At 35.3% G+C, this 144,179-nt stretch overlaps 12 protein-coding genes across 19 annotated transcripts; 6 read left to right on the top strand and 6 right to left on the bottom strand.

Annotated features, from left to right (window-relative positions):
• Nucleotides 1-36,513: 36,513 nt before the first annotated feature.
• Nucleotides 36,514-46,502, bottom strand: LOC116135399 (golgin candidate 1-like). Its single transcript, XM_031421101.1, has 20 exons — nucleotides 46,232-46,502; nucleotides 45,716-45,796; nucleotides 45,006-45,040; nucleotides 44,228-44,911; nucleotides 43,216-43,293; nucleotides 42,889-43,092; nucleotides 42,496-42,552; nucleotides 42,304-42,378; nucleotides 42,152-42,223; nucleotides 41,185-41,247; nucleotides 40,979-41,077; nucleotides 40,421-40,498; nucleotides 40,153-40,221; nucleotides 38,842-38,889; nucleotides 38,661-38,756; nucleotides 38,429-38,505; nucleotides 37,737-37,782; nucleotides 37,562-37,660; nucleotides 37,414-37,458; nucleotides 36,514-36,999 (listed from the first exon to the last, which is right to left on the bottom strand). Exons 1-20 carry the CDS (start codon nucleotides 46,257-46,259, stop codon nucleotides 36,928-36,930), a joined length of 2,106 nt encoding a protein of 701 aa, XP_031276961.1. The 5' UTR covers nucleotides 46,260-46,502; the 3' UTR covers nucleotides 36,514-36,927.
• A 1,114-nt stretch (nucleotides 46,503-47,616) lies between these two features.
• LOC116135424 lies at nucleotides 47,617-48,336 on the top strand. Its single transcript, XM_031421127.1, has one exon. It carries the CDS (start codon nucleotides 47,617-47,619, stop codon nucleotides 48,334-48,336), a length of 720 nt encoding a protein of 239 aa, XP_031276987.1.
• Nucleotides 48,337-73,924: 25,588 nt separating this feature from the next.
• On the top strand, nucleotides 73,925-78,763 carry LOC116135375. 3 transcript variants are annotated; one of them, XM_031421070.1, is made up of 5 exons: nucleotides 73,926-74,052; nucleotides 74,146-74,280; nucleotides 74,540-74,602; nucleotides 74,944-76,324; nucleotides 78,424-78,763. In XM_031421070.1, the coding sequence occupies exons 1-5, from the start codon at nucleotides 74,008-74,010 to the stop codon at nucleotides 78,432-78,434; spliced, it is 1,635 nt and encodes a 544-aa protein (XP_031276930.1). In that variant the 5' UTR covers nucleotides 73,926-74,007; the 3' UTR covers nucleotides 78,435-78,763. The 3 variants fall into 3 exon arrangements, with proteins under 3 accessions (XP_031276929.1, XP_031276930.1, XP_031276931.1); XM_031421071.1 differs by lacking the exon at nucleotides 78,424-78,763 and adding an exon at nucleotides 77,864-77,883; XM_031421069.1 differs by lacking the exon at nucleotides 78,424-78,763 and having other exon boundaries at nucleotides 73,925-74,052; nucleotides 74,944-76,501.
• LOC116135374 (electron transfer flavoprotein-ubiquinone oxidoreductase, mitochondrial) lies at nucleotides 77,380-88,091 on the bottom strand. 2 transcript variants are annotated; one of them, XM_031421068.1, is made up of 18 exons: nucleotides 87,396-88,091; nucleotides 85,906-85,982; nucleotides 85,297-85,403; nucleotides 84,535-84,616; nucleotides 84,349-84,457; nucleotides 83,563-83,609; nucleotides 83,373-83,447; nucleotides 82,710-82,826; nucleotides 82,236-82,304; nucleotides 81,359-81,451; nucleotides 80,935-81,037; nucleotides 79,711-79,835; nucleotides 79,205-79,254; nucleotides 78,999-79,065; nucleotides 78,494-78,573; nucleotides 77,944-78,072; nucleotides 77,786-77,852; nucleotides 77,380-77,643 (listed from the first exon to the last, which is right to left on the bottom strand). In XM_031421068.1, exons 1-18 carry the CDS (start codon nucleotides 87,850-87,852, stop codon nucleotides 77,635-77,637), a joined length of 1,863 nt encoding a protein of 620 aa, XP_031276928.1. In that variant the 5' UTR covers nucleotides 87,853-88,091; the 3' UTR covers nucleotides 77,380-77,634. The 2 variants fall into 2 exon arrangements, with proteins under 2 accessions (XP_031276928.1, XP_031276927.1); XM_031421067.1 differs by having other exon boundaries at nucleotides 77,380-77,627.
• Nucleotides 88,092-89,024: 933 nt separating this feature from the next.
• Nucleotides 89,025-92,511, bottom strand: LOC116135404 (protein STRICTOSIDINE SYNTHASE-LIKE 13). Of its 3 annotated transcripts, none has more exons than XM_031421108.1 (5): nucleotides 92,377-92,511; nucleotides 90,935-91,171; nucleotides 90,473-90,757; nucleotides 90,115-90,282; nucleotides 89,025-89,626 (listed from the first exon to the last, which is right to left on the bottom strand). In XM_031421108.1, the coding sequence occupies exons 1-5, from the start codon at nucleotides 92,445-92,447 to the stop codon at nucleotides 89,227-89,229; spliced, it is 1,161 nt and encodes a 386-aa protein (XP_031276968.1). In that variant the 5' UTR covers nucleotides 92,448-92,511; the 3' UTR covers nucleotides 89,025-89,226. The 3 variants fall into 3 exon arrangements, with proteins under 3 accessions (XP_031276968.1, XP_031276969.1, XP_031276967.1); XM_031421109.1 differs by having other exon boundaries at nucleotides 90,935-91,187; nucleotides 92,377-92,439; XM_031421107.1 differs by lacking the exon at nucleotides 92,377-92,511 and having other exon boundaries at nucleotides 90,935-91,326.
• An 875-nt stretch (nucleotides 92,512-93,386) lies between these two features.
• On the top strand, nucleotides 93,387-97,102 carry LOC116135406 (protein ENHANCED DISEASE RESISTANCE 2-like). The gene is made up of 3 exons (XM_031421113.1): nucleotides 93,387-93,542; nucleotides 94,828-95,773; nucleotides 96,698-97,102. Coding segments are annotated over exons 2-3 (939 nt in total). The 5' UTR covers nucleotides 93,387-93,542; nucleotides 94,828-94,835; the 3' UTR covers nucleotides 96,699-97,102.
• A 1,867-nt stretch (nucleotides 97,103-98,969) lies between these two features.
• On the bottom strand, nucleotides 98,970-100,916 carry LOC116135389 (RHOMBOID-like protein 13). 2 transcript variants are annotated; one of them, XM_031421089.1, is made up of 2 exons: nucleotides 99,639-100,916; nucleotides 98,970-99,476 (listed from the first exon to the last, which is right to left on the bottom strand). In XM_031421089.1, exons 1-2 carry the CDS (start codon nucleotides 100,429-100,431, stop codon nucleotides 99,337-99,339), a joined length of 933 nt encoding a protein of 310 aa, XP_031276949.1. In that variant the 5' UTR covers nucleotides 100,432-100,916; the 3' UTR covers nucleotides 98,970-99,336. The 2 variants fall into 2 exon arrangements, with proteins under 2 accessions (XP_031276949.1, XP_031276950.1); XM_031421090.1 differs by having other exon boundaries at nucleotides 98,974-100,916.
• A 16,882-nt stretch (nucleotides 100,917-117,798) lies between these two features.
• On the top strand, nucleotides 117,799-120,157 carry LOC116135400 (B-box zinc finger protein 24). Its single transcript, XM_031421102.1, has 3 exons — nucleotides 117,799-118,377; nucleotides 118,889-119,188; nucleotides 119,628-120,157. The coding sequence occupies exons 1-3, from the start codon at nucleotides 118,195-118,197 to the stop codon at nucleotides 119,856-119,858; spliced, it is 714 nt and encodes a 237-aa protein (XP_031276962.1). The 5' UTR covers nucleotides 117,799-118,194; the 3' UTR covers nucleotides 119,859-120,157.
• Nucleotides 120,158-121,390: 1,233 nt separating this feature from the next.
• Nucleotides 121,391-122,635, top strand: LOC116135423 (LRR receptor-like serine/threonine-protein kinase RCH1). Its single transcript, XM_031421126.1, has one exon. The coding sequence runs from the start codon at nucleotides 121,391-121,393 to the stop codon at nucleotides 122,633-122,635; it is 1,245 nt and encodes a 414-aa protein (XP_031276986.1).
• A 280-nt stretch (nucleotides 122,636-122,915) lies between these two features.
• On the bottom strand, nucleotides 122,916-126,689 carry LOC116135408 (protein YIF1B-A). The gene is made up of 5 exons (XM_031421115.1): nucleotides 126,532-126,689; nucleotides 124,827-124,999; nucleotides 124,160-124,258; nucleotides 123,916-124,067; nucleotides 122,916-123,429 (listed from the first exon to the last, which is right to left on the bottom strand). The coding sequence occupies exons 2-5, from the start codon at nucleotides 124,995-124,997 to the stop codon at nucleotides 123,042-123,044; spliced, it is 810 nt and encodes a 269-aa protein (XP_031276975.1). The 5' UTR covers nucleotides 124,998-124,999; nucleotides 126,532-126,689; the 3' UTR covers nucleotides 122,916-123,041.
• A 2,774-nt stretch (nucleotides 126,690-129,463) lies between these two features.
• Nucleotides 129,464-134,353, top strand: LOC116135380. Of its 2 annotated transcripts, none has more exons than XM_031421075.1 (8): nucleotides 129,464-129,650; nucleotides 130,701-130,810; nucleotides 131,567-131,716; nucleotides 131,818-132,053; nucleotides 132,549-132,659; nucleotides 133,215-133,259; nucleotides 133,657-133,816; nucleotides 134,118-134,353. In XM_031421075.1, the coding sequence occupies exons 1-7, from the start codon at nucleotides 129,557-129,559 to the stop codon at nucleotides 133,814-133,816; spliced, it is 906 nt and encodes a 301-aa protein (XP_031276935.1). In that variant the 5' UTR covers nucleotides 129,464-129,556; the 3' UTR covers nucleotides 134,118-134,353. The 2 variants fall into 2 exon arrangements, with proteins under 2 accessions (XP_031276935.1, XP_031276936.1); XM_031421076.1 differs by having other exon boundaries at nucleotides 134,192-134,352.
• A 60-nt stretch (nucleotides 134,354-134,413) lies between these two features.
• On the bottom strand, nucleotides 134,414-138,018 carry LOC116135378 (probable fructokinase-4). Its single transcript, XM_031421074.1, has 4 exons — nucleotides 137,541-138,018; nucleotides 136,026-136,358; nucleotides 134,856-134,972; nucleotides 134,414-134,749 (listed from the first exon to the last, which is right to left on the bottom strand). The coding sequence occupies exons 1-4, from the start codon at nucleotides 137,946-137,948 to the stop codon at nucleotides 134,621-134,623; spliced, it is 987 nt and encodes a 328-aa protein (XP_031276934.1). The 5' UTR covers nucleotides 137,949-138,018; the 3' UTR covers nucleotides 134,414-134,620.
• Nucleotides 138,019-144,179: the final 6,161 nt, after the last annotated feature.

Below are 144,179 nucleotides of genomic sequence, written 5' to 3'. Positions count from 1 at the left end.
GAGTAAGGAAAGAATGAAAGAGTGATGCACGGGGATAGCGGTGTAGAGGATTTACTTACTAAGCATTTTTGTGCTCACCCCATTGTTTTCTATGTTTTTGTAAGAAATAGGTGAGGATGCGGTCGGATGGACGTTGGCAAGCGGAGAGAAATGGCTACACTATCCACCATTTTGATAGTTTTTGTACATGTTATTTTGTACTATGTAAAGAATATATATATTAAATAAAGAAAAATTTGGGCCCAACTACTTTCTATTAATTATACATGTATTTTTATTAAGTATATTTTATGAGCATATTAGTACAAAGAAGTCATTACACAATCCTATTCTCATCATAGACTTATGCAATTCATCATTGGCACAACAATACAAAAACATAAAAACAACTGAACACAAATCAAAATTTCAAATTTTGCTACCCCCAAACTAAAGATGACATTGTCCTCAATGTCACAACATGCACATTTCAGGAATAGAAAAACAAAATGTAAAAGGGTACAAGATAGTTCCCTGATTATTCCGTGAAGTCTGAGTTTCGTTCAACAACATGCACACCCATTCCTTGGCTTTCTCATCATCTGTAAAACAAATGAAATTTTGTGGTGTCCACTGTGTTAGAAAATTTCACTAAATAATATGGAAATATTACAACCTAATCTCGCCCTTACAACTACTAGGAAATTCAAACAACAATTAAAAATCTACAAAGAAAAGAAACTTAGTTCCAATGTACGAAACAAAAACAAAAACAAATGAAAACATAAAATATAAAACAAATGCTTCAAGTTTCATTCTTCGTCTTCCTCCTCGCCTTTGGTGTCATCATCTTCTTCCTCGGAACCATCTTCTTCCTCTTCTTGCCAGTCTTCCTATTGGAAGTTCAAAACATCAACGCCCAGATTGGTGCAGCAGCTGTGTTGCATATTGTACAGCATTCGTGTCTGCTCTGTCATCCAATCTTGATATTGTTCCATCCAGTTCACTTTGTCCAAAATTTGTTGCAGTAGCTCCTTTGTCGTGGATGTTGCAACAACTTCTATGGTTCTTTGTCTTTTCGTTCCAAAGTTGGGTCCTTCTCTGGGAGGACGCTCAAGTAGCTTGTGATAGTAGTTGGTGTCGAAGACTGGGGCAGGATGGATAAGTGGTTCATCATCAACCTTCTTGACTCCCACTTGAGTGCACAGCTCAGTGATGAGGTGTGGGAAGGCAAAGCTCTCTCGCCCTGGTTTGGCTGCATGCTGTATACTCGCCATGATAATATTCCCCACATCCATTTTCTTTTTAGTGGCAATGAAATAAAGCAACATTGCCCGCTCAAAAGCCACTGTACTATAATGCGTCTCCGAAACCATCATCGCACACACAAAATACTTCCACAATCTAGCCATAGGAATCAAATTCGTTCCCTTAATGCTCTTTCTCCCCTTCTTTGAAATCTCCCAAGAGGTACCCGGCTTTGCTACGACCTTAAGAATCTCCTCCTTCTTAAACTGCCTCTTTCTAAATTCCTAGTACTCATCATGGTCAATTGGATATTGGCCAAAGATGCTTGGGGATGTGCAAACCATAGTGCCTAGATGTGGAGTTTGTCATAGAGCCAAGAGTCAATTCAAACCAGGGTACTCCATTGCCGATTCCTAATCAACCTTGGGAAGACCTTAGCATGGATTTCATTGTAGCCTTGCCAAGAACTCAAAGAGGTAAGGATTTCATAATGGTTGTTATTGATAGATTCTCTAAAATGGCACATTTTATTGCATGTTACAAGACCAGTGATGCATCACATGTGGCTGAGTTGTTTTTCAAAGAGATTGTGAGGTTGTATGGTGTACAAAGAAGCATTATGTCAGATAGGGATACCAAATTCCTTAGTCATTTTTGGAGATCTTGATGGAGTAGATTGGCTACCAAACTTTTTTTTTTAACCTCTACTATTTTGGTAACCCCAAAGTGACCCTCAAGCCCTCCTCTATGTACCTCTCTCACAAGCAACTCTCTAAAACTCCCATGAGGCACACATAGCTTATTGCCCTTGAACAAAAATTCATCTTGGACTACATAATCTTCAAAATTGCTCTTAGTGCACTTAGCTATGATTGCAGCCATTTCTTCATCTTGCTTGTGGTGCCCTCTCATCATGCTAAACCCAAGTACTCTTCATCCAAAATGGAAAGGATGGAGCACCTTCTTGAAAAAGCACCAGCCACCACATTAATACCCCTTTGCTTGTACCTAGAAACAAATGAAAAGGATTGAAGAAACGCAACCCATTCAGCATGCTTGGAGTTCAACTTATGCTACCCATTGATGAACTTGAGAGCTTGGTGATCCAAATGATGCAAAAATTGTTTAGGCCTTAAGTAGTGACTCCAATGATCTAATGCCCTAATAATGGCATAGAACTCCTTATCATAAATGCTATATTTCCTCCTAGAATCATTGAGCTTCTCACTAAAGTATGCTAACGGCCTCTTATCTTGAGTAAAGACTGCCCCTATTCCAACTTTTTTTGCATGACACTCAACCTCAAATACTTTGTTGAAATCAGGTAGAGCTAGGATAGGTGCTTCACAAAGCTTCTTCTTGATCACTTTAAATGCCTCGCTTGCCTCTTTTGTCCACTCAAAATTTTCCTTCTTTAAACACTTGGTAATGGGTGACATGAGAGTGCTAAAATTGGGCACAAATCTCGTATAAAAAGAAGTTAAACCATGAAAACTCCTTACTTTACTAATGGTTTTATGTTCAAGCTAGCTCCTAATTGTATCCACCTTTGACTGATCAACCATTATACCATCTTCCGAAACTACATAGCCTAGAAACACAATGCTCCTCATAGAGAACTCACATTTCTCCATCTTAGCAAACAACCTTTGCTTCCTTAAGACATCAAACACTTACCTAAAATGGCTAACATGCTCACTCTCACATTTGCTATACATTATTAGGGGTGAGCACAGGTAGTGGGTAGAACCGGAACCTACCCGGAACCAGTACTGTGCGAGTAGGTTCCGGTTCCAATTTTTTGGAACCGATACTGTGCGGTTCCAGTTCTGGTTCTTATGTGTGGAGGAACCGGAACCTGTAAAAAGGGTACCCTGTTTGGAACCTTTTTGAAACCTATTTTGGAACCTGTTTTTGAACCTATACTACAATGAAATATTTGTGAAATGTGAATAATTGAGCGTTTCTATTGTTTTATAAAAAAAATTTAAATAGAAAAAGTTAAATTTTTAGAATAACTTAATTAAATAAATATACAAATACAATTATACTTATTACATATAAATTACACCATATTGAAAGCTTTAATATATTATAATACATTAATATTAAAGTTTTGATTAATTAAGTGAATAATTAGAATTATGATCCAATTAAAAGTGTTTTACATTTTTAATGTTATTAAAAGAATCATTTTTGAATAAAATAGTATATTTGATTGAGTAATAATATATTTAGTTATTTACTTCAATTATCAAGTTCTAAGTATATCTATAATAAATTAGTAATTAATTAATTATATATGATAAATTGATAAACATTAATAAATTTAATTACTAGTTAAATATCATACTTAATCAATTATAACATTACATTATAGTTAAATGATTACTTAATTAATTATAATTTTATAACATTACTTAATTGATTTATAGTATAATTAATTATAGCATTACATTAATTGATTACTACTTAATTAATTGACTTATAAGTTATAACATAATTAAATAGTTAATTAATTGACTTATAATTAGAAATTTAATTAATTATAGCATTACGTTATAGATTTATAGTATAATTACTTAATCAATTATAACATTTTATTATAAACATTAGTACAAACTTAATTAAATGATTAAAAATTTAAATAATTATAATATTACATTAAAAATTTATAGTATGATTACTTAATAGTTAATTCACTATAACATTACATTATAGTATGATTATATAATTAATTATAACATTACATAATTAAATAATTACTTAATTGATTATGTCATTATATTATAAATATTAGTAATTACTAATTTACTACATAAACATTAGCATAATACTTAATTAAATGATAAGAAATTTAATTAATTATAACATTACCTTATAAACATTAATTAAGCATTACATTATAGTTAAATAATTACTCAATTAAATTATAATATTATTATATTACATTATATATTATGATCACTTACTTAATTATAGCATTACATAGTTAAATGATTACATAATTACATAATTAGTTATGAATTTATAACATTACATTATAAACATTAGTAATTTACTAATTTACTATATTATTACATTACTTAATTAAACGATTAAAAATTTAATTAATTATAACATTACCTTATATATTTATAATATGATTACTTAATCAATTATAACATTCCATTATAAACATTAGTATATTAATTAAATGATTTGAAATTTAATTAATTATAATATTAAATTATAGATTTATAGTATGATTACTTAATTCATTATAACATTACATTATACTATTATAGTATGATCATATAATTAATATAACATTACATAATTAAATGATTACTTAATTGATTATGACATTATATTATAAACATTAGTAATTAATTTACTAATTTACACAATACTTAATTAAATGATTAGAATTTTATTAATTATAACATTACATTATAAATTTATGTTATGATTACTTAATTAATTATAACATTATATTATAAAAAATATTACAATACTTAATTAAATGATTAATAATTTAATTAATTATAATATTACATTATAATAAAATCCTAAACCCAAATAGTATATCTGTTAGGGGTGTATTTGTAAACTTTTAAGGTATTTTTGTCATTTTTTAAACTAATAGGGGGTAATTGATTTTTTATAGGGTACCCCTGAAAGGAACCGGAACCTGCATTTTAGGTTCCAGTTCCTTGAATTGAAGAACCTGCATTGTGCGGTTCTGATTCTGGTTCCCCCAGAAAATGAAGGGTACTCAGAACCGCTCACCCCTATATACTATTATATCGTCAAAATAAACAGTTAGAGTAGGTGCCCTAGAGCCAATTAATTATTGTAAAATTGACTCTATAATAAATGTTTATTTATCAATAAATTGCATATTCTTCTATATCGTGTATGTAATGATATATGTCCTTAGGATGTTAGAATCGTGACGAGGGTATCAAGTGTTTCAAATCTTGATAGTGAGAACCCTATGATCACATAAGGTGGCCATTCTAGAACTGTCCGTAGCCTCAGTATTATTCTGACCAAGGACATAGATAATACGATAAGGCTATCATAGTGTTGAATGGCCTTGTCGAAAGGCAGTGACTAATCTCACTTGTCAAGGTTGTTTGCCGACAACTTGGTGCAATGCATGGGTGCTTACTAGAGGCAAGTTCACTGGATAGACCCAGCAGAGGATTTCATATGGATGGTAACCCCAGTGTCTATGGAATAAATCCTCTAACGGATGGTGGCGCATGTGATCCTTTGACTTGAGATCACCAGAGCGCCTTGTGCAACAATTGGTGTAGTTTGACACTAGCCCAACGTAGTTCTATTTAGAGCTATCAATACGGTAGTGCTTGGCTACATTGAGAAGTGTATCGAGACTATAGTGGATCGACAAATGATTCATCACTCCTAGGTGCGGGAGAAGTTATCTCACTGGGTAATTCAGTAAATGGCAATGACACTAAATCTGTGGCCATAGTGGGATTGAGTTGATGCTTAATCCAATTTAATATTCCTGTCATTGGTCTAGTAACTGAATACAAACATGTCGAGGATATCTAAGGTTGACACTATTTATGTACCTCAGTCTCGATGAGATAATAATTGATGAAAGGATTTGATTGCACGGTAACCATACCGTTGACAAGCTGCTATTTTGCTAAATGCGAATCTATCGGGTGGCAATGATGCCTTGCTGGGGGCCAATCTTGGTCTGTGTGTAGTGAGACAATTAATTGGTGTTAATCGCAATACTATATACTGTCGATATGACGAGGAGCCTATGGGTCACACACTTAGAAGATAATTTAAAAATCAATTTGTGAGAAGGGTATTTTCGTCTTTTAGGATGAAAGGGTATTTTGGTAATCTCACAGTGCAATTAAATTTGCTGAGGTTGTTGCCTGTATTTAATTTTAATATTAAAATTAAATTAGTGAGATTATATTTAAATATATCTATGTATATATATTTAAATGAATTATTATTATTAATTAAATGTTAATATATTATTATATATATTAATTGATTTTTAATTATAATAATAATTAATTAATTAAAATACCATAAAGGGTGTGTTTAGTTACAAGGGTGAACTAGGGTTAGAGCCCATGGCTATTCCTAAGTGGAATAGGGTTTTGATTGTTGCACTATATAAGTGCAACTTAAAATTAAAACAAATAGAATTATTCATTCAATTAAAACCCTAGCCACCTAAGAGGTTCTCTCTCCCTCATGTTTTCTTCTTCAAGTGAAGAAGAAAATTTTTCAATTTTGATTGTTCTTCATTCTTGATGCCGGCAATTGTTCTAGGAAAACAATTGTTAGTTCTTCGGATTATCTTCATGTGGACTTCCGTGAGTGCGATCCTACATTGGATCGATTAGCGAAGAATCACGTAAACAATAGACGATGAACAGTTGGTGGTGAACAGTAACCAGTTAACAGTAACCTGTTAACAGTAACCTGTGAACAGTGTTCGTATCCGAAATCAGAGATATTCGGAGGAGCCTCCAAACGTCAGTATGAACTAAATCCTTGTATGGATTTGTTTTAATACAGTTTTATTTTATGTTTCAGTTTATGCATGAAAACGTTATAATCTGTACTCGGATCTTGGTTTGTGTAATTAATCAATTCGTTTTAAATATTATGTTTTTTCGCTGCACGAATCCGATCAATTATTACCAATGGTATCAAAGCCTCGGGTACTAGATTATAATGTTTGATCCTTGATTGATAACATGTATATTTGATTGAAAATATGTTGATGCATAAATTGATTGTTTTTAAATCTGTAAAATTTTGTTTAATTGATCAATTTACTAATGATGTGTTGATGAGTTATTTTTGGTTGATTGATGTCCTGGTCAAATGCTTATGCATTCGATTCGATTTGGATCCATATCATTATGTGAAAAACTGCAAAAACGGTTACTGTGCGATTCACTGTTTTGCGGCGTTAGCCGGGCAAAATAACACTTCGCCACGGCATGATGCAAAAAGTGAATCTGGCCACGGTGAAATAAAACTTTGCTACAACATAAAAGTCTCTAGAACATTTTTTGTTTTCTGGAAGTTTATGGTGTTTGCCACGACGAAATAAAACTTTGCCGCAGCATAAAAGTCTCTGGAACATTTTGTGTTTTCTGGAAGTTTATGGTGTTTGTCGCGATGAAATAAAACTTCGTCGTAGCAACCATGTGTGTATGAACTTTGCAGTGGTGACTAAAGTTCTTCACGGTGGCAAGAAAGCTACTGTTCCGTTTTGTTTTTCTGTTTTTCGCATAGGGGCCAAATTACAGTTTTTGAACCTATAAAGCCAATAATGATTCTGCACATATAAAAAAGGGTAATTTAATAATTCCACCCACCCAAATTCAAAATGTTAATTTTGGATGTATGCAATGTTCTTGTTTGAAATTGCATGGTGGTCGGTACATGAGCCTTAGACTTTTGGTATGTTTTTGTAATTTTGGGTTTACTTGTAATTTTATAAAGAAATAGGACCTGCGTGGTGTGCCTCTCTCTCTTATATCTCCATTTATTTCTTCTTCTCATCTCACTTCTCTCATATGTAACACAAGGTTTCTATTTTATCGATGTAAAGTAGAATAGGATTTTTATTATAAAATACCTTGTAATGATCGTGAAGAAGAAACGAAAGAGCTATGAAGAGGAATAACTTGAAGACCCAAGATTTACTTTTAAACCCCTAGGTTGACCCATCGATTCCTTTAGGCTCGAGGAAATCAGTTTTAGTGGGTCATGTACTGACACGTTTTATTTTGTTTAGAATGCATGCTAAGGTTGAATGTTAAGTAACATGTTAAACAATGACATTCTAACAAAGATAATAATATGGTGAGACATTTAATAAAAACCCTCAACTTAAGTATATTAAGTCAAGTATGTCTTCCATCACCATGGTTTTAATCAAACCACTATTCGTCGAAACCTTGTTCGCCAAAGCGAAGGGTACACTTCTACCAGTGGGAGGTTAAAATTCATTGGAGTTTTCCTTAATGGTGATGGGTCGACTTAAAATGATAGTTTTGCTTGCTCGCCAAAGCGAAGGTTGATAAACACATCATAGGCATAGTAGAGAAGTACACTCGTTATGTTTACGTGGCGACATGTAGTGTCCACTCTACTAATATTGGGAATCACACTTGAGGACGACGGCTAGGCCATTGGATTGTGTGATTGGCTTGTTGGCTTGCTTCACATTTGAGGTTGGTAGTGGGAGCTATCAACTGGTGTGGATTAAGTTTGTTGGCCTACCTAATTGACCCATTTTGGCTTGTTCATCAAAGCAAAGGTTTGAGATGGGCCAGATGGGATCACAATCCACTAGGAAAGCCAACGAGCTTTCCCGAGTTAATAGTGAGGGCTATTGGCTTGAGGAAAATAGTGGGAGCATTTATTTAATAAAAGGCCTTATTAAATAATAAAAATAAACATGATAATAATTTTGCTTTATTCGGCACTTGTAGTTTCACTTAATTGAGCAAAATGATCCCAACATCACTATGACAAATCATCGAACTGGAAGAGAAATTGAATGGTGAGAATTTCGTTGGCTGGTATAGAAGTATAAATAGTATACTTCAGTCAAGCGATAGATTATATACCATTGAGCAAGATTTGTCACCAGAGCCTCCTGATAGTTCTATCCATGAGACTGGGTATGTATATGTGAAGCATACACATGATGCGAAAGCATAAATGACTAGATACATCGTGCTTGCATCAATGACACCATTACTGTGATAGTAGTGCCAGAGAATAGACTTGGCTTCTAATTCTTCATTTTCTTCAAAGAAATGAGAAGCATATGGTGTCTCAGTCATTATTTAGATGTAGGATGGAAGAGGGTACCAAAATTGATGATCATATACTCAAGTTGACCGAGTATATAAACAGGCTTGAGATTTTGGGATGCAGACTTAATGAATGTTTAACAATAGACCTAATATTACAATCTTTCCTAGATTCTCACTCTCAATTTGTCTATGACTTCATTGAGGATGATAAGAAGAATACCCTTTCCAAGCTTCTGGATATGTTGAATGTTACTGAGTCAGGCATGAGAACGTCAGAAACATTGATGTTGGTTGAAGCTAACTCAAGTAAGAAGGTAAGGGGTCAGAAGTCATTGGAAGGAACTACTATAGATAGAAAGGGTGTTTGTCCTCCCTATAGGAATCCCAGCCACTGGAGGAAACATTGCAAGGCTTTTCTAGCAAAAAGGAAGAAGAATGTTACTTCTTCGTCAGGTATGTTCTTGATTGAGATTAACTTCTCCCGTCAACATCTTGGGTCATTGACACAGGATGTGGTACTAACATTTGTTCTAATGTGCAGGGACTACAACAAAGTAGATTGCTCGTCGAGGGAGAGGTAGACCTACTAGTTGGAGATGGAGCACATGATGCTGCATTAGCTATAGGATCCTATTGTCTGATTTTGCCTACGAGCTTGTTACTTGGAACTTGTGGATTGTCATGATATTCATTCAGTTTCTAGAAATAATTTTTCTGTGTCTACTTTGGACAAGTAAGAATATTGCTTTACTAATGGATTGTTGTCTTTTAGTATAAATAGTATTCTATGGAACTTTTTCATAATAATATGTTTTCAAAATAGACAATAATAATATTCTCAAAGTCACAACTATGCCGAATGTGGCAAGTTAAGTTAAACATACATAAAGGGATGTGGGAGTTAGGTCTATGATAACGTTTTTGTGATCTACCCATATAATTCTGGGGTTATGCCCTAAAGACTGCGACTCACGCACTAAATCGTGTGCCGTCAAAGTCTATAGATAAAACTCCATATGAACTATGGAGTGGGCGAAAGTCCAACTCGTCTTATCTAAGGATTTGGGGTTGTGAAGCTTATGTCAAGAAATTGACTTCGAACAAGCTGGGCCTAAAATTTGAGAAATGCATTTTTTGTGGGGTATCCTAGGGAAACCAAAGGGTACTATTTCTACCATCTAGAACACAAAACCTTTTATTGCTCATACTGGTAACTTCCCATAAATTTTTTTTTCTAAGAAGTACTAGTGGGAGAAAAGTAGAACTCGATGAAGTTCTAGTACCACAAGATACATTAGATGAAGGATGGAATGATGTGCCACAGGAAGTGGTTGAACATCAGGAGGAGGTTACTCCACAACTTATAGATCAAAGTGAACCACCTCAAGTAGCACAAGAGCTATGTAGGTTTGGGAGAGTACGTCATAAGCCTAAGAGATATGGTTATCTCATGATTCAGCATGGGGATGTATTGGTCTACCAAGACAATAAACCCAGAACCTACGAAGACATTATATCGGATCTAGAATCCATTAAATGGCTTGAAGCCATAAAATCTAAGATGAGGTCCATGTACCAAAACCAGTCATGGTTTCTAGTGAATTCACCTGAAGGGATAAAACCCAAAAGGTGTAAATGAGTCTTCAAGAAGAAGACTGACATGGATGGTAAGGTGCATACCTATAAGCCACAACTAGTTGCCAAAGGTTTCATACAAATTCATGGTATTGACTATGAAGAAACCTTTTGCCAGTTACCATAATTTAATCCATCTCGATTATGCTTGTGATTGCTGCATATCATGACTATGAGATTTGGCAAATGAATGTGTAAACAACTTTCCTAAATGAAAACCTTGAAGAGGATGTGTATATGGCACATCCCGATGGCTTCATTCTTGATGGACAAGCTAAAAGGATATGCAAGGTATAGAGGTCCATTTATGGACTCAAGCAAGCTTCAAGGAGTTGGAACATTCGTTTCGATGAAGCCATAATTTAGTTTTATCAAGAACGAAGGTGAAGCCTATGTTTACAAAAGAGTGAATGGGAGCGCAGTTGCATTCCTAGTGTTGTATGTCGATGACATATTTTTGATCAAGAATGTTATACTAAGCTTACAGTCGGTAAACGCTTGGTTATCCAAGTGATTCTCCATAAAGGACTTAGGAGAAGTAGCTTACACTCTCAGAATGAATATCTATCGTAATAGATCAAGAAGTTTGCTTAGCCCAAGTCAGAGTACGTAGACAAGGTACTGAAGAGATTCAATGTGGAAGAATCCAAGAAGGGATCTCTTCCAGTGGCACATAGTGTCTATCTCTCTAAGGATATGTGTCCTAAAGCACACCTTAAGATAGAATGAAGAGGATCCCACATGCTTCAGCAAGTGGATCCATCTTGTATGCTCAGATTAATGTCTCATGTGTATCAAGCACTTATAGGAGATATCAATCAGATCCAAGAGAGCGATGCTGTGATTGCATGCTCGGACTGATATCTTCTACGATATCTTATGTGCATTAAGCACTTATAGAAGATATCAATAGGATTTTAGTGAGCAAGGTGTTATGTACTCAGATTGATGTCTTATGTGCAATCAGCACTTGTAGAAGATATTAATCAAATTCAAGTGAGTGACACTAGATAAGTGTCAATAGACATCCTTAAATAACTAAAAAGGGGCTAAGGATGTGATCTTGGATTATGGAGGGAAGATGAGCTCACTGTAAGAAGATACAGTGATGCTAATCTCCAAACAGATAAAGATGATTTTCACTTACAATCCGGATTTATATTTTGTCTCAATACAGTTGTAGTGAGCTATAAAAGCTCAAAGTTAAGTATTGTAGCAGATTCTATGATTGATGCTAAGTATAACGCGTTGTTTAATGCAGCCGTATAGGCAGTTTGTGTCAAGAAGTTCATTATTGAACTTGATGTGGTTCCAAGCATTGTTGATCCAGTAAAAGTTCTACTGCGATAACAATGGAGCCATTGTTGTGGCTGAGGAATCACGGTCTCACCAGTAATCCAAAAACTAACTTAGTCGATTCAATCTTATCTGAGAAGTCAATCAGAAAGAGAATGTACAAATTTTTAGAAAACCTACTAACCCACGGTTGAAGTTTCTGTTGGAGCATAAGCATGATGAGCACTTGGGTCATTTGATGTTAAATACATGAATGATTGGCTATAGTGCGAGTGGGAGATTGTTAGAGTAGGTTCCCTAGAGCCAATCAATTATTATAAAATTGAGTCTGTAATAAATGTTTATTTATCAATAAAATGCATATTCTTCTGTATTGTGTATGTAATGATATTTGTCCTTAGGATTGTAGAACTGTGACGAGGGTATCAAGTGTTTCAAATCTTGATAATGAGAACCCTATGATCACATATGATGGCCATTCCAGAAACGTCTATAGCCCTAGTGTTATTCTAACCAAGGACACAAATAATACGGTAAGGCTATCATAGTGTTGAACGACCCTATTGAAAGGCAGTGACTGATATCACTTGTCAAGGTTGTTTGTCGACAATTGCAACGCATGGGTGCTTGCTAGAGGCAAGTTCATTGGACATACCCACCAAAGGATTCCATATGGATAGTAACCCCAGTGTCTATGGAATAAATCCTCTAACGAATGGTGGTGCATGTGATCTTTATGATGCGTTGTAACTACAACATGCATAAATAGCAAGTGCACTAGTCGCACAAAGTAATAAAGTGATGAGTGAGTATCGTTTCCACGAGGATAGTGTTACTAAGTACCGATTTCTCTAGTTTAAGTCCTAATTGAAGAAACAATAAATTGGATTGATGGAAAATTAACAAACTAAATACAAATTAACAAAATATAAATGAATGATAATGAAATTAAAGCAAACCCAACAACTTAACTAATTAAACAATGCTAAAAAATTGCTAGGGTGTTGATTTCACCTAGATACGCTAACCCAAATCATAGAATCTATTACCCAAGTTCTAATTCCTTGATTGAAAATCGAATTCCCTAAGTTATAAAACATACCTTCTCAGGCTACATTTCCCTACATATCCCTATCAAGCTTCCGCACCCAACAAAATGAAGATTAATAGTTTAAAGTCTTTTAGGCTTTATGGAATTCTATCTGGATTTCATAGATCGCTAAACCTATCTCTAGCGTTTGCTTAATCTATGGTATTTATCCTAAAAGACACAATCACAAATCACTTCTCAGTCTCATTGTGAACAACACACATTTGAATGGTGATCAAGCATCCAAAAGTCACTAAGCAAAGAGATAAACACTCAATCATGAAATTAAAACTCAAAGTAAATCAATTCATATAAATTTGAATCATTGTATCAAGGTTACATCAACCCCTAGCTAAACAGCTCAGTTCATACTCAAAAACAAAATAAAATAACAAAACAAACTGAATCAAGATTCATCATTGAAAAACAAGCAAAAGATGGAGAAATCTTCTCTAATTTGAAGCCTAAATCTTCAATAATCTTCTCGTTCCATGAGCTGCCTCCCAAATGACGAACCAAGCTCCTTTTCTCTTCCTTTTTGCTCTAATTTATACCCCTCTCACTTAAGTATGAAGCCCTAGCAAGCCAAAACGCATCGTTTTATTTTTACATCTGATGCAGGTTTCACCGCGGCGAAGATTTTTCCTTGCCGCGGTGAGGACTTTTGGGCCAAATTTTAGCATGATACAGTTTGAATCTGGAAAAGCGTTAAACATATGAATTGTAGCCCTTTCCATTACATTTCTTTTTGTTTAGGAATCAGCCAATCCGATGTCTACAGCTCAAGTTATGGTAGAAATACTTAAGCACGTCCAAAGATGTTTTTCTTCAGTTCCCAACATACTTTTCACGAATTCAAGCCAAGTTTTCACCCTTGTCCAGTCAGAATTAGGAAAAACCCAAAACATGAAAGTTGTAGATCTTCTTCTTAGCTTTCCAAATATTCTAAATTCAGGTCATTCAGAGTTTCCAAGCTCAAGTTACACAATTTACGCTCAAAACTTTCATTTATGCTCAAAATCATCATTTAGGCCTGCAAAGACAAATTAATAGAATTAGGTAGCAATTATGGCCCAAATTGTATGAAAAGTATCCTAAATCCTATCAAAATTCAATGCAAAATCATAGTGTAAAATATGATTATCACTTTAAACTTGAGATCATCGGAACGCCTTGTGTACCAATTGGTGTAGTTTGATACTAGCCCAACGTAGTTCTATTCAGAGCTACCAATACGGTAGTGATTGGCTACATTGAGAAGTGTATCGAGACTATGGTGGATCGACAAAGGATTCATCACTCCTAGGTACGGGAGAAGTTATCTCACTGGGTAATTCAGGAAATGGCAATGACACTAAAACTGTGGCCAAAGTGGGATTGAGTTGTTGCTCAATCCAATTTAATATTCCTATCATTGGTCCAGTAACTAAATACAAACATGTCGAGGATATCTGAGGTTGACACTATTTCTGTATCTTAGTCTCGATGAGATAATAGTTGATGAAAGGATTTGATTGCACAGTAACCATACCGTTGACAAGCTACGATTTCACTGAATCTGAATCTATCAGGTGGCCATGATGCCTTGTTAGGGGTCAATCTTGGTCTACGTGTAGTGAGATGATTAATTGGTGTTAATCGCAATACTACACACTACCGATATAATGAGGAGCCTACAGGTCACACACTTAGAAGATAATTTAAGAATCAATTTGTGAGAAGTGTATTTTCGTCTTTCAAGACAAAAGGGTATTTGGTAATCTCACAGTGCAATTAAATTTGCTGGGGTTGTTGCATGTATTCAATTTTAATATTAAAATTAAATTAGTGAGATTATATTTAAATATATCTATGTATATATTTAAATGAATTATTATTATTAATTAAATGTTAATATATTATTATATTATTATATATATTAATTGATTTTTAATTATAATAATAATTAATTAATTAAAATACCATAAAGGGTGTGTTTGGTTGCAAGGGTGAACTAGGGTTGGAGCCCATGGCTATTCCTAAGTGGAATAGGGTTTTAATTGTTGCACTATATAAGTGCAACTTAAAATTAAAACAAATAGAATTATTCATTCAATTAAAACCTTGGCCACCCAAGAGGTTCTCTCTCCCTCACGTTTTCTTCTTCAAGTGAAGAAGAAAATTTTTCAATTGTGATTGTTCTTGATTCTTGATGCCGGCAATTGTTCTAGCAAAACAATTGTTGGTTCTTCGGATTATCTTCGTGTGGACTTCCATAAGTGTGATCCTACATTGGATCGATTAGCGAAGAATCACATGAACAGTAGACTATGAATAGTAGGCGGTGAACAATAACTGGTTAACAATAACCAGTGAATAGTGTTCATGTCCGAAATCATATATATTCAGAAGAGCCTCCAAACGTCGGTATGAACTAAATCCTTGTATGGATTTGTTTTTAATACAGTTTTATTTTATGTTTCAATTTATGCATGAAAACGTTATAATCTGCACTCAGATCTTGGTTCGTGTAACTGATCGATTCGTTTTAAATATTACGTTTTTCCGCTGCGTGAATCCGATCAATTACTAACATAAACAACTACAAATCTGCCCCAGAAAGGTTTTGGTACCTCATTCATCAGTCGCATAAAGGTACTTGGTACATTGGAGAGGCTGAAAGGCATGACCATCCACTCATAAAGCCCTCCCTTTGTCTTGAAGGTTGTCTTCCATTCATCCCCTTTTCTCATTCTTATTTGGTGATATCCACTCCAAAGATCAATCTTGGAGAAGATGTTGGAATCATGTAACTCATCAAACATGCCATCAAGCCTAGGTATGGGATACCTATACTTGATTGTGATGTTGTTTATAGCCAAGCTATCCACACACATTCTATAACTCCCATCTTTCTTTGGCATTAATAATGCAGGAACCGAACAAGGGCTCATGCTTTCTCTCACATACCCATGGCTAACCAGGTCATCAACTTGCCTTTGCAACTCTTTTGTCTCTTTTGGATTGCATCTATAGGCTGGTTTGTTTGGTAAGGGTGCCCCGAGTAACAAATCAATGTGGTACTCAATCCCTCTCAATGGTGGTAACCCCGATGGTAGCTCTTTGGGAAAGACATCTTGGAATTCAAGGAGTAAGGGTTGGACTAAAAGATGGATCTTTCTCTCTTGGGTTTCTTTTCTCTCAGCTTGAGTGGTGCTAGGACAGGTTTTTGGTTATTAAGGGCCTTTTCTACTTGGTTGGCATTTAGGAATAGGCTCTTTTGTGGGTTATTGGATTTGGGTGGTGTAGGCGTGGGAAGTCTTTGTTGGGATGGTAAAAGGGATAAGGTGATGGTTTTCTTGTTGAACCTAAAGGTGTAGGTATTTCTTCTCCCATCATGAACAACCTCCCTATCATGTTGTCAAGTTCTCTCTAACAATAAGTTGCAACCAACCATGGGTATCACATCACATACTACCTCATCAACATATCTTTTACCTAAGGAAAATGGAACTACAACCTGTTTTGGGACATTTATGGTGCTCTCATTACTCAACATTACAATTTATAAGGATGGCTACAGTTTTGAGTAGGAAGATTCAGTTTTTCAACAAGGGTGGTAGAGGCTACATTAGTACAACTCCCACTTCAACTATAACCGAACATACCTTCCCTTTAATGGTGCAACAAGTTTGAAACAATTTGCCCCTTTGTTCTTCGGTGGAATCAACTTGTGCATGCAAAACTCTCTTCAAAATCAAGGCATCTCCCATATCAGCTTCGTCAACAATCTCTTCACCATTTTTGGACTCCTCCTTTTCACTCTCTTCCTCTTGGACAACCTCTTCAATCTCTTGTATCTCCTTGATTGACATTACCCTCTTGTTAGGACAACATGACATTTGAAACACTTCTTGTCCTTTAAATCTCCCCGGGTACCTCTTTAAGTCATAAACCATGGCTTCTCCTTGGTAGCTTCATTTATCTTTTCCTTACCCTTGCCTTTTGTAGTGTTGACATAGGATTTGGAATATGATGGATATCCTTTATAATTGGTGATGCCCTTAAAGTATGGCTTTGGGGCCGAGAGCATCAAGCTTTGTAGTTGCTTCTCCACCTTCTTACCTAACTTGCATACATCCCCAAATATATGTCCTTAGAGTGGTGGAACCATGACAAGGGAATCAAGTAATGATAAGCCTTGATTGTTAGATCCCTATGAGCACATTTGGTGGTCATTCTAGAAATGTCCATAGCCTTAGTACTATTCTGACTTAGGCATAGATAATACAGTAAGGCTATTATAGTGTTGAATGACCCTGTCGAAAGGTAGCGACAGATCTCGCATGTTAAAGTTGTTTGGTGACAATTTGATGCGACACATGGATGCTTGTTATTCATAAGTTCACTATAGTAGCACATATAGAGGATTCCATATAGATGGTAACACCAATGTGTAATACCCAAGATGTCAAAGGTATGTTCCTAACTCAAAATAGTCCTTTAAATGTTTATTTTATGTTAAAAAGCATAAAATCTAACTAAGGGCAAAATAGTCAATTCATTTGGAATGGTATGAATCAATTATCCATAAAGAGGCATAGGGGCAAAATGGTTATTTTGCCTATGGATAAGCATTGAAAAAGTCAAGGATGAGTAGGCTTCATTGCATTTAATGGCATTAATTAAGTAATAATTATGTCTAGTGTGAAATGACCAAAATGCCCTTATATGAAGAATTAAGGACTTATGAGTTATACAATTAAAATAATTGGGCCAATTGCATAATTTTGGAAAATAAATGAAATATTTTCCTATAAATGAGATGAAATTCGTTCAAGCCAAAGGAGAGAGCCTTTCTTCAACATTTCTTCCATTTTCTCTCAAATCTTCCATGAAACAAGCTTTCTTTCTCTAGGTTTTCAAGGAGTTTTGCATAATTTTTCAAGGAGAACAAGATAGGAGCCTTGGATCTTCAATTTGAAGGGTTTAAGGTAAGGATTAAAAACTTTAGTTTTGATGTGATTTGAAGATTTGAGGTAGATGTTGAGGTATAATGTTATATATGTAGGATTAAGGTGTAAAAGAAGTCAAAGGCAAAGGATTTGTTGGAGGAAGTCTTTAAAAAGGTAAGGAAGAACCTCCCATGACTTTAGGGTTTATGCTAGGGTTTGTAGATTTTTATGAAACCTTAAATTAAGGCTTTAAGGCATAGAATTAGTTGATGGCAAGTGTAGTTGAACTCATTTATTCTACTTATTGCCTTGAATTCATTATACATGAAGTTATTGCTCTTTATGTTTTATGAGTTGTTATGTTTGATTGAAGAAAATGAAGTGTGGATACTGATTGTGGCAAAAATTGTAGTATTGGAGGCCACATGGTGTTGAATGGTTGCTATTAGAAGTGTTGATGTGTTGTTTGCATTAGCTTACAATGTTATAGCAATAATGGATGATTATGGGAATGAGATTTTACACTTCCTTTAAGATGTTAAAGACTATTAAGGGGAGGTTTATTTGATCCATAAGTTAACCTATTGGTTAATGTCAATAGGAATTGATGTGGCATAGTTAATATGAAAATTCGGATTTAATGGGCTTAGGGGTTTTGTTAACCCTGCTTCTGTATTTCGACCATAACTTGAGTTATAAAAATCGAAATGAGATGATTCTTGAAGCATTAGAAAGCTAAGACACAGACCTATAACTTTTATGTTTATGCCAAGAGCCAATTCGTTTGAGAAAAGGATGGAAAATGGCCTGAAGCATAAACTGGTTATTAAAGTTTAAGATTTAACATAATCAATTCTTATGATTATGAATTGATTATTAATGTATTATTGTAAGTATGCCATGTACTAATGTTTACCCATTAGTTAGATGATATTTGAAAGATATACATGGTCATGATGTTAATACATGATTAATGTTATGAAATGGCATGAAGATGCAATATAATACATGTTTTAAGATGATGTATGTGAGCAAGAGGTAATGTAAGTGGATTGATAATCCATAGATGAATTAAAAGTATTAAGCTCACCAAAATATGTATTTACATGCCATAAGATGTTAGAGATGCAAATAAACATGATAGAGATGCATATAGACACGATGGAAAACGCGTAAGCATATCCTCGTATACCGGTTGAGGAAAGATGAATATATGCTTTAGATGCTAAATAACGCGTAAGCACGCCTCCCGATGATATGAGCTCTAGATGAAATTTGAGGCTAGATGATATGAAGTGCTTAAGATGCTAAGAAAGGTCCGATCGGCTAGACGTTAAATGTTTCATATGCATTTAGTTGCATTACATGAGTTATGATGTTATTTACATCATGAGATGATTTATACTCATGTTAGATGATTTTAGATGTTATGTCATGATATGTGATGTGTGTGTACTATGTTTACATACTTATTTGTATGTGTACACATTGATGTTTATATAGCCATGGGATAAAATGATGAAAAGCATATGAATTAGTAATAAAAAAGGAAGTAACCCTAGATGTAAAAGATAAGTGATGTGTTAACAGATATGTTTAAATAAAGATCAAATAGTACATTTAGAATGAACCGGATCATTCCTTACTTATCGCTCAGTAAGGAATGATCCGGTTCATTCTAAATGTACTTTTTGATATTTATTTAAACATATGCGCTCACCCTTTCATTGTTGATTGCTTTGCAGGTAGACTAGAAGTGAGGGATGCTAGAGACAGCGGGACTACACGTGAAGGGAGATGATTTATTATCATCTCGATGTTTTTTATCTTGATGTAAATATGTAAATGATAAATATTTGTGAAATACATTTGAAAGCTTCCACCCTATAAATATGTTTTGATTGTGTAATTTCTTAAAGTTTGTAAATTATAAGTTTAGATCCTGCGTGATATTTTATATGCATGTTTTGGATATTATTATTATTATTATCCTTATACAGATTTTTTCTAAATACAACTCGTTCTCTAGACATGTATCCTCGGGATTCTCATTCAGGGATATTCAGAGGATACCTGACTGGAGGGGGGTTTTACACAATGGCTATGGAATACATCCTCTAACAGATGGTGGTGTATGTGATCCTTAGACCAGAGATCACTAGAGAGTCGTGTGTAAACATTGGTATAGTTTGACATTATCCAAACGTAATCATGTCCAAGGTTATTGGTATGCTAGTGATTGGCAACATTGAGAAGTACACTATGGCTATGCTGGATTGACAGAGCATTCATCACTCTTGGGTATAGGAGAAATTATCTCTGTGAGATATTCAGTAAGAGGCAACGACCTTAAATCTGTGGCCATAGTGGAATTGAGTTGTTGCTCGTTTGGTATTGGTCAGATAACCGAATCTGAATATGTCAAGGTGGTTCATACTTGAAGCTGACATTATTTCTATGCTTCAAAACTTCATGAGATAATAGATGATCAAAGGATTGGATTGCACGGTAACAATACTATTGACATGTAGCGAATTCACTGAATCTGAATCTATCGAATGGCCATGATGTCCTGCTAGAGGCCAATCTTGGTTTGTGTGTAATGAGACAATTAATAGGGTGTTGATCGTGTTAGAGTAGATGCCCTAGAGCCAATCAATTATTGTAGAATTGACTCTTTGTAATAATGTTCATTGATCAATAAAAGGCGTTTTATACTATATCGCGTAAATCATCATTATATGTATTGATATATGTCTTTAGAATGGTAGAACCATGACGAGGGTATCAAGTGTTTCAAATCTTGATAGTGAGAACCCTATGAGCACATATGGTGGCCATTCTAGAAACGTCCGTAGCCCTAGTATTATTCTGAAGTAAGGGCACATATAATACGGTGAGGCTATCATAGTGTTGAACGACCCTGTCAAAAGGCAGTGACTGATCTCACTTGTCAAGGTTGTTTAGTGACAAACTAGTGCAAACATGGGTGCTTGCTGTAGGCAAGTTCACTGGACTGACCCACCAGAGGATTCCATATGGATGGTAACCCCAGTGTCTATGGAACAAATCCTCTAACGAATGGTGGTGCATGTGATCCTTAGACTTGAGATCACNAAAAAAAAAAGAATATTCTAAAGAATATTCTTTTTGGTGCAATATTTGGTGTTGTGGGTTGGAGATGGAATAGTGTTTTGCACCAAATTTTGCACCAAATTGGTGCAATGGGTTGGAGATGGTCTGAGTGATGACGGAAGCTCAAGAGGGAGACTCCGTTGGCACACTCTAATTTGACACGTGTAATTGTTTTAAAAATGGTATTTAAAAGCCGAATCCGTATGGTTAATTATAAAACTGGGTCTCATAAAATGCATCCTATAGAGTAAAGGATTTTGCTTGGTTGAGAAAGACAAGAATATACATATGCTTGTCTTTCTCAACCAAACAAACTTTCCCAAAGAAAAGAGTAAAGTCGATTAAAAGCTTCTTTCTCATCTCTTATATATATATTGTAATTTAGTGGTGATATTAAGTAATAATACAAGAAAGATAAAATAAACAAAATAGATAAGAAAGACTAAAGTGAGAAAATTGAGAGATGCGAGTAATATAATCTTCTTTCTCAAAACTTGGATTGCTTTGAAATGAAAATTGATTAATTAAATAAAAGGGATGAGGGATTATTTATAGTAAATAGACCCCTCCCACTTTTCACCGTCTCAAGTAAAGGCTAGGGGTGGGATAAAAAATCCGAAAACCGAACCGAACCGAAAATTAGGTTTTTTTACAAACCGGTTCGGTTTTCGGTTAGTAAAATTCAAAAAACCGAAAAACCGATTCGGTTTGAAAAAATTGCAAACCGGTTTTACCCTACATATAAAAGCAAAATTTTTTTTTTTCACTCACGCAGTCACGCTACAAGCCTACAACAGCACCATCCACATTCGTCTTTCACTCTCTCAGCCTCCAGTCACCAAATCTGAAAATTTCAAGATTCAAATCTCTGCACTTCGTCTGCGTCGATCGTCGTTCGCCATCACCCATCCACACTGTGAGCTATTTCGTCATTCGCCAGCACCCAGCACTCCAACAGAGTCACGCCATTGTCCCACCGTGAACAGAGTCTTCTCTCCAAGCTTCGATCTGTCGAGCTTCAGTCAAGTCAAGCCTCAAGCCACCGTGAACAGATCACTCTCCAGTCAAGCCACCGTGAGGCGTGAGCAGACTCCACCGTGAGGCTTGAGCAGACCCACCCTAAAGAGACGCCACCGTGAGCATTGAGCCACTGAGCAGACCCACTGTGAGCATACTCTTGAATCTTGATTTGAACAAGTTATTAGTTATATGCCATGCTATGATGCTATTTGAACTGTGGATACTCTTGAATCTTGATTTGAACTGTGTCAAGCGATGGTCCACCCTGAAGTTTTTGTTTGTTGAACATAGACATAAAATAAGCATTTACATTGCATGTTGGCTGAAGTAACAACTTCTGCAAACTAGTGCAAGCAGAAAGTTGCACAATATGATTTTAGACTTTCGGTGGAAGGATTTTGGATGGTTAAATGTTCATATGTTTTATTATTTTCATTTATAGCTGTTAATTGCAGATGATGATCTTCTTCGTGTGCCATTAACAAATCCGGAGAGTGCGGAATCAAGAAACTTCATTAACACCAACATTGTGGGATGCAAATGATTTATGTTATATTAAGTTTTTTTACTTTGTAATTTTATGTTATGTATTTGAGTTTATTAATGAATATTGACTATTCAATGATGTGTAATTGAATTCTTTATGTTTTTATTTCATATTCTGGATTCAGTATCTGCAAATAAGTAATTTAATATGTTAATGTATTTTTCATACAAAGAATACAAATATAATACAAAATAAAAGAGAAACATAATATGAAATTATATATAAAATAATAAATATTTAAATTTAGGGGCTTGAATAAAACATTGAAGAATTTTATGGATTAAAAGGTAATTTGAAAACCGGTTAACCGGAAACCGAACCGAAAATTCGGTTCGGTTTATATTCGGTTTTTAACCGAAACCGGTCCGGTTTTCGGTTTGGATAAACCGGTTCGGTTAACCGGTTTATCCCACCCCTAGTAAAGGCGGTGGATGTCCACCAAATTTTCTACAATACTCCCTCTTGAACATCCACTGCTTACAAGTAAGTGTATTTAACCTTATTCAAGAAAAACCATGTGGAAAAAAAACCTAAGTAAAGAACACAACTGTAACGTGAAGTTAGACGTACTTCATACTGCCTCATTTAAAACCTTGTCAAGAAAACTCAGTGGGACAAAACTTGATCAAAGAAAAAAGAGTACAGTGCACATATGTCCAGTACAATATACTTTTCTAAAAACTCCCCTTAATCGATGCTCCTCTTAATCAATGCTCTCTCTCATAATAGTAGAATTAATTTAGTAACTTATTGAGCCGTCGCATACCAATGTTATACACTAACTTTTCAAATGTTGATGTCGGTAAGGACTTAGTGAACAAATCTGCTAGATTATCATTAAAGCATATTTGTTTGACATCAATCTCTCGATTTTGCTAGAGTTCGTGAGTGTAAAAGAACTTCGGTGAAATATGTTTGGTTCTGTCTACTTTGATATACCTCCCCTGACTTGGGCAATACATGCCGCATTGTCTTCATTTATAATTGTGGGAGCATCTGAGATACGTGGCAATTTGCATGTACTTTCAATATGATGGATGACAGATCTTAACCATACGCATTCTCGGTTGGCTTCATGAAGAGCAAGAATTTCGGAGTGGTTGGAGGAAGTGGCATCCAATGTTTGTTTTGTAGAGCATCATGATATTGCAATACCATTATAAGTGAAAACATATCCTATGTGCGAGCGGGCTTTGTGAGGATCAAAAGGTACCGAACATCTGTATAGCCAACTAATTTAGGATCATTAACAGATTTCCTTGGATAAACTAATCTAAAGTTTTTTGTTCCATGAGGTAACGAAAGACATGTTTGATCCTATTCCACTGTCGGTGAGATGGTGCAGAGCTAAATCTTGCCAACAGATTAACTGCAAATGCTATTTTTGGTCTTGTACATTGTGTCAAATATAATAATACACCTATTGCATTTAGATATGAGACTTCAAGACTAAGTACCTTTTCATCATCTTCTTTAGGACGAAATAGATCATTTTAAGATCAAGAGACCAAACTACCATTGGGGTACTCAAAAGGTGAGATTTATCCATATAAAATCGCTTAAAGATCTTTTCAGTATAATTTGATTGATAAAGCAAAATTCCATTTGAACAATGCTCGATCTGCAGGCCGAGACAATACTTTGTTTTCCCTAGATCATTTATTTCAAATTCTCTTTTTAAGGACTCAATAGCTTTTGTGACCTCTTCAAGAGTCCCTATTAAGTTCATGTTATCGACATAGACCGCCACAATTGCAAATCCTGATTTTGACCTTTTTATAAAGATACATAGGCATACAGGATCATTGATGTATCCTTCCTTCATCAGATATTCACTGAGACGATTATACCATATTCGTCCTGATTGTTTCAACCCATATAACGATCTTTGCATTTTTATTGAATACATGTTCCTTTTATTTGCTTCTAGCACTTTGAATACTTTAGAGATTTTCATATAGATATCAGTATCTAGTGTACTATACAAGTACACAATGACAACATTCATGAGATGCATATCGAGTCCTTCTAAGATTGATAAACTAATCAAGTATCGAAATGTGATAGCATCCATCACTGGTGAATACGTCTCATCAAAGTCAATTATAGGTCTCTGCAGGAAACCCTGAGCAACTAATCTAGCCTTATACATAGCAATCTCATTTTTCTCATTTTGTTTTATTATGAATACCCACTTGTATCCTATGTGTTTCACATTTTCAGGTGTTTGGACTACAAGTCCAAATATATTACGTTTTGCTAGGGAGATTAATTCTGTTTGAATTGCCTCTTCCCATTACGACCAATTATGTCTTTGTTGACATTCATCAACAAAACATGGCTCAAACTCATCATTTATAATTCTAGTAGCTACTACGTATGAGAATATGTTATCAACAATAGTTGTCTCATGATTCCACATTTCTCTAGAGTAAGCATAGTTTATAGAAATTTCTTCATTTCTATGTTCTTGTATTCCTTTAAGGATTTCTTCCTCTTCAGGGGCTTGTGTCCTTTCAGGGACTGTTAACTCTTATAGAGTTAGTTTAGAAGCTCCATAAGAGTTAGTTTAGAAGATGTGCAATTGTCAATTATTCTAGTATTATCAATATTGGCACCTATTTGATTTTATGCCTTTTGTTTCCTAAGAACAGTATCCTTGGCTCCAATAGGCCTACCACACTTCTAGCATGTAACAGATAAATCGATCACTGCCCACATGGATTGTTCATTGGTAACATCAATCCTTGTTGGTGTATTGAAGCCTAAGAAATATTTTCTGTCCCAAAGGATGGTGTGAGTTATTGCACCGTTTACTATACAAATGTCTTTACCATTACTGGATATCAATGTCTCAGTTTCAAAGTCCATCCTTAAAAAAGAGTTTTACATTATTAAGGATGTTTACAAAACTTCATCTTCATGATATGGAACTTCAGGTCCAATTTGTCTCTGTTTTACAAACTTCATGTTTGTAATTAGTATTTAGAACTTCAAGTTCTAAAACGATATTTATTTATAGAACTTCAAGTTCATTTATCAAATATAATATGGAAGCACCATTGCTAACATTGGTTATCAAAAATATAATGAAAACAAATCTAACCATAAAAGTTGTATTTAACAAAATAAATAGATCCGACCATGAAGGCAGTATTCAACAATAATAGATAGATCCAGTCATAGAGGCAGAATTTAATAATAATAAATAAATTCGACCAAAGAGACGAAATTTAACAATAATAAGTAGATCCGACCATAGAGGTGGAATTTAATAGTAGTAAATAAATCCGACCATAAAGGTGGAATTTAACAGTAATAAATAAATTGACCATGGAGGCGAAATTTAACAGTAATAAATAAATCTGAAAATAGAGGCGGAATTTGACAATTATAAGTAAATCCAACCATGAAAGCAGAATTTAACAGTAATAAGTAAATTCGACCATAGAGGTGGAATTTAATGATAATAAATAAATCCAGCCATAAAGGCGGAAACAGAGATTAAATAACACTTGTAGGGTTAAAAATGCGTATTTTAAGTAGGCGTGCATTGTTACACTTGTTAAGCTCTTTATGCTGATAACGTGTTGTAATTTAGTGGTGTTATTTAATAATAATTCAGGAAATATAAAGTAAACAAAATAGATAATAAGGACTAAAGTGAGAAGATTGAGAGATGTGATATATATAAGGAGATGAGAAAGAAGCTTTTAATCGACTTTACTCTTTTCTTTGGGAAAATCAATGGAAGTTTTAAGCTCAAGTGCTGAACCCAACATTAAATTAAGATGATATAAAAAAATAAAAAATAAAAAATAAACTCATTTTTGTTTATTTCATCAAGATAAAATCCTTACAAAATAATGAAAATTAAAATCTAGGGGTCCGTTTGATTATTCTGATACTTTTTAAAATAATATTTTAAAAAAAGTTAAATTTGGTGAGAATTACGATGTAGGATTTGAAAATCAACAAAAATACCTTTTATATTTATTTATTTACTAAACACCTTTATAATAAAATATTAAAAATTAATAAAAATATCCCTAACTCACCTATTAAATACAGACAGTTGGTCACTACCACCGGAGAGTTGTTGAAGTGTTGTTGTAATTTCTAAAAAAAAATATTTAAAAATATTTAATTAAATGAATAAATTTAAGGAGTTTAAAAGAAATTGAACAATATTTTAAAAATAAATTAATTTTAATGTTTAACTATATTGAAAAGTATGCCTGTAACAAACGGAGCCTACCTGTTTTCAATGTATCGTATTTATGCTTTCATAATTGTTTTTTAATTCTGAATAAAGTGTATATAAAATAATAATAAGTTTAAAATTATTATGAAAATTTTGAATTAAAGGGTTATCCTTCTAATGCAAGTTAGGTGCTACAGTACAATGAAAACTTCTAGTGCAAGTTAGGTGTTATAGTACAATGAAAACTGTGTAAGGAATCTCCAAAGCGAGAAAAAAAGTTTATACATCAATCAAATCAAACTTTATCTCAAAAGCAAGGGCATGTGATGTACTCAGATAATATATATATATATATATATATATATATATATATATGTTTGAAGGGTCTGTTTACAGAATTGTACAAGCCATCAGTGACGGTACTGTCAGGTGAGGGTTGAAGGATCGACTGTAAAATTATTGCAGTGTAAAACACACATGGAGAAAAATAACATGTAAATGATAATTGATAAAGCCAATTACTTGTGGATTGAAGCCAAGATATTAGAAAGAACTTGTTGAATCAGACAACAATCCTTCGTTCCATTAATTCTAAGTAGAAGACTAAGAATGAAAAGAAGATGGGTGGGAGGCAAAAGAAAAAGGTCCAAAAGTAAAAGTTGCTACGATTTACTATGAAAAGTAGTACAGATAATGCTAATTTTCTAGCGTCGCAAACAGACAAGAGAAAAAAGTTAATCGGGAAAGAAAGTTTGAGAAAAGTAATGACAGACTGATTTTACAGGTGGCCATGTACCTAGTTTTCTACCGTCGCAAACAGACAAGAGGATAAAAGGAGTCACAAGCTCATTATTGCTCCGTTCACAAAATAGGTTATCTATCTGTATGATTTCCGTTTGCATGGATTTTATTATCATTTATTTTTTATTGGTGGGTTCATTAAAATAGGTTTCACCTTCTTATATAAATTTTATTATCCATTTGTGAGCATCTTTAATTATATTTTTTATTTTAAAGATCATGTTTTACGTAAACAAAAATGATATTCATTAATTTCTAAATATAAAAAATAAAATTTATATTCAAATCTAATATATCTTTCAAATTAATTTTAATAAATAAGAGAGAGAATTAATAATAAAATATATAAAAATTTATAATTTATTAAATAAAATCAAGACAGAGAGTAAAATTTAACTTTTTAGATGTAGAAAATATCATTTAACTCTTTTATTTTTTTATTTATATTTAAAAAATAAATAATTTATTAAACTTTTATATGTATAAATAAATTTTTTATAATAAAAAATTGAGGTGATATAAGAAATAGATGCTTTAATTAACTTTCACGTCAAAAATGGTAAAAAAAAGGTAATGGGAGAAGTCCGTGAACTAACATTATTGCGGATAAAAGTAGGATGCAGCTAAATAGAAGACTTTGTCAAACCAAACAGAACCAAGTTTGACTCCCAGTCCCCAAAGTTCATCAATTATTTATCCGGTTTCGCTGGCACTTTTTCCTTGTCAGTTGGTATTATTTTTACATGTAAATTTCAATGATGTCTTTCACGAATTTTTTGTATCAGTTTTTTTTTTTTTTTTTTTTTCTAAAATATTAAAAATGATCGGAAAATGTGGAAGATAAAAATATGAGTAACACTACACTCATTAACATTTTTTACTGTCACATATCAGTTTATAATTTGTCAATTTATTTGGGTCTCACCTCTCTAATAATGTGTCCCATCTAATCAAATCAATCGTAAACTCCCACATGGTGTTAGTAAGAGAGGTTAGTGAGAGGGATTAGTAAGGTTAGTATTATTGTAAAAATATATTCTATATGTTTGTCAAACATTTGAAAACATGAAAAATAAAAACGCGTTTGATATATTTATCTAAAATATAAAAAAATAATGAAAAATATAAAATTTATCACTTCACACAATCCATAAAACCTCTTCAAATTATTACTTTGTTTGTTTTAAAGAAATTTTCTCAAATATATTAATTTCTCTTATCCTTTTACAATTTTATGTAAAATATTTTTGATTTAAAATAAAAATGCTTGTTTTAGTAGAGAAATAGAAAGAGAAGGAAATAATTATTTCTAAAATGAGCTCAAGTCGCTCACATGTCGAATCAAGCCGAGTTTGAGCCTCTCAATACTTGACTCGAGCAACTCACAAGCTTACTCGAGCTCGACATATCAACAACTCTAAATCTTTTCTTCTCTTTCTCTCCACTTTATTCTTTCTTTCTTCCTTTTGTACTTTCTTTCTCCCTTTCTGTGTGACATAACCTGAAATCCCTAATTCTTCCTTTCGTTTACAACCCCAAATCAGGGAATTCAAATCCAGGAACTTGATAATGAGGTTGAGGTTACTCTTCCTACGCTTAGAAACTCGGTGTCTCTAGAGCAGAATAAAGAAGTTCAACCTATCATATCAAGGAAAAATATACTGGAAGCAGATGACACTGCTAGTGATGCTAGGAGCAGCAGTAGCAGGAAAATAGTCGGATATAAATCTGTACAAATTCCAGTATATGAAGTCGAAACTCCAAGCACGAAAATGATGATGAGTTATGAAATGTATTGTCATGCAATAGTTCAGGGAACTACTGACACTTGCATTCGTGCTAAACTGTGTTTTCTAGAATATGAGGAATATACTCTGGATATTCTTGTAGACACAGGAGCAACCAAATGTATTGCAAGGAAGCAATGTTTTCTGGAGGAACTTTGGAAATCATTGGAAAAACCAATCCTAAATACGATTGCAGATGGAGGTCAAAGTATGATCACGGATGTGGTTGAGAACGTGATTGTACTATTAAACAAGAAAAAATTTACTCTAAAAGAAGTTCTAATAGTGGATTACTTAGAAGTAGATTTTATTATCGGGAATAGCTTTCTGCGAGAGCAAATAGAAGTTAGACCATTTACTCAGGATAACGACCACATTATCCTTGGAGGTCATAAAATCCATTTTCTTGCTAAGCCTGAACTTTCAAAAGTTAGAAACGGTTTCAGACCGGTGAAAATAAGGCAAGAAGTAGATCACATTGTTTTCCAAATTTTGAAAAAGGAAAAATGGTGGTTGAAAACTTTTGAAGTAGAAGAAGTGGATAAGACTTGTAATGTTTTCTTTCAGAGATTGTATCCTAGTCAACATACAAACCGGATAGCACGGGATATATCGTAGGAGGTTGGTCCCTCTAGAGCATGCCCTAAGAGCACGGATAAATCAACACATAAGGAGATAATCTCGAAGGTCGAAAATAAAAGCCAAAAGAACTCTTTAAGGATTGAGGAACTTGTAAAATCCTTTAAAGAGGAACTTTCTCCATGCTTTGATGATCAACCATTAAAGATATGGGAAAGGAACAGTATATATGCTTCGCTTAAATTAAGGAAGGATAATGAAATGATAACTACCAAATCCTATCCTTATACTCCTGATGCAGAGGAGGAATTTAGCAAGCAAATACCGGAATTGTTGGAAAAGCAATTAATACGAGCTAGTAAAAGCCCACACTCTTCGCTAGCATTCATGGTCATGAACAGAGCTGAGCAGGAAAGAGGAAAGGCGCGGATGGCTATCGATTATAGGCAATTAAATGATAAAACTATTGATAATGCCTATAAGATACCAAACAAATCAGCTTGTTTGAATAAAGCTAGATTTGGAAAAATCTTCTCAAAATTCGATCTGAAGTCAGGTTTCTGGTAGATTAGAATGGAGGAGTCAAGCATTCCTTTGACGGCTTTCACCTGTCTGAAAGGATTGTTTGAATGGATGGTTCTGCCTTTTGGGCTTAAGCAGGCACCATCGATATTCCAGAGGAAAATGGATAAGGTTTTTGGAGACTTATCTAGCTTTTGTGTAGTTTATATTGATGATGTTCTGGTTTTTAGTAAAACCAAAGAAGAGCATATAAATCATCTTAGACTAGTAATCAAAAGATTCCTTGATAATGGAATGATTCTATTTGAGAGAAAGGTAGAATGGTTTAAGAACAATGTGAAGTTCTTAGGCGTTGAGATAGGTGAAGGAGGTATTCAACTTCGAGAACATATCTCGAAGAAGTTGCTGGGGTTTCCAAATGTGCTGGAAGATAAGCACATGTTACAGCAATTTATTGGATTAGCCAATTACATGCGCAAGTATGTTCCTAATTTCGCTAATTTAATCAATGGCTTGACGCTTAAACTTAGTGATAAAGTACCCTGGGATTGGACACTTGAAGACACTAATTGTGTTAAGCGGACCAAAGCCTTGACAAAATAATTAAAACCTTTAAAACTCCCGGAAGATGACGATGTGCTTATTATAGAAAGTGATGTGTCTCACTTGTACTGGGGAGGTGTGCTTAAGGCTAAGGGTACTGATAATATTGAACGAATTGTTCAATATGCGTTAGGAAAATTCTCTCCTGCTGAAATAAACTATCATGTTCATGAAAAGGAAGTTTTAGCAGTGAAAGAATGTATTGATTGATTTCGATTGTTCGTAATCAGTCAGGAATTTACTTTAAGGACAGACTCTAAATATTTAAAAACTTTTATGAAATTGTCTTTAAAGGATGACAAAGCTAGACTAATCAGATGGCATATTTGGTTTGCAAATTATAGAATCAAATTTGAATATATTTCTGGTAAATCTAACTTTGTTGCTGACTTTTTGTCTAGACATTTTTCTGAAGAATTACAGGATGGTAGACAAGAAGGAAACTAGAAATCACTTCTCATGCTCCAAGTGTAGACAAAGAGGACACTTGAGAAGGAATTGTCCCTTAAAGATAACTTCGGCTCCAAGGGTTACTGCAAAAAAGGAGAAGACTGCGGATAAGCAGGTGATCTCTACTCCCAAGCAGGTTACTGTGACAAAGTAGGTTAAAGAAGGAACGAGTTGAGATTATGACTCTGATACTTCGGAAAGAAGAAACCCAAAATTTCAACGTTTGAAAGGTACTTCTACGAAGGAAATTACTTCTGAAAATGAGGTTACTCCTAAGAAGGAAAAACAGAAGACTCAGAAAAAATAAATAGTTTGTTGGTCTTGTAAACAAGAAGGACATGAGTGGGCTAATTGTCCACTGCCAAAGACAAAACCTTTTGAGGATTCATCATCAGGTGCTGCAAGCGTGGTGACTCCACACACTCCACAAAAGCTGTTAATTGACGCGAATATTTGTGAGAGGTTTCGCTTTCCAGAAGGCTTAAGATTAACTCGAGCTAGTCAAACACTCTAGGAGGATTTGGAAACCCAAATTAGAATCACATTGGTGACAGGTCAAGGGGAAGTACAACTGCAAAGGTGTTTAGAGAAGCTAGCAAGAAGGTTAACATAGTTGGAAGCTGATAAACTGTTTTATGAGAATGAGGAGTTTAGAGGAACTGCTCTGCTTTATGAAGCAGGAATTCAAAAGCTCGAGGTAATGAGAAAATGTCATTTGTTTGACATGGTGAATCTCAAACTCCAGAATCTGAATAATCTAATAGTGAAATTAGGAAAATCTGACTTGGCGGATTTGGTCCGAGGATTAGCAGTTTATCTTAATGGCACTATGGAATTGTACGTTCCATAGAAAATCTTTAGAAAAGGTTATTGCAAAAACCTTTTGGATAAAGGATGGATCGATACAATAGAAATCAAAGTACAGGAAGCAATGGTGGACCCGAATATGCCAAACGTGGTTAAGCAAACGCTCTGTGTATTGAATCGAAAGGTCGACACTTTTACTTGCATGATTACTTCCTCATTGCAAGAGAGCTATAATGTTCAACCTGTACAGATATGATAATTTCTTGTAGGAGAACCATGGTACTGAATTATGCTAGATAACGATGTAAAAATGGGTTCTTATGCACTAGAAGAAATTCAAAAGAAAGAAGAGGAAGATTGGACCAGGCTGCATATTGCAAAATTGCTACTGGTTAAATCCAAACTGGAGGAGCTTGTTAAAGCAAATGCTACTGTCCATATCCATAATGGGATAGTGGTAGTATTACCAGACAAGTATGTGACAATCTAGGATACACTCTTCAAGCATAACCAAGCCCAATTAAGAACGTTATTAGAAAGTTTGATTTAGCCCATCTACCAAAGCAGACTTTAATGGAATGTACTATTGATCTTCTGAGGATGGTCTTAGCCCACGATCAGGAATCCCAAGAAGATGAAAATCTGAAAGATTTTATTAATCTTATAGAAGTGGATAACTTCAAAGACTAATAAAATCTAGAAGATGAAGATTTGGACAACCAAAAATGTCCAACACATAATATGCTAACGTGTATCAAACAAGCGGAAGATAATACGTGAACATCCAGGATTTTACGAACAGGATTCAATGATCCAGATTAAAAGAAGGCATTGGATTTTGTCCTTTATAATAATTATATTTTGACTTTTGTATTTTGTATTTTGTCTTGTGTTTTGTAATAATTATGTTTTGTCCTTTTGTAATTATTAAATATGTAATAATTTGTCTTTGTATGACATGTGGACCCTAATGTCATTATCTTTGTTTTGATTTGTTTTGTCTTATTGTACGGATTCAATTAATTTGAGATTCGGACTTCTCTATATAAGGAGAAGCTCATGTTCATTTTGAAACAGAGAAAAATTAATAATATTTTTAGTTTGTCCCAAATTCATTCTCTCAATCTCTTGCTTTACTTTTGAATTGCAAACTCGAAGCAAAGAAAAAAGGTTCATTAAAGAAGATTGATACTCATGTATGAATTAATCTTTAAAACTGAATCTATGTGTTTTTCTCTCCAATAAATCAACTAAGAGCCGAGCCACTGTTTATTTCTCTAGCTGCAGTAATTTTTGAGTTGTAATATCTTTTTCTCTCTACCAAATTTAGGGACATTTGCATATTAAATTGTTTGTTCTATTTATTATCAGGTTGATCAAGGTTTTACTTTATGTTGTTCACGATTGGTTTCGTTAGACTTTTTTTGTTGTTGTTTTGATTCTTGGTTTGTTATATGTTCAAGAGCTTTGATATTGAGTTTTTTTGTGAAAATTGATTTGGGATTGGTAATTGTAGACGATAAAATCTACCCGAAAATATTGCTGAGATGTTGAGCCATTGAGAACCTCGAATTCCTATAGAGAGACACGAAAACGAACGTGAAGTACTTGGGGACACTGGTGTGATGTCTGTCGTAAGCACTATGATGCTCTAGTGAACAAGGTTATGACGAAAAATTGAGCGGAAATAAGGGTAAGAAAGTTACCGTGTTTCAAGGCTAGGCAAACTATCTTCAATGCAGAAGGGTCAAAACTCGATTCTATGGCAAAGGACGGCTAAAGGCGGGGGAATTATGTGAGGCTTGCGTTTAGAATGCTTGGATTCTAGACTTTTTCTTCTTTTTCCTCTTCTTTTTCTTCTTTTTTAAGCCACTGACAACCTCGAATTCCTACAGAGAGGCACGAAAACGAACGTGACGTACTTGGAGACACTGGTGCGGTGTCTATCATAGGCACTCCGATGCTCAAGTGAGCAAGGTTGTGACGAAAAACTGGGCGAAGATAAGGGTAAGGAAGGTTACCATGTTTCAGGGCTAGGCAACTATCTTCACCGTAAAAGGTTTGGAACTCGATTCTACGACAAAGGACAGCTAAAGGCGGGTGAATTACGTGAGGCTTGCATTTAGATTGCTTGGATTCTAGAATTCTTCTTCTTTGCCGCCACGCCTCTCTCCACAATCTGCCACCAATTGAGTTTTGATTCATCAAAAGCCATGAATTAATCGAAAATTCTAAAGTTCATTTGGAAAATACCTTTGCCGAAGACCAGAAGAGGAAGAGATTGGTGAACCCACGAGACAAATTTCTACAAACGACTGGAAATGATGAATCGGCGAACGGTAGAAATCAACGAACTTTCCCCCAAATTTTACTAGCGTACACTTTACATAACCTAAATTCAATTTCAATTGAATTGTAAAATATAAAAATGTCCCCATAATTTATTAAAAAAAAAATTATACCTTGATTCCAAGTTTTGGTTTTTGAAGGGGGAACTAAAACAAAAACCGTACAGTGATGATTCCCCCACTTAGACCATCTTCAACCCATTGCACCAATTTGGTGCAAAATTGCACCAAATTGGTGTAAAATTTGGTGCAAAACACTATTCTATCTCCAACCCACAACACCAAATATTGCACCAAAAAGAATATTCCCTATAATATTCCCTAGAATATTCTTTAGAATATTCTTTTTTTTCTTTTATTGTAATAATCAACAATTAATCTATTTCACTTATTATTTTTGTATATATTAATTAAATATTGGGAATGATATTTTTATTAAATAATAATTATTTTGAAAATTATACTAATTTAATAGAATTAAGTATTTATTTAATCAAATAAACATTACATTTAATATAGAAAAACATTACATCTAATATAAACATTACATTTTATTTTGAGTTATTGTAGTTTAATATTTGCATTGAATAAAGTTCTATTTTTAATTTTTCATCATTTTTTAAATTATATCATTATTATAAATTTATTATTATAAATAATAATCAAATTAAATTAAATACAAATACTCAAATTAACTTAACAAAATTAAAACAAAAAAACTAAAATTAAAAAAATTTGTTTTTTTATGTCTGCTACAGTACCGCGCCATTTTGGCGCAGTGCTACAGTGCTGCGCCAAATTTGGCGCAGTGTTTAGCGCGGGTTGGACTGCCAACCCACGCCAAATTGGGTTTTTTGCACCATTTTAGCGTGGGTTGGAGATGCCCTTAGGAACCAAAACCGACATTGTGAGGGCTGATTCTGGTTCCTACTCAGAATTGGAACCCCTATTCCTGCCAGTTTTGGTTTTGACGATTCTTTGCACACTCCTATTTATACAACCCCTACCCACATGTAGTACGTTACCACTCTTTTCCTTTCGATTTGAATAAAAACGTTAAACAAACAAATATTTCACGTTTTCTAGATAAAGAGAACGAAAATAAACTCTAAAATCATAAACGAACAGGGCCTTAATCATCGTTAATGTTACTTTTGTTGTAATTTCAATACAGACAACTTCCCCTAAAAGAAGTTATGCGTGAATGAATTTGTTATTTTTTTTTTAATAACATTAAACAAAAAAGTCGAAAATAAACTTCAATAATAAAAATCATTATTACATGGTAAATTTGTGTAAAGTTTCAATTTCAGAGGATTGTTTATCTATGTATTATTAAATAAGATTGAATTGTAATCCTTATAATTTGATATCAGATTTATGATATTGTTCAATTTATTAAACATTCAAAATAATAACGAGGAAACATGGAACCAATTAATTGTATAATCTTGCCGGATTTTGAATCTGAATCTTCGCATTCTGCATACGACATGGGCTTGTAAATTAGGAAAATATAAAAACTTCATAGACCTTACATAGAAAATCGAAACTCAACGTTCAAGAATTGAAGCCAACCCATAACAAATTCTGAAGAAAATCTTTTATGGAAGGAATACACCAATCTTGATGCACTGTGAATGTGCAGCCACTTATCCTACTAAAACAATAAACTATTAACCAATAATATAATGCTCCGGTTAGCAACTGACCTTCATAAATAAAAGAATATTCCATCCACAATACAGAAGCAAGTTTAAATCTACAAAGTTACAACATAAAATTTCTTACACTATTAAATTATCATTTTACCGTTAATAATGTATGAATATTGGCATGTAATTCCTAGATGACAAGCCCACACATCTACTTGCACCTGAATCTATTTTGCCATTTCAGGCCGCAGATTTTTTTTCCCCAATTGTGAAATGAAAAGAGAAAACAATGACAGTAACAGTGACGGTTCCATCTTTCAGTAATTTTTACGCTTTCACAATCTTTTCCAAGCCTTGTGTATTTGTTAAAAAATTGAATACAACATCCTCGCAGACATGAAATCAGTAAATTCAAAAAGCTCAGTAGTACTGACTTCTGATCTGTAGGGCATATTCAATCATGGCAAGTTACCGGAATTGAGACCCATAGATTCTGCAAATTCTCTAGCAGCCATATTATCCGCTTGTACCTGCATTAATTGCAAATAACACATAGTTGGTGTCCACATAAAATTAAATGATGTATACTCAAGAGTATTGGTGTCGGCATAGTATAAAATGATGCATACTCAAGAGTTATCCAATCCGTAATGGAAGTAACAAAAAAAAAAAAATCCCAAAAAAGGAAATACTAGTTTTTCAAAGTTGAATCCGAAATTTTTTAATTTAAAGTGATATAATAATTAATTGGAATGGGAAAATAATTGATAGAATGACATACCAAGTGACATGATAGTGTCAATCAATTCACATTATTTGGGATGAAAAATTAGAGACAATTGAGAAGAGTAGCATTACTCTATAATTAAATTGACATGGTTTCAGATTCATATAAAAACACCCAACTAATAACAACAATAGTAAAAATAGCCAGTTAGACATACCTGAAGGCGATGCAACAAATACATCAAAAAGAGATGTACAAATACCTGCAGAAGATTCCTCATTATTGTTATCATATAATTTATATTCATCGATACATATATATATGTTTCAAATAGATGTTGTAACTAAAAGGTGAACCACTCTTACAAGATAGAAAAGCAGGATTACACGTGCTGTTGGATACCGCCAAAGAAATCTTGTGGCCCTGACGGCCCCTGAGTCCAATAGTTTTGCTGCCTTCTGCAACTGCATGAACAGGTTGAAGCAAAATGTTAAAATGAAAAAAGGGCGAGTAAATCATGAGCTACGAGAGCAGGGATACCTGTACGCTCGCTGCAGCCATGTGTCGGTGATGCAAGGGGAGTGGCCTGCAATAACCCGATTGTAAGAAAAAACAGATTGAGGTGAAGTCCCAATACAGATGCAGAGACATTAGTGAACATATGTTTTCCAGATGAGGATGTAAAGGTGGGTGGGTGGTGACATTTTAGTTCACTTTGATTTCACTCAGTTAATTTAATACCAGTAAAAAGTCCATTAAAAATAGAAATGTGTCTGCAGACCTGGAGAGGGGGCTGAATCAGAGGAGAAAGATCAAGACAGGAAAAGCCAACTAAAATTATTATATCATGGGCTTCAAAAAGTCCAAAAGTTGCACAAGGAAGATTCTAAGTCGTATCAAGTACCAGAGAAAGGAAGAGAAAATGCCACTACAGCAGAAAGTAGTAATGCCAGAAGATGTTATCGAACGACAACACTGCAACTAATCTAACTGATTGAGATTATAAAGAGCAGCCAAGGAAGCATTATCAATCTCACTAACATTTAGTTGCTTGGAAGTCTCAATCAGAATTTTCGAATGGAAGAAATAGTGCCAAATCCAAGTGGACAAGATTAAGCCTTTGCACAGTGCATCCAATAACTACCACCAAGTCATACTTCTAGCTTCCAACCCATTTTAAAAAAAAGTCATTGAGACCAACATACAATGAAATTCAGAAACAAGTAACATACTCAAGTGTCTTCATTTCTGTGTCTTCCTCCCAAGAAGACCATGCCCGGCGAGAAACTCTACTTCTTTCTGCCTCAACCTGATCAAGATAATGTTGACATCAAACAAAAACAAATTCAAAAAAGCAAAAATACTCCATACAATATGAGAAGCAAATCAACAGAAAAAAAAAAAGAAAAAAGAAAAAAAAAGATGATTACTTTAATCAAGCAGCATAAAATGCCAAAAACAGACCTGTGCTTCTTGAATACGTTTTATTTCCTTCTCCAATTGGAACTCTGCTGCAGCTTTTTCACTAGCCATGGTTTCTAGCTGTGTTTGCTTGTAGTACTGCATCAGATGACGATTATAGCTACAGAACTTTAAACATAATTATGGGACATTAACTGACTAGATAAGTTTAAGTTTATCTTACCAAGAGATCAGTTAGTTCACGGTAGCGTTTCTCTAGATCCATATGCTCCTGTTACAAGGCAACTAGAACCAATAAGATGACACTTGAGTAAACCATACAAAATCCTGCCAAACCCAGAAACTGATAAGGGAAATCACATGAACAATTGAATTTGATTTATATTTACTCATGTTAAATGTTATAGTTGATTGAAGGGTAACATGATAAAATTAAACATCTACAACGGCATTTTTCAATTTCAAACAATAAATCTCTTGCTCCCTTCAAGGTTAGCACAATAAAAATAAAAAAAGAACCAAGCTTCAAATATCATTAATTGATTTGAGCCAGAAAACTTTCACTCTCTCCCTAGAACAAAGACAGGGAACTTGGTTTATGATGACTCATGATGCGAGAAAAAGCAAACAAAAACAAAGAACTTGATCTATGATGACTCATGATGTCGAAGAAAAGCACAACAAAATCAAAGAAGAAACTAGTCCTATAGTAATTCAACATTTTAAGACAGCAAAGGTCTCTCTCTCAATACAAAATTCAAATGCATACCTGAAACAAAATTAATACCTGTTCAAAAAAAGATTGGGATCACTTGATACAAAAACGTTTGCCTTTTATGATATAAAACCTATGAATTCATAAATATTTTACTTGTTCGTCACTTGGAGACCGCCAAACAACTGAGTGTCTCTTTTAGCTTCCAATTATAAGATGTTTGCACTCAAGGATATAAATAATCAGTTTTTATCCACTCATGATCATGCAATTTCTGCATCTGCAGATCTTCATTATTTGTATTTATTTATTTTGGTTAAAACTATAATTTAAAAAGAGAACAGGAAAAAGGGGAGGGGGTGACTGGCTCAGAGTCATTCCAACTTACTTATCACAAATCCAGAAAGAGTTAACTAAGTTACCAGCACAAGCAGATGTTTGTTATAGAAATTATTTGAACCTACACAATGCACTAAGGACATTTTAAACATAGAGCATTATGGTACATTTCAACTTTACAAGTTCATCACAACTTATAAAGAGAAATTGCACCAGGCAGTTAGTTGAAGCTATAACTAAAAACAAGGCCTAAACTAGACAATTGACAATGGTGACTTCAGCGAAACTACAAAATACATAACACTTTGTCAAGGTATTGGGCATTAAAAAAAAAAAAAAAAGTTCCAGGAAAGTTGGCACTCCATTGTCATGATGTCACAGATTCCTAAGCTGTTGGTGCCCCTAATTCAAGAATCAAAATGATTGATGATAAAAATAAACAAGGAAAAGCAAAGGCCTCAGATAAACCAGAGTGGTCACCTCTCGCGAATAATGCTCCGCATCCCTCTTCATGGCAGCCATTTCGACTCTCATTTTTTGCACTTCCGCCTGCAATTAAACCAGCAATCAAGTCATACCAAAAAAATCCTTAAATTAGCCAGGAAAAACAATGTAAAGTTGAAAATTTATTTTTTGATAGGCAAGTTATCTTATTTATTTAATCGAACAAACTCTGGCATAGAAATCTCTATAGATATTAGCATAAAATCTCAAAACCTATTTTAGAAATCAAGCAACAACTACTTGCCTCCAAAGAAGAAAGCTTGCTCTCAGCATCTCTCTGGCCTTGGCGTGCACGTTCCACTTCATCTTGCCATGCCTGCATCTTAATGTTTAAGACTTCTCAGTGATACTAATGTAACAGATCCCCAAGGGGATAGCGGGATAGCCTAGGCGGTCAAATCCCCCTCAGACCAATTTTTCTTTTGTTGGGGGAAGGATAATGTAACAGATGACAGCATATCATAACTAGTATCACTTTTGGTACACTATACATCAGAATTATAAGAACTTATTTTTAATTGTTGAACTTGAGCAGATCAAACTGGAGACACAGACCCCATAATAACATAGAGCAAAAATAGAAAATGAGGTTCATATACAGTAAATTCTAATTTCTAACAATATAAAATTCTAGAAAAATGCATTAGTTCATGAATAATAATTATTAGTCATAAACTGAGGAACTGGGAATTATTTCTTCATAAAACATCAATTTTCCCAGGAGTACGAAAATCTCTTGCTACAACTTATATCCAAAGAATTCAACTTACAGATTTCCAGTTCACACCGTTTCATTATTTACCTGAATCACTTGATTTGCTTCATCAGGGGACTTCTTTTGTCCACGGCGAGCACGAGCTTCCATATCTTGCAGTTCTTGATTTAATGTTGCACATTCAAGCTGATGGCATATAGTGATAATTATTCAGGAAGTTTCAAACTGTAGATTTATCAAATAGGTGGAAAATAACCGTTTACAGAATGGTTATTAACCATGTGTCTACATACCTCAAGTACCGCTACCTTCTGCTCAAGGTCCCCCACCTTTGCTGTCCTCTCATCTGCAACTCTCTGAATGGGGAAGCATTTATAATATTCGATGAAGATAATATAAACTAATGCCAAAGAATAGGTGTCAAGTTCTACTGAGAAAAATAATAAATTGAACCATTTTATTTCCATCATCGTGACATTCTGAAATTCCAAAGTCTAGACAACATCCATTATGAAGCTAACACAGAATAGACTGTTGAATATGCTTAACAGAGACAGAGCAGCAGGAAGAATCAAACTGACTAGTAAAATGATCCTGAGACTGCAGAGGTTCATCAATAAGGAAACACTGAAAGGTGCAACACCAGTTGGAGGATATGTGATTAATTTTCCGGTTCTTTATTAAGATGGCATGAAAATAAATAAAGATTACCAAACTTATCATAACAAGTTAAAAGTTCCTATCAGTCTGTTAAAGATATTCTGATTATAAAATCCTTGTTAGTCATATACATGTGACAAATATTAACCTATAAATTAAGACCATATTCATACTTAGAATCTTCACTGCAGTACATAAGGCAGTAAAACTGAGTTACTTCAATACAGAAACTACTAAAAGCAGAGCATTGGGAATCAATTGAATGGGAAAATTTGCATGTATTGCAAGTGACAATTTCTCCCAATAATTAAACATGTAATTTTGGGATCTAAAATGATCCATATAATTTCTAGGGAGAGAATAGTCTATGTTCAATTTCCAACTGCATGAAATATGATAAGTTGAGGCAATCAACGTCTATGGATAAAAAAGCAAGACGTCTTGGCATTCATAATAATGGTAAAAATAGCCAAACACATAAAGTGCATTTGCATACCAAACCTACATTATTCACATTCTAGCGAAATAAGCATCCTTTGGCAGGAGAATCATGCACTATAATGAGGAAATGAGCCATAGCATGATAAATTCTTACATTACCTGCACCCTAGCAAGGGCTGTCGATGCCTCAACAGCTCTATGTTCCAGTTCCACTTCCCTTTCCATAGCAGCCTGTTTCACCATATAGAGATTTTAAATTGTGGGAAACTGACTGCAAATACATACATAAACAAATAGTCACCGGTCAGAACCATTTTGGTAGCATTATGTGCAGCACGTTCTTCTTCAGCTCTCCTTTCAGCAGAAGCAAGCTCCTCCCGTACAGCCTAATAAAGAAGTATAATCCTTAGTTATCTAATAGTCTGAAACAGAAAGAATGCTTACAAGGATATGCCAGTATTCATATCACAGATGCAATAAGTATGAAAAACCAACTAATTTACCTGCATCATCCTCGTCTCTGTTAATTCTCTATTTCTCATTATGGACTCCATGTTCATCTGAAAGCAATCAAGTTTATAAATGTCAAAACTAATTTACTAGATGGTAAATAAACATACAAAGAAAAATATATAATTCTAATTTAATATAAAGATAATACATAAAAAATTAAAATAAATCTTTGAAAGAAAGGACCCGTTCTCATGTGCACTACATAGTTTAACATTCCAAAATTTAAAAACAATTCTTAGATGAACCATTTCAAGCAGATGTATAAGATGCAGAATGGCCAGAAGTTTGATGAAGAATTTCACTCCGCGTAGACAGGATAAGGAAAAAGTGAAAAAAAGGATCATGAATCAATAACTGAACTGTACATGGGAAACATTACCAACCTGCAGCGAAGCCAGGTTTCCTTCAGATAAAGCAGCCTGTTTCTTTAGTGTATCTATAGAACTGACAAGCGCCTCAATTTCTGAGTTCTTCGCTGCTAAAGCCTCAGCCATGTTTGACTCCACTTTAGTTACTTCACTTTTAGAAGCAGATAATTCTTGCTGTAGCTGCTTTATTTGAGCCTCAAATGATCTACTCAGTTCTCTCTGTTAAGAAGCATTTTAAAATTATAACCAGCACTTCTGTGATGAAAGGAATAACACGTACAAACAAAGGTAACTTGAATGATCACTCAAATGATAAGATCGAAAGCAAATATGATGATTCACCTCCGCAACAAGAAGTTCCTCCAGCTGTGCATTTTCAGATTTGTACTCTTGAAGACGTGATGAAAGTCCAGCACAAACCTGAGCATTCATCAAATAAAGATTAACAGAAATCAAATTGCCAGGCCAATAGGAAAATAGGAAGGCTCCAAAACTTAGTCCTGGGATTAACCTAACACCTCTAGTTCGCACTTTCATAATAATAAATTAGTAAAGAAGTTCCTCGGTGGTCATACAAATTAATGTCTAATTTAGACCAAAAGCGGAGAGGAAATGAAGAAAACATGGAGGATCAGTTTGGAAGTAAGAAGCCCTTTTGACATCTCTTCATCTGCAAATAATTCTCAATGTGAAAACACACAGAAAAGGGGATGATATTTGGAAAGGAAAAAAGTGGATCTTCAGCATCCCAAATGAATTGGGCTTATTTAAAAAAGGCCATGTTCTTTGGAAGATCTTTAGGTCTGAATAAAGATTCCTTCAAAACAATTTGATTGCAAGGTCATTCCAAATTGGTAAAGTGTATTATGTATGAATGACTTAGGATGAACAGATACTATTAGTATAAACAAAAATGGAGAAAGAAATGGAGAGTCAACCAATAGGAAGTGATAAACGAAACTCAATTTGCTTTTATTATTTAAGCCATAAAGAGTCAGACAAAAGAACAGTCCAGATTATTTCCTACTTAATGCGTTAAAAGTAAAAAAACATGTGAATTCAATTAGTACCCAACCAACTAACAATTCTAATCCAAGATGGACAAATTAAACAACAATTTCTACCCTATAAAGCATTTTATCTCAGAAATTTTCAGTTCTTAAAAATAAACAGTCCACATAAATCATCACATTCTTACTCCCCTGCTCCATATTCACCAACTCCCTTTGAATCAAATAGTAATCCTTCAGTTCTTAAAAACAGTCCAGATAGAAGACTAATCTTTTCCAACAAACAACTGATTGTCAAATTCTTTTGCTCCTAAAAACAAGGTACATGAATTCTGAGATCTTACCCGAGCTAACCTTGCTTCTTTTGACTGGCCAGTGGAAATTGCCGTTTTCAGCAATCCTTGAGCCTCATCAAGTTGGTCCTGTACCTTCGTAGGCGGACTATCCATTTTGTGCTCCTGCTGCTTCTTCTGAGTTGCAACAGTATCAACCTTAGAATCAATATCTTTCAATGGACTTCCACTATTAACAGGAGGCTCAACAACTACAGATAGAGATCTCTCATTATCTGTCTTCAGAGGAACATCAGCATCTTCTGATTTGATTTTTTCTCCAGCATCATTTGAATGATCTTCATTGGCAATCCCAATTTCTTTGGGAAGCAATGATGAAGGAGATTGTTCTACATGAACATCTGAAGCATTCTCATTGAGAAGCTCACCATTTGAAGTTGATACAGCAGTGTCTGCATCAGTAACAGTTACAGGAACTTCTGCAAGATCAGCATCATGTTTACCTGAAGCATTTGCTGGAGGCCCTGTCGAAGGAGTGCTGGGGGTGTCTTTTTCAATACCTTGCTCCTGCTCATTATTTGGGGTCTTACCACTAGGGGTCCTCTCATTTTCAACTGCTGAAGGAGCAGCCCTATCTCTGTCAGGTGTTAAATCTAACTGGAAATTTGTGTGAGCCTGCTCCTGTGCAGTATCACCTATATTTTGAGATTCATTTGAGGAGAGTCTCTTTTGAGCCTGCAACTACCTATGTGTGAGTTAATGCACTTAATCACAGTCATTAGACATGAATAAACTTTAGACCACAACAAGATATAAATATTCATGTTACCTTTGTCCTTGACTTTGTCCTCCTGGCTTGAGATCCTTGTCCGTTGGAAGCTTAAAATTAAAAAGAGAAAGATCAATGGTAAGACGACATGAAACAAAATATATTACAACACAAGAAAGTCAAGGCAACTTATAGCTAGGCAATACAAAATACCACCATTTCTGCAATTGCAATGTCATATATAAATCGAGTCACTTTTAACATTTCTTAGTATGGGTGAAATCATATTTGTAACTCGAATGCAGTTTTTATGCTTTAAAGTTGAAAGAAAGCATTGATTTTATATCAAAAATTCACATTTCAACCAATTCAAAATTGTTTGAGAGCAATTATGACTAAATTCAACCCAAACAATGAAGTTTGCTAAAGCTAGAGTCAGTTATACATGGATATTCAATTAAAAGCCAATGCTGCTTTGAAACTCAAAGCACATCCAAGCAAACATAAATTTCCATATTCACTAACTCCCAATTGTTTGCAGCCCTCCACAATCAATATGTCAACTCAGCAAATAACACCCATATGTGCCAAGGCTACGATTACCGTTAAGACAGAATTGCCAAAACAGCCATCAGGTGCTGTGCCAGTTAAGTATCCCCAGTTAAATTGATGTATCCATGAAAGAATCAAAATCCATTATAAATTCCAGACATCATCTAACTGTAATATTGAGAAATATAAATAAGATTCAGCCGACAAAAGATCTATACCTGGTGTCGGCGAATCAGATTGCTCATCTGCCAAATCACTGACAACCAGCTTTGCTCTTCGGTCTACGACTTCAAACAAATCTGAACCAAGAAAGAAAAAAAAAACAAAGCACTTCCATAAAGTAATAAATAAATTTAAATAAAAGTATTTTGATAAAGAAACAGAAAATCACATCAAAGATGTAGATAGTCTATAACTTGAAGATACATTGACAGATAGCATTTGTCAACAAAGAAGTTTATAACTTTCTCAAAACTATTTACAAGATTCTTAGTACAAACAACAAATTATCAGATCAATGTAGTAACCAAGCTTAATCTGCAATTTAATATTACAAATAGGTTCGTAATCTCACCAACCAACCTCGTATTTGATAGTAGCTTAAAGCCTTAATTCATTTCAATTAAGATTCACATCTAACAATCGAACAATTTACACAATAGATAACTAAATTTTCACAAATAGATTAGAAAAAGATGAGATTAATAAATGAAAGTTGATGCTGAATTGCAGACCTTCGGCAGCTTTGAGCCACGAAGCCATTGATTCTGAATCTCGAAGAATTCGTGCCCTAGAAAATGTGGATCAACGTGACGTCCATGCACCAGCGGGAAAATATGAAGAGAAGTGTAGGTTAAATGGGCAATAGCTGAAACTGAGACAAAATGATTTTGATTTAATGCTTAGATGAAAAGCGATTCGGTTGTTTAGAAAGAATGTGAATTTGAATTTGTTATGTGTGTATGAAGACATTAGTTAGTTAAGGGAAGGGTATGTTACAAGTTAGAAAGCGAGGAATTGAGTGATCTTGCTGTGCTTTCATGACTATGCTAGTGTGATGCTTTCACTAATCTAGGCCGTCCAATTTGCTGAGGTTTGATCAGCCGAGTGTCTCCCTCTTTGGCTGTTTCGTTTCTACCTTCTGCCCTATGTAGAGTACTTTGATCCCTTCAACATGTAATTTTGTTTTGATACTAGTAATCTGATCTGAACTAGGAAAAAAGGTTTTCAAATTGCTTATTATTGTAAAGAATTATGGATCTCTCACCATTTGAAGCATTTCATCATACTATTGCCACCTCTTGACACATGGCAAAGGGTGGTATCAATTTGTGGCACCTAGTGGCTAAATGGCAAGATTTGATTAGTTTGGGGGGTGGCAAGCATTACTCTGTAAACGCTTCCTCTCCTTTGTAATTCTTGTGTACTAACGTGAAAAGATAATAAATTTCAGCCCCTTTGCTGTTCTTCCATTTCAATAGTCCCTTATCTTTCATTAGTTACGTATTAGTCCTTATAATTGTCTTATATTTTGTAATTATTACAATACGTTATCAGGACGACCAGCTTATCAAGTGTAACGATGTAGGCCTACTGAAAGTACATATTTTTTACCCTAAAAATGTTATTTAATTCTTGTTTCCGCTTTTATGGTTGAATTTATTTATTATCATTAAATTCCACGTATTTTCAATCTCACGTGTTTCTTAATCTCTGTTTCCGCCTTTATGGTCGGATCTATTCATTATTATTAAATTCTGCCTCCATGGTCGGATTTATTTATTACTGTTAAATTTCGCCTCCATGGTTGGATTTACTTATTACTATTAAATTCCGCCTTTATGGTCGGATTTATTTATTATTGCTAAATACCGCCTTCATGCTTGGATCTATTTATTGTTGTTAAATACCGTCTTTATGGCTAGATCTATTTATTATTACTAAATAACGCCTTCATGGACGGATCTATTTATAATTGTCATTTTATTTATCAATTCTTTACAACTATCACATTTTATATTTCATTTGTTAGTTTTGGATGCCTGAATGCATCCCATGACATGCATCCAGAAGATGCAGAACTAATTACATTACTCTTATTAATGAATAGTTCTCGAAAATGTCGAACCTTGTGAAGCTCCAGTATGAGGCCTTGAGACTAGATGGAAAAAACTATGATGAATGGGCCTTAGACACTACTCGCCATCTAGAATCTATGAAACTGGGTGAAGTCATTAAGGAAGGAAACATGACGTCCCTGCAGGACAAATCAAAGGCTACTATTTTCCTTCGGCATTATATCCAAGAAGGGCTACGAGCTGAGTATAAGGATATAAAAGATCCACTTCAATTGTGGACTAATTTGAAGGAGAGATTTGAACATAACAAATTAGTAATACTCCCAATGGCTCAGTATGATTGGACTCATTTATGTATACAGGACTATAAATCTGTCAGTGCATATAATTCTGCTTTATTTGGGATTGTCTCCAAATTAAGAACATGTGGAGAGAAAATAACTGAAGAAAATATGTTGGAAAAAACATTCTCCACTTTTCACCCCTCCAATATGCTCTTGCAGCAGCAATACAGGGAGCATAACTTTAAGAAATATTCTGAATTAATTTCTTGTTTACTTGTGGCTGAGCAAAATAATGAACTGTTGTTAAGAAACCACCAAACTCGCCCCACTGGTTCCCAACCGTTCCCCGAAGTGAACGCAACGACTAGTAGTAATAATCATGGGAGTGGGCGGGGTCTAGGTCGAGGTCATGGGCGAAATAACTATCAACCCAGAGGTGGTCATAATAAGAAATTTCAATCGCCCCACCCAAAGTAGAGCAAGACTAAATCAAAAAATGAAAGAAGCCACCCACATACCAAGAAATCAAGAATAATGAAAACAAGTGCTATATATGTGTAGGAAATGGCCATTGGTCACGTACCTGTCATACGCCCAAGCACTTGGTGGAATTGTATCAAGCATCGATTAAGAACAAAAAGATAGAGAGACAAATCTAACTGATGCCCCTGAGTCAAATCATATTGATAACTCTGAACCGATTGGCCTTAATGTCTTAGATTTCTTTGGAGATGCCGATATGGAATGTTAGAGTCATTATGAAAATGCCTGTGATTTCCAGGATTTATGTAACTTTTGTCATGTTTTTGAACTATGCATTTTTTTTTTTTAATATTTTTGTCTTGTTTTTACCCCTTTAAGTTATGTAAACACTGTCACTAATGTAAAAAAATGTTTTCTTTAAAGGATGAAATTAAAAAATGAAAAATCGATATCTAGTAATGATGGAGACATATGTATAGTAGACAGTGCAACGACGCACACCATCCTTCGGGATAGAAAATATTTTTCGGATTTGACATTTATTGAAGCTAAAGTAAATATCATATCAAGGTCTGTAAACATAATTAAGGTCTCTAGAAGAGCAACACTCGTGTTACCAAGCGGAATTAAATTAAGTATCCATGATACTTTATATTCTAGCAAATCCAGAAGAAATTTGCTTAGTTTCAAAGATATACGACTCAATGGATACCACATTGAAACTTTAAGTGAAAATGATAGAGAGTTTTTATGCATCACTGCTAATATTTCATGCCAAAAGCATGTACTAGAGAAACTTCCTGCTTTCTCATCGAGGTTATATTACACATTCTTGAAGAATATTGAAGTCTATGCAGTTATGAACCAGAAGTTCATTGATCCTGAACTTTTTAAATTTTGGCATGACCGTCTTTGTCACCTAGGATCTACTATGATACGTAGGATCATAGAATACTCACATGGGTACCCATTAAGGAACCTGAAGATTATATCACCTAATGAGAGTATTTGTATTGCTTGTTTACAAGGCAAATTAGCACTTAAGCCATCCGTCACTAAAGTTGGTGTAGAATCCCTATCATTTTTACAAAGAATTCATGGGGATATATGTGGACCCATTCATCCACCAAATGGACATTTCCACTACTTTATGGTACTGATTGATGCATCGGCACGATGGTCGCATGTTTGTCTACTATCTACCTATAATGTTGTCTTTGCTAAATTGCTAGCACAAATTATCAGATTACGTGCACATTTTCTAGATTACCCAATTAAAGCAAGATGTCTCGACAATGCTGGTGAGTTTACGTTAAAAACATTTGATGACTATTGTACAGCAATAAGAATTGTTGTTGAGCACCCGGTACCACATGTACATACCCAGAATGGTATGGTATGGTCATTTATAAAGCGTATCTAATTAATTGCAAGAATTTTGCTACTACTTACACAATTACCGAAGTCTACCTGGACTTATGTTGTTTTACATGCTACTGTGTTAATTCACCTAAGACCCACAACATATTATCAATACTTTCTGATACAACTTGTATTTGGACACCAGCCTAATATATCGCATTTAAGAACTTTTGGTTGTGTTGTGCAAGTTCCAATTGCACCCCCTCAACGAACCAAAATGGGACCCCAATGTCGTTTGAGAATATATGTTGGCTATGACTCACCATCCATCATCAGATATCTTAAGCCTTTGACGAGTGATCTATTGCTGCACGTTTTGCGGATTGCCATTTTGATAAGACAATATTTCCCCCTTTAGGGGGAAAGGTAAATCCTCCTAAAGTAAGGTCTGAACTTTCCTGGAAAGTGAATTCTATGTCTCATTTAGATCCTCGCATATCTCAATCTGAAGTTGAAGTACAAAGAATAACACATTTGCAAAATATTGCCAACCAAATGCCTAATGCATTTATAGATGCAACAAAGATAACGAGATCATACATTCCTGCTGTCAATACACCAACAAGGATGATGTTACCATTGAACGATCCATGCAAGTAGCAATTGATTCATCTATTACATGCTAGAAGCGTGGTAGGCTTGTTGGAGCTAAGGATACTATTCTTAGGAAACGAAAGACACATAATCAAATAGGTGCCAATATTGACAATACTGGAATAATTGACAATTCTATATTTGCTAAACTAACTCCAGAAGAGTTAATAGTCCCTAAAAGGACACAAGCCCCTAAAGAGGAAGAAATCCCTGAAGGAATGCAAAAACATAGAAATGAAAAAATTTCTATAAATTATACTCACTCTAGAGAAATGTGGAATCGTGACACAACTATTGTCGCTAACATATTCTCATACACAGTAGCTAGTGAAATTATGAAGAGTTTGAGTCACGTTCTGTTGATGAATGTCGACAAAGACATGATTGGCCAAAATGGGAAAAAACAATTCAAGCAAAATTAACCTCCCTAGCAAAACGTAATGTATTTGGACTTGTAGTCCAAACGCCTAAAAATGCAAAACCCGTGGGATATAAGTGGGTATTCACAAGGAAACGAAATGAGAAAAATGAGTTTGCTAGGTATAAGGTCAGACTAGTGGCTCAAGGTTTCTTGCAGAGACCTGGAGTTGACTTTGATAAGACGTATTCACCAGTGATGGATGCTATCACATTTCAATACTTGATTAGTTTATCAGTCTCAGAAGAACTTGATATGCGTCTCATGGACATTGTCACTGCGTATTTGTATGATACACTGGATACTGATATCTATATGAAAATCCTTGAAGGATTCAAAGTGTTAGAAGCACATAAAAGGAACATGTATTCAATAAAATTGCAAAGATCGTTATATGGGTTGAAACAATAAGGACGAATGTGGTATAATCATCTCAGTGAATATCTTATGAAAGAATGATACATTGATGATCATGTATGCCCGTGTGTCTTTATAAAAATGTCAGAATCAGGATTTGCAATTGTGGCTGTCTATGTCGATGACATGAACTTAATAGAGACTTCTGAAATGTCATAAAATTTGTTCAGTATTTAAAAAGAGAATTTGAAATAAAGGATCTAAGAAAACAAAGTATTGTCTCAGCCTGCAAATCGAGCATTGTTCAAATGGAATTTTGCTCCATCAATCAAATTATACCAAAAAGATCCTTAAGCGATTTTATATGGATAAATCTCACCCCTTGATTATCCCAATGGTTGTTCGGTCTCTTTATCCTAAAAATGATTTATTTCATCCTAAAGAAGGTGATGTAAAGATACTTGGTCCTAAAGTACCGTATTCAAATACAATATGTGTATTATTATATTTGGCACAATGTACGAGACCAGACATAGCATTTGCAGTGAATCTGTTGACAAGATTAAACTCTGTACCAACTCGTCGACATTAGGATGGGATCAAACATGTCTTTTGTTACCTCAGTGGAACAAAAAGCTCGGGATTATTTTATCCAAGGAAATCTATTAATGATCCTAAATTAGTTGACTATACAGATGCTAGATACCTTTCTAATCCTCACAAAGCTCGCTTGTAGATGGGATATGTTTTCACTCATAATGGTACAGCAATATCATGGCGCTCTACAAAACAGACATTGGTTGCTACTTCCTCCAACCACTCCGAGATTCTTACGCTTCATGAAGCCAGCTGAGAATGCGTATGGTTAAGATCTGCCATCCATCATATTGAAAGTTCATGCAAATTGTCATGTACCTCAAATGCTCGCACAATTATAAATGAAGACAATGCGGCATGTATTGCACAAATCAAGGGAGGATATATCAAAGGAGACAGAACCAAGCATATTTCATCGAAATTCTTTTACACTAACGAACTTCAGCAAAATCGAGAGATTGATGTCAAACAAATACGCTCCAGTGATAATCTTGCAGATTTATTCACTAAAGACTTACCGACATTAACATTTGAAAAGTTAGTGTATGGCATTGCTATGCGGTGACTCAATAAGTTACTAAATTAATTCTACCATTATGAGGGAGAGCACTGGTCAAGAGGACTAGAGGAGCATCAATTAGGGGGAGTTTTTTTTTTTTAGAAAGGTTTATTATACTTGACATATGTATACTGTACTCTTTTTTCCTTGATCAGGTTTGGCCCCGCTAGGTTTTCCTGACAAGGTTTTTAACGAGGCAGTATTCCACACGTCCAACAACATTATACAGTTCATCATGTAATTTTGTTTCTTTGCTAAGGTTTTTGTCCCATTAGGTTTTCCCTAAGTAATGTCGACTATAATTGTCCGTAAGTGGTGGATTTTATTTGGTGGAGATCCAAAGGGGAGTACTATAAAGAATTGTGGATCTCTCACCATTTGACACATTTGATCATTATTGCCACCTCTTGACACATGGCAAAGGGTGGCACCTAGTGGCTAAATAGCAAGATTTGATTAGTTTGGGTGGTGGCAAGAATTACTATATAAACCCTTCCTCTTCTTTGTAATTCTTGTGTACTAAAGTGAGAAGATAACAAATTTCAACCCCTTTGTTGTTCTTCTATTTCAGTAGTCCCTTATCTTTCATTAGTTCTGTATTAGTCCTTATAATTGTCTTACATTTGGTAATTATTACAATACTGATGTATATTTTATTTTATTTTGGTTTTAAGTCAATCAAATGTAAAATGGATAAAGGACTTTAAAGTTGAGTACCTGATCTCACTGAGAATGCAACATTTGGTAAATAGTACTATAGTTTGGTTTGTTCGGTGAGCAGGGCTCCAGGCTAGCATCCCAGGCCCATGACTATTCCCAAGTCCACCAAAAATTTTAAACAAACCAAAGTCCAAGTTGGATAATGGATATCTTGTTTTGTCTTTTAATTTCTAGTCGAGTACAAAACCCAGTTTAGAATTAACAAAACCCATCCATACGTGGTGTTTCGAAGGCCATTGGATTGATTTTGTTTGTTTCTCACTCACTGATATGTGTTTTCTCTCTGTGATAGGTTTTTCAAAATCTTTAGAAAGGAGTTATTAATGGATGTGTTCTTGATACTATTAATTTGGTTATAAAAAATAGGGCGAACGACTTGTACATACCCAAAGTTTACTGTAATGACAAGTTTGTCGTTGTAAAATAAAGGCATATCAGAGTTTGTAATTGAATTAGTGTAATATTTGTTGTAAGTGAAGTTAAATTTATTGCTATTATCTTGTGTCTTTCATGGAGCGTAGGCTGCAAGAGAAACGAATATATGAGTTCCAACCGAAGATGAGGGTGAAATTAAATTGAATTATTATTTGGAGAGTCAAGCAAAAAGTTGAATAGTAATCATATTTGGAGTCGAATTTGGATACGTCCAAGAGTTTAACATGAAAAAATCAACTATTTGTATTGGTGTTTTTATATCACGATTTTATTTTTCAAGGCTTCGTTTAATGCTACAAAGTCACTGATGAAGATCTCAAAAACTCTCGACACCTTTCATGAAACAAACTTCAAGTAAATCCGACTCTGTAAATTCCCTATTAACTATGTTTTAATGGAACCCTTTAACTCATTCTAACAGGAGTCTTCTAAAGTCCTAGCTCCAACAACTATTAACATTTCCTCGCAGTTTCAAATCATCCAAATTAGTTCGTCAACAGTACGCAAAAATAGTAAATGTGCGTAGAACTCACGGATGTCCGAATTATAGCAGACTTCGGATCCAAACATTCCCCCCCATGTTAAGAATCCAAAACAAACATCTGACTGTTGTCAATTCCACAAACGTTTATTAGTTGTCAAAAGACGGATAAGCAAAGAATGCTATACTAAAAGAAGTCGAATATTGGATCATCCGAATTTCGAAAGTCTTGTCCTCCATCTCTATGGTAAAATTTCTCTTGGAAAATGACAGATTTGGATCCACAAATTGAAAACAAAATCAGGAAACAGTTTAGAATTATCTCTATCATAAATCAAACTGAGGACCCACCAAGCGTTTTGGATACTCCGATATTCGAGTTCCATAACTCTACATAATGACAGGAGTTAGTGAAAACTAAATATATTTCCAATATTTATATGATCGGCAATATTAACAGTGCCTCTTTTGATAAAATCACAAAGGAAATTTGGTGAAAAGTCAGTCTCTATGGCTTCTTGCTCACGAATTCGAAAAACATAGGAAATGACATAGTGACTTATTTATCTCTTGATAGGTGAGATCAATATAATTAATCTACATTAGTGATAAGGTATGATTTATTTGGTTACAAGTTTTGACCACGGGATCCACATTAGGGTGATTAAAATTTAGTTATGGACTTAAAATGTGGACTTATACTACAAGAAAACATTCATACCGCGACACGGGAGACCGGTGTGGTATACCATACACAACTACGTATGTGACGCGAGCTAGTTTTCCATTGTAAATATACTTCTTTGGCACAGAATGCACTGAGGTATCCCATTTCTACCCATTCCAGCATTCAACATGGCGTTAGAAATGAATTTACGTATGACCAGAGCACTCCCAACGCCGTTTAACGATACCGCGGTGTTCGCAAAATGCTGACACTGTTTGGTGTTGGGTTTTTAATATATATATATATATATTTTTAATATTAAATGAAAGATATTTAATAATTAACCTAATATATAATTGAGACTAATATAACTGTAATCTGATATCAATTATTACTAAAAAGAAATAACTCACGTTGTATTTAGTGGCAAATTTTGTTTACGAAAAATAATCAACATGAATTATTTTTTATTGTGAGAATGATATCAGAATTATAAGTAGAATATGAACGTTTTGATACTTTTCATCTTGAGCGTCGGAGTGCCTACGGCAAACACCACCCCGGTGTTTCCCGTTCGCTTCACGCGTGTGTTTCTCTACGTGTGCAGGTGCAGCGGATCGCTAGTGGCCTTAACCTCATGGGATCAGACCCCCCTTCTGTACAGGTAGATTTTTACGTCTACAGTTCAAGCTGAGAACAAAGACACTTTTATATTTTATTTATTGTTTGCAATTGATGGGCCAAACCTGTCATTTTCCTCCCTGCACGTTAAGAAATGAAAAGAAAGAGCTGGTTGGATTAGTGAACTCCGATTGAGGATCCGAATCCGTCTGATGATTGTTTATTCTTTAAAATAAACACGTCAACAATTCTCTGACTTGAAACAGAGGCAAACTGTCAAGCTTATACCGGATCCAAGTTCGGACTATTCGAAAGTCTTGTCCTCGTGGTAAAGTCAGAAGCTCTCCTGTAATATTAATATTATTTAATTTAAAGGGTCATATCAAAGTTGAAGGAAAGTCTAAAGAGACAATTATATTTCGGATTCGAAGTCGGATGTTCGCATGCATGGAGGTTTGGAATGAAGTGTATCAAACATAAATAAAAAAAATTAAAAAACTGATGTCCATAACCGATTTAGGACCCACCATTGTCGAGGAAATTGGAGAAAGCAAGCAAAAAGCACATTAAGCTTCTGGCTCATAGTTGGAAACACTGTTTAAGTTTTGTTTTCAATTGGTCAATCTTTGTTATTGACTTATAATGTTCCAAACTGAAACAGGGGAAGCCAACAATCGAATTCGGATCGAATATCGGACTCGTCAAAAGCTTTCTTTGGTGGGTTCTCATTTTATTTATAATTCTAAACTGTCATTTTCTTCTGCCAAGTGCCAAGTTCCCAGAAGCAGCTGAGGAAATTGAATGAAGCCAGTTTATCTTCAATAGGATTCAATATCCGACTATTCGATGTCCTTTTCGTCTGTAATATTTTAATCTTTTTCTCGTAAGTCCATTTATATACATATAGAATTTTGAGAATGTGTTTTAAATTTGAAAATATTTAGATTATTTTTAACCTTACCTTTACTCATCCAACTATTATTGACAGTCAGTCATCATCGCTATGATTTTCACTGTGGCAATTCATGTATTTTTTTTTTTTTTTTGCTTGATAGTTAATATTGTTATTATAATTTTCATGTCACTAAATTTTGTGTACTCTATTACAAATTTTAAGACTAAAAGATTTTATTGTACAAGTCATTTGTTCTATATTACGAGTGGGGTGTTTGTTTAAGCTTATAAGCTGGTCAAACTAACTTATAAACTTTAAAATTAATCTAACATGTTTGTTTATAACTTTTTTTAGCTTATAAGTTGAACTTATAAGCCAAAAAAATAACTTGGGAGAGAGATCTTTTTTATTTTTTATCTTATAAGCACTCTGCTTATAAGCTAGTTTGATCAAGTATATTATCACATTATCTTTGTTTAATTTTAAAATTCTATAGTATACTCTTATTTATTGTAGTATCCTTTTTAGTCATTTTATAATAAAATGTACTTATAAACCACATTTTACCAAACATGTTAATTATTTATCTGTTACTTATAAGTACTTTAACCAAACACGTAATTGCTTAAAATTTCAAATGCTTATAAGGTAAAATTAGTTTATAAGCACTTATTACTTATAAGCTAATTTTCATAAGATCAGACAAACGCGCTCTAAAAAACTAAAAAAATAAATTAAATGATTATAAGTTGTCATTAGAGAATAAAACTTCATCAATGATCGATGTGATTGATTAGAATCAAACTTCGGATTTCGGATTTCGGATCTCCTTTGAATTTTGGCTAGAGGAATTTGAAGGGCTTTCAATACGTGGCAATTTCAATTTTGGATTCGGAGTCGGATATTCGAAAGCCTCTTATAGCCTTCATGAGATTTGAATATATTAATGAACACAGCTCGATAGCTTTTGCCTCGCTCTAAGCTCTCATCTAAACTTAATGGCTACTGCCTTTGTTCTGATGGCATTCTGCGTTTCATTACAAATTTTATGTCGTCTCGAATCTATCCACCGCAGCCACCACCTTCTTCGGTCACCGCCGAGGGATCTCAGGCAGCTACTTCAAGTGTTGCCCAGGCTCTAGAATGGCAAAACATTTTAATGGCATATTGCTTTGACTCAGCCCTCAAAATAGCTGTTCTGTTTGCGCAAAAGAAATCAGAACTCCCTCTTTCCATCCATATTTTTTCTTTTGCGATCTTATTAACCTTTCTTTGTCTCTTTGTGGCAAAATTCATTGCTCCAAAGTTTGATGTTGCTTCCAAAGTAGTGGAAAAAGTTGCAGTCCTCATTGCTGTCACTGCGTTCATCATAAGTGTAACAATCCCATTGCATTGATTCTCAAGTGAGTTTCACGGGTTCTCTTTGTTATCTCCTTGTTCTCGCCGCCGATGTGATCTTCAGGTTCATTTGTGTTTGTTTTCACGATATGCATCCCACTGTTGTTGTCGTTGTAAAATAAAGGCATATCAGAGTTTGTAATTGAATTATTAGTGTAATATTTGTTGTAAGTGAAGTTAAATTTATTGCTATTATCTTGTGTCTTTCATGGAGCGTAGGCTGCAAGAGAAATCGAATATATGAGTTCCAATCCGAAGATGAAGGGTGAAATTAAATTGAATTAATTATTTGGAGAGTCAAGCAAAAAGTTGAATAGTAATCATATTTCGGAGTCGAATTTGGATATCCGTCAAAGAGCTTTTAACATGAAAAAATCAACTTATTTGTATTGGTGTTTTTATATCACGATTTCTATTTTTCAAGGCTTCGTTTAATGCTACAAAGTCACTGATGAAGATCTCAAAAACTCTTCGACACCCTTTCATGAAACAAACTTCAAGTAAATCCGACTCTTGTAAATTCCCTTATTAACTATGTTTTAATGGAACCCCTTTAACCTATTCTTAACAGGCAGTCTTCTAAAGTCCTAGCTCCAACAACTATAATACATTTCCTCGCAGTTTCAAATCATCCAAATTAGTTCGTCAACAGTACGCAAAAATAGTAACTGTGCGTAGAACTCATCGGATGTCCGAATTATAGCAGACTTCGGATCCAAAACATTCCCCCCCATGTTAAGAATCCAAAACAAACATCTGACTGTTGTCAATTCCACAAACAGTTTATTAGTTGTCAAAAGACGGATAAGCAAAGAATGCTATACTAAAAGAAGTCGAATATTGGATCATCCGAATTTCGAAAGTCTTGTCCTCCATCTCTATGGTAAAATTTCTCTTGGAAAATGACAGATTTGGATCCACAAATTGAAAACAAAATCAGGAAACAGTTTAGAATTATCTCTCATCATAAATCAAACTGAGGACCCACCAAGCGTTTTGGATACTCCGATATATATTCGAGTTCCATAACTCTTACATAATTGACAGGAGTTAGTGAAAACTAAATATATTTCCAACTATTTATATGAATCGGCAATATTAACAGTGCCTCTTTTGATAAAATCACAAAGGAAATTTGGTGAAAAGTCAGTCTCTATGGCTTCTTGCTCACGAATTCGAAAAACATAGGAAAATGACATAGTGACTTTAATTTTATCCTTTGATAGGTGAGATCAATATAATTAATCTACATTAGTGATAAGGTATGATTTATTTGGTTACAAGTTTTGACCACGTTGATCCACATTAGGGTGATTAAAAATTTTAGTTATGGACTTAAAATGTGGACTTATACTACAAGAAAACATTCATACCGCGACACGGGAGACCGGTGTGGCTATACCATACACAACTACGTATGTCGACGCGAGCTAGTTTTCCATTGTAAATATACTTCTTTGGCACAGAATGCACTGAGGTATCCCATTTCTACCCATTCCAGCATTCCAACATGGCGTTAGAAATGGAATTTACGTTATGACCAGAGCACTCCCAACGCCGTTTAACGATACCGCGGTGTTCGCAAAATGCTGACACTGTCTTGGTGTTGGGTTTTTATATATATATATATATATATTTTTAATATTAAATGAAAGATATTTATATAATTAACCTAATTATATAATTGAGACTAATATAACTGTAATCTGATATCAATTATTACTAAAAAGAAATAACTCACGTTGTATTTAGTGGCAAATTTTGTTTACGAAAAATAATCATACATGAATTATTTTTTATTTGTGAGAATTGATATCAGAATTATAAGTAGAATATGAACGTTTTGATACTTTTAATATAGGGCGAACGACTTGTACATATCCAGAGTTTACTGTAATGACAAGTTGGTACCTAAAAGGTTTTGAAACGACAAATAGGTACCTTCCGTCATATTCTGTTAGTGATTTTTGTTTATTAATAGTGAAAAGACTAAAATGCCCTTCAAAGTTTCAATTTTTGTTTTTTATAAATTTAAAAATTTCTAAAAAACCCCCTAGGTTTGCTAATTTAATTAAACACCCCCGTATATAAAAAGTTTGTTAAATGACAAAAACACCCCCATCACCCCAATGCCAGATTCCGGCCACCATCGCCGGAATCTGGCCGGAAAACTTCATTACGACACAGATCCCCATCGGATCTGTGTCGTAAAGTGCCGATGTGGCCTTTTCAGGCCAGATCCGTCACTGATCTGGCCGGAAAAGGCCAGATCTACTGCCAGATCTGGCCGTCGACGCCGTAGATGGAGTTTTGCGGCGTCGACGGCCAGATCTAGCCGTAGATCTGGCCTTTTCCGGCCAGATCAGCCACGGATCTGGCCGGAAAAGGCCAGATCGACGCGTTACGACACAGATCCGACGGGTCTGTGTCGTAACGCAACTTTCCGGCCAGATTCCGGCGGTGGTGGTCGGAATCTGGCACTTGCCGGTGGGGGCGTTTTTGTTATTTTATAAAACTTTTATATATTGGGGTATTTAGTGAAATTTGTAAACTTAGGGGGTTTTTTAAAATTTTTAAATTTATAAAAAACTAAAATTCAAACTTTTAAGGGTATTTTAGTCTTTTCACTATTAATAAACAGTAATAAACAGAAATCACTAACAGAACATGACGGAAAGTACCTATTTGTCATTTCAAAACCTTTTGGGTACCAACTTGTCGTTACGATAAATCTTGGGTATGTATAAGTCGTTCTCCCTTTAATATACGATCAAAGTTGAGTGGTCTTAGATGCTCACCTCACAAACTCTACAATAAAAAGTGAATGCTTAAACGCTCACCTTTAATCCGTACAGTTAATAATAATTAATATCCACTCAATCTTAATTTAAGTGGTGTATAATCTTCAGATCCGTCAGATAACGATTATCGGACTTATTTGGCCCACATTTTAATCACTCAACACTGTTTACTTTCCAATTTCCATTAGAGCAAACCACATGTTCCCGCGCAAAGATTGGCGAAAAAAACAGAGTTTCCACCCTAGTTCATTTATTTCAGATCCCACTCTTAAAATAACAGAGTCGGTGAACTCCGTATTATAGAGGTACAATTACCAAACTACCCTCCATTCTTCTTCTTCATCTCCCCATCCACGGTTGCGGCTTTTTTTACAAACAGATGGTGGGCATCAATGGATCAGTGGAAAATGACCATTTTTGCAACAACCTTATCTCCCAACATTCAACAAATCAACTCCAATCAATAGGCAAACAAACTACAAACAAAAACTCCAGCGAAATCACTCCTAAACAACCCCAAAAATCAAATCAAAGTAACCAAAAGTGAAGAACACCCGTTTTGAAGTTCCTTCGCCACTCCCGCCTCATCGACGCACCGTCGCACTTCCTTCGCTACACCCGTCCCAGCCGGCGACTTTTGAAGTTCCCCTGCAACAACCTCACCCAAAACCAGCCCCACTACCTTTCCTTTGCCGCCGCAAAACCCATTAGCGAACAACAATTCGCGCGACGCCTGTGCGCACGGAGAAGGCCGTTGCACCTCCTCTCCCCGCATCTGCCACTCTCGTCCTCTTGCACCCTCAGTCAACCACACCGCCTAGCCGCCGTCGAACACATCTTGCGCACCTTCACGCGACAGAGTTTGTTTTTCCGGCTGAGATTTGATTGAAGAAGTTGACTGAATGCAGTTTTTTGGGATTTTGAAGTGTATTTGTGTTGTGGATTGAGGCAGTTTGTAGGGATTTTAAAGTGTATTCGTGTTGTAGGTTGAAGTTATTGGTCTTGGTGATGGAGTTGGAGGCGGAGGCGGAGGCAGAGAGGAAGAGTTGGGTTTGCAGAAAATTTTGAGAGGATAGGATTTCTCATTTTGAAACAAAAAGACCTAAATACCCCTTAACCGTTATACTAAACGGTTTTTATTAATTTAAAGATGGAGATTTGGAATAAATGAAACGAAGAAACTTACCATTTCGTTAATCTTTGGGCAGGAACATGTCGTTTACTCTTTCCATCACTCACAAATCACAATTACACTTCACTTATTATTGCATTTTCTCTTTCTTCATTTTGCATCATCAAATTCAAACCCAATTCCAGGAAAAAAAAGAAAATAAAACATTGATTGTTTTTGAGTTTAAAGAACGTCTTTTTTTTTTTTTTTTTTTTTTTTCAGTTTATTGTACAAAATTAAATAATATTTTAATTATTCACGTATTTTTTATTATATAAAATTGGATAATAAACATTAGTATTTATATAGTTAAAATAAAAATTAAAGAAATAAAAACCAAAAAGAATACATTGTTAGACAAAGGGGATTATAGTAAGGAAAATAATACAGTCACTAACGGTAGTACACTGAATTTTTGCACCGAATGATGTGACAAAATTCTGATCGTTGATCAATTAATTTAATATTAATCAACGGTCAGGATTTTGTTACGTTATTCGGTGCACAAATTCGGTGCACTACCGTCGGTGGCAATAACATTACTCTTATAGTAAAGGAATCAATTTTTTGCCAGAGTATGGTGTGCCTGGGGCCAAGATTTCCATGATTTTGTGTCGTTGGCCTCGCTTATTCTTTGTGAAATCGCATGTGTTTAAAGAAATTCTGTAGTCGGTCCAGGAAATGGGTATCAGTCCTTTGAAGATACAGTTTGTTCTAGCCATTGTAGCGAAAAGAATAATGAGAAAAGTTTCTGTGGGAAGGGAAACTCGATGATTATAAGACATGGGGTTGGTCTGACAAGGAGTTTTTAGCAGCATGTACGAAGAGTCCATGGTGTTTGATGTCATCTATGGATAAGATTATGGCAGCAATGTACTTTTTTGTGAACAAGATGGGTTGGAACACCCAATTCTTATTACACTGAACTTGGAGAAAAGGCTTATCCCTAGGGCTGCAGTAATTTAGTTTTCGTTATCAAAAGGCTTAGAAGACTAATAGTTTGATTTGTAGGCTTAAGTGGCCTGAAAACACCTTCCTGCAAAGATTTGTGAATTCTTATGATGAAGCTCCCCAGTTGTTGAAGCTATACAAAGAGAAGTTGAATCCTCCGAAAAAAGGCAAAATGATCATTGTGTAGAAACATGATGGATGCATTAATTATTTGTAGAATCCTTACATTGTAAAATCCAAATTGCATTTTTCTATGCTATCTGATCTTTATAACTTATTTGCATTCAAAAAAGTTGTTTAAATTTTGTTGCAATTTAGTTATAGCTGCCTTCCACCAATTTTTGTTTTCCTGTTGTTCTTTGTCTCTTGAGTAAAGCATGATTTTTGTTGATACTGGATTTTGGCACTAACTAATTGTCACGTGCGTAGTGTTGATTGGTCACAAAGCACACGTGATAATGAATATAGAAAGCGAAATAAATGCTATGAGAGCTTTTAAAGTGGTTCGGATGCTAAGGTAGCAAGTCCTACGTCCACTAAGTTGTATTGATATTGATAGTGTGGGTCAGGTCGCAACAGCGGACTGACTTACAAAAAGTTGGGAAATAGATACAAAAGCGTGAGAGAGAGAGTTTTTGTGTAAAAATTTGTCGAATCCCCTTAATGAAGGGGTCTTCCTCTTCTTATACCCAGTTAAATATGCGTAATCATCACTAAATCCTTGGGTTGGTATGATTGTCAGGACCTAATCTGATTTTACGTCCCATTACCCATTTTCCAAGCCGATTTCACGCGATTTGGAGCAGGTTAGCGGACACGTGGGAGCACCAGGGCGTTTGGCAGGCCTGACGTGCGCTTACCGTTCTGACGGGAGTAGGCCACGTTTCGTCACGCAACTCCACGTTAGCCTTTGGTTTCTTAGTCATAACAGAAGCCCTATAGTTTGTAAGGTTTGAGGGTCGAACCTTGGAAACTAAGTCATGCCGCGGTTGGAGGTTTTGGTTGTTCCGACCTGAATAGAAGAAGCTCGGGACATGACCTTCGATGAACGCGACCTCGCACAGTTCTCGCCCAAACGACCTGAGAATCGTCATTTTAACGACCTGGATCCGTCAGGCGCTCTTATACGTGCCTTGGAGAGATTCAATGAACCTGCATCCATGCTGTCAGGCGCTTTGCACGCGCTGCAGTGTCTGCCAAAAACATTAAATGTGCTGTGCTGACTCGGCGTCGTTTCGACAACTCTGACTGCACGACACACTTGAAACGACGACTCCTATCATGGCATTTAATGCGACGTGGGGGGCATTAAATGCGGGGAGAGAGAGGAGGCTGTCGTTTCGGTTCCGAGAAGTGGTAACCGTCGATTCACAATCCATATAAAAACTCACATTTTTCAGATGAGGTCACGAAAACCCCTTTTGCTTCGAGTGACAAGCCTTTGCAAACCAGAAATCATTCTTTTCCGATCGGCGCTTCTCAGGCAACAAAAACGAGTTTCGGCCTCGGTTACGCATCCCAGAAGGTAAGATTCTCTTCTTCTCTTTTTTTGCATTTGTTTGGTTGGTGGGCAACGGCGTTGGGTCTCTCGGTGTTCCACCAGAGACGCGCCACTATTGCCGGACTCGAGCCGTGGGTGGCGGCTCAAGTTATTATTAGGGTTTTAGGAATTTGTCCCCTGCCGCCGCACGGGACAAAACACAAAGGCCTAAATAACCGTGTCTGTCGATGTTGCAGACTCTGGAATGGATCCGTCAATGTCCAAACCTGAGGAAGCGGCCAGCTCGTCCTTGCGGGACGTTCCCGAGGACACATCCCTTGATGTCTTCTCAGTTCTCACCCAAGAAGAATTTAATAGGATAAAAAAGCAGTTTGACGTCCGCGCGGAGGTGTTCCTCGACCATACCAGGTCGTCACGGCGCCCTTCTGATGGCCTTGCCGCGATCTCCGAAGAGATCTTCAAGGGTGGAGGGACGATTCCCTTCCATCCTTTCATTAGGTCGATCCTGGATCACTTCGAGATCGCGCCGATGCAACTCACGCCAAACGCGTATGTCATCGCCGTCGCGATGTACATCGCATGCTACGAAAGCGGCTTGGGTGAGCCAACGGCAGTGGAGCTCGGCGTCGCCTGTTACCTCAAAAAGAGTAGGGACAAGGATTCATACTACTTGTCCCGGTGACCTACCATCGCCGAGGGGATACATAGCTATCCCAGCAACGCGGGGGCCTATGAGACGAAATTCTTCTTTTTCTGCTATGACGGCCACTGCCGCTTTCAGACACCAAGTAGGTTATTCCTCGTGAGGCATATTATCTGTTCGCATGCCCTATAATAACGACCTGTATTCTTTTGCAATTAACAGAACGACCAGCCAAGACTTACTTGATGACCCGGACAGGCTCGTATCTTTTGGAGTATTAGACAAGGAGAGCCGAGATGCGAGGAAGCTTGTAACAACCGCGAACTTGCGGAAGTACGATTTTTTCAATAACAAAGCATCTTTAGAACCCTTGGAAGGTAAGTTACGTTGATTCCCGTCCTGGTCGCGGAGCAATTTTGTTTACTAACGAATTTGAATGCAGAAACTATGCCCCCGAAGGAATCCGAGTAGCCCCGTCGAGCACCGTTCGTCTTCCTTCAATCGAGGAGGGAGAGAGCGGCCGAAGCTGCTCGTCCCATTCCTGCACAACCGGTGTGAACTGCTGCACCTTCACAGCCCCCTGTGCATGAAGCGACCAGGGTAGAGCAGGTCGCTCATGCACCACCGGTACGCCCAAGGCGTAAGGCCCCGGCCCAAAGGTCGAAGAAGAGGAAACAGATTCAGGCCGAAGAGTCTGAGACCGAATCCGAAGAGGAGCCCTTGAGGTCGCGGAGGGACTCAAGGAGGTCGGGCAAGGAACCTGTAAGTGAGACGATCACCTCCGACAAGGCGAAGGACATACCAGTACTGGACTCGTTGGGGAGCCTGCTCGAGTACTTGTAGCCGATAGTCTATTCTCTGCTTGAGTGTGGACTATCGGAGTCTTATGATGAGATGCTGACACGGGCGACGATCTGATGACCACATCGTTCCAGCATCTAAGCAAGGTAAACGAGCTGTTCTTAAAATTTTGTTCTGGTTCATTTCTAAACATTTCGTGCTCGCAGGCTCTACTTGCGATGAGGATGTCTATGGAGAGGACTCGGCTGGGAACCGCGAAGGGGTCCAGCGACCTACAAGAGGAGGTCGCGAAGCTCAAGAAAAGCCTGGAGTCCGCCGAAGCTGAAAGAACACAAGCGTTCGATGCGGCGAACAGGTATTTGAGCCAAAAGGATGCTGCTTTACGAATGGTGGACTTCCAAAGGGCGGAGCTTGAGCGACGTGTGGAGGACGTGAAGGAACTCCAAAGGACAACCGCCAGGCTCTCCAAAGTGGTCGGGGAGAAGGACCAGGAGATCCAGGTGACCTCTGTATGGGCCCAACGAGTTGGACAGGAAAAGGAGGCCTCCGAACAGGAGAAGCGAGCTCTTGAGGCTGAGCTCCAGAAGAGTTGCGAAAGGATCGCCTCACTGACTGAAGAAATGCGAAATCAGTCAGAGGAGCTAGAGGAAAAGGCCGCCGACTTGGCGATCGGGTCCATTTACTCCCTCCGATTAAGGAACCCAAATATGGACATTTCTGACCTCCCGGAGGGGTGGCGAGAGACTTTGCGGATCATGGCTGAGGAGGACGATCAGGCAGCCGTGGCCGTCCAACGGCCAGACCAGGCAGGGGGTTCTGGTTCGAAGGATCCCCCCGACCAGTCGTAGTGTAATGAGTCGACCCCATCGTAATTGGGTCTAACTTTTGTTTGTACATAAATGAAGATACACTTTCTTTTAATTGCAGTTCGCTTTTTCATACATAAGTTTAATTTACAATTCAATTTGCATAAGCAATATTACATGCGAATTCTTACATGCGAATTCTTACACGCGAATAGAACACATACGAACTGTCTCGAGCGAACAAAATTAAGCTTTACATTAGAAATGAAATTAACATAAACTGATTGAGAGCTGAGTTCGAGATTACTGATAGTATGGCCGGAGGTGTTCGGCGTTCCAAGCTCGGGGTACTTTGGAACCGTTCAGTCTTTTGAGATGGTAAGTCCCTGGCCTGATCACCTTGTTGACCCGGTACGGCCCTTCCTAGTTAGGTCCCAGTACCCCGGCACTCGGTTCTCTGGTCCCAAGGAGAACTTCCTTTAGCACAAGGTCCCCGACCTAGAAGTCTCTTCGCTTGACCTTTGAATCGAAAAACCTCTTTGCTCGCTGCTGGTAGGCTGCTATCCTTAGCGAAGCCTTGCTGCGATGCTCTTCAATGAGATCCAAACTTGCCCTCATAAGTGCTTCGTTTTCAACCTCGTCGTACAAGTCCCTCCGAAGAGAACCAGTCCCCACTTCTACAGGGATCATCGCTTCGCAGCCATGGGCTAGCGAAAAGGGGGTCTCTAAGGTGGAAGCTCTTGGAGTTGTCCTATACGCCCATAAGACTTCGGCGAGGTCGTCAGCCCAATTCCCCTTGGCTGCCCCAAGTTTGGCCTTTAGAGTGTGCTTGATGGTTTTGTTGACTGCTTCAACTTGGCCATTCGCTTGCGGTCTGGTGACTGAGGCAAATTTTTTATGGATGCCCAGCTCGTCGCAGAACTGCTTGAACTCCTCGTTATCGAATTGCTTTCCATTATCCGAGATGAGGGTATGAGGAATTCCGTAGCGGCACACTATGTTCTTGAAAACAAAGTCTTTCAGCTTTCTAGTCGTGATCGCGGCTAGTGGTTCAGCTTCCACCCATTTCGTGAAATAATCTACCGCGATCACGGCATACTTGACCCCTCCCTTTCCGACTGGCATGGGGCCGATAAGATCGATCCCCCACATAGAAAACGGCCAGGGGCTAGACATAGTTATCAGCTCGTGAGAGGGGGCTCTCGGAATGTTCGCAAACCGCTGGCATTTATCACATTTCTTGACAAAGTTGTGTGCATCTTCTTGAATCCGGGGCCAATAATATCCCTGACGAACAACCTTGTTCGCAAGAGATCGGGCAGCTGTGTGGTTGCCACAGATCCCTTCATGGATTTCCCTCATGATGTAGTCTGCTTCTTCGTTGGCTACACATCGGAGGAGAGGGGCACTGAATCCTCTCCTTTACAGCTGGTCCCCGATGAGTGTGAAACGAGCAGATCTTACTCGCAGGACCCTTGCCTCGACTTTGTCGCTTGGCAAGGTCCCATCCTTGAGGTACTGGATAATGGGAGTCATCCAGGAATCCGGTTAAGCCACATTTACGGCTTGTTCGGTCGAGCTGATAGTTGGAGCACCAACGAAACGAACAGGAATGTTGTCTGGAGCCTCTGAATCCAACGAGGAGGCTGTCTTTGCCAAGGCGTCCGCTATAGAATTGCTCTCTTTGGGGATCTGAGCGATTTCAAAGTGCTTAAATGACCTCAGAGCGGTCTTAGCCTCTTTCAGGAAGCGGACCATGTTCTCTTCCTTGGCTTGGTATTCCCCTAGAATTTGGTTGACGACCAGCATAGAGTCGCTTTAAATGCTGATCACGGTTGCACCTATTTCTTTGGCAAGTCGCAACCCGGCGAGCAGGGCTTCGTACTCGGCCTCATTATTGGTCGCTTTAAACCCGAACCGGAGAATACCATGAATTCGAGCCCCCTCGGGACTCACAAGGAGAAGACCCGCACCGGCTCTTTTCCTGTTTGATGACCCGTCGACGTAGAGGTTCCAAGTCGACAGGTTCTGAATACTTTCTTGCACAGCTTCGCTAGGCTGTTGCTCGCTTGGGAGATAGGAAAATTCTGAAATGAAGTCGGCAACAGCCTGCCCTTTAATGGCTGACCTGGGCCTGTACTTTAGGTCAAACTGGCTCAATTTCATGGCCCATTTGAGCAGTTTACCCGAGGCTTCTGGTTTCTGAAGGACCTGCCTGAGGGGGAAATTTGTCATTACATTGATTGTATGAGCATGGAAGTAAGGTCACAGCTTTCTGGATGCGACCAACAGAGCAAAAGCTAGTTGCTCCATTTTCGAATATCGCATCTCGGCATCCGATAGGCGCTTACTTGCATAATATACTGGCCACTGAGCCTTTTCCTCTTCCCGTATTAAAGCTGCACTGACCGCGAACTGGGAGACGGACAGGTAGATGAGCAGGATTTCCTGTGGAAGAGGCTTAGAGAGGAAAGGTGGCTTCCCAAGGTGCTCTTTTATACTCTGGAATGCCTGCTCGCATTCGGGAGTCCATTCGAATTTCTTATTGGCCTTCAGAACATTGAAGAATGGTAAATAGCGGTCTGTTAGTCTTGATATGAAGCGACTAAGTGCCGCTACCCACCCGTTCAGACTCATGACCTGCTTTTTGCTGGTCGGGCTCTCCATATCGAGCAGAGCTTGAATCTTTTTGGGGTTTATTTCTATGCCCCACTGATTGACCATATATCCTAGGAACTTTCCTGACGATACCCCGAATGAACATTTGAGAGGGTTCAGCTTCATTCTATAGAGTCGGAGTATGTCAAACATCTCTGCGAGATGCGCAATATGTTCTAAGGCGACCTGGGATTTGACCAGCATGTCATCCACATAGACCTCTATTGTCCTCCCGATCTGGTCAGAGAACATTCGATTGACCAACCTCTGATAGGTCGCACCTGCATTCTTGAGGCCGAAGGGCATGACTTTGTAACAGTATAGCCCCCGGTCCGTAATGAATGTCGTATGCTCCTCATCTGGTCTATACATCGGGATTTGATTGTATCCCGAGTATGCATCCATGAAGCTTAACAGCTCATGCCCCGAGGTGGCATCAACGAGCTGGTCGACTCTCGGCAGGGGGAAGTTGTCTTTCGGGCAAGCTTTGTTGAGGTCGCTGAAGTCTACGCAGGTCCGCCACTTGCCATTTGGCTTCTTTACCAGGACCGAGTTGGCAACCCAGATCGGGTAGAGAGCCTCACGAATGGATCCATTTCGGAGAAGGTTCTCCATTTCTGTTTTTAGTGCGGCGTATCGCTCCGGATCCATCGCCCTTCTTTTTTGGCGAACTGGCTTGGCTTCACTGTTGACATTCAATGAATGGCAAATAATGTCCAGGCTGATCCCGACCATATCTGCGTGCGACCAGGCAAACACGTCAATGCTCTCCTTTAAGAAGTTTACCAGCTTGGAAGCGAGCTGTGGGTTGAGACAGCTTCTAATCCGTAACACTCGGCTCGGCTCTTTTGGATCAACCGAAACCTCGGACGGATCCTCAACCGGGCCGCTGGAGGGAATTTCTTAGATTCACGGATCTATGTTATCCTCCGCTGGACCAGGCCGTGGCTCGATGCGACTGATCGCCATAGCCTGGCGGGGCACACATCGCGAAATGCCCTTTCCCTTATCTGCCATCTGGACCGCTTTTACATAGCATTCGCGAGATGCGCTCTACGATCCGCTTACTTTGCCTATCCCCGTTAGAGTGGGGAACTTCATCTTGAGATGATAAATGGAAGTGACTGCCCTGAAGGTTCTCAGCAGAGGTCGTCCCAAGATTCCATTAAAGGCCGATGGGCAGTCCACGACCAAAAATTCAGTAACCCTAGTCACCTCGTCGTAGTCGCCGAGCGTGACTGGTAGCTGGATCGTTCCTTTGGGGATCAGGTGATCCCCTGTAAAACCGTACAGAGGCATCGAGGCTGGCTTCAGGTCGGCCTCGACTAGGTTTATTCTATCGAAAACGGACTTGAACAGGATGTTCACAGCGCTTCCGTTGTCTACAAGCATTCTGCAGACATTATGACACCCTATCAGGGGCGTGATCACTAGAGCATCCTCATGAGGATGGTGTAAGCGAGCTGCCTCCTTCTCACAGAAGGTGATCAGTTCCTCCTTTCTGGCTTTTTGAGGTCGCTGCAAAGTGTTCATCACCCTGATCGGGTCGTGATGCGCTTAGCGAACATACCTTTCCTGCGCTCCTCGCGTGTTTCCCACGAGGTGCGGACCTCCAAAAATTATGTTCACACTGCTGTACTCGCTGCGATCATGACGCTTTTTCTTTTGCTCCCCTTGGTTTTCTTTTGGGGAGTCATCAATGTACTCCTTGAAGTGCCCCTTCTTGATGAGCTCTTCGATAGCCTGCTTTAGAGCTCGGCATTCATCAGTGTGATGCCCGTTATCCCGGTGGTAATGGTAGTATTTTTTGCTGTTTCTGGCCGTAGCAGGAGTTTTCATTGGTTCGGGCTCACTGAGCAAGCTGGCCTCCTCGGATTTGTCGAGGATTGCAGATATGGACAAGTTCAGCGGAGTGTATTGAGTCTTGTCGCGGTCGCGACGAGGAACAGGAGCATAAGACTTTTTCTGCTCATAGCGAGGTTTCTTCATTTTTCGCTGATCGTCAATGTCTCCTTTGCGATCAGCTCTCCTATTATCTCCCTGACCAGACATACTGATGGAAGTGCCGTGATAGCGACGGCGGAGTGCCGCCAATGAATTCTCTATTCGGAGATACTTTTCTGCCAGGTTGTAGAATCTGGTGAGGGAAATATCATCCTCAGCCTGCAATTCTTTCCACAGGTCGGTTTGCGGGCGAACTCCAGCTATTATAAGTGTCCGGATGGACTCTTCGGAGAGTGGGCCACCTTGTTGAGTTCCCGGTGGAAACAGTCAATGTAAGATTGCAGGGATTCGTCTCTTTCTTGCCTTATGTTGCTGAGGTAGCTCAAAGGCATCGAAAACTTCTGATTGGCTTGGAAATGCCGCAGGAACGTCGTGCTCATCTGAGGCCACGAACTGATCGATCCCGCCGGGAGCGACCTTAACCACCGCTTGGCGTGAGAAGTCAGCGTCACAGCCAAACAATGGCATTTTGCAAGGTCCGAAACCTGGTGGAGCTCCATCAGGTCGTTGAACTCATATAAGTGAACCTGCCGATCATAGTTCCCATCAAACGGCCGCATATCTGGTATTCTGAACCCTGGTGGAAGTGGAGCAGCTAGCACTTCGGGAGAAAAAGGGGATGTAGAGGCGACTTGCGCCTGTTCATTTTACTGCTCCCTTAACCTGTCCAGAGCTCGCTGTAGCTCATCAATTTGTGGTAACGGAGCCAATTGGGGATTGCTTTCACCCGTGTGAGTCCAGCCTTCTCGATTACGGTTCAGGAAGGTCCGGAGGTCGGATTTCTCCTCGCCTCGGTCGACATTTTCGGTCGCACTCGACACACGCTGGCTAGAGGCGTGCGAAGGCGATGGATCGTGTGGGGCATTCTCACGACGCTCGCGGTGGTACGAACCACCCCGCGAGGTGTGGGGGCCACCCGCATGATAACGATCGGGATCGTTTTGCTGGCGGCGATAAGAATCACGCATGGCATCTTTGCTTGGGTTCGCCTGCGACGTGGCATGGGACTGCTCAGGATTCACTTTTTCGCCGAGTCTCAGCTTTGCCGATACCCTGCTCGGGGCACCTTTTGTGCTCGCTGGTCCCCGGGGGCCCGTAGGCTGACCTTTTGCCACTTGCTTGCCCTTACGTCTACGCGCTGTAGTGCTCGCGGCACGGGTTATTGCACTTTGCCGAGCTTTCGCGCTACCTGTAGGCGTCTTTGGCGGTTGCACCGCCCTAGCTGTGGTAGATGACATGCCTTGGTCCAAACGGTCCAACCTTTGGTTGACCGTCTAGAGAGTATTGTCGAACCTCTCCAGGTAGTTTCTGATGGCAGGGTCAAGTTGTGAAGCTGCCGGGATATCCCCCGCAGCATTTTGTGAAACTGGAACTTCTTCAGTACACTGATTAGCTTGCTCTGGCTCATATTGGCGGGCCATTTGCTGTTGTAGGACCAGTAGGTCAAAGATTCTCCTGATGAAGGGTAGACACTCAATCAAGCCCTCATTCTAGCGTCAAACTGTTGATGCTGGATTTTGGCACCAACTAATTGTCACGTGCGTAGTGTTGATTGGTCACAAAGCACACGTGATAATGAATATAGAAAGCGAAATAAATGTTATGAGAGCTTTTAAAGTGGTTCGGATGCTAAGGTAGCAAGTCCTACGTCCATTAAGTTGTATTGATATTGATAGTGTGGGTCAGGTCGCAATAGCGGACTGACTTACAAAAAGTTGGGAAATAGATACAAAAGCGTGAGAGAGAGAGTTTTTGTGTAAAAATTTGTCGAATCCCCTTAATGAAGGGGTCTTCCTCTTCTTATACCCAGTTAAATGTACGTAATCATCACTAAATCCTTGGGTTGGTGTGATTGTCAGGACCTAATCTGATTTTACGTCCCATTACCCATTTTCCAAGCCGATTTCATGCGATTTGGAGCAGGTTAGCGGACACGTGGGAGCACCAGGGCGTTTGGCAAGCCTGACGTGCGCTTACCGTTCTGACGGGAGCAGGCCACGTTTCGTCACGCAACTCCACATCAGCCTTTGGTTTCTTAGTCATAACAATTTTGTACCATGCTAGTCACTAAAAGCTGTACTTTGGGATCTTCTTCATTTGGGTTAGAGTAAGAAAGCAAACAAGAAGCATAGTTGTAACAGGACTTGGCAAAGGCAGAGATATGTACAATTGTTCTATGTCTCACTAATGAAAAAACTATCAAATAAAGACTATAATTAATGTGTTTTGTTCTGCATCTAAAGAAAGAAAGACAATGCGATCCTTTGAGATTTAATCAGTATTCCTTAAAGCTTCTTGACTATGATCGTGATTGTCTTAAATGTTTCTAAGATTCACCCCTATTCAGCTCAATGTTTCCCTGTTGATCATCTCGTCTTTTTATTGCTTATAAGGTGTTGAGAGGAAATCTCTCCCATCATAGAACAAAATGCTCGTTGTGGATCTACTCCAAACTAAGAAAATGAAACAATGAATCCAAATGCAAAAGTGGAACCACAGATCTGAAAAATGATTTAGAAAGATGCCCAAGTAAAACCAATCCTAGTGGAGTTGCAGGTAGTAAATCAATTGAAACAAGTTATTCTTTTAACAATTGTTCAGATGTTATTGAAGAGGCACATGGTTTCAATCCTTGGAGCTTTGAGAGATTTGGTTCATGGAAGGGACCATTTTTCATTGTAGGTGTTGAACCACAAGCAAAATTTAGGGGTGCAATGGGCTAGGCTGGGCTTCTGTTGAAATTTATTGGGTAACAGAAGCCCGGATACTATTGATCATCAATCAAGCCCATCAAAATGGACCAACGTTGCACAGAGCCCAAACTGGAAAATTTTGGGCCTAGAGTTATCCAATAAACTTCATGATTCAACAAGTAATTTCCCTTTTAGTTAAATGCAGTTTTAGGCCTTTGGCAAATAAAGTCCTTATGCGTGACGTTCATGTCAAATACGCGTGTACCGACATGGAAATAAAATTTTCCGTACGCTGATGTTAACGTAAGTCGGATTTAATGGTTCGAATTTAAGTTACAACTACCAGTCTACCTCCCCCAGTATGTAATATTTCCATACCCAAAATTGCTATATATTCACGGAAAGGAGGCTCAGTGTTTCTCATTCAAAAGCTTACCTACTAAATTAATTAGGCTCATTTGTAAGGTAAGATATGGAAGCAAGAACCATGGAATTTGATCCTCATCTGTATTTTCAGGTAGGTATTTGTTTTTCTTATCTTTAATTCCATTTCAATATTGGGGGGTGGCGGCCTGGTTTTGATATCTCATATCTGTGTACTTTTATGTAGGTGGGAAGGGAAACAATCAGTGAGGGAATGAAGCGTTTGCAGAATTTAGCAAACTGGTACAACTCGACTCCAGAAAAGGCTGGATTATTTGATGAAATCATCACCTATCTTCAATCTCTTCAACCACAAATAAAGGTGACGTTACATATTAACATGTTTATTCGTCTTCAGTTGTTTTTTTTGGGTGATTGTCGTTTTACTGTTGTATGATATTCTTCCTATAAAGAATTAGCTTATGTGAATCTTGAAAATAAAATAAAAAAAATGGTTCATGTGGTTATTTTACCGTCATACAAAAGGTAAATTAGAGTTAGATTTGGGTTCTTTGTTTTGATGGTTTTGGTGAAGTAAATAATTTATGATATTACATGTTTTTTATCATTAAAATTTATAGGAAATTGAATCTTTAGCGCAACGGGAAGAAGCACGTGTATCAACAGACCTGCATCATGCGCAGGTAACTCTCTCTTATACCTATTAATAAGAGGAAATCTAAAATAACCTGTGCTATAATAGTTAATCTCAACTGTTCATCTTTAGCTTACAACGATTGATGGAAGGATCAGTGAGTTGTCATATTGTATATTTTCAAACTAAAACAAATGAATCATTTTTGGAATTTCTTTTCTTAAAACTTTCTTTGTTCATCTCTTTCTTCTGCAAAGTTATTCACTAGTAAACTATAGAAATAGACTTGGTCGCCTAAAATATTTGTATTCATTCTGTCTCGTCCAGGTTAGTTAAATTTGCCTTTTATTGTTTAATTATTAGGTGATAGAGCTATTTGTATATTAACAGGAAATCACCCAAATAAGAGAACAAAATAAAGAGATTGAAATGGTGATGAATACAAATGTGGAGAATTCATCATGTTCTAAACGGAAAAGGCGGTCAAAGGTTTGGGAAGACTTCACATACTCTGTAGGCAAAGATGGGAAGGAATGGGCTCAGTGTAATCACTGTAAGGGAAAGTTTGTAGGATCAAGTAAGAGCGGAACCACGCACCTCAAAAATCATTTGAACAGCTGCCCAGTTTTGAGAAATCCAGGTGGAGATGCTAATAAAGCAAAAGAGAAAACAGTGATTGATCCAGAAATAAATGGCTCTGATTTGGTGCGAAAGATTATTAAGTATGGGCTAGAAGGCATAAAGGATGAGATAGTTGATGTTTACCAACAAGAGAAGGATAAGCTTCGTGGATATTTAGATAAACTCCCATGTCCATTTAACATGACAATTCAGGTTGCTCGCTATGGCAGTTTGGTAATGAAAATCTGGTTTATTGATGATAGTTGGGAGTTGAAAAATTGGACTATTTGTTTTGGACATTACAATGATAGTTTACTTGAAATTGTGAAGTCTTCGCTTGTGGATTGGCACATAGACAAAAAAATTTCTGCGATAGCAGTTAGAGCTTTTGATGAGAAGAAAGAAGAGAATATTTGCAATTGGTTGAATGAACAAGGTTTACTTTCCTTCACTCCGATTTGTCCTTCGATTTCTTCTTTATTCCAAAGAATTCATCGTTATATCCGTTTCGCTGCGTTCGGAAGCCATTGGGAGAAAGCAGCTATTTCAACTAAATTGAATAAGGTTTTGGACTGTCAGAAAGCGTTAAATGATTTGGGAGATGATGTCGGTAACTTCTTGATCTATCTTAGACATAAAACCGCAAATGAGTATTTCCCGATGATATGTCCGATTTTTTCGAAATTGGATCAATTGGAAAGAAGTGATTATAGTTACATTTGTGAGACTGTATCACATTTCCGGAAAAATATTGATAAACTTTGGAACGGTTCTATGTTGGTTTTAGTGACTAGAGTAATTTTGGATCCACGATTCAAAAAGGATTTTATTGTAAAAAAACTCTGTGAAGAGATGTATGATAATGATGTAGGTGCACGCCTTATCGGAATCATTGATGATGTTACAAACATTTTCAACGAATATGTAAAGGAAACTAACAATCCTATGTCATCATTCTCTCAAGAGTCAGAACTCAACCGCTATTATAGTGATTCCAAGTGTCCTTTAGATGAAGGGTTGGATATACTACAATGGTGGCGTGACAAATCTTCAACTTATCCAACAGTAGCTAGGATGGCACGTGATTTCTTATCAATACCTATCTTTGTTAATCATGAAGACAAAGACAAAGATGAAGATGACGATGAAGGTGAAACCGAAAATGATTTCTATTTTTATTTTGAATTTGATTCATATAGTCGTTCTTCTGATGTTTATGATTTTGTTAAAATTCTCGATGATGATGATGACTTCAAATTTAAATTCACATGTACAAAATTGTGGTTGAAAAATCTCGAAAATATTTAATTATATGTTATTGAAATAATAAATATGTTCTCATCTTGTCCATTTACTTAATTTTGTCCTTTTAATACGAGTTACCCATAAAGCTAAAATTAAAATAAGATATATATATATTTATACTTCTCAAGTTTTATCTCAATTTTTTTTTTTTTTAATAATAAGCCATGTCATTTTTATATCTTAATTTTGTTCATCTAAATTTATATATCTTTTGACATTTACCATATTACATCCTGTAGTGATATACAAAGGAGAAAAAACCTATATAATTAAAGACATACTAATTGAAATCAATTATTTAAAAATGTCAAAAAAAAAAACCTAAAAAAGAAAGAAATTAGAGTTATATATATAATAAAACTCGTTTTTCACTATTTGATTTGAGGATATCTTTTTTATTATATTACCAGAAAAAGGTGTTAGAAAGTAAATTGTAATTTTAAATTCAAAAAAGAAGTTTTATATATTTTATGATGAAAAATATACACATATTAATTTGGACTATGATCTTCAAAAATAGATGAATTTAATTAAGAATGATATGCCCACTGGTGATTAGTAAAATTTAACTAATTATAAAAGCAAACTTCACTAAATCTTGTCCTCCGCTGTGTATTAATTCTACTCAAAAGTTTCCACAAACTCTTTAGTTTTTATTGTCTCTTGTATTCTATTCGATATTAATAGTTGAGTAGGACTTTTTTTCATTTCAATTTTAAATAATATTTACTAATATTTCATATATTTTTTCAGCTGTTTTTATTTATTAATAAAATTTAAATTAAATTGATTTTAATGATTTTCAAAAGCAATTTCTAAACATAACTTGTTTGAGAAAAGATTCATGCCATAGTGTTACTAGTCTTTCTTCAGGAACCACCAATGTATATATATGAGCAGAGATTTTACTAATTTTATTAGTGCTGCAATGCCAATGAGATCTTTACATGTAAGCACTGAGATTGACTTCTTATTTCTGTGAAAGTCAAAAGCTCTTATTGTAAATACAAACTCTTTTTTCATTTGCCTTCACAATGAAATAGGCAGGCAGTTGCTATATATATTTACATGACTGAGTAGCCTGGACCACCACCTCCCTCTGGCACCGTCCATTCTATATTTTGCTTTGGGTCCTTGATGTCACAAGCCTGAACATCATTCAAGCTAACAAAAAGTTATTTATAATGTGCAATCTAATGTCACAATTCCTAACACATGAAATGCTATGATGAAATTATGCTTTCGAAAACGATTCCGATTTGGGGAAATCTCATCGACTTCTCTTAGAATTGCAGAAATCCATTACCTTGCAATGCAGGCAGTTTTGAGCATTGACCTGCAACTTTAGCTGATTCTCATTGTTTGGGACATACCTTCATTTCAGATTAAGATGAAATAGACATATCAGAGATTGATCCATGTCAATAATATGTGAAGCACAAGCTTATAATAAATACACATTACTCGTATACACGTGCAGGACAATATTGTGACTCAGGTGCAGCATACTCCGGCAAATTCACAAGTTCTGGTATCTTTGGGTCCCTTAAGCGAAGATGAGCTGGCTGATCATGTTCATGATTTGTGTTGCTCCTAAATAGGCAAATAAAGATAAACATATCATTGCTTTGAACATCCAAAACAAAGAAGAAATTGACAATTCCAATCGTCAATAGAGTAGTCCTCTTTTCCTCTTCTTTTTCTTTTTCTTTTTTGCTTGATTGATGTTAGTTTCTCTAAGGCAATCCAGTTTTACCTTCATTGAGGTCTTGCATTGGTTTCAATACAACTAAAGCCATTCATTTTTTTGATTTAACAGAATGCACAAGTCTAAGAACTTTTCACAAATCACCAACAAGAATTATATTCTACCACTTGGTCCACCTGGCCTAAAAGTATAAATGAAAATTTGAACTTCTAACTGAAATCTAATTTCCTTTGCAGCTTTTCTTTGACATTTTAGCAACAAAGAGATAAGTAATTACTAGTGCAGAAGAGTTTGTTCTGTAAAAACCTGTGCAGAGAGGTTGGTACATCAAAAGATAACACACCATCAGGCTTTGGATATTGAAGAGGTAAGTGTAGCCGAGCAACCTGCAAATGCAAAAATGAAAAAATACATAATAATGCTTCACACTGCTGAGTCATGTGATCTATGTGAGAGTACCACAAAATAAATGACAACCGATTTCTACTGACTTAATATTGCAAACCTAAACTTTGAGATTTGTGGTTTCTCGACATGTATGTTAATGTGAATTTGTATTTTTGACATAATCATGCTCATTCATACTATAAAGGAAGCTCAAATTTTTTTCCCCTATTTGATTTTCCCTAAAGTAAATTTTCTTCCATCAAAATTTATTATTGATGTTATCTTACAAATAATCGATAGATTCAACAGATTTGTCTAACGTAATTTAGCTAAGCCAAATGTTTGCTATAACTGAATAAATAGAAAAATCCATTGGTCATTATGAGGTAAGAATCCATGATTTCTTAAATGGTGGTGTTCTTACATCTGTTGCTTCATGGTCAGGCTTCCCATGTTTCAGCGTGAAGGGGGACCTTCCTCTTAGTATATAGCTGCCAAGCACGAAATTAAGCTGAATAAGGTTTCACTTGAAAAACTAAGTATGAGAATACTGCATAATCTTTACACAGAAAAAAGAAATACTGATCAACAGCAACAATAATAAAAGTGAGAGGAGGATAAAAATCTTACTGTTCTAAAGCACTGATTGCCAAACCAGGAAAAAGACCATACTCGAATGCCTACAAGGGGAAAAGACTTCTAAGATGGATGGCGATTTTAACTTAAAGAAAACAGTGTAATAGTTCTATAATTTAAAGAAATTTGGCATTAACCAACATTCAATTTTATTAGCTCTTTCAAAAATTCAGTCACCACTGAGATCAGTCTAAAAATATGTTTTGTATTAATTTACTTTGACCATCTAACTAGAGTTCGATGAAAAGTAATATGAGCAAAATGTTCCATACCATCCAAAGAAGAATTAGGATGGTTATACTGAAGTGTTTCATTTGAGAAATGACTAATCAGAAAAGCAAGAAGTAATTACTTGAGATCGGCCTTCAACAGGAAAGCTCAGGAGATAATTAAAGAGCTTAAATTGGAGCATTACAAAATAAAACAAAATTGTGGCAAATCTTAAAAAAAATATAGTTTATAAAGTTAAAGCAATAAGACATGAGAAATGCTTTACTAACAGGTCGGTAGTTTCGAGCTCTGCGGAGTTCTTCCCACACCCATGAATTCTTTAAATTATCCCAATAGGTTTCCATATTCAAGCCTTCATGAACTGCACCAAATGCAGCTTCTGCTGCTAGCATTCCTGTAACAAACAGACAGAAAATTACGATGAACTTGAAATTATAGCAATCCCCATATATACTGCTACTTTAAGCACACATGGTAAGATTCTGGAATCCAAGTAAATATTTTTAAATATTGTTGCTTAGGGCACACCCAATAGACTATTATTTGTCTGAATCAATTTTTCAGCAATCCCATTATTGAATTACACACCATTCAAGCATCCAAAATGCAAAATTTCACATTCACTGCTTATCTCTCACCATATGATCCATAGACACTCTTTTTAAGTTTAAAAATTTTACTATAGAGCAACAGTGGAATGACAGTTCCTAATCTTCCATTAACTCAAACTTTGGCTCCCACAAAGAGCATACAGACCAAATAATATTGAATAGTGAGATTTTCCAATTGAAAATCTTGTAGAACATCTATTTAAGAAATTAATACAAAAATGTTTTCCACCCAATGCAAGTTGATCCACTAAACATACTATATTAAAAAATAAAATAAAAAAACCCAAAATTAAATGAACACTGCTTTAGAACATGGAATTTTAAAACTACCCCAATACAAATTTAGGATAGACATTACTCCTTAAAAGTTGTCCTTTATGAATTTGTATGGCATTAATCCAAGCTAACAAGAAAATGCTTCACATCCATAAAAGGTGCAATATCAGTATGTGATTAACCAAAGGTAAGCTTATTTCTTCTTTTGATAAGAAACTATAAGCTTTCAATTAACATAATTAAGAGCTGAGGAGAGATACTATGATAGGTTATTTGAAAAAACCTACCATCATTTTCTAATTATTATAATTCTATCAAGTGGAAGACAACCATTTTTTTTAAATATTTCTCAATTCATTGCAAGTATTTAGGAAAAGCAAGAAAAAGACTAATTAAAGGACAAAGTGACCTGATATGTTATAAAGAAGAAGAAACACATAACATTAGTGATCATTAAATAACCATGTTCAGTTTAAAATATCTAGATAAAAAGAACCTAACATAACTGTCAAGTTTGCACTATAACATGTTTAAATTAATTCAATGTACTCATATTCGCATGTTCAAGCTAAGGCTGTACAGCCAAAGATTCCTGTGAGTAGTTACCTGATTTCATTGCAGTATGAGTTCCCTTTATTTTTGGTACATTTAAAAAGCCGGCTGAACATCCAATAATTGCTCCTCCAGGGAAAACTGGATATGGAATAGACTGAAATTTAACTAGAATCATATTCTTATATGTATAACATGTATGCTATATATAATAAAAACAACAATCATATTGAGAGAATGCAAATAAAGCTCCTAACCTGCATCTGCCTAAGGTTGAAAATTATAGGCAGAATCTATATACACATTTATTGCATTCTCCCTTTTCCAACCAATTAGTACCATTTCCATAAAAATTGGTGATGCATCATTCTTGCATGAGACCATATTAGAATTCAAGTAGATAAATATTTAGGTTTTTGTTTATTCAGGGGAGCATTTCCAGTACAGATGGTTGGAAAAGGATAGATGACTAATTTACCTGAAAGCCGCCTTCATTTAAAGTGCAAGCTCCGTATTGAATCACAGTCCCACCTTCCAGAAGCTGTTTAATGGCTGAATGGTGTTTAAGTTTCTATCAGATGAAAAACCAATACAATAAACTGAGTCAGATTCCAAATAATTATGCTTCACAGATGAGTGATGAAGAAGGCTATAGATACACATCAAGTTCTAGGAAACTTTGATTTATCAACCAAAGGTAGCAGGGAAAATAAACAAAAAGCACTTGAAATACTCTTAACTCCTTTCAAAAAGTTTTAAAGGGCAAGTCCTTTTTTTCAACTGCACTTTCCACAAAATAGGCTGGATTTATCAGTCTTAATCATCTTATGCATAAAAATTCTCAATAAATAGGTTTTCAACTTTGTTGTTATCAGTCTAATGCTTCCTGCTAAGTCATACCTCTAGAATCCTCTTTCTATTGGGCAAAAGAAGCTTAAGTGTACAACACTGACATAAACAACCTTTTTCTCTGACAAAAATGTTATTGAAACATAAGATGATTAAAACCTTCACTAACTTCTGTGATAGAGTTGCAAGAAAGTCACCAGTTCAATATCCTACTTATGCAGAGATAGTTCAATAGGCCCCAACCAAACTATATGGTTTGCCGCAATCAAGGGAATATTTTATATAGAAGTTGTGGTCAATAAGGTAAGGACCAATTTAAAGGTGGCCTTTGGTTGACCGTACACTTCTGGAACAGATAAGAGGAAAGACAGATGCTTTTCTGAAACAGTTAGATTCAGTTATATTAAGACATAAGAATTCAAAACCACAAAAACATGCACCAAAAATCAAAAACTGCAGGAAAATGCATTAAGTATATTCACGAAAGATTTAGAGATCTAGTTCACCTGAAATTCGTGATAAGGACTCAAGAATGGATTGTGATAATTCAAAGCAACCACTAGGCCAAGTGCAATCTGTATGCTCAACCAAAGCAACAAAATAACAAATAAGCTATTGCAACAAAAGGCTTGTATAATGATACCTGTCAATAATAAGGCTTTAAAAATTGAAAGCCAGAATTATTTTAAGAACACCAAGAAAAGCATAAAATATTGATCTTCCAAGATGTGAGAAATTGATTCTATCAAAATGCTGACATGGTTGAATAATCACTTGAAAAATTACCTATTCTCTTTTTTAATTCTACTTTTTTTTCACCTGATAGCAAGAGATTTGAAAATAAAAAAATAAAATGAAAAAAGGATCTCTGAATTTCATAATGATAGCAATAACGACTTTGGTGGTGAAAGTGGTATGGCAATTAACAATCAATGGCGTCCAAGGAAAAATCAATTGGAAAGGAAAACGATAACAAATACCTGTCTATCATTCATGTGGTACAGAAACGATCCCCCATATGTCTTGTGATCCAAGGGCCAACCCAATGTGTGAATAACCGTACCAGGTTTGTGCTTGCTCTCATCAATCTCCCAAACCTGATCAAACACAGCACAGAGAATTTCTGAAAGTTACTTTGTGTAGGAGTCTGATAAAACTTGCAAACTTATAATCAGTAAGATAACTTGAAGACCAAAGAACTTAAAAGAGGACAAAACACACACAAAAAGGCCACCTCCACAGTTGACTTGCTCTAACTCTCTATATAAGAACCTTTCTCTTTCGAGTAGTAACACAAAATTAAGAAAAAGAAAATTATTAAAGTATAATACAGGAAAGAAATGCTATTATAGTTATATAGATACATAATAAGTTCGGAATGGAAAATGTAAAGGCTGCTGATAATCAAGCATGACAAAAGAAACAAGCAACATCATTATTAACTCATCAATGTATCCACACACACCAGGAGTATGTAGCTAGCAAAAGTGAATTATGATAGATGGCACATGTGATTAGTTAAAATCTTATGAACCAACAAAGACATGTTGTAATAGGGTATCAAGAGTTCAAAATAACTATATATTAAAACCCTATATAGTCAAGCCCAGGGAATCATGAAATTCATATCAATTGTAGATTACCTCTTTAATTCCCAAAGCATAAGTCTGATGTTGCGCATGGCTCTTCTCTCTCAGTTTGTAATTTTTAATTATTTTCTGTTTCAAAGAAATTGAAGTAACTGGTGGTTGTTAACGTAAAGGTTGAGCATCAAAGATTGGAAATTGAGAACGTTATGGCAGCTACTGCAGCAATAAGCTTTTTTCTACATACCTCAGATAACGATCCTCGACATCCTTCAGCTAGAAGTGTTATCCGACCTGCAAATTATTAACACATTGTTATTAGAAAAAGATTCATCTATAAGGAAGCTATTTTAACCAAATCTAGTGAAATAAGGCATTCCCTTAAGTCAATGATTTTTTCTTCTTTTTAATAGGAATTAAAAGTATGAAATGGACTGGATGTCCATACAAAACATAGAATCTATGAAGGAAACAAACACTATACAAAAACAGTAAATAGCATAAAATATATCTGCTATAAACCAGAGGAAATAAAAAAAAGAAAAAAAAAATCATTGAATAAACAAACAGAACTCCAGCTAAAGAATTAATTTTCTAGAAGCCCATGAAGAAAGAATAGTCCTAGAATTCCCTGGAGAAGAAGGCCAAAAGTCAAGAAGCCTAAGCCTATCTCACAACCCATCACTGTTATCTTCACTATCTTCCTCAATAATTTGCTTGTTTCATTCTTGGAACATCACCAAAAAAAGGGCACATACAACATAGTCAAAAAGATTCTTGGATTTTTCCACCTCTCACATTTGAGTCAATGATGACTCATGTAGAACCTCAATCTTGAGACAGATACAGCTCAAACTCGTACTCACAATAACATATCAAATTGCATGACGAGTTTGACACAATACCATCATACAATGGCAGCATTTATGTAACTTTATTAGGTGGAGAGGGAAAAACAGGATGCTACACCAGCTTGAAGATAACATAAAGAAATGAACCTCTCTGTGTGTGAGAGAAAGAGAGAGAAACCTGCCTCTTAATTCTACACCACACTGAAAAGTATCCTTTTTGTAACCATCTTTGGCAATTCCCATATCATTAGTTGCAATGCCGATAACATTGTTGTTTGCATCGTACAGGATCTGAACAATTATAATAACTTGTCAGGTAAACATCCAATTTCATATTGAGCATCAATGAAAGGGCGAAGTAGGACTACCTCACTGGCAGCAAAGCCTGGATATATCTCTACGCCTAATTCTTCAGCTTTCACTCCCATCCAACGCGTTAACTGACTTAAGCTGCATAATAAGACGCAGAAATCAAGATTGTTGCCATAATCTGACTGCTCAAGGCAAAGAGGAGTTGCAAAATAAAGCAGATATTATAAGAAAACAAGCGGGGGGGAATAATAAAGCAAAACATGTAAGCAGAATGGCTCATCAAGTTCTCATTTTAACAAGAAAGGTTTTTGAGAGATGAAGATGCTCACAACTTCAATTTCTTTAATAAAATTTTTTTACAAACCAGCTTTGTTAGAAAGGGGAAAAGGAATAGCAGAGTTTAAGCGTCATACTTCAACCTACTTTCTAAATCCAGAATCACACTTTTTTTCATGTGACTCCAGAATTAAACAGACAGCATAAGAACAAGTTGCATTGAATTCCAGAATAAATTTGCTAATATGATTTGAATTGATAAGATATAAATCAAGATCATGATATAGATGATAAGCCTAAAATACAATTGGCCAGGTTTTCAGATAAATCTATGACTCCATACACCACAATTGGCAGCTATATAATTCAGTATATTCTTCAGAATTCAAGTCCCAACAGTACCTAACAAAAAATAAACAAATCAAAAAGATGCAAGATTCATGATTTCTATTAATAATGTTGAGATAGCAAATAAGCAAAAGATTTAAATTTTACCAGAATTTTCTAAAGGTATACTCGAAGCATATACATGACCTAGTTACCTTATAACATAGTTTTCTTTGTTATTGAAAGGAGATGGAAGGGAAAATGCACGGTCTTTTGTTAGGAACCAAAACTTGTCAGAAGAAACTGGGACACTGATTGGTGCCTGCAAAAAGGTCGGTGAAGACCATACATTGAATCAAAAATAAGACAAGTGGTCATACAGTCTTCATTTTTCCTTATCAACAGATGAAGCACCCACATTACTATTATTTATTTTGCAACTATTAGAGCATATGTCCAGAACTCAAGTCAATGTACATTCCTTTGAGTTCAAAGCATGAATAATGACCAGGGGACTTTTGATCCAACTATACTATTGTAAATATTCCATATTTATTATGGACTTCAAATTAGCTTCAAGAGCATGTCAATATATGTACTTAATCAAATTAACAAGGCTGAACAGTGAATCTAACTTTCTCATATACAAAACTTAAGCAGCATTTATAATAAGCAAGCTTCGTGTGATCTTCATGTACCAGATTTAGTGATTCTCACATGTATATAAACTAAACTACATTAAATGTTATGGTGGTCAAATGCATATTATACGGTACAGTGTAGAAATGAAAGAACTATAGAAAGCAGACAGTGTAAACAAGCACCTCTTCCTGTTTCCAATTCGGGAGAAGTTCATTCAATGCCCGGGGTTCAAAAACATTCCCAGATATGATGTGAGCACCTATAATCACATGGAAATCATGAAGGCAGTAACCAGAGATTATTAAACTGCTATGCTGAACTTGCAGATTCTGTAACTAACAAAAAACAAGATGGCCAGCATTAATTTATGAACGCACTAATACCAGATACATAGTCAAATAAGTAATTATTGAAGGCATACAAATTGAATGGCTATGATGAAACCCTTGATCAAACTTCTACAAGTCACTCAAAGCAAGCACGAGGTAAAGCATCAAAGAACAATTCAGCCGTTAAAATGAATGAAACAGAAACGAAGCCCTCCTTTTAAAGTCATATTTGAGTTGCACCAAGCAAACTTTGTAAAGCCATGTCATTCTATGTTGACGTGCATCTGTCATTTCCGTGCCTACTTATTTCCAATGCTATCACTTAACTAGACATCAGCTTCCACAAACAAATCATAACACTCTTAATAATGCAGTCTCATTGGTTCATTGCATATAACAACTAATTCTTCTAGCACTTCAACCTAGTAATACTACCTATACCTTATCAAAAATGCATTTGTTTCAAAACGTGAATTTAATTTTATCTTTGATTTCTTTGCATAGACCTTGAAGACTGAAATTTCTTAAATTTTCCAAAATTAATTTCAAGGGGAACGACATAAAGGAAGTTTCACATAACATCCTTAATTGCAACATATAATGACAGAGTTTTCTTGAAAACACCACTCTTTGAAATGAATAATACAAATAAGTTCATCTAACTTGTGTCAGGAAATCAAATAATGACTGGGTAAAAGTCAACCCAAATACTTCCTATTTACAGTAACATTTTACCAAGCATTTAACCGCACAAATGGTAATTTCAACAAGAAATCTTCTCACATTCACTGGATCAAGCATAGAAATGAATAAGACTGACTAGTAATACAATGCTAAACACATACTGAGATAATCAAATATTTCAATGAAGTTATAAACTCAAGTGCGGTAAATTAACCCAACATATTTTCAGCTATGTGCATTATAACCTATGCACCAATTTCCAACCTGAACTTACAATTCAAAGAATTTTTTACACCATAGGTAATAACCATTAGATTGGCTTGGATTAATGTGACAGTATCCTTCCAAATTAATCCAATGGTTATTACTGTATTTTAGTCCTGACAGGTAAGTTAATATGATCAAAAACTTGAGCAAATTAAACTTCAAATCCTATTGATATGTCACAGTTCCAACAAGCCATATGTTAAGAACTTTTGACACAAGATAAGCAAATAAAACATACTAAGCTTAAACAAAACAATCCCATATAAAGAATTAAACTTGCAATCCCACTGATATGACACTGGTCCAACAAGCCATATTTATAAACTTTGTCACAAGATAAACAACACTCACTACAATTTCATATAACCAAACTTCAAAAAACCAAAACATACCTACTTCTGCACCTTTCTCAACAACACAAACCGAAAAATCAACATCCTTGTCCCGGCAAAGCTGCTTCAACCTTATAGCTGCAGCCAACCCAGCAGGTCCAGCCCCAACAATCACAACATCATACTCCATAGCCTCCCTACTATTTTCACTACAAAACCCTCTCACAAAAAGCCTCCCATTCACAACCCCACTTCCACGCCCGTCAAGCCTCCTTAAATTTGACCCATTTGGCACATACCCAGATGAGAAAAACCTCTTAAAACCACCTTGGGACCATGAAAAACAAAAAATTTGATTAAATGGGTGATAATATGAGTACCCATTTGGAGTTCCAGATGAAATCTTGGAACCTGATTGGTTTTTAAAATAGTTAGATGGATTTAAAAGAGAGCTGAGTGTCTGGTGACGCCTAATAAAAGAGTTGGATTTGCTGGAGATTGAAAGAAACTTGTACATGATTTCAATTGCTGACGATAAGAGAAAGAGAGACTGTATTTGTAAGAAACAAATTGCGTTCGAGTTTGAAGTGGAGAGTTTGTTTAGATTATGATGATGATGATGATGTTACGTGTCACTGCTACGATTGTTTAGTTACCAAAAAACTGAGACTCAAAACTGACGTGCCAATCTCGTCAAAATTTGGAAATGTTATTTGATCTTCTTCTTCCTCCATGCTCCACTCTTCAATTACTCTATTCCTTTCATCCTTATCATGTTATTTATTGATCAAAGTCTCATATTTAAATCCTCTTTGATTATGTTAATTAAATGCTTAATTGAATATTTTATTCTATATTACTAATGTGATTTTGTTTTCATGTACATGTAACAAAACAATATTTAACTATTATACAACGCCTTATTTAGAAAAATGAGGTTAATGTATAAGATAAGAAATTTTTTCGATAAATGGATATGTTCATCTCATCATCTGTATAATATGTGAATTCTATAGACACTTGTAATCTATATATATATTAGATAATTGGAGGCTTACTCTATAATAATATGATTTTATTTTTTATTTTTTCATATTCATATAACCAAATTATCCTTGGCTATTGTGTTATACCTTATCCTTAAAAATGAAGTGTTTAACCAATGCCTGCATATAGGGGTGGTTATGTTCATACTGGTGACAATTCTATTCAATCAAAGTAAAAAGAAGTTTTCCAAGTTCCTGAGTTTGAGTTCTCCCAAGCCCTCATAGGGGTGGGTCACTGAAAAATTACTTGGTCTAACTTTCAAGGATCTAGGAGATTAGTTAATATGCGCATAAGCTAACCCGGATACTCTTAGTCATCAAAAATAAATAAATAAATAAAATGAAGTATTTCATATAGTATGGAAGGATCATATGATACAACGGCTTTAACTATTATATAAGTGCATATGTTTTACATTTTTTACTTATAAATTCTGCGTTATAAATTTATAATTTTTAAATTAATGTATTGATTCAATACTGAATTGTACAAAACTCAAATATAATATATTAATATTAAAATCTAAGTTTTCATAAGATGTTTTCTCAATTCCCTTTGAGACATGTTGTCTCATTAATCACTAACCTGTTGCAATTTTCCAAAAGTTATGTATGACTTCATGTGGTTGCCTGGTTGGTACAAATCTTTACTTTAGAGGGCTAATATTTTGTCAAAAGTGTTCCTGATGACAGCCCTAAGTATCACAATTTCATAAGCAAGAAAAAGCAACAAATACAAGTCCTTATGTCATTTAATCGTCACATAGTTTTACACAATTCCAAGGCAAGAACCCTAATTTAGCAGGCCAAGAAGCAGCTGTTACAACAAAATGAAGCTGAATTTATTACGGGTAAGGAAGTGTAGCAATGTGGTTATGAGCCACTGTTCCAATCCACAGCTTCCCTTGAACCTCTTTAACTTCACTTACAAGCTTCATCACCACTCCTTTTGGATCCTCAAGAACTTCCAGGATTTCTCCCTTTTCATTGAACAATGAGATGACTGTGTACATTCTCATTCCCATCATTCTCGCGAGGATGCTCATTCGGATTGGTAGCCGGAAATAGACACTTCTAATCCACGGATTATGTGTCAAAACTTCTTGTGCTGCAGTCCGGCAACAATCTATTGCCACCCAAAATTCGCCTTTCTCATTTATTCTTACATTGTCCGGAAAACCTGGCAGGTTAGCAACAAGTTCAACAGTTCCTGCTCTTGGACCCTCCATCCAGTATTTCATTAGCCTGTGGCCGTTTCAAACATTAATAATCAAAATGTCTGATGAAAACCTCCACCAAATTTATGAGAACACATGAAGCATGGATACAAGTTATACCTTGGAATGATAAGACAAGTCCAAATCAGCTTTGTCTACGGACAAAGAACCTATAACTAATGTAACTATGAATCTAATGGAGAGTTTAATCCTAGCTCAGGATGAACGCTGGCCACATGTGTTAAATTTCATAAAATTATCAAAAATACCTAAACTAGGCAATTCTGCAGGTAATATTTGGATCAGACCTAAACTAATGTGAATGAAATTTACCCGTCTCTTAGCTTGTGAGATGTGTTTTAGACAAATTGAATAGAGGAACGGTTACCCTCTTTGTAGTTGGTTGATAAGACAGTCTCAATTAAGGCATTATGTTTTAGAGTCATGAAAAGTAAACATATTATGCGTTCTGCCAGAAATGAATCATGTTCTGCAAGAGATACATTGAAATGTTACCTGCAATTGGTGGTCTCAGTGAAAAGCAGGAAGGATTGGTCCTTAGAAAACTGCACTCCATTTGGAAAAGCCAAGCCATGTAAGACCACATGAGTTGTTTTAGTAGGAGGATCATATCTCAGAAGCCTGCCTGTTGCTTCTCCTTCCAACAAGATAAAGAAATGGTTCCTGCTAACAAGTTCCCGTTACTACCTCCATAACCATAAATATACAATATGAAGCACAAATTGAAGAAATTGTTACTGGAAAAAACTTTATGTAAAAATTTAAATTCTTTATGATAACAATCTCTCTTTAATGGTGCTCTAACCCGATTATGAATTTCGCTTGGTAGGAACTATAGATATTGTATGCTTACACTCTGTTGTATCTCTTGCTAGTGTCTGTGAAGAAGATTGATCCATTCCTGTGAATGTCGAGGTCGTTAGCAAAGAGTATAGGCTTCCCTGCTACTTGAGTTGCTAAGGGAGTAGCAAGTCCTCCTTCAGGTCCAACTACGAGCAGGCCATAATAAGCATCAGCTATGTACAAGTCTCCAGTCTCCTTGTTGAATCTCAGGCCAAGCGGGCGACCGCACCATTTCTCGTGCTTCCATTGCTTAGCTGTGGTTGAGTCTACTCCTCTAGCACACAGCTTCTCTGACCTTTTAAGTGCAGAACTTCCAATATAATCAGAATGTACCAAATAGAACCCAACAAACAGTTTATGAACATGCATTCTAATTCATATATTCTACGAGCATTTGGTTAGAAATTTTCACAGTGACTACAAATAGGCATAAACTTGAGTCTGCACTAGAGGTGCATTTGTGAAGACTTACCAATTTGTTGTTACAATTGCAAATGTTTCCCATCCAACATCCTCTCCCATCCATCTAACAATGCGTCCATCGGCTAATCCTGCATAAGGGCCACGCCCAAAGCCATCAAACTCCAATGATTCCGGGCCAAAAACTTCATCCACAAACTCCAATTTCCCATCCCCCAACCGGCTGTGGTTGTCCCTAGGCCACTTCTCCATCACCTGCTTGTATGGAGCAATTTCATGCTTCACAGGCCTGAACTCATGGCCACCTACAGGCCCCATGTCAAGAGGGTCCATTACAACAAATCCTAAAGCTAGAGCAAGAATCAACAGCAATGGATGCTGCAACAGAGTTTCATCCTTGAGAAGGCTTTTCTTCTCCATGTAATGTGCTGTTTGGTTAATCAGAAAGAATGTCTAGCATTTCAGGAATTTTCATTGGACTTACATATGTTAAGGGCTGAGCGGTAGCTAGCAATCTAGCATGCATTCTATATGACAGCTCTTTGTGGTTGGATTTAGGTTTTCTGTAGTTTTGGTCATGTTTTCTGCATTCTTTGTTGTATAAGATTGAGAAATGTAACAGAAGCTAAATTACTAGTTACCTAGCTATCATCCCCATGCAAGAAAGTGTGTGTTGATTTTCTAAAATTATAATGTTTCTAAGCAAATTTTTTATAGCTGTACGAGCGCTTGAGCAGTAATGAGCATGAACCACTACACATCTAACCAAGCAAAGCCAAAACTGAAAAAAAAATGAAAAACAAAACCAGATTTTTTGCTTTATGCAAGCAGCTTGGTAGCTATTAATGGCATTTGTAGAATTTAACCATACATGAGGTCAGAAGAATGCCTATTCAATAGGGACGGAGTCAGGAATTAACTTAAGGGATGGTTAAGTCACATAATTTATTATACTGTTGGAAAAAGAAAGTGGAATGTACTGTTAATTCATTGAATATATTAATACATGTACAGTCTGATCAAAACAAAAAACCAAGCTAAATTAATGAAAAAAAAAAAAAATTTGAACGGGGTCAGAAGCCCCTCCTCCCCACTGTATAGGTATGTCCTTGGTATTCAGAGAAATAAATTGTGTGTTTTTATTTTTATTACGAATCATTTTATAATATTGATATAACATCGTTTGATAAAGATAAAAAGTATTTCTTTCAAAACTAAATTTTCAACCCGTGAAGCTTTCATTAAGTTAAAAGCGAGTTAAACAAAATAATCGAGAGGTTTCTTCTTCGAAAAATGTTAATAAATGTTAACCACTTCACCAACTGTTCATGTGTATCTTGTGACCTAAACTTCAACAACTTATCTAGCAATACACCAGCTAATTCAATCAAGCCTAAACTCAAACACTTGATGAGCAATTGACCCTCAACCAAACTAATCAATGTAAAACAGAACCAATACCAATGAGTCAAAAGTATTTATCATCAAATTTACCTTTCTTGCATCACTGGGAAATCGCCATCAACACTGACAAGAAGAGTAGCAACCCACCACTCCCTGCACATTCAATACAATCTCAGAACCATTCCATTCAGATAATAACCAAAATTTATGTTAGATTTTCATCAAATTATCCTAAGGGTAAAATTCTTAATTTGATAATGTTCCAATTAATAGTATTAAGAATTAAACATTTCTTGTGACCTTGTTTAGGAGTTAAATAATTTAACACATCTCTAATCACGAGACATTATTAATACGAAACTATTATTATGTTACTAGTTTAATAGAAATACTATTTATTGGTTTGATAAAGTTGTTACTCGAATTTACTATTAGTGAGTGACACTAACGATAACAATAACGGCAACGAGATCAATACCCGGTAATAACAATTAAACATTTTGTATGACTCTATTGTTAATTGGATGATTTAACAAATCTTTTTTTTAAGTATACGGGGTATCCACGTTACATTAGAGTTTGTCTAATCTTCAAGGTCACAGAATACCTTACAAATCTAATGGATCAAAATAATTACACAAATATGATAGATGCTTCTTCTATAACTCAAGAACGAAATATTTTAAATATAGTTAACCCTGATAATTAAAGGGTTTGTCATCCAACAACAAAGGAAGAGGTTATTTAACAAATCTTTAATATCGAGACAATACTAATATGGAAACCATTATGTTACTAGTTTAATAACAATGCTATTACTAACCATCGGCGGTTTATTGTTAATGAGTCACGGTGACAGGAATGGTGACGGCGGATCAGTATCAGCAACGGTAACATTACTGTGAAATCTTTCAAAGGCAAACTGAATAGTCTGAAATCTGAATTTCTTGCATAATGGGTCAAAACAGTTTAAAGCTAACACGGCCGACTTTCCAGTTAGAGAAAGTTATGCTTATCCACGTGTCAATTTCTCATTTGCTTCCCTTTATACTCAAACCCCATAAAAATTAAATTTTAATGATAAAACAAAATACAAAACAAGAAGGGAATGTTGTTTTGCTTTTTTGTGAAACAAACAAAGAGAAAAGAAAAATTAAAAAAAGAAAAGAAAAACCCCTTGTTCGGGTTCTTATAATCTCCGTGATTGATGCTTTTTACCAGTCTTCATTGCTGAGATATCTGCTCTACACGTCAAGGTGAGGTTTTCTTTTTTCTTTTTTTCCTGCAATTGATTGTTAATTTTAATTTATTTGCTTTGTGTTTGAAAAATATTTAATTTTGTTTTAAGCGGGTATTTTGATCGTGTTCTAGTTAGTGGACTGTAAATTCAGCTGTCAATTTAGGGTTTTTTGAGATGTTTGTTGTTTGAATTGTAAAGGGTATTTATTGAATTGATGATTGTTGATTGTAATCATCAATTTTGGTTTGTATAAGAGATTTTTGAAAACCTAATTTGTTTTGGAGGAACGTTTTCTTATGGAGAAAAATATATACATATATATATTTTTTCATGAGTCTTATGTGATTTGTTATGCCAAAAAATTAATTAAATGTTTTAAGTGGTTTATTCTTGTGTGCATTTGATTTGTTTTTAAGGTTTCTAATCAATGAAGGATTATGATTCCTTTGTTGTTAAGGCTTGATATGATGCTTATGAGTTGATGATTGAATACCTCGAACTACTATATACGGAAACTGTGGTAGTTATTTTTGTTTTATGGTTTTATTGCATATTGGTGACTTTTTTTTTTTCTATTTTAATCTTAGGGATTATGATTTTGGGTTGCGAAATGCTAACAACGCGATAATGTTATGAATGTTACTAGAATTGGAAGAGTCGTTCTACTTAGGACTGATTGCCTTGATCTATATTGTGATCCTCTTTTCAGCTTTGAGTTCATTTGAGGCTCAGTGAGCTTTATGCATCTGACCAGCTCATAATTGTTTGTTACAAGAAACTCGAAAAGCTTGCCTTGGCTAGTTCCCAAGCTTAGGATTGTAGATTGGAAATTTGGAGTAGTGTGGTGCATGGTAGATATTCCTTTGTGGTATATCTAATCTATTTACCTAAACAAATCTGGTGTTTTGAATGGAGGCTGTTTTTGGCAGGTGGATTTCTTGATAGGGACTGTGGCTAATAAGGAATTCATTTAGGTTTTTCTTTGATAAATTAGCTCTGCTGGTTTGGACTTTTTTTTTTGGCTAGAATGAAGCTATTAGGATGCTACAGTTTGTTAAACCATAGTGTGTTGTGTATTCTTATTGTTTGGTCAATTAAAAAACAAATAATTAGTATAATTATTTATTTTTAGTACCTAGGCATCTTTATGTAAGAGTCACTGTTTGTAAGGCTAAGCTATGCGATATTTATGTTGTTTGTCAAACATAACTAGAGTGTAACCCTAAAATTCAGTTACCAGCTCATATCTTCCTTCTATCTAATTCACTCTTATGATTCTCTGAGTTATTAATGCGAAACAGGGCATCACATGGCTGGTTCTGAAAGCGGAAATGACCCTGAATGGATAGAGAGAGTAAAATCAGGGGGAGCTGTTCCACATCTTGACCCAGAAAAATGTACAAATGGTTGGGCATCTCCACCAGGTAACAGGTTTATGGTAAGAGGTCCAGAGTACTTTTCCAACAAGGTTAAAATCCCTGCTGGTGAGTATCTTTTAAAGCCTATTGGATTTGATTGGATTAAAAGTTCTACAAAAATTGGGGAGGTCTTAAAACATCGGAATAACCGTGTTGGGAAGGCTATTGCACTTGAGTTTCCAGATGGTGATAAGCCTTTTGTTTGGGCTTTCAATCTACAAGTCCCAAGTAAAGATAATTATAGTGCCATTGCTTACTTTGTGGCCACAAAACCAGTCCCAGAGGGATCTTTGATGGACCAGTTCATTAAAGGGGATGACAACTTTAGAAATTCAAGGCTTAAACTGATTGCCAACATTGTCCAAGGTCCTTGGATTGTGAGAAAAGCAGTTGGGGAGCAGGCTATATGCATAATTGGGCGTGCTATTTCATGTAAGTACTCTGTAGGGGAGAATTTCTTAGAAGTAGATATGGATATTGGATCTTCCATGGTGGCTAATGCTATAGTTCATCTAGCATTTGGTTATATCACGACATTGACTGTTGACCTGGCTTTCCTCATTGAGAGCCAAACTGAAGCAGAGCTTCCGGAACAACTATTAGGAGCTTTCAGATTTTCTGAGCTGAACCCTGCTTCAGCTCAGCTGGTAGAACCAGGGTTAGATGGAGGAAGTGATAACTTGCAGTCGTCTCTGCCAACACGTTTATGGAAGTCACTTGGGCAGGGATTTTCTCAGCTTCTGCATCCCGGAGCTCAAGAAAGTTCCCCTGACTCAGTTCATGTTAATGGAGTTGTCAATCATAAAGAAGGTGAAGCCACTATGAAATGGTAAGTGTTTCATTCCGTGATCATATATTAAACTTTGACCAAGATAAGGTTGGTGCTCTGGTCCATACATCAATATGGAAAGGGAAGCTAACAGAAATATTGAAAAGACAAATAACATTATTGTTGCTGGCAGCAGAGACTATTATATTTTTTTTATGACATTCTTTAGATGTTTGAAATCTGGCATCCATTTTCAACAGAAGGCTATATTCGAAATAAACTGGTTGTTTTATTTAATTCTTGTGCAAGTTCATCAGTATATATCAACCATGAATTCCTCTTTTAAATTGAGATACACCGTTCACCTGACATTGTTGTCTGGGAAAATCACGACCCTCACGTTTCTTGTGAGACTCAGTGAATATCATCTCTCTCTCTCTCTCTCTCTCTCTCTCTCTCTCTCTCTAGCCTTTGTGTAACCTTTGCCTCTGTATTTAATGAGCAATTTCTTCCTCTACTGTTGTTTCACCAAAATGTATTGTCAGCTCTGGCTTCCTGATGCTTTTCATACCATTTCCCTTTTCAACAACATAAAAACTACTTTGGCAGCCAAAAGTTTTTCCCATATTCAACTTCTTCCCATGCTTACCCGCTTCAAATGCAAGTATTTTTTTTAAATTTTACATATGGATTAGCAACGTTAAGGTTCACTATGCACTTTCTCATTAGTTCAAACATGGTTTATGCTATCTTAAAGAAGCCTGTTAGTCTTAATTTTAAATATGCTTTGTATTGCTTATTAAAGGTTAAAGAAACTTCCCTTAATATTTCTTTTCCTTTTTATCGTTAACCTTGATTGTTTTGAAGTTATATAGATAATTGATCACTGAATTATAGCTCTTGGCAACTGTGTTCATATTTCTGCATGGGTTTTGCTTCATTTCATCGACCGTTATAATTCATGTCATTATTTTGTCTTTGCAGATCAACCGGTATTCCTGACAACAGCGCATTTCTTGCTGTTGGGGACGATTGATTTATTTGTTGCGGATTTGTTGATGTTACGAGCATATATTAATTACAGCATCAACAACTTGATTCCTAGCAATGCCTACTATTCTTAATTTATCATTGCTTAGTTATTAGATTTTTATCATTTCATACTGTTTATATAAGATATGCGGAGTATATGTGAAGTCTAGTACCAAGTTTCATGTAAGTAGAGTTTGTTGATTCCACATCTTTGGATTTCTGTTCTGTTGGATAAAAGCAGCAGAAGTTCAGGGTTTTGAGCTAGATTCTCTCCATGGCTGAAAAATATATATCCCACTGCTATTACAATGATAAATACAGGTTAAGTTTCTACAAATCATCATTGTATAGGTATCAATCATTAATGTGGAGTTATTTTTTATTTATTTATTTTTCTCTCTCTTCCATTTCTCACCTGTTTGCTGATGTGAACATTTAGGGAGAGTTCTTCTATAAATTTTGTGTCTTTGTTTTTTGAATTTTTGAGAATATTAAAAATATTAAAAAAAAATGTAAAAAATGAAAATGTGTTTGGCATGTTTGTCTGAAAACGCAAAAAATTATATAATAATAATAAAAAATACGAAATTGGTCGCATACACAATCAATAAAACCCTTTTAAAGTACTACTTTTTTTATTTGTCTCCAAAATCCTAAGTATATCAATTATTATTTTTATTTATAATTTTGTGTTAAAAATTTGGATTTAGAAGAAAAGTTTTTGTTTGAAGAGAGTTAAGAAAACTTATAAAAATTAATAGAAAATAAATTGCTTTTCATTCATAATTTTAAATTGGAACATATTACACTTATAATTTAATCTTATTAACTTTCTCACATATTGGTTTTTGAAGAATTTTTTGGCTTTGACTAATTGTAAGTTATTACATAGATTTGGAGAGAGAATTTGTAAGACAGGTTACTCTTTATTGTTTTAAGTTTTCATATAAATGATGGGAATTACATTACATCTCCTCACTGTTTTCTTCCTTCCCTTCACACCCATTTATTGAAAATGTTACCTAACTGAATTTCGTGATTTTCAAGACTAAGAAAATGAAAATAATATGGACGGATATATCATGTCATTTGCTCGACGGATATATCACGTCATTTGTTCGCTTATCTTTTAAAATCTTCTTGTTTATACATTCACATTAAAGATTGATAATGGTAAGGCGACCAAAAGATAAAACAAACATATATATAATAAAATATTATTAACTGAACATGGAGATTTATAGATTATACGATATGCCTATCTTAAGATTTAGATGACAATTTGCAGAAAGATAACAATATGCTAATGCAAAGCGAGCTCCCTGATGAACTTGTAACTATGGTTTATTCTTCGATGGAAAATGCGAAAACAGCCTGCAAAGAAACAAATACGATCGAGAAAATTTGTGAAACAGAATTAGATGCCTGATCTGCAAACAAATCTTCTGTGAATAAATCAATCCTTTGTGGGGATTTCACCAACATCTTGTGGAGAACTAAATGTCATACACCCAAATTTCCAGCAAAATTTATCCCATTTTCTCTCTCTGGCTAAGCCTCTATGCCTGTAAGTAGTATATAATGAAACCAGAAAAAATTGCCAGAAACAGAACAGAGTACCCTACCACAAATTTTATGAGATGTAAACCATGAACTTATCTGTTAAGACACCGATTTGGACTTCGATGAACCTCAGTCACACTAGTTTAGTTGGTATTTTCGACTAGATGAAAGTCGATACGTGTTGTCCAGATATTTGGCATTAGTACGAACTACATTTGGAAACTAAGTTGCAGGAAATGAGCCAACACAGAAGCCAAATGTACAAACACCTGAGGCACAATAGAGTTAATTCAGGGTAAGGCAGTTTTTATGAACACAACTAGTCTTCAAAGGCTGTCCTTTAATAAGTGTCATCAATTCCCAGTCTCAAGTATGATTGAAGTTAAACCTTAAAGCATTTGACAGACATTCCACAAACCAAAGTTAGCGATGGAATAATCCCTTCGACATTTTACAAGAAGTGACATATACCTAAAGACTATTCAGTAATGCACAAAAGCAGCCATCAAACATCAAGTGACAATGCAAAGTGAAGAATCAACCAAAAATAGCATGCTTAAAAACCTAACTGGAAACTTTTTCTTCAAGCACTAGCTGGAGATTGACAATGTAATGGGTAATGTGTAATGGATTGATCAAATCCAAATCATTACAGCAGGACCATGTAAATAAGAGAACAAAAGTCCAAAAACATTTTGTCACCTAAATAGAGCACATGTATCTTCATTATTTATGACAAAAAAATACAACAGCATCAGCAACTACACCCAGCATCACTGCAAGCGTGCTTCAACAATAATCCAATTCAATTTCAGGAAAAAAAAAGGCTAAAATATGAAAGGAAAAGTCAAAAAACAATCTGTGATAACATATCATTTCCACATCTGTATTGCGCCATGTTAAATTTAAACAAACTCATTTTATCATTTCTTTGAAAAAATGGAGGTACAGTCTGTAGACAACAAATAATCAGAACTAAAAGATTAATACTAAAAAATTAAAAAATATTAGAGAAAACAAATTTGCAACTAAACAAAGAAAAGAACAATGAAGACCAGTAATTTCTCATATTGCATTGTTTTGGGGCAACAGCATGCGTCTGCCAATGGAAGAAGCAAAAAGTCGCACCAGAAAGCTTGTATAACCATAGCAGAAGAGAGCAGAAAATCTGGACATATACAACCAGGAACATCTCAGTAATGTCAAGGCTAACCATCTAGCTTGGCATAGTAAAATCATATATTATCATCAAGGCTGACTGTTGAATGAGTAAGACGACTTCTAGATATAAGAGTAAGAAATTGACCCTAAAGTTAGACAATTTCAACACCTTCAGCTGGAATTGAACTCATCTGCAAGGTTCTACCATTTCCAATAAACCGGACAGAAGGCAAGGATGGATCTGTGACAGATTCTATCTCAAGAAAATCAAAATCATATGTACCAGACCGCTTCAAGCTGTACACAAACACAAGCACAATCCAACCCAACATAGAAAGTGCCCAGAAATTATTCATCCCATGAATCAAACCCCAAGCTATTGCATACCCAACAACGATTCCCGACAAATGCCCAAGAAAACTGGCTTGCGGAACAATAATAGAAGTGAAAATCAACGACTCGAATGGCGCAAAACTGATGGGTAGTGAAAGAAATCCAAAGAGATCCAACTTTGAAGAGGGTTGTTTCACAGAAAGAATCGTCATCCACCCGAAAACAACACAAGAGTACCCAACAGCCGTCACTCTTCTAAAATACTCAAGCTTAAATCTTTGTATCAATATATGGTACATTCCCAAGACAAGCGCCCCAGATAACACAACCAAAATAAGTGTGTACTGAAGATAATATGCCACACCAAGACCCATGTGCCCCAATTGCTCTACAACACCAAGACTCCAAAGTGCACTCATATTGAAAACAAGATGCAAAACACTTATATGTGAAAATGCCGATGTAATTATCCTCCAATGGTGCCCTTCTACAGCTGTTTCATAACTCAAACCGACATGTGAATACCCTATATTTTTCTTCTGTATATAAAACCATATTGCACTACATATTCCAATTATACAACTTGTGGCTGGCTTCTCCACAATCTCATAAAACAATGGCCTCCCCATTTATACAAAACCCTTTTCTTCTTCAATTTCTCACTTAAAAATCCCCACTTTTCTCCAACACCTAAATCTAGCTAAATTTAATCAACAATATTAAACACAAACTATAGCTCCATCAAGGCTAGAACAATCATAAAGTTCAAATATAAGAAAACCCCAATTCAGAAGCGTCCAAATTCAAATACCCAGATCAAGAAAACCCCTACAAATGTGATCTTCACCACATCTGACCGTTATTCAACATAAAACGGACAAGGGTTTCCCAAGAAACAAAAAGAAACTTTTCCCCTAACAAGAAAGTGCAGGAAAATTCAATGTACAACGATGGAAAATCTTTATAGTAACTAAATATTAGGATTTTTAATTTCAAGAATAGAAAGGAGATCAAGGTTCTGAGGGATCAATGAAAATGAGAAAATCAGGGTTTTGCAGAGAGAAATTTGTCACCTTTGGCTGAGAAACGATCCCAAGTAGCGTCGTTTTGGCAACTTAGATTTTCTGGGTGTTTCTGATTCTGTTTACGTGCTATTTACCTATGCCCAGACTGTAGCAAGATTACGAAAATGCCCTTGGTGTTTTTCAGATAAATTAAAATTTTATTTACATTGTTTTTAATTTTTTTTTTTTTTTTTTTAAATTGCCATAGGAATAAAATATAAAATATCTAACATACAAAATTTCTATCAAATTTTTTTACATTGCAAATTATTTTTCGAATCTCAAAAATTATAAAATTTCATCTTATAACCTTTATACCACTAATACAAAATAGAAATGGATTTAAGAGAGAAAGTGAAAGTAATTAAATTTAAATTAATTAATATTGATATCAAAACATCACGTTAAATGTTTAGAGGGCTTTTGGTTTAATAAATGTTGTATTACTGGAAGTCTGGAATGTTATATTAATGGAAAGATAAATTACTTTGAAAATTACTATGAATGTTATACAAATATGTTTGGTTATATTGGAATAAATTAGTAGATATGTATATTGATATGTTTGGTTGGAATGAGTAAACTAGTGGATATGTTATATAAATTACTGAATTGCCCTTCATTTTTAATGTTATTATTATATTATTATTATTTAAATCATTTTTTTAACCCCTTATATTTGAGAATTTAGCTAAACACCTCGACAATAAAAGTTTAAGAATTAACAAAAACACCCCAACCACCTAGAGGACAGCCAGCCATCGGCCACAACTATCGATCGGCAGTTGACAGTCGCCTAAATAGCGCACGACCGATAGGATATGGTCGGTTGTGAGTTGATCAAGCTGGAGACGGCCAGATCTACTACCAGATTGTGGTCGTTGTTAACAACCAAAACTCTAATCGTTGTTAACAACCAGATCCACGGCAATCTGGTCGTTTTTGAACCAGATCGACGCACTGTTGGCCAAATCCAGCCAGTCGTGCACCATTCAAGCGGGCGATGGTGGCCAAGTCCGACATTCTTGTAAATTGTTTTCAATACAAAGTCATTCTTGTCCAAAATTTTGTGTATAAAGTTAAAATAGTCTATGAATATTCTTGTAAATTGTTTCCAAAACAAGGGCATTCTTCTCCAAAAGTTTTAATAGTTAGGGTCCTTTTGGTTCAGGGTCATATAATATAATGGGGATAATCTTCGTTTATTTTGCAAGATTCCATTGTTTAGTTTGTAAGTAATAAAATATTATGGGTATCTTCTATTGCAAATATAGTGTTTCCTATTTGTAATATGGTGTTATTAAAATATTATTGAGGTAATCTGATTTTTATACCTATTTTGTCTTAATTAAATACCATTTCGAACGTAATTGCCTCAAATGCCTGCCAAACAACCATTACTCAGGCCCAGAATTTAGCTAAAACATCTCAGTCATAAAAAAGTTTAAAAATTAACAAAATACCCTCAGCCACCCAAGACCACTGCCGGCGATAGTCGCCATAATGGCGCACGATCAATGGGATCTAGCCGGTCATGCTTTGGTAAGGCCAATTCCAAATCCATGGCCAGAAACAGCCAAATCTAGTCATTTCTATGGCCGTTTCACTGTCAATGATGTGACTATGAAATGGCCACATATCAGCTATATTGGGGGTATCCGTATTTATAGAAGCTTTCATTTTAATGCTTATCCTAATTGTTGGTTCAGTTTATGCGTGGCGAAAAGGAGCGTTGGAGTGGTCTTAGTTTATGAATATTCAGATAATAACAAAATAATAATAATAATAACATTGAGACAATTATGAATTCCATTGAGTTTTCCTTACGTGATCAAACAACCCAAAATTTTGTTATTTCAACTACATCAAATGATCTTTCAAATTGGTCAAGACTCGCCATGAAATGGTCACTGTTTCATAGCCACATCTTTGGCTGCGAAACGGCCATAAAAATGGCCAAATCTGGCCAGAAACGGACTTACCGACGCACGACCTACCAGATTTCATTAGTCGTGCGCCATTATGACAACTGCCGACAACTGCCGATGGTGGTGGTTGGTTGTCGGTAGTGGCTTGAGATGGGTGAGGGTGATTTTGCTATAAATTAAAGTTTTAAATGGATGGGGTGTTTTAACAAAATTTCAAATATAGGGGGCTAAAAGAAATAATTTAAAAAGTAATAATAGAAAATTATTATACTAATAATTAAAAAAAAGGGCAATTTAGTAATCTACATAAAAATATCCACCCCACTTATCCTCCCAACCAAACATATAAATATAACATACTCACTAATTTATTTGAAGCAACCAAACATATTTCCTTAAACATTCCCAGTAATTTTCAAAGTGATCTATCTTTTCATTAATATAACCTACCCCTATAATAAAATATTATGTGAATCAAACGCTCTCTTAGGGATAAAATTGTAACAAAAATAAGATTATCAAGTAATTCCGGAATACCTAAAGAAATGGTAGTGTTCAGATTACCCCATATATAACCAACAGTGATTACTATTAATTTTGAAAGATTACCAAAATCTTATATTGTTTTCCAACCAAAAGTAATATAAGATGATATTACTGGAATAATCTCAATTCTCACATAACCCCCAACCAAATACACCCTTAAGTTGATGTAACTTAACTCTGGCTAAGACTGTGCCACCCAAGCTATTGAGTAGCTTATTAATGGGGGTTGTATTTTGAAAGGATATTCATATATAAAATACATATTATTTCTAATTATTAAGCCATTAATAACATGTAAATTATCACAAATGGATTTGTGAAATTTAAGACACATATTATAACGGCAAATTATATTAAATAACTTATTATTGGGAACTCAAATAAAAAAATAGCCTATTTTAGAAAATATATCATAAATTAGAGCGATTCCAATAGAGTCATGGGTTTCTATTGGATAAAGTTTGTTTTGTTTCAAGACTCTATCCGATAAGATCCGACAGTATTCCTAAAACAAAACAAACTTTATCTAATCAATTGTTGTCCATTCTTAAGATGTTAACATATATATTATTTTCTACTCACACTTAAAAAAAAAAAAATAAATAAATAATTATTATTATCATGATTTCCCTATTACAAATAACAACATGAAAAAATTGAGTTAATTTCTTTCTTATTTTATGTTTGTAAGTGCTTACTCATTTTATATTATTAGTCTTTTAAAAATTCTTTTCATATTTTATAAAATATCATGATTTATCATTTTCCTCTGAAAAGGTAAAACTCTTTTTGTGGTTAAGATTTTATACAATTTGCATCACTATAAAGTAATTAATTAGCATCTAAATTTAAAAATTTAAACCATTCACAATTCTCTCATTCGATGATTCATAATTTTTGTTATAATTTACATAAAAAGAAAAACGAATTGGAGCAATAGATTATTATGATATAAACTTTATTATAATTATATTGAAACATCATCAAATTCATTTCATTAGACGAAAATGATATTACACCGATGAATCTAATGCTATTTAATTATGATTATAACAAAGTTTAAATCATGATTCCCTTCGAATAAGAGTTTCACTTTCTTTTTTTTTTTTTTTTTTTGTTTTCCGAGATGTTGCAAAATATTACAACTATTAAAATGAATTTATTTTGTTGAATGTACTTGCATCAAAACGATGTGGTTTAATGACGTCTCTAATTACATAATGGCTAAATGGTGATTAACCACAGAAGCTCCTTAAAGTCTTCCCTCTTACCATAATTTCTTCCTTTCGGTTGGGCTATTGTAGGGGTATTCAAAAGAACCGGTTGGAACGGGAACCGACAGGTACCCTGGGTTTGGTTCCGGTTCTTATCCAGAACCAATCGTCAATGGGTAGGTTCCGATTCGAAATTTTTGGAACCGTTACTGTATGGTTCCGGTTCCTATAGTTAAGAACCGGAACCGAAACTAGGAACCAGGAACCGAGACTAATATAAAATAAAATTAAATATTAGGGGGGTTAATAAAAACTTTTGTAGAAAAAGTAATGTGAATATATTTATATTTATATTTATATTTCATAACATTTAAAGTAAGTTGGTTTGACTTTTGAGAATCTACCTTTACAAAGTAATGGAGTTTGTCATTTTGAATTTATAATTTGTAATTTTATTTTTGTTAACAAGTGCCAGGTGGGGGGGTATTTGTAAGTTTTTAAGGGTTTTTTTACCATTTTAAAAACTTTTGGGGGTCAATGAATTTTATAGGGTACCCAGAACCGAAACCAGAACCATTGTTACAGGTTCTGGTTCTGGGTACCTAGGAACCGGAACCATCGGTTCCGGTTTTGGTTCCAAATTTCAAGGAACTGTCGGTTCCGGTTCTGGTTCCTTCAAAAAGTGTAGGGTACTCGGAACTGAATACCCCTAGGCTGTTGTGACGGGTGAAGAAGATAGAAAAGTAGAGTTAATTACACGGACCTCCCCTAAGGTTTTAACATTTCACAAGCGCATAGAAAAGATTTTTAGGTTAATACAAACACCCCACTTTTTTAACTTCTGTTAAGGCTGTGTTAACATTATTTTCCTTACACCCACTCAAACATAAAAAAATAAAAAAATAAAAAAAATGACAAATTTTTTGTTAAAGTTAATTGAGATAAGGGCAAAATAGACGTATTACATTAAAAACATATTTTAAAAAGTTTTTTTTTTCAATTTTTATATTTTTACTTTGCAAAATATTTAAATTTTTGATTTCGTATTTATTAATTTACAAAATATATATATTTTTAAAACTTATGCTTCAATTTTTTAAAATTTTTAGTTAATTTACAAATAAAAAGTTCAAAGCAATAAGATTAAGTGTTTTTCCTAAGTCAGCTATGGTATTTAGAATTTTTTTTTTTTTTTCAAAAAAGAGAGAGAGACCGTGGTTCTGGTGATCTAAGAATGGTGGTTTTGATGATAAAAGATCATCATATACTTTNTCATTAGACGAAAATGATATTACACCGATGAATCTAATGCTATTTAATTATGATTATAACAAAGTTTAAATCATGATTCCCTTCGAATAAGAGTTTCACTTTCTTTTTTTTTTTTTTTTTTTGTTTTCCGAGATGTTGCAAAATATTACAACTATCAAAATGAAATTATATTGTTGAATATACTTGCATCAAAACGATGTGGTTTAATGACGTCTCTAATTACATAATGGCTAAATGATAATTAACCTAATTAATTAACCACAGAAGCTCTTTAAAGTCTTCCCTCTTGCCATAATTTCTTCCTTTAGGTTGGGCAGTTGTGATGGGTGAAGAAGATAGAAAAGTAGAGTTAATTACACGGACCTCCCTTGAGGTTTCAAAATTTCACAAGCTTATAGAAAGGATTATTAGGTTACCACGAACACCCGACTTTTTTAACTTCCATTAAGGTTATTTTTTTTACACCCCTCAAAAAAAAAATTTGACAAGTTTTTGGTCCTAAAGTTAATTCAGGTAAGGACAAAATAGACCTATTACGTTAAAAATATATTTTAAAAAGTACATTTTATTTTATTTCTTCAATTTTTATATTTTTACTTTGCAAAATATTTAAATTTTTTATTCGTATTTATTAATCTACAAAATATATATATAACACTTATGCTTCAATTTTTTAAAATTTTTAGTTAATTTACAAATAAAAAGTTAAAAGCAATAAGATTAAGGCTCTATTTGGTTCACATTTTTACGTTTTTGGGAAAAGTTTTTGAAAAAAGTTAAAAAAAGATTGAATTGGGCGGGTATTGCGATGTAGAATTTACAAATTAATAAAATACTCCTTATGTTTATTTTTTTACAAAACACCCCTATAATAAAACATTAAAAGTTAACAAAAACACCCACAACCCACCCATCAAATATGAACAGCTAGCCACCACCACCGGAGGGTGGCCGGAGTCGCCGTATCGGTGCATGACCGGTTGGATCTTGCCGGTCATGCTCCGATATGGCCTTTTCTAACCAGATCCACGGTGGATCTAATCGCATTTGCTCGTCAACGACGGCCAAAGATACAGCCGTCGTTGATGGTCAACGACGACCATATGTTGGCCGTCGTTGACGTCTGGTTACGGCCAAATCCATGGTGGATCTGACCGAAAAAGGCTAGATCGGCGCACTACCGGCAAGATCCAGTCGATAGTGTGCCATCTTACCAGATTCCAGCCAACTTCCGGCAATGGTGGCCAGAATCTGGTATAATGTGGGTTTAGGGGTATTTTTGTAATTTCAAAAAAATATTTAGGGGTATTAATTAAATTAATAAATTTAAGGGGTTTAAAAAAAGTTGAATAATACTGAATAATATTGTATGCGTTTGGTTTAATATTTTTATCCCTATTCTGGATCCTATTTTTCAAATAGCGTTTGGTACAATATTCTCAAAATATTACCCTATTTTTTTTAATTACATTTTAACCTCATAAGGTTATTAATTTCACTAAATACCCCCTGAAAAAAAAGTTTAAAAATTAACAAAAACACCCCCATCAACCCAACTTGTCAGATTCCGGCAACCACCGTCGGTGATAGCCGGAATCTGTACAACGGCCAAACTTCCGACCAGAAATGGCCGGAAGTTCACCGCTGTGGCCTTTTCCGGCCAGATCCACCACGGATCTGGCCGGAAAAGGCCAGATCTGGCCGTCAGCGACGGCCAAAGAAATGGCCGTCGTTGACGGTCAACGACGGCCAAATCTTGGCCGTCGTTGACCGAAAACGACGGCCACATCTTTGGCCGTCGCTGACGGCCAAAGATGGCCGTCGTTTGGCCTTTTCCGGCAAACGACGGCCATAACAAACCGTAGATCTGGCCTTTTCCGGCCAGATCCACCATGGATCTAGCCGGAAAAGGCCATAACGACGTGTTACGGCACAGATCCGACAAGTCTGTGCCGTAACGAAATTTTCCGGCCAGATTCCGGCGGTGGTGGCCGGAATCTGACACTGTAGATGGTGGGGGTGTTTTTGTCATTTTACATGTTAGGGTCTTTATTTAAATTAGTAAACCTAAGGGCTTTTTTATAAATTTTTAAAATTTACCTCGTAATACTCCCATATCCAATAACCCAATACTATCCCTAAAATCCTACCCAAAATACTAAACCAAACGCACCCATTGTGAGTTTTTGGGCATTTTACTGTTTAACTTTTTTGGGAATACTAATAATAGTATTCCCAAAAATCAACCAAACAGAGCCTAAGTGTTTTTCCTAACTGAGAGAGAGAGAGAGAGAGAGAGAGAGAGAACGTGGTTTTGGTGATCTAAGAATGGTGGTTCAGATGATAAGAGATCATCATATACCTTTTCCGAGAAAGAAGTAAATGTTTTAAAAATAATATTAACTCTTAAATATGTTTTATTTAGAAAATAATTCTAAATATTTTTTTTATTCTTTTGAAATCTTTAATTTATAATTTAGTATTTTAACAATAAAAGGTCTATTTTGCCCTTCCCTAAATTAATTTAACACTAAAAGAGTAAAAGTTGACGGTGAAAGATGTACGTGACTAATTATCGTCAACTTTTTCTGTTGTAGTCTTGTAGATAGTGTAAAGAAAATAACTCTAGCAGAAGTTAAAAGAGTGGGGTGTTTATGTTAACTTAATTATCTTTTTTTATGCTTTAAAAAATGTTGAAACCTCAGGGGAGGTCTGTGTAATTAACTCTAGAAAAGTAAGAAAACAAAAAATGCTACACCTTTTGTAAGCGAAACAGCTCCGTTTTGAAGTTTGAACAATGAAAGCCAACAGTTGAACAATAATTGTTATATATATATATTGAAGTGCTCGAAAAAATTAAACTCTTACCCATATATAAAAAAATAATATCATTTTAATATATAAATTTTGTCCTCTGTTAATTATGATGTCATAATGAACTAATTGTCTTCTAGAACATTGGAAGTTTATCTATAACCATATAATTAATCAGAATTATTTATTGTTCTTAACGCTATCATGCTGTAGAATAATTTCCATATAAATTTAATTAATTATGCATGATCTTGACTTAATTAATTTATTAGTTCGTGATCTTTATCTTCATAAATCAAACCATATCAACCAATTTCTCTAATTGTGAGAAAAAGAACTAATCCTTCAATTAAAATCCACTAATCAAGTTTTATTATTTCTTAATTTGTTGTAACAATACCCACCAACCCTCCTTGTAATATTTCTTCTATTGTTCAACCACTGTTTAACCCCTTCATTTTTCCTATATAAACTTCATCTTCAAACACTTTCTCAAGCCTTTCAAAATGAGCGAGCTAATTACTTAGCTAGCCATTAATTATATTTCCTCATCAAAATTATTACTAACTATCGACTTAATTGCATGTGTCGATCATGCCACAAGGTAAGGTTCGGCCAATAATCTTGTTCAATTGGCTTGATCATCACAACGACAATAAGTACGACAATCTTATGCATCGTAGCAAGTCTTTGCAACTCACTGACAGATGGGAGGATGATTATGGAAATGGGAATCGTCAAGATCGTCGTTATTGGCATGCTAGGCGGGAGTTTCTGAAGAGTTATAATCTTTCTTGTAGACAAAACAACGATTCAGGGTTTAAGTTCAAGGAGAAGCTAAGAAGGTCGATAAATCAGATCAATGAAGTCACCATCGAAATCGTCTCGGATATCCGAAAAGGAATGTCAAAGAGAAGGATTGGATTTAGGTTTTATAGGATCAAATTTGCTTTGCCATCTTAGGTTAGTATAAATGTTGGATGTTTCACTCCATGGTTGTGCAAAACTGATAGTAGCTTAGTTAATTAAGTAATTAGTTACATAATCAATGCGATGATTAAGGGAATTAGATGGAATTAATATATGTAATTGCCAAAATAAATATTACATTTGGCTTTTATTTCTGTATAATTAATTATAGTGAATTTGGTTGGTATTTAAGTTTGGCTTTATTTTCACATCAAAATGTCAAACTCGTGGAGATTAATTCAAGGATGTTTGGTGAAATTTATTAAATAATGAATAAAAAGAAACAGGAAAGAGATTGCTATGATATTGACACGATAATATTGTAATGAGATCAGTATGTCAACAACAGCCCATATATACATTAAAACCTCTATATAGTGATATTTTATATAGGAATAAACTTTATATAATCATAAAAAATTATAGTCATAATTTGGGATAGTTATAAATAAAAATAAACTCTATATTGTAATAAGTTATAATTTTTCTAATTCTCACCTTAAGGAAAGTTGCCTCTACATGGTAATAATTATCTGTATATTACAAAAAAAAAAAAAAAATTATGTTATGTAAAATTAAAGGTTTAAAATGAAATAAAATATTTATTTAAAATTATTTGGGACGATGATTTATACTTTAGAGTTGTTATCACATCTTTTACCTTACAAGTACATAATAGCTCGTTAGCATAGATGCCTTCTTGTTGAAGCCAAAATATTTTTAGTTTCTCAAGCATGTTTAGAACTTCATGGCACAAGACTTTTTGTATTTCCGTACTATTATTCTTAGGATTATTTCATTTCTCTTCTTGTCTAATTGCAACAATGATTTTTCATTTGGTTGAAACATACACGATTTGTTGCTCATTTGAATAATCGAAGAAGACATTAATATCCATTCGATTAATTTAGTGAAGTTGTCGAATCTGATCACTCAATTCTATAGTGACTCTTTTATTCTTTTCATCCATTTTATTTGTAACTTACAATTTATTGACATTAGTGGTCTTAATTTTGCAGCGTTTAAAAACCCTTGACAATTATCTGTGGCTTCACATCAATTAACTATACATCAACTGCATTTACAGTTCTATTAATGACACTTATTTTTCCTGGTTCTAATAAACGATCTTTATCCGTTTCAAAAGCAGACAATTAAAGCGTTGAATTGAAATCCTAATATTACTAAAATATGAATTGAAATCCTAATATTATACTACTAAAACATGAATTATAAAATCAAAAATCAAAACTATAATTTTTGTAACTACACTTCCATTAAATTATAGCCGCTTTATAGTAATAAAATTAATTAGTCCCATCATTATGACTATAGGGAGGGCTTACTCTATATTACAAAATATTATTCTTTTCTCAGAATTTGATTTAAATATAAAACGTGAAACTAATAACAAGAAAACATCGCATATTTCAAATCACACAAAGGGAATTTATTGTGTGAAGGGCCCAAATGGGTATGAACCACATGTGGAGGCAATTTACACATGAAGTCCACCTCATGACTCACACCCAATGAGTCCAATTAGAATTTGTCAAGTCAATTTTTCATATTTAGTTCTTTCAATCTTAATAATTATACGACTATAATCTTTATTGTTATATGATTGGGCATCCCATATTTTAAAAAATAAATAAAAATCATCTAAACGCGCTAATTATCATTTTTTTTATATTATAAATATGAAATAGTAATAAAGAAGAAAAATAAAACATTAAAAATATTGTTTATTTTCATATTTTTCAATATTTAGTTATATATGTGATTTTATTTATTTTTTTGTATTAAAAAAACAAAATTTTATAAATGAATTTAAGAGAAATGAAAACGAAAACGAAAATAGTAGTGAATATATTCTAAAATTCTATATTATTTGAAGAGAAGTTCTTATATTTATCATATTTTCAATATTTTAGTTATATATGAGATTTTCTTTTTACTTTTTTTGTATTAAAAAATGAAAATAATCAATGAACATATATTTTCTAAAATAAACGAAATTTAAAAAAAAAAAAAAAAATGAGAACAAAAACGAAAGAGAAGATACCCTAAAATTTTACCTAATTTTCTAGGAAGATTTTAATGCTACTCCTATGATAGCCCTTGGATGGGCACATTTTGCATTTATTTAGTTGTTAAAATGTCAATTATAGCTTTTGATGAATTATAAAGCAACACGACTCTTTGAGAAATACTATTGTGCTATGCAAAACACTCATTCAATACAATACTTTTATGAAATATTTTCATTTTTATATAAATGTGTTAACCTTTGTAGGGTCTTTTTTTTTTTTTTTGTTTATGGAAATGATTAAAAAACCTTGAGAGATCATTTTTTTTTTTTTCCATTGACACTTAATTACATAAATTTTATATACCCTTCAATTGATTTTTTTTTTTGTATAATTTCAGAAAAAAAAAAATCCTAACAAACTATAAAAGTAAAAACCAACCACTTCGTTGTGGTCGAATGTTTCAAGGTTCGGCTTGTTAATGAACTTACCTATCCATTGGGTTCGTAAAATACTCAATGACCCTAAGGATAAGAGGCTTGACATGGACTTGGTCCGGATACCTCAGTTAAAAAAAAAAAAAAAAAAAAAACCCCTAAGAGTGTTTTATTATTTTTTTGAAATATCAAATATAAAAAAAAAAAAAAATAATCTTTCAACAAATTGCAATAATTTCATCATTCTCTTACAAAGTTAAAATCATTACCACAATAGTATACTAGATAGAATCTCAATTTTGTAACTCAACTGAAATGACAAAACACATAATAGATGATGGACTTTTTTCTATTGTTAACTTGTTAACATTTTGAATTGAGCAAACGACAAAATCCCACCCGAAGTTTGGGAAATCCCAAGTTAATACGGTTGGTTAATTATCCCGTTTTGCCACTCTTAATCTAACAGTGTTAATAACGGATGGATCTGACACAGTGACAGTGAGTATCAATGACTGAAATACCCTTGAACTTTGACTTTAGATTATTTAACAAATAAAATCTAATAGACTGTAAAAAACCAAAATGCCCCTATTTAGTTTATTTTCCAAAATAGTGAAATACCCTAATGCCCCTAAACCGTTTGAAAGTTCAGCAACAATTGTTTGAATGTGAGGGTTTAACTGCATAATGGCAAAGTAATATTTCTTAAAAATGGCATACATCCTGAAAAGTTTTAAGTTTGAACACAAACACATCCTACAAAAACCAACATCAAAGAGAACAACACTTTTGCATTGAACATATATATATGAAAAATACATATTGGCCTTGAAATGTGATGATCAACAGCCAAAAACAGAAAATTAAAGCGCATATTACATCAAAAATACCCACATACAGCAGTCCTAAATCAATTACAACATTCACAACAAACAACCTAAATCAGTTGCATTCTGGACAATATTATCACCCATATTTGCCAGCTTGCACGCCGACTAACAACAAAGTCTATGTACAACTTCCCCAGATTACCAAAATACAACAGCATACTTCAACTCCACACATCCAAAAAAAACAAACATCATGCTTTACATTTAACACACCCAAAAAACAACAACATGCTTCAACTCCACACTCCTTAAGTACTGAAAAAAATCATAAAATCAATTAAGGGGCTACCCTTGACAGTTTGAAGCATGTCACAATGTTAAAATTTGAAGGACTGATATTACACTAACCTGCTACCTTGACAGTTGCTTCAATGTTGACATGTCTAACGTTGTGGGCTGATGAAGCTCTCCTCTCTAAACAAAGCATAGAAAACAAAGTTAATTCAAGCAAATTCTATTACAAAAACAATACTAATCATGTTAAATAAAAGCTGTAAAATACCCTTTGATTCTGTTGTTTGAATGATTTTGTGGGCAGCGTCTCTTGTATGTCCTAAAGTTCGACAGATCCCACACCTAAGTGTTGACGTTTGGTCATCCTTGGTTCTTCATGCATCCTTTTTTGGCCTTTTTGGGCCTCCCAACCTTGTATGTTTGATAGGGGGATTCAGCTGCCTACCCCCAAGCAAGTCAGGCCAACTAAGTGGGTCAGGTATGGGGTGAATGTGTCAACATATGTTTTTACGTATGAAGTGATCCTTAATGAAGAGTCCACATAATCCTCCATATTTCTAATGTTCCTAAAAAGCAAACAGCGGACGCAGCACACAGGGACTCCAGAAAGTTGCCACATTCTACAGTCACAAGTTTGAGATTGAAGGTTTAATATGTAACGTCTACTAGGAAGGCAGTTGTTATCCACCACTTCAAAAATCATCACTCCAGGCCAAATAGCTTCAATATTCCTAGCAGATCAATTAGACCATGATTTTTCATGTACAACAGGGGGAACAGTTGTGACCCATCATTCCTAGCCTTTGCCCTAGCTTGCATCTGTACATAACTACTCCCATATATGCTCTAACAAGCTTAGTATGGGTAATTCTCTATTCTCTCCCAACCAGCTATTAAACACTTCACACATGTTATGTAACATGATAGATTTGGAATCAAGGTCGAATGCATGCCTTGACCAGGATCTCACATCTATTTCAATCATCACCTATGAGCTTTCTATCTACAGCTTCAAACTTTCCATGGCTTGCTGAAAATCAATGATATTGGCAGCCCTACTAACAGCCAAAACAAGTTCCTTAACCTCAACCCAGGAATTTTTTCCTAAAGTTAGCAAAAAACGCTAGCACAATGTCTAACACTAGCATTTGGCCAACAAGTGTATAGCATCCACCAAACCCTTTTGCCTATCACTCATGATAGTGATAGGGCAATGTCCCCTATAAACCCTTCAACAAGGTCATAAAGTATCTCCATGATTCCTTGTTTTCTATCTCAAAATGGTAATTGCTACGGGAAAATGCCACTGTTAGCATCCATAGAAACTGCTGATAATAGTACTCCCATAAGGCCCTTTAAGATGGGAACCATCCACACCTATAAAATGCCACAACCCTTTATAAACCCTTCTTTTGTGCTGCAAATCTAGAAACACTCTGAAAGTTTGGAATCCCTTCTGGACTAACAGATTCACAATACATGGAACCTGGGTTGGTATGTTTGACAATGTGATCATATTTCAACAAACCAGTAAAGGACTATGCATGGAGCTTGTCTGACCTCCCCTTTGCCAGCTGATTAGCTCATAAAGTTTGGATCTAGACAACTGTAGATAGTGTTTCCTACCCAACGCGTCTACCAATGGCTTAATTGATGAACCCTTTTGGGATCTGATGAAGTCCCCATTTTCAGCCCCAAGCAGTTGTTGCCTCTCTATTATATAAACCCTCGTGCATGTATGTGAGTGCCTATACTTCCTAATCTGAAAAGACACATCATCAGGCATCAAAGCAGCATATAGATGAAATGGACAGTTTGTTTGCTTAAATTTAGCCTTAAATCTTCTTCTCTCATTGTGAATCTTCCTAACAGAAAACCCCCTTTGAATTACATAATCTCGAAACACCTTCAAGTGATCAACTCCCTCAAACACTTGACCAACTTTGAAGTGGATTTTCCCATTATCCCCATATGCAACGTGTGACCTTCATGTGCTTGCTAAACCTAGTTACTGCATCTTCATCATCAGTAGACCCTCATATGAACTGTCCTCATGGTATTCAGACATTTCCCCTTGAACTTCAATGTCCTCTCCCCAACACTACCTGCCCAGTTTGATTTCCCTTAACCACTACTACCTTGCCCGGTGATTTCCCTCAACCCCACCACTTCCTTGCCCAATTTCAATTCCCTTTACACCCCCACTTTCCTGTCCAGTTTCCATTCCTTCAACCACCCCACTTCCCTGTCCATCCTGCCATTCTCATGGTCTTCTTCATAGCACTTTCATACTTCAACACTCCAATAGAACTATCTGGAATACCTCTTCAGCTTCCCTATCCTGCCTCAAAAAACCCTCATTGTCCTCTGGTTGGATTCTAATAAAGTTCTAGGTTCAACAAAGTCCAGTGTATGGCTCTACAGAGAATCTTATCACTCGCTTGCCAAAACTCTTATTTGCCAAATATGAATTCCATATCATCATCCCCTTCCACTATGTATCTACCCCCTGACAAGGGTAGCTCAACCTTATACTTAAACTTCTCATAAGGGTTCATTTCGACAACCTCATTCTCCGAAGCACACATCGTTTCACATCTTAATAAAACATCTATAACTATACTCATCCGGATCAACATTTAGTATTATATTCTAAATTAAACACTTCAACTTTAAAGTCATAGGAATTTGGTTTAAGCCTGCATAAACAAACCACAACCAAGCAATTATACAAAAAATCACGGCACACCCTACCCACCCAAGGTACGTGGCATTGTACACCAGATGTCGTCAACCACTGCTAGGCAGCATTTAAGACAGTTACTGGTTTCCAGCCAATATACCAAAAATTTCCCAACGCCACCAATAAAAAAATCAACTGCCACCACCACAACAGCATCACCACCCTACCACCACCCAGGTACGTGGCATTGTACACCAGATGTCGTAACCACTGCTAGGCAGCATTTAAGACAGTACTGGTTTCCAGCCAATATACCAAAAATCACCCTAACGCCACCATCAACTCTACCACACTATACCACCATACACACACCACCACCAAAACTAACAGTGCCATGCAACACCAATATCCTAAACCCCTACTACACCAAAACTTTAACCCTAACACCACTGTCAACTATACCACCACTATATCACCAATACACACAACAACCAATACTAACACGCCATGCAACACCAATATCCAAACCACCACTACACCCAAAACCTAACCGTAGTCTTAAAGCCTCATACTACCACCATCACCATCCTACCACCACCCAACAACCACCCTACCATTATACAATCACCGTACCAACCGACCACAACATACCCCCATTGAACCACCAAACATGCACCACTAATCCATCAACCACCACCCAATAACCACCCTAACGCCACCACCACAACCCTTACACAATCACGACACCAAACACAAACAAAAAAGCCAATCCCAGAAAAATCCAACACAAACCATATACAAAAAATACGTAAATAAAAGTCGATATACCTTGCCGCAGACCACTTCGCCATATCGTCCATCCGTCGAACTGTCGTCTTCTTTACCCGTCGTTCGTCTTCCTCTAACCAGCGAGATTTCTCTTCTCGTTAATGGCTTGTATTCCTTAAGGTTGTGTTTGCGCGACCGATACGATGGTTCGGTTAATGGGTCTAGGTTTGGTTGTCGTTTCGTTTAGGAGTCAAAGCAGAAAAAACCAAACGGCAAGGATTCGGTGAGGCTTACGAGTTTGACTATGGGATGGGAAGAAGGTCAGTGCAATTTTTGTTGCACAGGTGATGAGGTCGTGGGGTAATATGGGTTAGTTTTTCAGAGAAGCATTTTCGTTTGAAAGAGAAAACGAAAGAGAAAACGAAAGAGTATAGAGAAAAAGAAAAAAAAAAAAACCCCCTGACATTTGCAATAACTCCAGCCGTCATACTTATCTCCCTTTACAGATTTTGCAACAATTTTCTAGGCTTCTTTATTATTTTTTTATTATTTGAATTTAATTGGCACCATTTCCCTAGGTTTCTTTATTATTTGAATTAATTTAGAATTAATTTATCTTAAATGTCGTTTTTACCCTTTTGTTGTTAAAACCAAGTGAACGGTGTTAGATTAAGAGTGGCAAAACGGGATAAATTGAACCAACCGTATTAACTTGGGATTTCCCCAAACTTCGGGTGGGATTATGTCGTTTGCTCTTTTGAATTATTTCATTTACATCCACTGTTTTCAGTATTTCCGACTGCATATATCAACATAAAACTTGTAAACAAAAAAACAAAAAACTTTTGTTTTATAGTTTTACGTCCTCTCAATCAAAGAAGTTTTTTATGATATTTTTACTCAAGGGGGCTGATATTTATAGAGGAGTTGGTATTCATTTCAAGTACAGTAGTAATGTATGCTTCAATGTCCCCACCCCAATCCAACAGTCAAAACTTCATCAATCTTCTCTCCAACCAAACTTCTCCAACAGATGATCCCCACACCAAATTCCAATCACCTTAATTAAAGCCCTAAAATTTGTCACCACAAGAACCGTAGCTCAATGTGGCAAACTTAGAGACAACCACACATGATAAGTGATGACTTCAAGAGTTGAGACTCTTAGACCCTACATTGCTTTGCTCTGTCAACCGATTTTCTAGCTTTTGATTTGCAAAATCTAAAGCCTTATCTTCACTCATTCTCCTCCATTCATTTCACCTCTTCCTGTATCTTCCACTATACATCATCACTTCCTTTATTATTATTATTCCACCGTCTCCTACATTTTCTCTTTTTCTTTCCCTTTTTTCTGTTTTGTGTTTTGGGTGTGCGGTGGCTTTGCTTTTTGGTCTCAACTTGAGGTTTTCTCAAAAGGGCTTGAGGATCTTCCAAGAAAAAGGCCTTTAACAGTCTCAAAATTTGATCTTTGCATGCACATGCATCTATTTGAAGCTTGAAAAAAACACAAAAAAAGGGTTTGTATCTTTAAGTGAACATGAAGATTCAGTGTGATGTGTGTGAGAGAGCTCCTGCAACAGTGATTTGTTGTGCAGATGAGGCTGCACTCTGTGCAAAATGTGACATTGAAGTTCATGCAGCTAACAAATTGGCAAGCAAGCACCAAAGGCTCCTCCTTCAGTGCCTTTCCAATAAACTTCCTCCATGTGATATTTGTCAAGTAAATTTCTTTCCTTACTCTTTTTCTGGAATTGATTCTTTGTTTGGTTGATTCTTTTGTAATCTTCTTGTTGAGATTATCGATATGCAAGTATTGTTGTAGAGGAGAAGGCAAAAAAAATATTCAGATCTAATCACATCAAGTGCTAAAGGTGTATTTTACAATGAAATCATATGGGGGCAGGGTGTTGTGTTGTATTTTCTTGTAAATTTTGAAGAAGTATTTGGGATATGATTTGTGGGATTTTTGTGTAGATTAGAGTTAGGCTGCTTTGATTCTTTAAATTTAGCTTCACATGGAAGCTGCTAAAGGTGTTGATGAACTGAAATGAGGAATATTTCTAGAGACTGTAGTTTAAAAGTTTATGATTGTGTAGTCACTTTGAATATCAAGTTTGGTTCCATTTGGTTCACTATTTTTGTGTATTTTGGAATCTTCTTTATGACATCAATAATAATGAAATCATCAAAATTTTATATAATTTATTTTGTCTATCTTGTATGATTTACAGGAGAAGACTGCTTTCATTTTCTGTGTTGAAGACAGAGCCCTCTTCTGTAAGGACTGTGATGAACCGATCCATTCAGCTGGTAGCCTTTCGGCAAACCATCAGCGGTTCCTGGCCACTGGAATCCGAGTAGGTTTGAGCTCTAGATGCACCAAGGATACTGAAAGAAGTAACTCTGATCCACCTAATCAGAGTACACAACAAACTTCTGTCAAAGTGCCTGCACAGCAACCATCAAGCGTTTCATCTCCATGGGCCATGGACGATCTGCTTCAATTTTCAGATTTTGAATCCTCTGGAAAGGTAAGAAAATATATGCATCATCAACTGCCTCAGAAAATATGTATGCACTTAATAAGTCAATATTCTGTCTTTCAAATAATTGTAATTACGGATAACATGCATATAGAAACTTAGCTAATGTTAAATAATTTTGAATCCTTAGAGAAGACAAGGAATCTTCATTGAAGTTTATAGAAACCTCGCTAATTTTAAACTGAAGGTATGTGATCTTAATTGATGTGATAAAATTTGGAGTTCATTTTTGGTCTTACATCATCTATAATTTTGACCATTCACAGTAGTATTCAGCATATTCTTCCAAACATCGAAATACTGAATGCAGAGTTGTCTAGTTGATTATCATGGATGAGAAAATCGAGTCTTAAACTTTCTCATTGTTCTTTTGCTTTGCCTTTAAAATGTTAACATCTTTCTACAATTTATTTTCTTCTCTTTGCAGAAAGAGCAACTCGAGTTTGGAGAGCTTGAATGGCTAGCAGACATGGGACTTTTCAGTGAGCAACTTCCTCAGGAGGCGCTAGCAGCAGCTGAAGTTCCTCAACTTCCCGTCTTCCAGTCCAGCAATGTTCCCTCTTACAGACCGATGAAATCGAGCACGCCGCACAAGAAGCCTAGGATCGAAATCCCAGACGATGATGATGAGTATTTCACAGTCCCGGATCTTGGCTAAACGTACACAAATAAACTCTACAGTGTGAGTCTATAGGTTGATGATCTGCATATATATACACTCATAAGTACATGAACATATGTATTTAGTTACGTATGTACTTACATGTGTATTCGATGTGTTATAATGCATTTTAGGAGCGACAATTCCCTGTTAGCTTAACAGAAAGCATTAGCTTAGTGATTCACCTTTCTTTGTTTTGATCCATCAATATGTGTTTCTGGTTTTTTCTTTTATTTCTTCTTTTGCTGAAATTTCGAATACATGGCGCCACTATGGTGGGGATATTATTCACACTATCCAGTTTAATACTATGCCTACTGTGTGAGTGTAAATGTTGCCTTTCGTTGGATGTGTTTAGTAGATTTGATCAATCAGTCGCTTGTTGAGATGCTTATTGCTCTTGTATTTCCAACTTGAGCTTAACAAAAAGCAGACAGGAATTCAACTAGAGGAATGGTTTCCCACTGTGGGGGGTGTTTAATTAAAATGTCCAAACACGTTGCCCACCCAGCAATTTTTGAAACATCAGGGGTGGTTTATCTTTATTGAGGCCTCCCTTGATGATATAATTGATATTAGATCTCTGGAATACAATCAAACTCAATCAAAAAATCTTGTTGCTACTTTATAAAAAAAAGGGGTAAATTTGTAATGCCAGCATTATGTTGTTTTAACATGATAAATGATGTTCACTAAAACACTACCGTTTTTTAACTAGAGTGTCAGGACAGTTTATGCACACTTTAACTAGTCTTTCGAAGATCTTAAAATTAATTACTAGTAAATCTCTCAATGGTCACTTCTATTAGCAATCGAGGTGGATCGAACTCAAACATCTTGAATAATATATCTAAAAGTTTCTATCGTCTCACTAGCTAACCAAGGGTTATAATGTTTCAATTATGTATAAACAAATACTCTATCAAATAAATACTTTTATTATAAGCTGTATCATAAACGAATAACACTGCCATAAACAAGTTATACATCCAGTTTAACTAATCTTACCACTAAACGATGGATTAAGCCTCAACCCATTTAATCATATCATGTCCAAAATTGCCACTTGTAATGGTTATAATAAACACCAAATGCCGTTTGGCTAGAGAGACACTATGCAAATGCTTAAGGTATTTGGACAGCCCAAGTAAAAAATTTGGAATTCTTTCAATAAATATTAAAATATGCTAGTTTTCAATAAACACGTACTCTTTATTTTTGCAAGAAACCCTATCATGTTTCGTTCTTCCTTATGCTATTTTATCTATCAGGAAACCTGCAAAATTTTCCTGGGGGTTCTGAAAGTAGAGGTAGGTTGAAGGTGCTTACTACCAACTAACAAAACTTTCACAATTTAGGTATCCCAAAGTGTTTCGCATGACCATGCTATTTTAAACATCAACTCTGTTGCAGGTCTGCCATGAATATTTCATGCATCAATCTCCAATCTCAACCCCCTTATAAAGAACCTCTTCACAACTAAACAAACCAACAATCTCTAAACAATTTTAAACACCCTGGAACCACATATGCCTGCAGATATGCCTTCAATCTTTCCATCTGGTTTATATTCCATCGTTTTAACAGCATTTTTAGCTTTGTTTCCGACCATCGCTCATTCAGTCACTCTAGAATCTGATTCTGCAGTTCTTAGTTTGCTTAAGCGTTCCATCGATCCTAACACAATTCCAATATCTTCGTTCCTCGACACTTGGAATCTCTCAGCAGATCCCTGTGAAAGTACATCACAGTTTCTGGGAATTTTATGTACATACCCTGAAGAAGAATCACGTCAACGAATAGTAGCAATTGACCTGGACAGCTTTGGATATGATGGGGTTCTAACACAATCAATAGGAAACCTCACAGAGCTCACCACCCTCAATCTAGGCAGAAACAAATTTAGAGGGCCAATACCGGATTCTATTTCTGGTCTCAGAAAGCTCACCACACTTTCTATGTCAGGCAATTTCCTCAGTGGCAGTATCCCCAGAGGAATAACCATGCTTAAGAAGCTTGAATCTGTAGACCTGTCATACAACACCCTCTCAGGTTCAATCCCTGCCAAACTTTCTGGACTAAGAAGACTAATCCACTTGCGTTTATCACATAATGAGCTCTCAGGCAGAATTCCTGACCTTACAGCGTCATGGCAGCTTGATACATTAGAACTTGACAACAATCAGCTATATGGTAATTTGCCGAATTTTCCGGCAAGTTTGAGGACTTTGTCTCTGAGCCATAATACATTATCAGGGCATATTACACCAATAGGGAAGCTTAAAAACCTCAAATTACTGGACCTGAGTAATAATAGGCTTACTGGTTCCATTAGACAGCAGATTCTTAAATTGTCTCAGGTGGTTCACATTAATGTTTCAATGAACCTCTTCACTGGAATAGAGGTGGCCAAGTTTGTTGGAATAGAAACACACCTTCAAGATTTTGATGCCCATGGGAATATGATACGCAGTCGTTTGCCAGCCAACTTAGTCACCGTCAGCAACCTGACTTCCGTTAACCTGGCTCGGAATGACTTCACCGGGCCGATTCCAAGGGAATATGGGGTGAAAGTGGTCAACTCTTGGAAAAGCTTGTTCTTAGATCATAACTTCTTAACTGGAGATCTTCCACAGGAGTTCAGCAATGCTAGCATCAGGATGAAAGGAAGTCTGGCAAACAACTGTTTAAGGTGTCCTACAAATGTAACATTGTGCCTTGGTGGGCAAAGGTCAACTTCGGAGTGCGTTGGGCTGAATGATGGCTCGGAGTGAAGAATTCTTACACATTCAAAGTACTTGGTGGTTACCTGGAACAAACTTTGTAAACCTGCTTATACCAATTCATTTTAGCATAAAAAATTGGGTAACAATCTAATTTTCAACTCGTAGAAAGTAATAATCCTCAGCACTTTTTCCTTCTTGGTTGATTTTCTAATCATTCATGTTGAATACAATTACAGTATTACACAAAGCAATCTAGATCTCCGATTTTCTTACTTCCAAAACACAATATCTAAAGAAAATTTTTGTCATTGCTAAGTCTGGAAGCACATTATAGTCAGTAATATGAATATAATGAATGAAATATAAGAAAATCAACTGGGAGCCGAATTGCCTGAAACATTTAAAAAGCTGCTATGAACAGGATTCTTTCTCACTACAGTATATAAGAAAATGTTTAAAATAGCCAATTAACAGTAATGTTGCCAAGCCACAAGAAAAGTGGGAGTTGAGCAAAAGCAATAAAGATCAAGAGATAATGATGCCTGCTCGAATCGTGACTTCGCATCTCTGAAAAAAGGACTCTCTTCATCGTCTTCACCAAGAAGATTCCCATGCACATGCACGTCCAGAGGATCAAAAAATAGTAAGAGTAACTCAACAGGATCCTCCCAAGAACAGCCAGACATATTCCTGTGAAAGTATAACCAGCATATGCCACAACGTCCAGCAAGGGCGCCTCCCCACTACCCAATGAAAGCAGAGTAACTTTCAGCAGCATGACTTGCATAAACCATCCAAGCAATCCCTTGACAAACAACCAGTTTAGAGCTTCTGGGCTAAACCTGGCAGAACAAGAAAAGTATTATAGGAAACAGAGCAAATTTAAACAATAAAAGAGCTAAGAAATTTACTTGAAGATGAATTCAGTATCATGCCATTACACTGAAAATTAACCAGACACCAATGGAATAGAGATCTATGTCAACTGTGCTACCCTAATTTATAATTCCTAGCCTTTATGCCATACAGCATATTTATTTAAGAAAAAAGTAACTTTAGACAGTATTAAATTTAAAACTTGAAAGCATTTTAACTTTCAATTTTTAACACAAATGCTTGTTTTACTTCTCTCGAAAAAAAAAAAAAAAAGTGCATGGCTTGACCATGAAGTGTCATAGTTTATGTTTCAATTAGCACTTTACATAAACGTATGTCTTTCCAAAACAACACCAGGAAACAACAGCTAATATTGAAAAACTAAACATGTAAATAGGGAACCAACAACAATAGAGAAGCCGTTTAATATTGAAAAGCTTGACCATACTCACTTTCCTTGAAGACCCAATGCCAAGCCAGCAAGAATAACGTAGGTGCTAAATGCCATAAACGGAATGTACAAATCCGGTGCATTTATATCATAAATTGGTGGCTTATAAGAAAGCCTGCCTCCCACAGGCTCTGTTATTCGCGTCCAATGGCCCTGACGGAGAGAACAATTTAGTAAAAACAATTACTGCAATGCATGTGGGGATAGAAGCCATTACCAAACAGAAGAAAAGATTTAGTGCGTACCCTGTGGAGAAATGGTAAGAGAACAACCTTTATCTTGTTCCTTACATATTGGTCATTCACTTGAAAGTAGTACTGAGGGTCAGAGAAGTACCTACTTATCTGTTCATATTCCAATACAAAATGTCAATCATAACCAGAAGACTTAAAATCATACTTTAAGACTGGAAAAGAAAGAATTTTGCATAGTAGAACCGAAGACAGAAAGGGCGATTCCAGTTATACAAATTTTACAAGACATTCCTAAAGATGCCAGCACATTCCCTTGAGATCATATCTAACCAAGTGTTCCTTATGGCACACATTATTAGGAAAAAAGTAAAAGAGTCCTATAAACTTACATATTACATAAGGCATATAAAAGAAACCAAATTTAGCCTTTCTAGACAGCATTAATAAAATCAGTCAATGCCTCGTATGGCCAAATAATTTTTTTTACAGCCAAAGCTCTAATTAAGAAGTTCAGTAAGCTGCAGTGAAACATTCCAACAGACTAGGAGCCTATTGTCCCAGCATGTTTGTGGGCAATATGAAACTTGAATCACAAACTATATATAATTCAATTTTAGAGTAACATCATTCAGCTTCATTCAGCTTACTATATAACTTTTCCCACAGCTTAGATCAGAACGGTGTTTCAAATAAACAATAGCCTTGGCAAGCTGCTTACATTGCTTTGTACATACTCAGAGCTGGACCCTAATATTTTTTCTCCATATGCACCCAATCCACCTCTAATAAGTCCTGAACCAGCTCCGTAAAATGAATTCCCAAATGGACTGGGCTGAGTGTTTGTTGGGGGTCTTGGCACCCCAGGCTGCGGTCCCACATTGTTATACATTTCTGTAACCCAAAAAAAAAAAAGAAATTCAGAAAATTTTTGTTGACGGCAAAGCCTTTTTGGCATCTAGCATCTGTTAGAAATTGAAAAACTATTTGAAAGACGTTTTATAGTCCCATATTTCAATTTCATATTAGAATGCACCACCTCTCAACATTTCTAAAATTTCTCTCAAGCCGTAAATTCCAAAACAAACATATGGATACTGAGCAAAACTTCTCGGAAGACCTTCTTTATAAATCAAATATAAGAATCATTACAGCATTGGATAACTGAAAATGTTGTTAGAAAAAATAGCATTATATAATTATAAATTTTTAAGGTTTAACCTCAGACCAGGTAATAAAAATTAACCTTGATCCAAAGAATTAACTCTAAACCTAATAATACACTCATAGCATTGAATCAAACAAATAAAAGAACCAAATTCTTTGAAATAGCATTAGCCACAGATTCACCAACGTTGTTGCTAGGGTACCCTTTAATGTAATACTTTCTTTCTTTCATTCATTCATTTATTAATTTTTTTTCCCTTCAGGACCTAGCTCCTGCATCACTTAGACTTTATCTAAATACCGCAAATCAGTTACTTTAATTAGAAAGGAATATATCAAAGCAGAAAACAGTCAAATCCATGAATTCAGAAAGTTTCTCATTTAAATGTTTTTCATTATCACAACTTCTAAGAAATAAATGCAACATACGTTATTTAAAGAAACAGAATCAAACACATAAGTAAGAGAGAGAGAGAGAGAGAGAGAGCAAGAATCTGAAACCATTCCCAAAGCAAAACCGATTCCAAATAGTTGTCAAACATTCTTTAACAAAATTACACCTAACTACAGTAACTCTCCTTAGACATTAAACAGTTCAAACAACATGTAAAATTCAAATCAACTTCATCACTTATACCACCCTTACAAATCAACATTGAGCTCTAACAAAGTGTTATCCTATTGTAACTTTTAATCCTATTGTAAGTCACAAACCTTTACTCAAAAAGCAATAAGACAAGCTCCAAACCGTCCATTTATTCGAATGCAACGATTCTAACAGTTACCAAGTCTGCAACAATAAACCCTACCCTCTAGCTCCAACTAACTAGATTTCCCTAAAATTACAAATTTAACTCCTATTTGAGTTAAATTTTCAAGTTCCATACTAAACCCCTTACAAAATGCATAACTTATAAACAAAAAAAACCCACTTTGTATCTTCCTATTTACAACTTTTTACCCTCAACAAGCTACAGGAACAAAAACCCACTACACAAATCAGACTGAAAACCTCACATGAACAAACAAATGATGCAAAAACTTCACATTCTGATAACAAAAAAATAATAAATAAATAAAACAACTTTAAAAGAACCCATATCACTAAAACGTCAAGCAAACATGTCCCAATCCATAAATTTCAGTTTTTGAACATCTAAGAATCTAAATTAAAAAATCAAACAACAGATCAAGAACATATTCGCAAATCCTAATAGAATAAAACGAAACAAAGTTTGATTTGGATCTGGGAAAGTGACCTTGAAGATCAGGTATCGTCGGGTTTCACGGCGGAATATCGGAGCTCCGGTTGGGTTGACTTCGCGGCGGGGTGCTTTGAAGTCGATGAAACGACGTCGTGATGGAGACAGTGAAAACTGAAAACGGTGAGCGAGAGCGAGTATGCGTACAGGAAGAAGAGAGAAGCAATAAAAAGGTTAAAAAAGCGAAGTGGGAGTGTCACGTGATTCTCGCGTGCCAGCCGCTCTCATGTTTCTTGCTCTTGCATCATTTAACCACTCACAAATTAGAAACATATTAATAATTAAAAAAAAAATATATATATATATATATATTTTTCAATGATAAAGTACATACATATAATATGTGTACATATATATAAATTAAATTAAAAATGCTAATCGCTAAACTTGCTATATGTTTAATTAACCATATATCTTAAGATAGATTTGTGATATGAATTATAAGGGGTCTGTTTGGCAAGCTACTTTCCCACTATCCTATCCAAAAAACCCAAAAATGCATTTGTTTTAATATTCTAAAAATCCAATTATATTTTATTCAACTCAAAATATTAACAATTACCTTTCTCAATAAAATTTTAAAATTGACAAAAACACTCTCACCCACCCAAGCCACCATCACCCGCCAACAGCCACCTCTGTTGTGGTTGCCACCGCCAGTTGCCACCTCCGTTGTCATTGCCACCGCCAGTTATTATTGTTGTAACAATACACGACTAGCTGGATCTGGTCGGTCGAATGCCGATCTATCCGTTTTTGGCTAGATCTACAACCAAAGATCTGGTTGTTGACCACCACATATGGTCGTTGATGACGACCATATCTTGGTTGTAGTTGACGCCAAACAACAGGTCAACGACTACTAGATCTATGGCCATGGATCTGGCCAGAAAAAGCTAGATCTAGCCGATCGTGCACCATTCCGGCCACCTTCCGACGGTGGTGGCCGGCTGTCGACAATATGTGAGTCGGTAGGGTGTTTTTATCAATTTATAAACTTTTATTATGGGGTGTTTTGTTAAATTAACAAACATAGAAAGTTAAAAATAATCTAAATAATTTCAGAAAATGCTATTCAGAAATGTACCAAAAACTTCTCAAACTCCTACCCTATTTTCCAAAAAGCTATTCAACATAGAAAGCTATTCTAAAAAACCAACCAAACGGAGCCAAAATTTATATTGGGGAGATTACGACACGATAGACAACCCTTAAAGATTTTAAATTTATTATTCGGATGACAACTTTTGTATTTTTTATCATAGACTACCCTCAAAGTTTGAAAGGGTATCATGGATGTCTCTTTACCCTAACTTCGTTATTTTGTCGTTGGTGGTTGATAGGTGAAATGGTAATTTTATAAAAAAAACCATCTTGCAAATGTACTAGTAATGACAATCTGATAGGACTAGTGCGAAAGAGTATCTGTGATAAAAGTTTTCAAACTTTAAGGGTTCATTTAATAATGCAAATACAATTTCAAACTTTTAAGGTAATTCATGATAAAAAGTGAGAAAGTTGTTATCGAAATGATAAATTTGAAAACCTTAAATGAGGATTTGATTTAGAGAATGTTGTATTATTGAGAATTTCTATTATAATTAAGTCACTATAATATATTTGTTTGTAATTTTTTTATTCAGTGTTTGTTTTTATAAATTTTAAATATCTGAAAACTAATATTTTTATATAAATATTTTGTCAATATTAATTATGATATATATTTATAATTTGTGTTTCAAAGCATGAATTTGATAAAATATAATGAAAATATTTTAAATTTGCAACTAATTCGATTTTTTTTTTTTTTTTTATTATGGGTATTTACTATGTCAGCTATAATGAAAGTAAAATAAGAGCACAAATAAAATAAGTTAATAGAGATTAATGTTTTAATGGGTATGATTGGAATTTAAAAATTAGAATAGATATTTTTTTGGAAAAGTCATTTAAATTGAAAGACGAAATGTTTAGTTTTCTTTCATATATCTTAGATAATCAAACTATCATTTTAAAACCCGACCCATTATGAGACTCGGCAAGGTGACCGGGTCATAGGTCAACCGATCCAACCGATTGGACTGGGAATGTCAATAATAAAAATAGTTTTAAAAAACTTTGAATTAATCCTTTAAATTTTAGTATATTACAAAATACCCCTAAAAATGCAATTAGGCCCTAAAAACTTAATTTATTTAAAAATGCTCCATTTTAGTCCCTAAAGTTTTGAAATATTACAAAACACCTCCAAAAATTACAGTTAGTCCCTACAAGTTTGAAAAATAACAAAACCCCTCTAGAACCTGAAACAGACCGAGGAGACTGTCAGGTCCAGGTCCGAGTCCGAGTCCCAATCCGACCAATTGGTTCGATCCAGTCAGAGTTTTAAATAGAGGATCAAACCAACAACTCATAAATATCTTAATATAAAATAATCACTTTTTCTAAGTCTTCAAGTGAAAATAAACATGCCCTAAAGCATGTATTATATAGATAATTAAAGATGATGAATATATTAAATAATGCGACAAATATGAACGTGAATTGATATGATAAATAATATGGTAATGTGTAGCGATGATCTAGAAAATTATGGATAAAGGAAGGTAAAGTGTAATGTTTAATAAATGAAAAGGAATAAAGCATAAAAATTTATATTAAAAAAATTGCATTTAAAAGGAGAAAATATAAAATTTAACAAATAAATTTTAATATTTGAGGGTATTTTAGGAAATTTAACATTTTCTGGTTAGTAAGGTTTAAAGTTTGGAAAGATAGTTAATTTTGTTTAACCCCTCCATTTCTGGTTCATTTTTTAATATTTTTATTAAAAAAAATATTTTCAAATAACTAATTTTTAATCAGTCTCATCACTTCTACACGTGTAATTTGGACACTTCCACAATTAGAATTGCAAATGACATTTTAACCCCGAACCTCCACTTCCATGAGTTCCATTCTTTCTCCGCTGTAATGCGTCAGAGTTCCAACCCGATTTTCCCCTTAAACTGATTGCTTTGAAATGGAAATGGAGGAAACACTGAAGATACTGAACAGCTCTCTCTCTACTATCAAGTGGCGCCTCAAATCTGCAGCCAAGCTTCGTCTCGAAATCGGTACGGTTCTCTTCTTCTTTCAGTTCTTCATTTTTCCCCACTATCTTCAATTGAGTTCTTCCTCTTTTTTTTTTTTTAAATCTGTATTATTTCTCCTGTCGTTTGGTTTTCTGGGTACCTTTCGAAATTCCAACTTTGATTAACTTTCTGGGTGTTTCTGTTTTTGCTTGGTTTTAAGCTTTTGGAGTTCATTTTCAATGATTTTGCAGAAATATACTTCTAGTCATTCTATGCACTTGCTCTGTAGAATTCAAATGTTCAACATTTATTATTGAATAATACTAGAATCCGCAGTAGTATTATGAAATTTTCATTCCAAATGATGTATCTTATTGTGATAAGAAGTTGAGACATTGACATGTAAATGATAAATTTATACATAAATGATATGGTAATGCCTTGTAGGATACTTTGTTGCTCAAAAACTTTGAGATACTACTTTTAATGTGTAGAATTACTCTTTAGCAATCATGCATTCCATGTTACAAATATTATGATTTTGTTCAATTTTTTACATTAACATTTTATATGATATTATGAATATGATGTTAAACACTACTAACCTGTCGTACGGACATCGCTTAGTCTTGGTAAACTGGCATTCTGTAATATTAGTTTTTATTGATGGAAAAGTGAAGGAAGTAAGTCAAGAAGATTTTGAGGTCATTGTGATTGATGATGTTTTGGTTTGTGAAATATGAGAATTAGGTTTTAGCTTTCATGTTGGTTGTTTTTCTTTCATTTTCCAGAAAAAAAAAATGGTACTAAAGGAATTTAGAGCTATCCGAAGTTTACTTTTGTTATTATAGTCAATGCTTTTTCTCAATGATAGGAATAGTCGATGCTTTTTTTTCTATGATAGGAGTACTCGTTTCTGATTGATGAAATATTTTTAAGCAATATTTTGGCGTTTACTTAATATTCTAAGTTAAAGAAATTCATGGCTTTCACATATTAAGGTGTTAGAACTATTTTGTATGCTTACTAGTTTTGTCATATGGAAATGAATTCACTTGCATGTTTTCATGATTAGGTGGATTTGTTTTGCAGATATTCTAGCATTATGCACTGGAATGCGGCCAGTTATAATGGTAGACTACGGTGGGAAGATGCCTGAACTGCAAGAATATCTATGTGCACTTCTTAAACTTTGTCAAAAGGTTTGACCATACTTTCTCAGTAGATAGTTTGACAATTCAGTCAGAGTTTTGCACACTGCCTTTATTTCAGCATGTGTTCATTTAATGTTAATTTTGGCTTTCTATGTGGTTGGTTGAATAAAAGGATATATCGAACAATACAATAATTTTTTCATTGACAAAAAAGCAACAGTCTGAGAATTGAAGAAGCCCCTAAATGGAATTAAACATTTCTTATATGTTGCTGTGAAACACATGTGCTTGATTGGTGCATACCAACATATTTGTGGGTTTGATCCATTATAATCAAATTTATTCCATTACTCCTGTATTATTTGTAGTAAGCATCTCTTCTTGGGGTGGTAATCTGACGAGAAAGTAACGGGGAGGTATTTCGGGAAGACGTTAATTTTTTATGGGGTAGTGTTCACTTTCTAGCTTCTCTCTAGGTATTAGCAACAAACAAATACTCTAGATATTTCTTTTTCCTTTAATATATGAAGGGTTAGGATATTGTAATATAAATATTTTATGTAAAAGTTTGACAGATTGATTCGTCCATTTATTATAATCTAACAATAGTTAATTGAAACAAAAAGATTGCTTTCGTCATTGTCAACTCAGCAACTCTCTGAATGGTTGGATTGGTTCAGTTTGGTGAAGTTGGTGTTGATGCACAACGTCATCATTATGCTTGTTGATAATAAGGGTCTTTCTTTTTGTTCTGTTTATTGGGAGTTTATTACCTATTTAGGACTTATATTTCCTCCATTTCAGGAGTCACCTGTTTTTGAGGATCTAAGAGTAATGATTATAGAAGATATGATATACTTGATTAATGTTAAAGAACTCGCTGAGCATGTTAGCTCAAGCTTGATTTCAGAAGCTGAATTGCAGTTTGTGGACCTAGAACAGGATCCCCCAAAGGTTGCTCCCTGCTGTAGGCTTTATTATTGAAACTTTCATTTTTCACTTTTTAATGTGCAATTTCTTTCCTCTTTAGTAAAAATTTTTCATTTCTATTCCAGATGATAACAATAACTGAAAATAGCTCAGTGGGAATGCAATTAATATCAGTTCAGAAGCTGTTCTTGTCATTTTTCCCACTCGATAAAATGAACAATGATGTTGCGTTGTGTAACAGAATAGATGATAAGTCTAAATCTCAATCATCCGATAAGCCTGTTGCTTCTCAATCTTCTGAAGTTATTGATCTCAGTAACTGCTTGCATGATACTCAGGTTACTGTGCCAACTTTGAATGGGTAATTTCTTAACCTCATCATCACATGAGCATGTATATCTCACGAGAGATGAGATCACTGTGTTATACATATCTCCCCTGATCTGGCCATTTCTTTTATGGGTGTTTTTAGCTTTGGGGAAGTTGATATGAATGTGAAATATCAATGGCAATGTAAGATGTTTACACTGTTTAGTGAAATCAGTACTGGAATGAGTACCATAAATCCTACTATTAATCCAAGCAAGTATGGAACCTGAAATGGTTGTGGACTGCCTGAAAGGTTGCCCATAACCATAGTTAGACTTAACCTGTTTAGCTGGAAGTATTACATAAAATTGCTGCTTGTGTCATTATTATATCCCAGAGCAATAAATCATTTGTGTATTTCTGTTAAGAAGAATGGTTCATAAATCATGTGACATATACCAGTAGCTTCTTGTTGTAATAGAAAAGCTAATTTGTACCATGCTATTGTCATCTTATAATAGTATAAAACTGGCTTTTCGTGTTTCAGATGGCTTCTTGGTTATCCAGTAGTGTATTTGTTCGGCATAGATCATATTGCTGATGCTATTTATAATCTTTCAACCAAGTCTCTTCGTATCTTCAGAATTGTAGTCAGCAGGTTTGTTGTTTTTCGTACTTATCTCTGAACTTTAATTTGCATTGCTATTTTGCTACAATCCGAAATATCACTTTAATCACTCACTAAATGTTAACTAGTGGTCCATTATCAATGTCAAGCTCTCCTGGAAGTTTTATATTCTCTTTTTCGAACTTAATGTTCCAATACACTAAAATTGTTTTCGTCTTTTGTTGATATGCAAAGAGTGAATTTATCTCAAAAGTTAATGTACTCTCAAATTTACTGGGAGGCACACGTGTTTACAGTAATCCTCTTGATCAAAAGCAAATCAAGCTGTAAAATGATGCTGTGGAAACTGATTTATTGAAATTATTTCCTTGGCGACCTCTAGGATTTATCTGACAAAAAGGGGTGATAGATTTGTCTAGCGGTCTCTATGTGAACATTTACTTTATATTAGTGGCTGCCTGAAGTAAGTTCCCTCGTCAAGCAATTCATTAGAAGTAGTGTAAGATCGTTACTGAGTCTGAAACTAATGGTTTTCTGATGACAAAGTTCGCTCAGTTTGCTAATTTCAAAGTTGTACTGTTGCAGGAATGGACCTCCTAATAAAGGATCTCTGCCAGAAGAACTAATGAGGTAACGCTTTATTCCATGCTAAATTTTAGGTAATGGGGATATTTTGATGTTTGATTACCTTCCTGTCTCATCTCGGTTCTTTCTTGGGTTAATAAGGCTACAATTTCTAGTGAGATACTTTTGGTGCTTTCTTCTAATGATTTGCATCCTCCTATTTGATAGAAATTGTTGTTCTTGTAATAGTCATTGTATGGCTGTCATTCTGAATCTCTTGTAAAGCGGACCCCATTCTTGCGTGATTGCTAATATTCAGAAATGTTAAGAGAAATCTTTGCCGAAATAATACATTCTTGCCGAAATAAATGTGTAATGCCTTGGGATATGGTGATGGTCCAATATTTTCGTATCGATATTTGTACATGTGTAAATCAATTTTTATGTGAAATTTGATGGACAGCTTCTCAGTGCCTTATGATCTAAGCATGGGAGGAAGCAAAGAACCATGGGCAGAGATGTTTCTGTCTAAGATGCAATCAAAATGGGGTAAATGCAAGCAAACTTGGAGGACCTTAAAGATGGAGGTTAGCGAATGCTTTCCACAAGCGATCGCATTATAGGTATGACCTAACCCCAATCAAGAATTATGTATAGTATTAGAGACTTATCATACTATAATTTGTGAATCAACAATGCATAGAATTTTGCATTTAGCAGGGGAGGTGTATAAATTTCTCTTAATGCTGTGGTTTTTTCAATTTTACTCTTCTCTTAACTAGTCAAGTTAAGCTTGTTCATCTAGTGACTTAGCTTGATGCAACAAAGAAAATGTCACTTCATTCAGAATGCGAATCTGAAAATTGGAATGCAAACTTGTCGTTATTCATTAACAAAACATGAAGGTATTTCATATATTTATAGATGATAGATGGGAGTCTTTTCTATAATGAAGAGCAAGAGGGAAGATATAAATGAGGATTTTGCTATGTTACTAGGAACCACAAGTCATAGGATCCAAAAATGGAAGTTGTATATGCTCAAGCAAGCAGTAGATATTGTGAAGGGCTACATTCCCGAATCCGTTGCGTTGTGTTATCAGTTCATCAAATTTTGTTGAATTGAAATCTTGAAATAGAATGGAGTTGTGTTACTGGAATAGCATTATTCTCTCCGCTTACACTTAGATGATGATTCAATCAATTTTAGGAGGCAGAAAGTGATTGACTAAAATGGCAAAATTTTATTTTTAATTAACTAAAGCCTGAGAGCTCAAGTCTTTTCATCATTACATGCATGGACAAAGACCCAAAAAAATGAAAGCAAAGAGGGTGAGAAAATTTGAATGCCCTCTTTCATTGAAATCCAGAGCAAACAACAAGACAAAAATAAAAATAAAAATAAAAATGAAGAATTAAAATTTTTGTCTATGCCCCTTTGATTAAGCTGAGCACATCAGCCTCTGTGGGAAGAGCTGGAATTGCTCCCTTTTTGGTAGTTGTTATGGCTCCACATGCATTGGCAAATTTAAGTACTTCTCTCAACCTTGCTTCATCCTGCAAAAAGTGATAAACGTAGGAAGAGAAAAAGTTAAGAGACTAATTTTATTAGCAGATACCTGACTATCGGATTGACTTAGATTATCTTAGGGCAATTACTTACCTCGAGAACAGATTGATCATCGACAATCTTGCATAGTAAAGCGCCGATATATGAATCACCTGCACCGGTTGTATCTACAGTGTTGACATGGAAAGCTTCCACTGATCCTTTGAAAGCCTACATTTGAGCAAATTTGAAGAATGAATTATTAGAGTATTGAAAAGAAAATCCAACCACTGATCCTTTCATTGCAAGTTTTACCAACACAAACAGCTTACATTTGGTTAAGTAATTACCAAGTTAGCTTAGATTTTTATCAGACATTGGTTTGATTGTGATCATTTTGGACACAGGCTTTTGGATTTTAAATAAATGCAGGACTGCTTTCATTAAAATAAAACTTCAAGGTGGGGCAAAGATCCAACTCACCTACCACTTGCATAAAAAACATAAACAAACATATACAAGTCGGTTGTGGGGCTTTGACTTACATATACATGACTATCACAGTGAATTCATGTTTCACAAAAACCTTTAACAGCCTGTCCTTTAGTGGCATCTAAGGGACATTAAATAATTGTTATATTCAACAAGAAACCTATTCTAATAGACTTTTCCATGGTGCTGACTAGATTTCATGTCTCTATATCGTTTATAATCAGTTTACATAGATAAAAAATTACCCATTAACGAAAAAATTCAAACACAAATCTACGAAAACATCCATGCAAACACAATTTGCCAGTTGGGTCTAAAACTCACAGCTACTAACTTGTTACAGCTAGAAGTCCATGACACTATCACAGTGAACTTGGTTTTCACTAAAATATAGAATAACAGCCTGTCCTTTAGAGCCACATAAAGGACTTCTCCTAATTCTAACCTAAATTAAGAAAATTGCTTTGTCTTAACTAATATAGGATGGCCATCATTTCTATATTTTTAAAGAGTTAGCTACACATTTTTTTAAGTTTATTTCAATGCCAAAAATTGGGATCTAGAGTTACTTGTGCAGAAAACAAAACAAAACCAAAAATTCAGACTTAATCTAGTTGATTCATACTCAACTAATTATACAGCTGGTGTAAGAGGGCCTATACATTCATTTCTGTCTAAAAATTAACAGCTACTAACCCATTACAGCTAGAAGTCAAAATTTTAGGCAACTAACAATGATTCATACTTCACCCAACACAACCACCTATGAGAGGAGAGATTAAGTTAGCATACCTTAGTATAGTACCTACAACCATGTTCACCAAGAGTGACCAAGAGGAGCTTCAAGTTAGGGTGCCATAGTGACAAGGCAGATTCATCATCAATCTTGTTGCTGCCGGTGAGGAACTCCAACTCTACATCACTGACCTTGATCACCTCAGCCTTGTCCCAAATGCTCAAAATCTGTTCACGCGCCTCTTCAGGGGACGGCCACAATGGCAGCCGGAGGTTTGGGTCGTAGGAGAGGAGGGCTCCTGCATCCTTGGCAACCTCCATCGCCTTTAGGTGAGCCGATCTACATGGCTCCACAATCAAGCTTATTGATCCATAATGGAAGACCTTAGCCTGCCAACATCAAAATAAATTTTACTCAAAAATTAAACCAAGAAAAATTAAAAGATAATGTATCCCATGTGGGTGCATTAGTCAAAAAAAGAGGTTAAAAATCACAAGAAACTAATAAAAGTCAAAGTTGCACATGGGTATGAGAAAAGTTTAAAAAACAAATAAAAGCAAGTAAAATGGAAAATAAACCCTAAATATGCAAATCTCAAATTCATCATAACACAAACGTGTTTTTGAAAAATAAATTCAGTAACTTAGGAGTGATATCACAAAAACACAATTTTAAGGTAATAAATCCAAAATCTATAAACTAGTAACTTAAAATCGAGGAATATTTCAAATAAAATAAATATCATAAAAACACGAAAATTAGAATTGATTCGATTTTTGTTTTTTCTTTTTTATATTAGGCGCGTGGGATACGATAAAAAAGGAAAGAATCCCGAAGGGCCCACAAAAGGAATAATGGAATCCAGGAAAGACGACAATTTCTAGGTAATAGAACTGAGAGAAGGCTTCAAGATTAGATCTGAAAAAAGCATGGACCCGCACCACACGGTGGGCCTACTTTAGATGGGCCACACTTTCTAAAACGTGACGTGTCATTGTACCGTCATCGATAGCACGTGATGTCGCCTGTTCATCACAGAGAGATTTTGATCGCGCTGGATCTCTTCGAATCATCATCATGATTAGTCATGCCTCGTGTAGGCCCCACCGTGGTTCCGTTCACCGTGCCGTCACGCTAGCACCTCCATGATACTGACTAGTTATAATAATTGAAAGGATATTTTTAAAATTTTTTTTTTTTTACCATAAAGAAAAAGAAATTTAGAATTTTTAAGACACGTCACCGCACGCCAAAGTGAGAATCTCAGACAGAGATCGATGAACCGCCCGTGAGTTTATCATCTCTCTCAAAAAGTCCAAAGTCAAGATTTTTTTCACACAAAAATTCTACAACGAGAAAATACGTGAATTGAGGTGATCCACACAGCAGTTAACGGACACGACCCACCAACCGCGCGTGAGCGACAGAATTCAATGTAAATTTCACACACACCCCAAGATTTTTCATGATAAATTATAAACAACCCTATCTCAGTAGTCATGAAGGGGGGGCTTTTGTAGTCAAAATAAACCTCAAGGGACTCGAACGATATTTTACAAATAAAAACTTACGGATTTGATGAGCTCCAGATTCAACTCGTCCGGCCTCAACAGCATGTCAGCACTGGGATTCCTATAAAACATAAACTCACGCTCGCCATCGGCGCGTAGAGTAACGAAAGCGAGAGCGGTCCTGGCACCTTGGTCAAAGTTGATGCCATCGCCACTGACGCCATTCTCCTTCAAGATCCCGGCCAGCATGTGGCCGAACTCGTCGTCGCCGAGCTTGCCGACGAAGGCTGCCTTGCCTCCGAGGCGAGCCACGGCGATCGCGACGTTGGCGGGGGCGCCACCGGGAGCCTTGAGGAAGCCGGGAGCCTCGGCGAGGGAGACGCCGGAGACTGTCGGAACGAAGTCGATCAACATCTCCCCGAAGGAGACGATGAGACCGGAGCCGGTAACAGCGCAGTTTGAAGCCATTGGAGAGAAGGAAGGGGAGAGTCTGACCACGAAGATAGAGAAAGAGGGAGTGATGAAGAGAGAGAGAGGTTTTTGAAAGCGAGAAGAGAAGATTATTTATAGCGGGAGGGGAGGGTGGGTGGGTGCCGAGAGAGGTAGAGAGTCTATGCTTGGGTTTAATTACTGGGAGTTAAGAGGGGTTTATTGGGAAAGAAATAAAATTTGTTTGTGAGATGTTGCGGGAATTGTTACCTTACCGTATATCCCAGCACTTACAGGGACAGAGGGTATAGTATGATTAAATTTGGTAGGTTAATCCAATAAGAATATTTTGATTGATATATTGTCATGTTATTAAGGAAACGTTAGATAAATTATTAGAGCATACTCCAAATATTTAGGTATAAGGTAAAAGCTTTCTTGGATTAGACTATGATTCAAAAGGTGGTGAAATTCGATCAGGTTATCTGTTATATTATTAAGATAATGTACAAAAAGATGATTAGGATGATTTTGAATTAAAGATAAATTAAAAATTATTACATATTAAACATGTATAATTATCACATAAAAGGTAACGTTACTTCGATACTGTAAACTTAGTTTAGAGGATGTTAAGATGGATGACGTGTAATTTTTATATTTATCTAATAAAGATAAGGTAATTGTTCTAGTTCTAGTGGGCTTTGTGGGACCCACTTAATAAGATTAGAATAATGAGAGCATTAAGAGGACCCTCATTATGAATTGGAGAATAATTATTAATTGTGCTTATCTTATTATTTAATATCATATCATATCATATATTATTTTTTACTATTAATCATAAATAACTTTATTTTGTTGGTAATTACAATTAACTTAAAATACTCTGAATTAATGTTGAAATCAATGCCTTAAATTAAGGGTTAAGATTCTTAAGAATATTGAATGTATATTATTTAATTATAATCCTTTTAAGTTAAATTCTCATTTCATAACATTGAATGGAATTCTTTCAATTTAATTTGTACATTATTTTATACATTCCCTTTCATGTAAAATGTTATCTGAATTCTAATTTTATTTCTTTCCAATTTCGAAATTATATATTAATGCTTTAAGAAGTGATAGATCCAAGAATTTATGTTAGGATGAGCCAAAATAAAAACTAATTATACATTAATATTTTTGTTGGAGTGGACTAAAATATAGAAATTGTATATATTAATAATTTTTTGTAAATCCCGCCTCAATTAGAGTAGCATATGTCCCTCTGGCTTTGAGCGTCTAAAGAAAAGCACAAATAGAGTAGAAAAATCAACCTATTAAATGATAATAAAAAAAATATACAAATTTATATTTTCACAAAAAAGAATTCAATTTTCTTCTAAAATAAATAAAATAATTTCGTATAAAAAATAATACTACTAACTAAATTAACGTTAAGAAAGAGTAAATGAGTTATTAGCCTATCTCAACCCTCATTCATCGTATGCAAATATCCATATTTTCAAAAGAAAAAACAAAAGTAAACAACATTCACGACGATGGTTCAAAAGTGATACTTATTCGTTACCATATTGAAAGACAACGTTACTTCCATTTAATAACGGCCAAATAACCTCTTTAGTTCTTGAAACGTGTATAAGTAAGTCATCCGAATGTTATTATGAGCATAACGGCACCCCAACACCAGTAATATAAGATGAGCTAACATTTTAATTGGTCGAGGGATTGGTGGGTCACTATCATCCATGGTTTCATCAAATAAAGTGGCTAGTGATCAATTTGGTGTATACATTGCAACAAATAGAGTTGGTGGTGGAGATCAATTATTATTTTAACAATACTTCTCATCTAACATTCTTGCTTTTTGGGGTGTTTTTGCAAAAAATATTAACTTTTTTGCAAACTACCCCCTAGCCCCAACCACTTCACCACATTCACCCCCACACCAAATTATGAATATAAAAATAAAGTGTTCATTTATGAGAAATATCTCGCAAGCCCCTACTCTTTGCATTTATTTTGTTTGATTATTAGTTTATGAAAATTTATTCGATAAAGTTGACAGTTGATTGAATCAGTGAAATTTTCTTTAATACCCTTGTCTAGAATGAGGATTTTGTTAAGGCACCTTAGAGGAAATGTTACCCTCTCCCTTTCTGAGTTATTGTATGGTCGCTATTCAATGGTCTATAAAGGAGGGGTAACATTGCCTCCAAATACATGTTAGTTGATTATATTGATTTTACCTTCCGTATTAATAAACTAAATTAACACATGTTATTTCGATATTTTCTGTGTAATTTATAGTTTATTCTCTCTATCTCTTTCATTATAGTTCTCTATAACTATTTATTCAAGCTTTAGAAAGAAAAAACACATCTTTGAGATTAAAAATTTTCCTATTGTAGTTATAATTATAATTGTATTTATATTTTATAAACACTTATCGAGAATGGTTTATTATTGCTACAATGTTTACATTGGTGAGGAGGGTACAATGAGAAATTATTTGGTACCATATGGATCTAAGTGATAGTTATAACATCTTGGGAGAGACTAATGTTATTTTCTATTAATTTAATACTATAGTCTATTGATTGTTATTTTCTATTGGACTATACTCATTGTCACTTGCCCAACTTTACTCTTATTTATATTAATTAATTTTCAATTTTATCTAATTAATTATAATTCAAGACGTCAAGTTTCACGGGTTTATTTTTTATAATAAACATATGGTCCTTAAACATTTTATTTATTTAATATGATGACAAAATCTTTTAAATGTCTTCTTTAATCTTCATATAAATTATATGTTTAATTCTTGATTTGTTACAATGTCACATGGTGTTCTTAAAATATTGATTAAAAAATTTTGTATCATTCAAATCCTATTGGCCAAATAAAACTTGGATCTCTACAAGAATAAGCATACAGTGTGCTAATTAAAACCATTAAAGTCTCGTTGTTTTATGTTTATATATTTTATATTCAAAGATTTAGGGTTTCTTACTATTATTATTTATAAAAAAAAAAAAAAAGAGTTGATCAGTATTTGTTTATATTGATGTTAGAAAGAATGAAAATTCATGACATTAAGTTGCACCCATCATGGGTATAATTCAAATATGAATTGGAAATAATGTGGATAAACACATATTTTAACATAATTTTTTAGTTTTAGATGAATCAATTGCACGGTTGAGATTGCATTTAAGTTGTGTCATTTCTTATGAAATATCCATTATCCAAAAATCTTTGATTGAATAACTCAAAAATTGCTCAATAATTTCAGTAAAAAAAAGTGGCCTGGTTCAACTGGACCATTTTTATGATATATAAATAGCCATTTACCAAATTTTGGTAGAAATATTGAATTTTTACAAGTCAAAGTTATGAGATTAATTTGTTTAATAAGAGGCATTTGCCATATAATTTCTCATATCATATGTTATTTTTTTTTCTCTTATTTATCCTCTAATACTAATATTAAAATTTAAATCTTCTTTATATAAAATTTATTAAATTGTTGTGATGATGGGTTACATAGTTTGGTCACATTAAACTTAGTCTGCAAAAGTTTTGACAATGCTCAAACTTGAAACTCCATATATAGTAATGTATATTACAATATCTGAATAAATAAAGATACGCTAATAAACACTTCTTACAAACATTGTTGTGGTAATTCGTAATTGGTCAGCTCGTATTTAGCAGGCGGCAAGATCTATTATGAGCTGACCAATCACGAACTGACACGTTGCGTTTGTGAGAGAAAGTTATTGAGAAGGGTTTGTGAGTGTAGTATTACTGTATCTGAATTCTTATGTGTAAATTGTTGCATTTTTTTTTTTTAATAGCCAAATTTTCTTACGTCAAGACTATAAAAGTTTGATTAAAATTTCGTAAATATGTTTTGAAAATCAAAACTATGACAAATGAACTCGTGAATGAGAATGATTTATAGAATTTTCTGTAAATCATATATCATATGTTATGGCACTATGAATTTACTTTTATTTAAAAAAAGAAATAACGTTCACACTTTCAATTTGATATATAAATTATTATCTAATAATTTTTTATTTTTATATTAAAGTGTTCTTATCTAAAATCCATATATATACGCACACACTAAAATGGTTAAAGTTTCATTATCTTTATCACATTTGTATATTCCCAAAAGCACCACCTCATAAGATTATTCAATAAATAATACTATTCATATCTCTAATTATTCCCTAAAAGCACAAACAGTATCTCTCTTTCTCTAAAAAGAATTAGAAAGAATGCCTACCAAAATCTCAAATCTAAAAAGCTATTAATATACATATGACAATTGGTTTTTATGTACTAAAATAATTGGTTTGTCTTCTTATACCTAAATTCCATCATATGGTTCACAAGAATTTTTTTTTTAAAAAAAAAAAAAAAAAAAAAAAAGTATCTTCTAAAAAATATTGTTCATTTTAGGTTTAAACATTTATTTTTGAGCTTCACGCAAGTATCCTTCACCGAAAGGATAGGTACATTTAGTGATGAAAACTCAACCTTTATAAATTGAGTCCTAGACTCATCTATTTGGCAATGTGAGATGTAACATAATATATGTATATAAAGTTAACAATGAATCATGTTATATCTGGATATATGCATCACCCATTTACATATTCCTAATTAAAAAACTATAATTTAGAAAGGCTATTATAAATGTGCCAACCTTATAAATTGGAAATATTGCATGGTGGGGTGCATGCTTTACTTAAAATTTTGGTCATATTTTGTTACAACACAAGAGACATTAAATATAAAAGAGAAACCCACCTGGAGGAGGACCCTTTGCTATTTAGAAATTAAAAAAACAACTTGAGATGAAGCTATGATTTTATTTATTATTTATTTATTTTGGGTATGAAATAATGAAAAATGAAATTTCTTTTGCTTGCCTTTGAAGGGAGGGTGAAGTTATGCCTATCCAATGGGATTAAGACTGGGGACTCTCATTGCGATTGGAGGGTCCTCAATGATAAGTGAATGCATTTATGAGATCAAGAATGGGAGCCATACATAAGAATGAATTTGAAATAAAAATAGAAAAAAATAACATGTGGCTCGTTTGGTTCAAAATTTGGGGGTTTTGGGAAAAGTTTTTTGAAAAAAGTTAAAAAAAAGTTGAATTGGGCGGGTATTACGATGTAAGATTTATAAATTAATAAAATACCCCATATGTTTATTTTTTTTACAAAATACCCTCTATAATAAAACATTAAAAGTTAACAAAAATACCCCTAACCCACCCTCAAACACCCCCAGTCGGCCACCACCACCAGAGGTGGCCGGAGTCGCTTTATGGGCGCATGACTGGCTGGATCTTGCCGGTCATGCACCGATATGGCCTTTTCCGACCAGATCCACCGTGGATCTGGCCGGCAAAGGCCAGATCTGGCCGTATTTGCTATCAACGACAGCCAACAAACGGTCGTCGTTGATGGTCAACGACGACTGTTTGTTGGCCGTCGTGACCGACTGTTACGGCCAAAGATCTGGCCGTTGACGGCTAGATCTTTGGCCTTAGCCGAAAAAGGCTAGATCGGCTCACTACCGACTAGATTCAGCCGGTAGTGTGCCATCCTAACAGATTCTGCCATTTTCTGGCAGTGATGGCTGGAATCTGGTAAACATGGATTACTGGGGTATTTTTATAATTTTTAAAAAAATATTTAGGGGTATTTAATTAAATTATCAAATTTAAGGGGTTTAAAAAAAGTTGAAAAATATTGGGAGTAGTATTCCCAAAAATCTGAGTTTTTGGGTATTTTACTGTTTAACTTTTTTGGGAATACTAAAAGTAGTATTCCCAAAACTGAAACAAACGAAGCCATAGGCTTTTGTCAATTTAGGGTACACATTGAATGTATACATATTTGAAGTTATATCATTCAATATTTTTAGAGCATATTTACACGTATTTTTATTTATTTATTTATTTTTTATTTTTATAGACTAATGTAATATATTTCAAATTTTTAAGTTCGGTTTTGTATTTGAGTGTCGTGAAATTGGTTTACATACATAATTTATCATATAATCGCCTAGTTCATATGATAATTATAAAATCCATTTCGTATCATTTGTAATGCAAAAATTAAGACAAAAATTTCGGATATATTATATTGCTGCTTTGGAGTCATTTAAACAAAATTTATAGGAGAGTTTTTTCAAAATATCTTGTAAGATAGTTGAATTTTCAAATAAAAAGTA

Source organism: Pistacia vera, unplaced genomic scaffold, assembly GCF_008641045.1.
Source record: "Pistacia vera cultivar Batoury unplaced genomic scaffold, PisVer_v2 Contig3, whole genome shotgun sequence".
Lineage (NCBI taxonomy): Eukaryota > Viridiplantae > Streptophyta > Magnoliopsida > Sapindales > Anacardiaceae > Pistacia > Pistacia vera.
This window is presented reverse-complemented; position numbering and strand designations above follow the sequence as displayed.

Bases quoted from the DNA above. Each gene is read 5' to 3' on its own strand.
- LOC116135380 (XM_031421075.1), top strand. From the start codon at position 129,557: ATGGAAATGGAGGAAACACTGAAGATACTGAACAGCTCTCTCTCTACT. The intron at 129,651-130,700 runs GTACGGTTCTCT...TTTGTTTTGCAG, and splicing joins CAAGCTTCGTCTCGAAATCG to ATATTCTAGCATTATGCACT. The intron at 130,811-131,566 runs GTTTGACCATAC...CCTCCATTTCAG, and splicing joins TTCTTAAACTTTGTCAAAAG to GAGTCACCTGTTTTTGAGGA.
- LOC116135375 (XM_031421069.1), top strand. From the start codon at position 74,008: ATGGAAGCAAGAACCATGGAATTTGATCCTCATCTGTATTTTCAG. The intron at 74,053-74,145 runs GTAGGTATTTGT...ACTTTTATGTAG, and splicing joins ATCCTCATCTGTATTTTCAG to GTGGGAAGGGAAACAATCAG. The intron at 74,603-74,943 runs GTAACTCTCTCT...GTATATTAACAG, and splicing joins CAGACCTGCATCATGCGCAG to GAAATCACCCAAATAAGAGA.
- LOC116135399 (XM_031421101.1), bottom strand. From the start codon at position 46,259: ATGGCTTCGTGGCTCAAAGCTGCCGAAG. The intron at 42,553-42,888 runs GTTGGTAATGTT...GATTGCTTTCAG, and splicing joins GAAACCTGGCTTCGCTGCAG to ATGAACATGGAGTCCATAAT. The intron at 42,379-42,495 runs GTAAATTAGTTG...CTTCTTTATTAG, and splicing joins CAGAGACGAGGATGATGCAG to GCTGTACGGGAGGAGCTTGC.
- LOC116135406 (XM_031421113.1), top strand. From the start codon at position 94,836: ATGGCTGGTTCTGAAAGCGGAAATGACCCTGAATGGATAGAGAGAGTA.
- LOC116135400 (XM_031421102.1), top strand. From the start codon at position 118,195: ATGAAGATTCAGTGTGATGTGTGTGAGAGAGCTCCTGCAACAGTGATT. The intron at 118,378-118,888 runs GTAAATTTCTTT...TATGATTTACAG, and splicing joins CTCCATGTGATATTTGTCAA to GAGAAGACTGCTTTCATTTT. The intron at 119,189-119,627 runs GTAAGAAAATAT...TTCTCTTTGCAG, and splicing joins ATTTTGAATCCTCTGGAAAG to AAAGAGCAACTCGAGTTTGG.
- LOC116135423 (XM_031421126.1), top strand. From the start codon at position 121,391: ATGCCTGCAGATATGCCTTCAATCTTTCCATCTGGTTTATATTCCATC.
- LOC116135404 (XM_031421107.1), bottom strand. From the start codon at position 91,302: ATGGAGAAGAAAAGCCTTCTCAAGGATGAAACTCTGTTGCAGCATCCA. The intron at 90,283-90,472 runs GTAAGCATACAA...ACTTGTTAGCAG, and splicing joins AGCAAGAGATACAACAGAGT to GAACCATTTCTTTATCTTGT. The intron at 89,627-90,114 runs GTAACATTTCAA...AAACGGCCACAG, and splicing joins ACTGAGACCACCAATTGCAG to GCTAATGAAATACTGGATGG.
- LOC116135408 (XM_031421115.1), bottom strand. From the start codon at position 124,997: ATGTATAACAATGTGGGACCGCAGCCTGGGGTGCCAAGACCCCCAACA. The intron at 124,259-124,826 runs GTAAGCAGCTTG...GAATATGAACAG, and splicing joins CTGAGTATGTACAAAGCAAT to ATAAGTAGGTACTTCTCTGA. The intron at 123,430-123,915 runs GTGAGTATGGTC...TTGTTCTGCCAG, and splicing joins GCATTGGGTCTTCAAGGAAA to GTTTAGCCCAGAAGCTCTAA.
- LOC116135374 (XM_031421067.1), bottom strand. From the start codon at position 87,852: ATGTACAAGTTTCTTTCAATCTCCAGCAAATCCAACTCTTTTATTAGG. The intron at 85,404-85,905 runs GTGCTTGTTTAC...ACCTTTTTGCAG, and splicing joins CGAATTGGAAACAGGAAGAG to GCACCAATCAGTGTCCCAGT. The intron at 79,066-79,204 runs GTAAGATTTTTA...CGTGCTTGGCAG, and splicing joins GCAATCAGTGCTTTAGAACA to CTATATACTAAGAGGAAGGT.
- LOC116135378 (XM_031421074.1), bottom strand. From the start codon at position 137,948: ATGGCTTCAAACTGCGCTGTTACCGGCTCCGGTCTCATCGTCTCCTTC. The intron at 134,973-136,025 runs GTATGCTAACTT...GCTCAAATGTAG, and splicing joins GTTGTAGGTACTATACTAAG to GCTTTCAAAGGATCAGTGGA. The intron at 134,750-134,855 runs GTAAGTAATTGC...CACTTTTTGCAG, and splicing joins ATGATCAATCTGTTCTCGAG to GATGAAGCAAGGTTGAGAGA.
- LOC116135389 (XM_031421089.1), bottom strand. From the start codon at position 100,431: ATGGGGAGGCCATTGTTTTATGAGATTGTGGAGAAGCCAGCCACAAGT. The intron at 99,477-99,638 runs GTGTTGAAATTG...GTATATGTCCAG, and splicing joins GAGTTCAATTCCAGCTGAAG to ATTTTCTGCTCTCTTCTGCT.
- LOC116135424 (XM_031421127.1), top strand. From the start codon at position 47,617: ATGTCGAACCTTGTGAAGCTCCAGTATGAGGCCTTGAGACTAGATGGA.